This window comes from Furipterus horrens, unplaced genomic scaffold, assembly GCF_987537825.1.
Source record: "Furipterus horrens unplaced genomic scaffold, mFurHor1.1.pri manual_scaffold_3, whole genome shotgun sequence".
Classification (NCBI taxonomy): domain Eukaryota; kingdom Metazoa; phylum Chordata; class Mammalia; order Chiroptera; family Furipteridae; genus Furipterus; species Furipterus horrens.
Genome location: NW_028327173.1, coordinates 68,311,001 through 68,455,179, shown reverse-complemented (window position 1 = coordinate 68,455,179; position 144,179 = coordinate 68,311,001). Strand labels below are relative to the sequence as shown.

At 39.6% G+C, this 144,179-nt stretch overlaps 1 protein-coding gene across 2 annotated transcripts; it reads right to left on the bottom strand.

Moving 5' to 3' along the window:
* Positions 1-35,809: 35,809 nt before the first annotated feature.
* On the bottom strand, positions 35,810-127,550 carry LRRC8D (leucine rich repeat containing 8 VRAC subunit D). 2 transcript variants are annotated; one of them, XM_090269712.1, is made up of 2 exons: positions 127,432-127,550; positions 35,810-38,748 (listed from the first exon to the last, which is right to left on the bottom strand). In XM_090269712.1, exon 2 carries the CDS (start codon positions 38,744-38,746, stop codon positions 36,170-36,172), a length of 2,577 nt encoding a protein of 858 aa, XP_090125838.1. In that variant the 5' UTR covers positions 38,747-38,748; positions 127,432-127,550; the 3' UTR covers positions 35,810-36,169. The 2 variants fall into 2 exon arrangements, with proteins under 2 accessions (XP_090125838.1, XP_090125837.1); XM_090269711.1 differs by lacking the exon at positions 127,432-127,550 and adding an exon at positions 118,139-118,211.
* Positions 127,551-144,179: the final 16,629 nt, after the last annotated feature.

Genomic DNA, 144,179 nt, shown 5'->3' with positions numbered 1-144,179 from the left:
CCTTTTCAAAAAATGTCAAACTGTTTTTGCAAAGTGACTACACCACTTTCCTACCAGCAGAGTGTAAGGGTTTCAGTTTCTCCACGTCCTCTCCAACATGGTTATTTGTCATTTTCATTACAGCTATGTTAATGTGTATGATGTGGTATCTCACTGTAGTTTTGATTTGCATTTCCCTGATTGCTAAAGATGTTGAGCATCTTTTCATATGTTTACTGGTTATTGAATATGTCTTCTTTGGAGAAATATCTGTTTAGATCCTTTGCCCATTTTTAAAATTAGGTTATGTGGGTTTTTTTAAATTAAATTATAAAGGTTCTTTATGTATTTTAGATATGTTTCTTATTAGGTATATAGTTTGCAAAATTTTTAACCCATTCAGTGGGCTGTCTTTTCACTTTCTTGATGGTGTCTTTTGAAGCAGAAAGTTGTAATTTTTATGATGTTCAATTTATCTATTTTTTCTTTCATTAGATATGCTTTTGGGAATATATTCTAGTGCTTTTCTTAAAATCCTCACTTGAGGATATGTTCACTGCTGAGAGAGAGAGAGAGAGAGAGAGAAACATTGATGTGAGAGAGAAACATCAGTTGACTATTTCCCATACACACCCTGACCGGGGATTGAACCCACAACTGAGGTATGTGCCCTCACCGAGAATCAAACCCATAACCTTTTGGTGTGTAGGATGATGCTCCAACTGAGTCACCCAGCTAGGGCTCTAGTGCTATTTTAAGTTATTTTTTTGTAGTTTCCTGTGCAGGTTCAGAAATATAATTCTGATTTCCATTTCTGCCCCAAATTACTTGGAATAGCAAATGCTAATATTTGCTAAACACTATGTGTCATCTTGCTAAGCACTGAGACAGCTAGGGTAACCAGCCCAGGTCCTCAGGGTTAGTAGGGATCAATCCAGCCAATTGGACTCAGGAGCCCATATTCTCAACCACTTCACTGTCCTGCTGAACACATTTTCTTCATCTTGACATTTGTTTCATTTTTGTAAGAGGAAAATGGTGTATCTGCTGTTGGTTTTGGACACGTTACTCTGCCTGTATTCTTGGTTCCTCCCCTTCCCTGAGGTGAGTCCTTTGCCCCACCCTTTCTAGGACTGCCAGAATCTCCAGAGTGTCCAAAACACACACAGACTCATCCAAAAAGGCAAAACAACACCCTCATTCATGACATGGAATACTTATGGCCCCGACGCTACAACTGCACTCACTCCCTGACCCTTGCCCCACCCTAGCTATGAAGTTTTTTCTTTACTTGTTTTAGTCTAGGGTCTGACGTTAAGGAGCAGCGTTGACACTCCCTGGAGGTGAAGTCCACTCCATCTTGCCTTGGAACCCACATGAAAAGCCCCCAGGTTTAAAAGAGTTCAACTGTCACTTTAGTCAAGTATAATCACATGGAGTGGTAGATGACAAAAGCAAGGCAGAGAAGCTTCTCAGTGTCCTTTCACTTTGACAACACTGATGTTTGAACTTCACCTTTATTTCTGTTAAATAAGTGAGCTTCCCCCCTTCTCCACGTTCTGCCTACTTTCCCACTGTACCCGATTGCCTATCAGATCTGTTGGACACTACTTCAGAAATGTCTCTCAGACTCACCTCCCTCTCTTACCATCTCTTAGGTGAACTAACTGGACTTATTCATTTCACAGTCTATTCTTCAATAGAATTGAAGTGTCTTACCCAGTAGATTAGGAGATTCTTAAGATCAGAGACCAAAAAAATTAATTTCCCCAGAAGTTAACATAGAATATTCCATCTAAAGGTATTTAAATAACATTTGTGGAAGTAACAGAGTGCCATAATGTGCCCAGCACCTACAAATCTTTTAAAAAAGGCTTTGTGATAATATTAAATGCCACATGACCCAGGTGTTTCAGCAACCCCTTCCTGTCCTGCTGTGTGCATGAACTTTTGCTAGCACTTAAGGGGGATCAGGGCAAAATCCGCATCTTGTTTCTCATGATTATGGAGTCATTCGCTGGTCTGTACACTTCTCTTTATCTTAGTTATGCGGTAAAGTCTGGCCTGTGTTCCTCTCAGACCCATCTCCACCAGGGCCTCCCAATTGATCAAGAAATTTGTTGTCTTTCTCAAACATACCCACACCCACCTCGTTGAGTCCCAAATCCCCCTGAACACTGATGGAGTAACCAAAAAAGTTAGGTAAGTATTGCAAAATCATTCCTAGTAGGAGGACCAGTTGTTATAATCCTATCTTAGTAACGGGCTCCCCAAGACCGCAGGGGGAAAGCTGGAGGGAAGCAGACAGGACAAAGACTCACGGTTCAGGTCTTCGGAAGCCATCACAAATGGGCGCTATCTTGCTCTCTAACTCTCTCTCCCCAGGCCTCTGCTGTCCACTTCTTATAATCTCCCCCTACTCTCCAGGTAATGTCCTCATCACTTTGCCACAGAAAACTGTCCTATTTTGCCCCATTCCCCACAAGAGGAAGTTGTCCCAAGTTGTTGCTCTCTTCTTGTTAAGTGCAAAAAAGATCTGTGGTTGCCAGGGGGGATTGGGGGAAGGGAGGGAAGGGTGAACAGGTAGAACATATTTTTAGGGCAGTGAAACTATTTTGTGTGATACTGTAATGATGGCTACAAATCATTACACACATGTCAAAACGTTTGTTAACTATAGACTTCACGTGATAATGTGTCATTGTAGGTTCATCGATTGTAACAAATAAAGCACTGAGATGTGGGATGTCCCTAGTGGGCAAAACTGTGCATCTGTGGAGATAGAGGGTATATGGGGACTCTCTGCACTGTTCACTCAACTAAATGAATCTAAAATGTAAACAAAAGGAAATGAGTTATCAAGCCATGAAAAGACATGGAGAAACCTTAAATTCATACTAAGTGGTTGCCAGAGGTTTAGCGGGAGAGATGGAAGGGTAAATAGTTGCAGTGCAGCTCTGCCTGGTGTGGCTCAGTGGATTGAGTGCCGGCCTGCAAACCAAAGGGTCGCCAGTTCGATTCCCAGTCAGGGCACATGCCTGGTTTGCAGGCCAGGTCCCCAGTTGGGGGCATGTGAGAGGTAACCACACATTGATGTTTCTTTCCCTCCCTTCCCCTCTCTCTAAAAATCAATAAATGAAAAAAAAAATTTTTTTAAGTTGCAGTACAAGGGATTTCATAGCAGTGCAACAATTCCATATGATACTGTAATAGTGGATATATCATTGTACATTTTCAAAACCCATAGAAATATGCAACACAAGAGTGAATCCTAATGTAAACTATGGAGTTCTGTTCATAATAATGTATCAGTATTGGCTCATCAGTTGTAACAAATGTACCATGCTAATGAAGATGTTAATAACAAGGGAAACTGAAGGGTGTGGGGGCAAAAATGAGGGGACATCTGGGAACTCTTTTCACTCAATTTTTCTGTAAAACTAAAACATTTTTCTGTAAAAAGTCTATTAGAAAAAAACAAAAAGAGAAACATTTAAAACACATTAGCTATTACTATTAGTACAATTACTACTTTTCAAACTGTTACCCAGTTTCCCCCATACAAATTTCACACACTGTATCTCCAAAAATTCCTCTATGCCACTTCATATACCAGAAGGACCTTTGAAGTATGGTAGCTTTATACTCCCACGCTTCTTAAAGTTAACTATATAATTTGTGAAATGTAAGATTTCCAGATATGATTTTAAAAGCCATTCTGCAATTGCCTTGGACCACATATGTTGAAATGAAAGCACATCAGTTTGGGTCCCCAAGTGACTATGAAGTGCATAGTTGTTCTGCCAGCCTGTATTGACATGTTACTTGCATGAGAAATTAATTGGTGTGAATTCACTAAAAATCTGGGATTTTTTTTTGTGTGTGTGTTGCATAATCTAGCCTATCCTGATTTACATTCCTATCAAGTTCTACCTAGTTTTCATAGTTCCATTCAAATGACATGTTCTGCAAAATCTTTTTTGGGGGTGGGGGGTTCTTGGAGCTGAAAGCAATCTTCCTAGTTTCTTCCTACTTTCTCAATTCCAACAGTAGCTTATCTGTACCTTCTAATGGCATTCAGCACTTTAAATGTTATAGTAACTCTTTTAATCTTGTAGTATATAATAATTGCATGCATACATGTCTTATGTGTCCTCCTAGAACATAAGTTTTTTAAGGTCCATATCCTGTCTGATTATCTTAGTATATCACAAGCACTGAGTAGAGTATGTGGCATACAATTTTAATATTATACAGATTTTTATTTAATAAAATGAGGTTCTTATTGTAGACACAGGAACCTCAAGACAGGTTCAACACGAGAAAGAAAATGTCTGTATAAATAAAAGAGTTACTATTCTCAGACTTTATGTACAAAAAAAGTACAAAATAGACATTTTTCTTCAGATTAGTTTTACACTCTTAAACAACCCTAATGTTCTGTAAAAGGCAGTTTATTTTTATTTTAAAACTATATCTCTATTCCAAAAATAAATATAATTAACATAGAAATATTGAGTGAACTAGACAAGAACAAAAACTATTGTAAGAAAAGATATTATTTTAATTTTTATTTATTAATTTCAAAGAGAGTCATCAACTTATTGTTCCACTTATTTATGCATTCATTGTTTGATTCTTGTATGTGTCCTGAGCCGGGATCAAACCCACAACTTTGACATACCGAGACAATACCCTGTCAATTGAGCTACTTGACTGGGGTGGAAAAGATATTATTTTAAAGTTATTGAATAAATATTTTCTTGTCTTTTACTCTTGGTCTTTTCTGCATAGTTTGATCATGGTTGGCAAAAAAATATTTTTCAGATATTGTTTGTTGTTTACACAAATAGCCTTAAACATCTAAAGCAAAACTAGAACTTGCATCATGTACATTGCCATTCAGCAAAATAAAACTTTTAAAAATTATGTAATAACAACTAACAGGATACAGACTAGCAGCGAAGAACTACCAGGAGCAATTTAAAATTTATCTTGGAAAAAATGTGTAACTTTCAGATTCCTTGTCTTTAAGGAATATGAGAGAAATATTCTCTGCCATAAGAGTTTGAAATCCAGCTGGTGAAAAGAACCTAAACATAAAAAGATGAATAAAAATACAAAGAAAACTACTGCCAAATGAACAGTCTAGCAAATAAATGCAAAAAATTTTTTTTAATCTAGTTCTAAGGATTATGGAGAAGACTAGGATTTAAGATGTACATTTAATTAAAAAACAATAACAGTTGGGGGCATGTGAGAGGCAACCAGTTGATGTATCTCTCACACATTGATGTTTCTCTCCCTCTCTTCCTCCCTTCCTCTCTCCCTAAAAATAAATAAATAAATAAATAAAGTGTCATCATGAGGAAGAAAATCAATAACAATATCAAAAAAACACCCTCATGATATTTGTAAAACAGAGAGGGAAGGAGGGAGGGAGGGAGGGAGAGAAGGTAAAGAGAGGGAGAGAGAGATAGCACCACCTAGAATATCAGTATGGGGTCAGATGATAGATGGCCTTGAAGTTAGGGATGAACCCTGACATCTGTCCTATAGTTTGGACAATGGAGAGCTCCTTCCTTGACTTTTCTAACCTGAAAGGACATGTGAAAAGTCATCTTTCAAAAAGACTGATTTGGAAAACCTTGTAGGATGGCTTAAGGATAATGGAAACTTAGATTCTGGAGAGAGAGCAGTTTTTTTGGAATAAAGAACAAAAGTGATATTTTGGTTTTTCTTCTGAGAGAAATAAAAGACTGAGGTGAGAAAGTAACCAAGGTTGAAGTAGAAACATAACAAAGATGATTTCTAAGGTTGAAAAGAGATAAAATGAGAATATGGCCCCCCTTCCTCAGTGAAGTAAGAGACACAGTCAGTCTTTAAAAATGAGGGTGCTGGAAATAAAACTGAGACTTGAGATATATAGCAAAGATCTGAAACTGCTATAAGAAATCTGATAAGGGACTTACAAACTACAGCAATGAGACCTGGTTTAACTTAGGAGGGATGAATTTGTAGTGGCCCAAGTCCAGAAATTCCTCCAACTTTTTCTGAACAGAAAAATAACAGTTGAGATGAACCAATGCAGTGGATCAAAGAAATTGGGGAATTACAGTAGAAGGCTCTACTGTTTAGCAAAAGTATGTGTTAAAATGCTAAGTTAGAGTTTTAAAAAGGGTGTGTGTGATAAAATCAGAAGGGGGTTGATGGCCTGGAGGAACTGGTAGAAAGTACTTGAAGAAGTAGAAAAATAAGAAAAAAGATTATGATGTGAATCACAGTAATAGAGTATTTGGCATACATTAAAGGACTCATGGGGTAGGTGAATATCTTTCAATATCTCATAAATGGTCTAAAATGTCATGTTTTAAACATATGCACTAATAAAATACTTCAGAAAATATTTTTTTCAAAGTGTCCTGCATACAAATCTCGGTCTGGTAACTCACTAAGGAATAACTCTTAAGAATGAGGAAAGGTGAAACTGGAGAGTATTTCTCTAGAAGAAGTACATTAAAGGAAGACCCTATATGAGAAATATTTTCTGAAAAGTATTCAGAGACTTTTCCCTTAGAAATTTGATGGACACAAATGGAAAAAAAGCAAATGAAAGGTTGCTTAACACCATATGTCGAATTAAAACAAAACAAAATGAGATACCACTACCTATCTATTAGAATGGCTAAAATTCAAAACACTAACACTAAATGCTGACAAAGAAGTGGAGCAAGAACTCTCATTCATTGCCATTGAGAACGCAAAAATGGTACAGTCTTTGGAAGACAAAACTAAACATACTCTTACCATATGATCCAATAATCATGCTCCTTGGTTTATTCCAAATGTGATAAAAGCTCATTTATGTCCACAAAAACCTGTATATTAATGTTTATAGCAGCTTTATCATAAATGCCCAAACTTGGAAACAATAAAGATTGTTGTACACATATTCTTTCTCTCTCACCTTCAGTAGGTGATTAGATAATCAGCTGTGGTACATTCGTACATACTGTATGATTCCAATTATATGACATTCCGTAAGAGGCAAAACTATGAAAACAGTACAAACGAATGCCTTGAGCTTCAGCTGTGATATTAATGGAAGATTTCTTCTGCCCGGCTTGTCACCAGTTCAAAGTCTACGGGCTCTATGCATCAAAAGGCCAAAACTCAAAACATCAGAATTTGGAGTAAGGAAAGTTTCATTGATCTGGAAGGGGCCAACAGAGGAGATGAGAGCCCTAGTGGCACCTCAAATTCATTTTTAAAAAGTACTGAGTTCAGGCTTCTTTTATGCCTTCTTTTATGGGAGATGCTGTCTTGTAAAACTCACACCGCAAGAATTCCTCTAATGATTAGCATGTTTATATGCAAGACAAAGCAGGAGCTGTTAGTCTGAGGCCATGGGGACCACACAGTCCTAAACAAGATGGAGTCAGAGAAACTGAGCATTTCTCTGTTACAAGCCAGCAGCTGGCTCTGAAGTGAGATTGTCAGTTGGTCCTGTAGTGAAGCACATCATGTACCTTAAGTTATTTCACTCTCAGAAAGTGAAGGCTGTTCCTTTGACTCTAATGTATAAAGTAAGTTGCATAACTGCCATTCTCTGGAGCATTCTCAATTAATTCACTGAGATTGTGCTTATCAGCAATTGTCATCAGTTTGGCTCAAGTAAACTCATAAAAATGCTCTATAGGTTTGGATGTTTCTTATTTTATTTTTAATTTTGTATGTTTTATTGATTATGCTGTTACAGTTGTCCCAATTTCTTTTCCCTTTGCTTCCCTCCACCCAGCTCTCCTCCTCTCTCCATCAGTCCCACCCCCCTTAGTTCATGTCCATGGTTTATGCATATAAGTTCCTTGACTTTACCCTTTCTTGTATTATTCTGAACATCACCATCTATTCTCCACCCTCCTACTATGCTTCTTAATTCCTGCACCTTTTCCCTTCTTCTCCCTCCTGCCCTCTCCCAGCTGACACCCCTCCACCTGCTCCACATACCTATGATTGTTTCCACTCTGATTGTCTTCTTAGTTTGTTTTTGCTTTTATTTTTTTAGATTCTGTTGTTGATAGTTGCGATTTCATTGTTAATAGTTCTTATCTTCTTTTTCTTAAGTAAGTCCCTTTAATATTTCATATAATAATGGTTTGGTGATGAGGTACTCCTTTATTTAGCTTTACCTTGTCTGGGAAGCACTTTATCTGCCCTTCCATTCTAAATGATAGCTTTGCTGGATAGTGTAATCCTGGTTGTAGATCCTTGCTCTTCATCACTTTGAATGTTTCTTGCCAGTCCTTTCTTGCCTGCAAAATTTCTTTTAAGAAATCAGCTGATAGTCTAATAGGTACCCCTTTTTAGGTAACTTTCTTTTCTCTTACTACTTTTGAGATTCTCTCTTTATCCTTAATCTTTGGCATTTTAATTATGTTGTGTCTTGGTGTGGTCTTCCCTGGGTCTAGTTTGGGACTCTCTGTGCTTCCTGAACCTTTATGTCTATTTCCTTCCCCAAATTAGGGAAGATTTCTTTCATTATTTTTTCACATAATTTTTCAATTTCTTGCTCTTCCTCTCCTTCTGACACCCCTATGATTCGGATTGGCATGTTTAAAGTTATTCCAGAGGTTCCTAAGCCTCTCCTCATTTTTTTTTCAATTCTCTTTTCCTCCTTCTGTACTGGTTGATTGTTTATCTCTTCCTTATGTTCCAATTTGTTTATTTGAACCCCGGTTTCCTTTCCTTCACCACTAGTTTCGTGTGGATTTTCTTTCATTTCACTTAGTATAGCCTTCATTTCTTCCAGGTCCTGCTTAATTTTTTCTGTCAAATCCATGAGCTTCTTTATCACCAGTGCGTTAACCTGTGCATCTGTTAGGTTCGCTATTTCCTTATCACTTAGTTCTCCCACTGGAACCTTGATCTGCCCCCTCTTTTGGGCCATACTTCTCTGTCTCCTCATCTTATCATTCTGTGTTTGCTTCTGTGATTTAGGTAGAGCTGTTGCACCTATAATAAGGGGACTCATTAATGTGGGCGACCTGTTTCACCATGCCGTGGTGCTGTATGTGGGGGAGGGGTCTGAGAGGGAGCAGTGCCAGTTGCTGCTGCTTTTCCAGGCATTTCTCCCCCTTTGGGTACTTAAGCCAGCTGCCTCTTTTGAGAGACTGGCAGTTTCTTCCTCTGCCCCAACACCCCCTCTTCTTTCACAGTCAGAAGCAATGTGGCTTTGTTTTCCCTGGCGCTGGAACCGTGTGCCGCATGGTCTGGTTTGGGCCTGGGGTCGGTATGGTCTGGGAATGGAATTGCTTCCCAGGTTTAAAATGTATGACTTTACTTTTGGCCACAGCTATCGTCCCTGTGCTGCTGCCACTGCCGCTGCTGCTGTCCCCAGCCCCGCTGCTGCCGCCAAGCTCCGCCCCCACAGCCCTGCAGCCCCACACCTCCCTCTCTCCGTCACAGCTCTGCCCGTCCTATCTTTCTGGCTGAATATTTCTTCTTTATTTTTTTGTTGAACTTTTCTGTAGTTTGATTTTCTGGATCTTCTGGGGTTTTTCAGTTTTGAAGTCGTTGTAAATTCCTTCTTAGTTGTGAGGGAGACACAGCATGTCTGCTTATGCCTCCATCTTGGCTGGACATTTCTTATGTTGACAGTCAGCATTCTTTTCCTAAAGACAATGCAGGCCAGTAACATAGGAACAAGTAATTTTCAGCCTATTAACATGTTCTTCCCCTGACCCTATTATTAAAACTCTGGCATTATTGAGGTAAAGTCATTTTTGTTTTTTATCCTGAATCTATTTTACTGCAAAGGTCCCTGCTTAGTTGAGCATATTTGTTACTTCCTATGATATAATTTGTTGATCACCAAATTTCCCTCCCAGTGAAGTGAGGGTTGGGAGGAACTCTGCTTATCCTGCCACAGCAGTAAATAGAAACTTTAGAACTTCTCATGTAGAATTAGCAAGATAATTGCAAGGGGAATGTTTATGGATTTGGGGCTTTGATCTGAAAGTGTTCTTGAGAAACAGATGTCTTCAATTTCAAAGGAGATAGTGAGATTGCTAATCATGTGTCTTTTTGCCTAGAAGTTAGACTCCTCCCCCCTACTTCCAGCTCAGTATCAGCAAGATGAAAGCAAGCAATCTAAGATTTGTAGAAGATTCTTGGAATTCAGTATAATTCAATTGTCTACTGAGTATCTGTTACGTGCAGTATTGGATGGTAAAATGCAGTTTTGTACCATTCCAGGAGAAGTTCCCATGGTTTCTTCTACAACCTCACTTCATGAAATCATGCTAGAACAAAGGTTGACACAAAGAATATTATTTCTTTTGCCATGTCAACCTAATAGCAAAGGAAGAAAACATTTCCCTAAATGACTTATTCTAAGATCCCTGAGCCCCACCAGGGATTCTCATGGGATAGGTCATTGGGGTTCAGAGTTTATGAAGAGGCTGTCCAAATTTCTTCTAGTCATGCCTTCTGTAGTGACTTCACTTAAACTTGACAGTGACAAAGTTACTTCTTTAAGAAAAATACTTCAAAAGGAAAAAAAGGATTGAATAATAATTCAACCTTAACCATTCTTTCAACTGGAAATATAAGCATATTAATGCTACCAGAAAAATGTATGAGGGGATCAATTGGATTTTTAAAAATATAACTTTTTCTTAAACTCTTTCAAATGACAGAAATCATTCATGGTGCCCTGGCTGGTGTGACTCAGTGGATTGAGTGCTGGCCTGTGAACCAAAGAGTTGCCAGTTTGATTCCCAGTTAGGGCACATGTCTGTGTTGCAGGCCAGGTCTGTCCCCAGCTGGGGTATGGGAGAGGCAACCACACATTGATGTTTCTCTCCCTCTCTTTCTTCCTCCCTTCCCCTCTCTCTACAAATAAGTAAATAAAATCTTAAAAAAAAAAAAAAGAAATCATTAATAGAAATACAAAAGTGAGCAATTTTGAGAGAAAAACACTACTATTTTACTAATGGGTGCTCAAAAATACCCTAACTTTCCATCCATCCTTGTTTTAAGAAGTCATCTACTGCCATTGGAAATTCCAGGTTAAGGAAAAAGAAAAGTTTATTTAACTTGCATTATAATGCAAAATATCTTTTGCCAGAGAAATTCCATTACTTATAAGGATAGCTTTTTAAAAAAAATGAGGCATTACCAAGTGATTCTAATTTCTCAGATGCATTTACCCTTCTGCCTTCATTCTAATATCTGATTCTAAACAAAACTTACATCATCACACATACCAACAGACGCTTTAAAAGTAAGGCATTCTTGATGACTTTCCCTTTTCCACTTACCAAAAATACAAGGTTTGTTTGTTTGTTTTTTTACATCTTATGGATCAAAACATAAATCCAGTTAACAACCTTGATTTCTCTTTCCTGCCTTCCCTATATCCAATCTATCCACTTGACCCATTGGCTCTGCCACTAAATCATAATCCAAGCCTTCTGTTCCTCTCTCTCTCTCTCCATTGTTGCTGTCTTGGTCTGATCCATCCACATCTCACACAAGGAGTAGTACCCTGGTCTTCCACAGTCTCTTCTCCTCCCACTCTTGCTTCCCTAAAATTCATTCTTCACATAGTTGCCAGGTTGATATTCAAGAGTTTAAATTTGATTGTTACTCTTCTCCCCCTTGAAATCTCCCAATGTTTTCCATCACACTGAAATAAATGAAAGCAAGCCTATAAGCCCACAAAATTTGGCCTACTTCTTTGACCTTATTACATACCTCACCCACTGGCCCTGTTATAGAAACAGGAGAGTCCAAAAATCCCCAGAGTTTGTGGCTGGGGGATGGGGAGAAGGAAGCAGCTTTCAGAATGCCTCCGCATGCCTGAGGCTGATGGCCGGTGTCTTTCATTATGTAAATTGCTTTAGTGCATCCAAAGCCTCAGGTGGATGGGAGGAGTCTTGAACCAGGTGATGGTATGGAAAGCACACAGAGCCTACGTGGGGTTCTGTGAATGGTCAGAACTATTGGCAACACCCACTGCGTCAGAGGATGCAGTCAGGGATATATAGGCAGCTGCAAACACTTTAGGGGGGGGCAAGCTCTGGGGCTGTCTCCCTCTCTGGTGAGTGTTCGTAGAGGTGCTCTGGAGAAGGAGAGGAGATCCACGCAGTTTACAGAAAGAAGACAGTTCGCAAGAAGGCTGAGAATCCAGGTGGTCCTGCATTGAGAGCTGGAGGGCACCACAGCACAGAAAGAACTTCCCCAATCAGAACTAAGTGATTGGCAGCTGCTGGTAAAGCTTAACTGTGCCTAGGAAGTGGGGAAATGGTGTTTCTGACCTCCTTAAAACTGGTTAGGTTTGGTAGAGGGGAGGCAAAGGTATGTGTAACTGTTAAATAAACTATTTTTCTTTTCACTCAAATATAATATTCAGAGTTGTAATTCTGGCGGTGGGTAATCGGACCCCTAACTAAAGAGCCTGTGGGTTTGTTTTCAATTGGAGCAGCCCAGGGGTTCTGTAACACCCCTAGACATTAAACGTTTCTCTAATCCAAATATTAAACTTATTATCTCAGCACCTATGCAATGGCTGCTTCCTCTTCCTGGAACTCTCTTCTCTAGACTCTTTTCATTATCCTTTCTTTCCAAAAAGTGCTCTCTGGCCTACCAGTATTAAGTGTCACTTGGCACCTTACAAAATATGCAGATGTCAGGCACAACTCCTCATCTACTAAATCATAATCTGCATTTCAGCAGATGCCCTGGTGGTTCAGAAAGGCTTTCTGATGCTCAGTCTAAACTAGCTTCCCAAATCATTCCCTGTAACACTATGTATTTGTTCTTTCTCATGGCAATTAAATTTAGGTGAAAATACCTTAATTATTTACTAGTCTTTATTGTTTCTTTTTCCCCACTACAGTGTCAGATCTATGAAAGCATGGGCCATATTTATGTTGTCTGCTCCTATTTTAGTGTCTAGCATACCTCACCAATAGATCTTTAATAGATGAATGAACATTCAAATACATTTTTATCTTAATCATCAAAGAGATGGCAGAATATAACAAGTTTTTGATTTGTGTTTTTCTGGCTTTTTCTGACTTAATTACCAGCCAGAAAAAGTATGAGTCAGATAAGTTTTGGCACAAATCACTTGCAGTATCTTAATCAAATTGAAGAGAAGGAGGAAAGAAGGAAGGAAGGAAGGAAGGAAGGAAGGAAAGAAGGAAGGGAGGAAAGAAGGAAAGCAGGCCTTGGAAGATGAGATGGTAATGAATGAAATTGCATTGCAAAGAACTGCATAGGGTAGGACAACGGAGGCAAGTAAAAGATCACATCAGGCTCCCCAATATGGTGTGAATTATGCTAAATTTCTCACTTTCTAGAGCTTTTAAATACTGAAAATTGAAGTGTCATATTTCCTATCCTGCTACCTAGAATACATCACCAAATAGTAGCCACTGAGAAGGAAAAAGTATACTAAAATCTGTGTAATGAAAAAGCTCAATCCCGTGTTTCTCTTTTATTTATTCACACACTACTGCTACACTCAGAATACTCGTTTATTTCAAAGTACATTTTATTGATTATGTTGTTACAGTACTCCCAATTTTTTTCCTCTTTGCTCTCCTCTGCCCAGTATGTCCCTTCCCCCAGCAATCCCATCCCCCTTAGTTCATGTCCATGGGTCATGCATATAAGTTCTTTGGCTTCACCCTTTCCTGTATTATTCTTAACTTCACTCTATTTTGTACCAGCCTATTATTCTTCTTAATCCCTGCACCATTTCCCCATTTCTCTCCCTTCCCCTCCCAGCTGATAACCCTCCAAATCATCCCTATACCTATGATTTTGTTCCTATTTTGGTTTCCTTAGTTGAATTTTGTTTTTATGTTTTAGATTCAGTTGTTGATAGTTGTGAGTTTATTGTCATTTTAGTGTTCATAATTTTGATCTTCTTTTTCTTAAGTAAGTCCCATTAACATTTCATATAATAATGGCTTGGTGATAATGAACTCCTTTAGCTTTACCTTGTCTGGGAAGCACTTCATCTGCCCTTCCATTCTAAATAATAGCTTTACTGGATAGAGTAATCCTGGTTGTAGGTACTTGCTTTTCATCACTTTGAATACTTCTTGCCAGTTCCTTCTTGCCTGCAAAGTTTCTTTTGAGAAATCAGCTGACAGTCTTATAGACACCCCTTTGTAGGTAACTGTTCTTTTCTCTTGCTGCTTTTAAGATTCTCTCTTTATCTTGAATCTTTGGCAATTTAATTATGTGTCTTGGTGTGTCCTTCTTTGGGTCTAGCTTGTTTGGGACTCTCTGTGCTTCCTGGACTTGTATGTCTAGTTCCTTCACCAAATTTGGCAAGTTTTCCTTCATTACTTTTTCACATAAGCTTTCAATTTCTTCCTCTTCCTCTTTTCCTTCTGGCACCCCTATGATTTGCATGTTGGCACATTTGAAGTTTCCCAGAGGTTCCTAAGCCTCTCCTCATTTTTTCAATTCTTGTTTCCTCATTCTGTACTTGTTGACTGTTTTTTTCTTCCTTAAGTTCCAAATCATTTATTTGAACCCTGGTTTCCTTCCCTTCACAATTGGTTTTGTGTGGATTTTCCTTGGGTTTCATTTAGCATAGCCTTCACTTCTTCCCTTATGTATTTTCCATACTCAAACATATTTGTCAAACCTGTAAGCATCTTTACTGTTTTTTTTTTTTACATCAACCCTCTGTTTTATTTATTTTTTTAATGTGTTTTATTGATTACAGTGTTACATTTGTTCCAATTTCCCTTCCCTCTGCTCCCCTCTACCCGGTGGCCCCCCTCCCTCCCCTTGTCCACCCCTTTTAGTCCATGTCCATTGGTTGTGCATATAGTTCTTCTCAACCTCTCTGTCTATTCCATTCCCTCCTACGATGTTTCTTAATTCCTATACCATCTCCCTCCCTCTCCCCCTTCCCCCTCCCTGCTGACCTCCCCCCCAGTATGCTCCCCATATCTATAGTTCTTTTACCACTCTCGTTGCCTATTTAGTTTGCCTTTGCTTCAATTCCCTAGCTTCTGTTGTTGTTTCTTGTGATGCAGTTTTCATTTTAGTGTTCATAGTTTTGATCCTCCTTTTTCTAAACCAGTCCTTTTAACATCTCATATAACAGTAGTTTGGATCTGAGGAACTCTTTCAGTTTTATTTTGTCCTGGAAACACTTTCTCTGTCCTTCTATTCTGAATGACAGCTTCGCTGGATAAAGTATTCGTGGTTGTAGGTTTTGGATTTTCATTGCTTTGAATATTTCTTGCCAGTCCCTTCTTGCCTGCAGGGTCTCCCTTGAGAAGTCAGCTGATAGTCTAATTGGGACCCCTTTGTACATGATTATCTTCTTCTCTCTTGCTGCTTTTAAGATTCTCTCTTTATCTTTAACTTTTGACATTTTGATTATAATTTGTCTTGGAGTGGGTCCAGTTTTTTTGGAACTCTCTGTGCTTCCTGGACCTGTAAGTCTATTTCCTTCCCCAAGTTTGGCAAGTTCTGCTTTATTATATTTTCACTTAATTTTTCAATTTCTAGTTCTTCTTTGCCCTCTGGCAATCCTATGATCCGTATATTCGATCTCTTATAGCTGTCCCAGAGGTTTCTGATCCTCTCATCCTTGCTTCCCGTTTCCTCTCTCTGCACTGGTTGACTGTTTTTACCTTCTCTATGTTCTGGTTTGTTGATTTGAACTCTGGATTTTATTTCCTCACCATCTGTTTCATATGAGGTTTTGTTCCTTTCAGTATGAGTGTTTTTCAATTCTTTCTCATCTTTTTCCAGATCTTTTGTTAATTCTGTAAGCCACCTGATAACAATGGCCCTGAACTGAGCCTCTGACAGGTTTCTTATTTGTTCATCTGTCAGGTTCTTCATCTGTTGCCTGGTGAGCTGCGCCACCGGGATTTCTATAGTTGTCTGCCTCATTTTGACCGATGCGTTTTGTTTTCTTGGGCCGGCTATAGGGGGCAGTGCCTGTGTACTGGTCACAACCCAGCGACTGGCGGCGACCTGCAACCTTTCTCGCCGCACTGTGGCACTTTGTCATCACTGCCCAGCAACCCGTGGCTACCCGCAACCTATTTCACAGCGCTGTGGCGCTTTGTGTGGGGGCGGGGGTCCAAGATGGGTTCCCGCAATTATTCTGCTAGGAGACTGGGATCCGTCCTCCCGCCCCCTGAGCCTCACTGTTCAGGGCGATGTGGTGGTTGCTTTTCCGAGCGTTGGGGTCGCAAGCTGCTGGGGTTAGACTGCAGCTGAGACTGCTCTCCCTGCCGTTGTCCCTGGTGCTACCGCAAACAGCTCCGCCCCCTTTCGCTCTTCTTACCTGCCCAAAGGACGCTGCTGGTTTATAACTTTGTACGTTGGGCTTCCGTGTAGTTTTATTTTCTGGAATTTCTGGTTATCTTTTGTTTTGAAGTAGTTGTATTCCTCTCTAGTTGTAGAGGGAGACCAAGCGTGTCCGTCTAAGCCTCCATCTTGGCCGGAAGTCCCATCTTTACTGTTTTGAATTCTGCATCTGTTAGGTTGGCTATCTCATCTGTTAAGTTAGCTATCTCCTCATTGCTTAGTTCTCCCACTGGAACCTTGATCTGTTCCCCTTTTTGGGCCATACTTCTCTGTCTCATCTTGACAGGCTCTTGTGTTTGTTTGCCTCTGTCTTAGGTAGAGCTTTCACTCCTGTTATGTTGTAAGGGGCGGAGCCTTAGGTATTCGTCAGTACAGGGCGACCACTTCACCACATTGTGGCACTGTATGTGGGGGAGGGGTCAGAGAGAGAACAATGCTGCTTGCTCAGCATTTGCCCCTTTTCCAGGCACTTCTCCCACTTTCATATAGGACTGGTGCCTCTCTAGCTGTTGCCCTGGCCACTGTTCCCAGAGTGGGTGGGTCTGTGGACATTCTAGGACCATGAGGGCCCTTTAAACAAATGGACTCTGCTGAGATACCAGCAGTTTCCTCCTCTGCCCCAAATCCCATTGGTTTGTTTGCACTGTCAGAAGCAATGAGGCTTGATTTTCCCTGGCACTGGGACCATGAGCTGTGCAGTCTGGTCAGGATGTGGGGATGCTCCCCAGGTGTCCCTCCCCACTTTTTAAAATGTGTGGCTGCACTTTCTGCCAGCTGCTGCCACTGTCGCCACTGCCGCCATCACACCGCATCCTTTCTGCCCCTGCTCTGCCCCTCCTGCCTGTCTGGATGAGTATTTCTTCTTTATATCTTTGTTTGCTGGACTTTCATGCAGCTTGATTTTCTGGAACTTCTGGTTGTCTCTAGTTTTGAGGTACTTGTATCCCTTCTTAGTTGTGGAGGGAGACGCAGCATGTATGTCTACACCTTCATCTAGGCCAGAAGTCCCACTCAGAACACTCTTGATGCCACCAGATGCATGGTTTTTCTCCTACACCAAGCAATTTTCTGTGACACCAGTTGGGTCCTACAATTTAAATCAATTCCAACACTCCCTACCTGGAGATAACCTCAGATCCCACAGGTTAAGGGCTCAATCAATCCGAAGAGAGTGCCCCCACTCCACTTCAGATGCCAGTAACAGTAGTAGGGCCCTGTGTTACCTCCAACTTTTGTCTGTCTGAGGTTCGCATGACCCCCTCCTCCTTGGAGTCAATTATTTGCTAGAATGTGTGTCTTTTTCCTTCAACAGGTTAGGGATGTTTTCAGTCAGCATTTCTTCAAATAGGTTCTTAATCTCTTTCTCTCTCTCTTCTTCTGGTACCTCTATGATGCAAATATTATTATGCTTTACATTGTCCCAGTAGTCCCTTAATTCATTTTTTTTTTCGTTTTGCTGCTCTGATTGAATATTTTCTGCTATCTTTTCTTCCAAATCACTGATTTGATCCTCTGCTTCATCTAACCTGATATTGATTCCTTCTAGTGTATTCTTCATTTCATGTATTGTATTCTTTATTCTGACTGGTTCTTTTTTATAGTTTCTATGTTTCTTTTTTAACCCTACTGTTTTTATTTATTTATTTATTTATTTTATTACAGTTCCACTTTTTCCCCCCTTGCTCCCCCCTACCCTTTCTGCCACAGTCAATCCCCACCCCATTGTCAATGTCCATGGGTCATTTATACTAGTTCCTCTATGTCTTTTTTTTTTTTATGTTTACTGTTTTTTTGTTTAAGTTCTCTCACTGAGATCATTCATTCTTCCCCTAAGTTCCTTGAGCATCCTTATAACCACTGTTTTAAACTCTGTATCTGGTAGATTGCTTACCTCCATTTCATTTAGTTGTCTCCCCCACTGCCCCACCCCACCACATGCCAGGGATTTCTCCTGTTCTTTTATTTAGGACATGTTTCTTTATCTCTCCATTTTGGCTGCCACTCTGTATTTCTTTCTGTGTATGCTTCTCAGTCTTGGTAGGGTGGCCTTATATAGTAGGTGTTCTGTGGAGCTCAATGGCACAGACTCCCTGATCAGCTAAGTTAGGTGCTCTTGGAATGTCCCTTGTGTGCATTGTGAGTCCTCCTGTTATAGTTGAGTCTTGATGGTGTAGTCGGAGTTGATCTTCAGGCTAGCCAACTATGAGAACTGATGATAGTGTACAAGCTGCAATGCAGGGATTGACCCTACAAAGTGGAATTCACCCCAGCAGGGTCTGGTGCCTGCCAAGCTCTCCCTTTGGATGTGCCACTTGTAAAGGTAATTTATTTGTGCTCTGATGTGGTCTGAAGCCTGCCACTGAGTGTATTGGTTCTGGGGCTTCTTGGGAAGGAATGTGGTGTAGATCAATGTCAGATGCTGCCTGTGACCAGCCCTAGGCTACCTATTAGAAACTACAAAGTGATCTGCACTTTGTGGCTGCCCCTGCTGGTGAGAGGCCAAGCTGCATACTAATGTTAGCTTCCACCAGCACTGAGCCTGAAGTTGGGTCAGCAAAAGGTCCAAGGCACCCCAAAACCCACCCATGCTTGCCAGCCGTGTGATAAGCTCAGTCACTGAAAGCTTCTGGCAGTATGTGAGTTACAAGAGGTAGGTTCTCAGTGAGTCACCAGGAGGAGCACATGGTGTTGATAGAGATCTGATCTCAGTGCCAGTGCTGGGTCTGATGCCGGCAAAAGCCTCAGGGTACACCAAGGCCAGCCACCACCTGCCTGGGCCTGTAGACCTTTGTGTTGGGGCGGGGTCTCAGGGAGTCATCAGGCTGAGGCCAATAGAGTTTATCAGAGACTAAAACAGATTAAGATTTGGCTGTATGGAGGAAGGTCTCTGCATAAGAATGGTGGTACTGGTAGGAGCATACGGGGGGAAAATCAACCTCCTTGAGAATCTTTCGAGAAAATCTGTGCCTCAGGCCCAGGCTGGCTGCAGCCAGCATTCTTCCGCAGGGTGCAAGTTTGGCTTGCAGGGTCACAGGGAATTGGGTGGGTGGGGCTAGTGCATCTTCCTCAGGCTGATACCACATGGATAGGAGTGCTCAATTCAGGGAAAATGGCATCTGTTTGTGGTGTGGGAGTGACTCAGCACAGGGACAACAGCACCTGCCCTTATAGCCCTACCCTCAAAGGCACACAACTGAATCTCTTCATGACTCCAGTTTGATCTGAGCCACAGTCCCTCAGTGGAAGCCCAGGGCGAGTGCCCATGAACCAGATTTTGCATTCTGGCCCTTGAGAAGATACCTAGGTTTCTAGCAGACTTCTGTCTCTCCCTGGTGGATAGACTCTCTGCTTATTTTCACAGCAAGATATAATGAGGGCTCCTTCCTGGCTCTAGTGCTCTGGGCTGGGGAGCCCAGCATGGAGTTGAGACTCCACACTCCCCAGGAGGGACATTTGCAGCTGAACTATCCCTCCTAATTCTCAATCACAGCACATGTGTGTGTGCCTGGCCCTTTTTGTATCTCTATCCACCCTTCCTACCAGTTTTGACATGGCTTCTTCTGTAAATCCTTGGTTATAAGACTTCTGTTCAGCTATTCTTCAGTTGCTTATGCAGGTTGTTTGTACTATAATTTAGTTGTAATTCTGATTTGGTCCTGGGAAGAGGTGAGTGTAACTTCCACCTACTCCTTCACCATCTTGAATCTCCACAAAGGTCCATTTTGCAAGAGTTTTAGGAGAGCCATGTGAGGGGCGGGGAACAGAGACCAATATATATGTTTTTTATTTTCTCACAATATCCAATTAAGAAAATTAATCACATGACAACTTAATGCAAGTTGTGATCCTTGATTGAATTCTGAGTCAGAAAAGTAAAAAAAGTATTTTTGAGACTTTTGGGAAAGTTTGAATATGAATTGTGTATTAATTATTTTTGTAGAACAGATCATTGTAAAACATAGTGGCTAATAAGTACAATGCTCATTTAATTTCTCATAATTTCTTTGGTCAGGAATTTCAGAGTAGCTAGGTTGGGCAGTTCTGACTCAAGGTCTTCTATGAAGTTCTACCAAGATGTTGGCTGGGGCTGCAGCCATCTAAGAGTTAACATGGGCTGCAGGATTCACTTCCAAGGGGACTCAGTCAAATGGCTTTAAGTTGGAACTGGCAAGTCAGCTACTTCCATGTGGCTGCTTGGGTATCCTCACTACATGGCAGGGGTCTTCCCCTAGAATGAGCAATCCCAGTGACCAAGATGGAAATTACAATGCCCTTTATGACATAGTCTTAGAAACCACAAACCACCTCCTCCATCCTACTGTATGGTATTCATTACACAAGCCAGCTCTGATTCAAAGTGGGAGGGACCAGCATAAGGGTGTGAATACCTTGATGTGAGTATTGGGTACCAGCTTTGAGGCTGGCTGGTACAGATTTTATATTAGATAGCATATATATTAATTTAAATTCCTTGAATGTGATCACTGTAATGTCCTTGTTATATAAAAAAGTGTACTAAGGTATTTAGGGTGAAACATCACAAGATCCACAATTTACTCTCAAATGGTTGAGCAAAAGTAATCATAGACAAAACCAAATAAACTGAACACCATATATACATTTTATGTTGTTATACATGCATATTAATTTTATATACAGGGTTGGGAAAAAGTAGGTTTAGAGTTGCTTGTATGAAAAATAATACAATAACAAATAATAACATAAGAATAAACTCTGTTTCATGTACTCAAAACTCTAAACTTACTTGTACCCACCCTGTGTATGTTGTGCATGTGTATATATACATTGTATATGTGTATATGTATACAAAAAAAATTAATATATAAAGGTAGTTAATCAGAAAGAAATATTACTGAAATATGACAACTGTTAAGGACAAAAATGTTCATTAAAATTTATTAGTCATACTCAGGCCAAGCTCTACCTGGCATACCTTGGAGGGAGAAAGGATGCATTTAAAGGATATGTATTTGCAAGAAAATTTATATGTTCAGTAACCATACTAGGGGCAGGTTGCTTCTGTTTATGAAATCTGAACCATAAATTCTAAGGTACTATTAAGAGTCAAATTGAATAATGAAACATCAGGAGCTTGTGTTTGTCACACAGTAGGCAATCCAAATCTATGTATTGAATGAATTAAGAACAGAATAATTCCCTTTCCTGATCTCTTTCAGGATAGGCAGCTCCATAAACAAACATTAACACTGTCTTGGCCCAAGATGGAGACTGTGGTGCGGACAAGAGAGCAGACATGGAAGGGTATGTGTCACGGCTCCTAAAGTAAACTGTCCTTCCCCGTGGCACACAGAGTAGCAAGGTCTGCTTTAGGAACAAGAGACCTGCATAATCACAGTGCACTAGTTTAATGTTCTGCGGTCACCATCCTGAGAGTTTTAATAATTTTATCTTTGCACTTGCATTTCACAGCTCATGCTGATGCATCAGGAGCACATATATGTGAGTGGAGGAGATGAGTGTCCATTTTTTCTTGATGTTCCATTTGCATAAAGAATCCTTGATGTCTCATGAGCACCAAATTCCCATGGAGTCGTGATGATGCCTGGGAGTTCAGTAAGACCTAAGACAAGTACAAGGTAAGTGAGTTCCATCTATAACAAAGGAAGAAGAGGAGAGAGGTTACTCATAGCCCTGAGAAACCGTGCTTTCTGTTTAAACCAGAACTTGCTTTAAATGCACACTGTAATGGCACTCTAAATGTGAATGTTAGCTATTTAACGAATGAACCAAGAAGTCTATCATATCCCTCCTTCCTTCATGTTACTTCCCTGCATTAGCCAACCACTTAGGCTAAAAATGATGACATAGAAAGAAAGGGAAAAATGGCAACCCAAAGTTCATTCTCCTTTTGAGTATTTACTGATGAGTAAGGTGGAGTATTGGTAGAATGTGTGTGCATCAACACGTGAAATAAAAACAATTGGGTTAGTTTTGTGCAGCGTTTTCACTATTCTGGTAAGAACAAAATTAAATGCATGTTTGAGCTATAAAATACAAATGGCCTAATTTCACTAATTCTGAATATGAATTTAATGCTCATATTTTCATATAAAACAGACATTGCATAATAAAAGGAATGGTAAAATGTATGCTAATAATCTAAAATTTTAATTTTCCTTTACTTAGAATGACATTAAGTAGCAAATTGAAAACCCCATGACAAGTCAAGAGAAGGAATGAGGCAGAAAGGACAAAACTTCCTGTTTTAAAAAGTGACTTCTTCAGGCTGTCTCTCAAGAAGCTGTTCTTGCCCTGGCTGGTGTTGCTCAGTGGACTAAGCAAAGGCCTGAGAACTAAAAGGTTGCCAGGTTCGATTCCCAGTCAGAGCACATGTCTGGGTTGCAGGGCAGGTCCCCAGTTGGGGCATGCAAGAAGCAACGTATCAATGGTTCTCCCCCTCTTTTTCCTTCCCTTTCCCTCTCTCTGAAAATAAGTAAATAAAATCTTTTTTAAAATAAGAGAAAGAGAAGCTTTTCTTAGAAGGGACAAGCCTTCTCATTCACCCCTAAAAGCATCAAAACACATTATATTTCATGGGGGAAAATGAGACAACTGTAATAGAAAAAAAATAAAATAAAAAAAGAAACTATTGTAACAATATAATCAATAAAATACATTAAAAATAATAAAAAATAAAAAAAGAAAGAAAAAAACACATTTCAATGTACAGAGTTGAGTACTTTCTCCATCTGGTATCATTTCCCTTTGATACTAAGATTTGCTCCTTACCAAAAACCTCTGTGTGGAACAGCAGCTCAAATCTTGAGAGGAGTTTGTTTTCTGCTCCCTACAGGCTCAAACCAAGGCTTATCCAGACCAGGACATACTGGTAAACACTGGTTAAATTCAAGGCTTTAAAGTTCAACTATACACAAACAGTTCAGTGCAGTACAGTGCAGTTGAGGACAAGGTCCATAAAGATAGATCCCAACGATCTTACCTTTTAGTGTCTTGATAGCTCTGAATCATGGAGACCTTTAGGTTTTGACCTCCATGGGGAGATTTCAGAGAGATAATGTTTCTCCTCTTGGCCACATGGCCTGTTGTCAGTTGTATAACCAAACTATTTCCTCTACAGAGCTTCCCAAGCACAAAGCCCTTTGGAGGGACATATAAAAGGCAGAAGAGAGTGCCTTTCACCTGAAAGATTGCATGGTGGCTGACAGAAAGCCTTGGGCATGAAATCAATCTCTTCTTATCAGTTGTGTCACCTTGGGCAAGTCACTCTCCCTGTCTAGGCCTCAGTTTCCTCATCTATAGATTGATAGCAATGATACATATCTTGGCTGCCTCCTGAGGTTGTTGTGAAAAGTAAAATGAGATAGTTTTATTGGAAAGTGCTTTTTGACAGTAAAAGCATGCCCAAAATAATATAATTATTAAAGAGGAAGGGCTCTGGAAAACACTTTCAAAGTAATGTTTTCAGTTGCTTAAATGTTCATTAAGCACCTACCATAGGCCAGGCTCTGTACATCAGTGAACAGAAACTAATTCTTTTGCAGAATTAGTAGTGAATTTGCAGTTTTAATTGGTGTGGCAGATTGTGACACTTGTGCCCCTGAGAAACCATACTGTCCTGGTCTATGCCCCTTGAAAAGGCCTCAGCTGTTCCTGACCAGCCATTTAGGAGCCTAGGCCCTGAGAGGCCTTGAAGCTGCCATCTCACCCTTTTGAAGAGTCAATGCTGTTGTGTGAAGAGGCCCAGACTAGACCGTACAAGAATGAGATACCCCAGGAAGAGAGAGGCCCTGCCATGGGGGTGAGGCAATCTTACACCCTCTGCTCCCATTTGAGCTGCCTGATGACTGCTGCTCATGGGTAACTCCAGTGAACCCAACTGGCCCACAGAATTATAAGAAATAATAAATCAGTGTTTCAAAAGGAGGCCTGAGAAAGCCTCTCTGCGAAGGTGATATATATCAACAAGAATAGAAGAAGGAAGTTGCTTTAGACCGAATGCTTGTGTCTTCCCCATATTCCTGTATTGAAGCCCTAACCCCAGCGTGGTTGTATTTCAAGATGGGGCCTCTAAGGAAGTAGTTGAGGTTAAATGAGGTCATGAGGTTGCACCGAGAAAAGGCCATGTGAAGACATGACAAGAAGGTGGTTGTATACAAGCCTGGAAGAGAGTTCTCACCAGAAACCACATCGGCTAGGACATTGATCTTGCTTGCACTTCTGTCCCCCAGAATTGTGAAAGAATACGTACATGTCTACCAGACTGTGGTATTTTGTTATGGCAGCCCAAGGTAAGACAGAAGCCGTGTAAATATCTGAGGGAGAGCATTCCAGCAGAAGGAACAGCTGTGCAAAGACCCTGAAGTGCAGGCAAGCTGGGATGTGTGATGCTGGACCCCAGGAAGTGAGGACAGAAGTGGGGACATGAGGTTAGAGAAGTAAGAGGTGAGCTGATTAGTAGGCCCTTTAAGGACTTTGCTCTTTACTCTAAATCAAGAGCAAAAGTAGGGTTTTGAAAAGTGGGGTGACATGTTTTCAAAGGACACACATTTCTGTAATACATGCTTTTTATGTAATGATGAACATGTGTTACTTCTGCAATCAGAAAAAACAACATCAGAACACTTAGAAGACTATATAAGAATAAGCAAACACAGACCCACTGTGTCCTTTAAGGCCAACGTGTGGGCACAGAGGAAAGAGAGGAGGGGAAGAGAAGACTGAAAGGGTAGGGGGCAGATAACAGAGCTGATTTGAATGGCAGGTCTCAACATGCCATTGCCCTTGGATTCTTTGAGATTTTGTCCTGCTCTCTGCCTGTTCTTCTACTGGTAATTGCACCTCTATGGAATCATGTCTGGACAGATGAGGGCAGGAAGCAGAGGGTGCAGCAAGAACAGAAAACAAAGCATGGATGGATTCTTTCTTGACAGGATTCAAGTACATATGATTTACCCCAGTACTTAGGACATTGCCCAGTTTCTATAAAGTGGGAGCAGGATTACTTCTTAAAGAAATGAATGAACTGACCTGAGGGATTTCCCTGTTTTTCTGCACTGAAATCTTCCCATTATCATTCCCCCTTCTTTGTTGGTCAGCTGAATTCTAAATGGAATGGGTATAGTGGATGGTAGATCTTTGAAGTAACAAAACAGTAAGAGTTTGCTGTCTTTAAGCCCTGCATATCTCATGGTCTGTTTCTAGTGTTAAAAATTTAATAAATTGAGCTGAGCTTTCTTTCCTTTTTTAAAAAAAGATTTTATTTATTTATTTTTAGAGAGAAGGGAAGGGAGGGAGCAAGAGAGGGAGAGAAACATCAATGTGTGGTTGCCTCTCACATGCCCCCAATTGGGGACCTGGCCTGCAACCCAGGCACGTGCCTGACTGGGAATTGAACTGGCGACCCTTTGGTTCACAGGCCGGCACTCAATCCACTGAGCCACACCAGCCAGGGCTTGAGCTGAACTTTCAAGTCAAGTGGAGTGCAGATCTCACAAATGCTCAGATAACAATGTCCATCTCATTGTTGTTTATAGCTAGGTGTGGGCTGGGACTGGCAGAGTTAAAAGTGAGTTGTGTTATTGAAACTGGAAAAGTCTGCATTCAAGCTGCCTGTCACCACCAGAACCAATAAGCAGAGACAGGGATTGAATCTTTATGGGTGCTTTATTCAGAGGGCTAGTGATCTGAGAGAAGACAGCGTGTTATGTACCCTAGAAGACTGTCTTACATTCCATCTCAAGCCAGCTTTTTTTATAAGGAGGAAAAAAGTGTAGGTAAGGGATTTGGAACTCAGGAAAGAGGTTAATCAGATAAAAACTGCAGTCCAACAATTTCCCTAGCATCCTCTCAAGAGATTCTTTATCTGTGTCATGGGTGACAGGATGTCTCTCCCTGGGGGCCAACGACTCAGACACCACTCGATTGCTTGCAGTCCCCTCTGCAGCACAAAGGTCGAATTGCCTGTGGTCTCCTGGAATCAGGGTGGGCCTGGGCCGTACCTTCAGTTCCTGAGACAATAGCTTTTTACATGCATTAACTACTAAGCTTATTAACTATTACACAAAACTAAAATTTTCCAACTCTGGAGTTCCCCCATTATTATCTTGTAAAAGTTCTATTCACTTTTATTTCTTTTTCAGTTGGCAAAGGGGTAGATTAGTAAAACAAGTGCTCAATGCAAGCCTAGATGGAAGGTACTTTTTAAATAAGCATTCTTTTTAAGGTGCAAGTGTGCTTTGCTATGACCAACAGATACATTTCCTAAGCATTGGATATATCCACCTTTTTTTCTGAGCCTAAGAGCTAACTGATCCTGATGAACAGAAGGAAAGGTGCTTTTTGTTTTGCAAATGATCATCCCCTTAGTCATGAATTTGGCATTTTTGAATCAGGTATTTTAAAAATAGGGTACAGACACAAATATATATTCATATTTGAAATGAATCCTTTAAAGGAAGCAATGACCAATTTTATGATCATAAAGATTTTTCATCTTGAATAGATTAGAAGAGGTTGAATACTTTCAGCTCCAATGACCAATCTTAGTAGAAGTTTCAAATTAACCAAACAGCAATACAAGTACTGATCAGCCCAGTGAAGGGTAGCAGAATATGTCATCCCCAAATGACACTTCAGTGTTAAGAATTATCTTGAGCTGAAGGGAATTGAGAAAACACAAGATACAGAAAAGCTCTTTGCCTGCCTCTATCTGCCCAACAGCAGGATGTAAATCTGCAAAGGTATCCTGCCTCCCTTCTCTAACAAAAATGACAGAAGTTAATCACTGTAGACAGCTCTACGCCCTTATCAACTCAGAGATAGTACCAGATGAATCTACAAAACTACCCTTTATCTACAGTAGTTTTCCCCATATATTTACCTTCCCATAATTTGCCACCTCAGAAAACCTTGGAAGTTCTTTTGCTTTATCTTGTCATTTAGCTAAAAAACAACAAATCTTTTTTTGTTAAAATTGTTTTTTGAATTACTCATCTCTGAGTGCTTCCATGTGTATGCACAACACACTTGTTAATAAACTTCTGTTTTCCCCTTGTTGATGTCTTTTGTCAGTCTAATTTATAGGGCTTGGTCAATGAACCTAATATGGGTAAAGGAAAAATAATTTTTTCCCTCCCCTATACCAGCAATCAATTCCTAGTCCATGTACAACTAGAACAGTCAACATTTTTAATGAGGACCTAATAATTTGGCACAATACAGAGTTCCTTGCAGCTGTTCTTTGGAAATCTGTCTTCAGGCCTTTGGCCAGACGGTCATTGGGTCTGATCCAAGTTTAAAGAACTACTTAGAAACCTTCATAACCAACCAAAGAGGGTTCTTAATAATACAAAGTCTGATTACTTTGATTTACTAAGCAAAATAAACAAAGTAATGAATGTATAAAATGCTGCTTGTGAGACACTAAGTCCCCAATGACTTGGCTTAGCTGGTGTTTGAGAGGAGAGGAAGGCACACTTAAGTTTCTGCTTGGGCAGTGCTCATCATTTCTTTAGCTCTAGCATAGTATTACATTTAGACAGTTTTATTTTCTAATTTTATTTTATTTTTTGCTATAGACACATCTCCCAAATACTTTAGAAACATTAATGAAAACAATTGAAATGTATTAAACACTCAACATGGTAGGCATCGTCCTAAGTGTTTCATACGTGTTAACTCACTGAATCCAGACAACTGCAATGAGGTATACACTATGTGACTGAAACAGAACCCATACGCTGTTCAGTTATCAGGGGCTTGATTGCCCGTTGCCACAAAGTATAACTCCCAATACCAGAGTCTGGGGAAAAGGAAAGGGATTGTTTATTTAAAGGTTATACAGATTTAGATTAATGGCGTGTTTCTGCTGTTAAGTACCACTCCTTTTAAAACACCCACAAGCATATCGTCCTGCCTCCCTCTGCCAAACCAGGCCAGTTTCAGAACAGAAAAGTCAGAAGTACCATCTTTCAGAAAAGCAGAAGGTCACAGCTCAGCTTTTCCAGCAGCTACCATTCATCCGTGCCTGACTGGGGAGGTTCTGCCCACGTCGCAGTGTTTTCCAGCTCTTAATTCAGAACCGCATGTCACCTCCTTACACACCCGACCTCATGGCTGGCTGGTAGGGTGCTTCTGCATCTTTCAAACCACGTGGCTCTACCTCCTTTCAAACCTTGTGGCTCCCTCTTGCTTAATGGCTGCCACCTTATTTTTAAATCCCTGACCTTGGCCTGTGATGCAGTCAGTGTGTTGACTTGTCCTGGCTACTCACAGAATCTTGTGCAGGCCCCATAAGCTTTTCCATCACCATTCTATGGTCAAAGCCCTTCCCATCTCTTTGGTGTATGGAGTCGCCATAGCTATTTACATACCAAGAAATTAGGCATCTTTCAGGAAAATGGCTTTGCTCCACTGAGTCCTTTCCCCCAAATCCTGGAGCTTCTGGGTGTTCTCTTACACTATGAGGTATATACTGTCATTTAACCCCACCCATGTCAAGTAACTTTGCAGTTAGGCAGTTCCAGCAGCTTGAACCTTAGCCACCACACTCCGCAGTTTCTCAGTTCTGGTGACAAAAAGAGCAGGTGGTTGGAAGGTTGGCAGGAGTCTCTGTTTATACATGGGGAATTAAGTCCAAGGCCAAGAATATCAATTTAATTTCATACAATTAGGGAAATTTTAGCAACTAGAAGTCAGTATGAGTAGTTAACTTACTGCACCTTATAAGGTCCACCAGAGCAACAGCCTCACGGCCTGATTCATTGCAGTTGAGCATTTACCATGTCTTCGGCTCTGGCTGGTGGAAGATTTGAGGCCATACTTAGAATGTGTCATTGGGCTAATTGTATTCTATAAATAATAGAATAACTGTTTACATCTTAAAACATTGCTGCCTTTTGCCAGGCCTCCTCTGAGCTTCTTATTGCTCCATCTGCAGACTTTCTTGGTCACTACTGACCCTAATTTTAGTCCTAGTAAATGAGAAGATTCTTCTGTTGACATCGACTGTATGTGTTGGGTTATCTTGTAAACAACTTTTACAAGAGGTAGAAGATATAGAACAATAAACATAAATGTTTTTCAAATGATGATTTATGTTTCAGTTAAAATTTACTCCACCAAATTGAGCTTACTTTAGGTAAAGTATTAGAACAAATCACAATGAGAGAGGAAGGCCAAAAAAAAAATCAAACGTTCTGGAGTTTTTGAAATGCAAATAGAGGTGAGGGGAGTGCAGTGTTACCAGCAGGGGGTGGGAATGCTAGTTTACTCAACTTTCTTCATTGTTTTCTTCTCATCAGTTTTTTCCATGTAAAACTTTTTTTTTTTTTCCCCTCCCAACGGACGACAAATATCTGATTCTTGTCCCAGTTCAGATGGTGGAGTCAGTGACGGTCAACAGAAGAAAGAGATCCAGTAAAAATAAAGGTCAGGATGATGCAGGCCCTGGTGCCTCCTGGGTTGGTAACAGCTTGAGAATCTGTCAGAAATGCCGTGCTGGAAGGAAAAGTCACATCTGCCTGGAGGGCGCAGCAAATGTTACGGCGTTTTCCACCTTTCTGGACCTGTTGAATGTCACTCTCCACCGTATATACTCTGCATCAAATAGCTGAGACAGACCTTTCTCACATTTAGTGAAGGAAAGTAATTACATTACCTTGGGTGGAGTGTCAGACAGCCTAACAGAGGAAACAAGTCTTAACGCTAAGGACAGATGCTGAGACACATCAAAAATTTCTAATACTAAAGAATGAAGGAAAATCCTAGCTTGGGGCAGACTTATGTAACTGGATATCAACACAGATTTCAAAACCTCTTTCTGAATTGCTGACAGAACACCAGTCCTCCGTCCTGTAGTCTGGTGGAAGAGCATAGTTTTGGTTGTAGGCACCTCTGAGTTTGAGATTTTATCTGCTACCTACAATGCAGAACCAGAGACAAGTTATCCTGAGTCACAGTTTACCTATTATATGGGTCTAATACCTTTCTCTTAGTGGTCTTGTGAGGATGAGATTAAATATGCACTGATTTAGCAGTGCCCCCATTTCCTGCTGCCTGGGTGACCTTGGGCAGATTGCCTAAACTGTTTCTTCATCTGTGATATGGGGATAATTCACACCTCCCAGGTCTGCAGTGATAAGTAACTCAGTTAAGTGCCTATCTAGCATAGTCTGAGCTATTATATCATGGAACAGAGTAACCTAAAAAATATCAGTTACTTACAACTAATAAGTGGAAGGTGTAGCCCTGAATATGCATCAGCTACGTCTCAGGCAGAGATGAAAACAGTATTGAACTGAATTTCCTGCCTACTGTGATGACAAATTAATAGCAAGTGTATGTAGGCACTGTTTATCTCCAGGGTACCCAAAGCACCATGCTGACATAACCTCACAACATCCCTGGGAACAGAAGGTTTTGAGTGATTTAATCACCACCTTCAAAAAGATGAAGGGTTAGGATCTGGATGGTGACCAGCTGTTTCTACCACAACCAAAGCCAGATAAAGAGCCAGTGGGCCTATGTTGCAGGAAAGATCTGAGCTAAACCCTTAGAGATACATCTTGAAAAGGTTTCCATCTGGGTAGTACTTCATTTTAAAGTACTGAATTATGTACTATTTACTTTTCCATTGGTATACTGAAAGAAATATATTTCTTTGCAGTATCTGCACAGTTTGGCCTAACACCTGAGTGATTCCTTTGGGCAGTCTTCCTCAGAAACCACTCCAGTCAACTACATTGTGCAAGGCTGTTTGGCAGTTTCCCAGGGACATTCTGAAAAGGCTCGAAATGAGCAGGTTATCCCATGGTTGAGTGAACTTGAAGCAGCTCGCTCAGACCCAACCTGAAGGTTAAACAACGAAATGGGGTTGTTTAGTTACCCAGGCTTGTGAAGGGCGTCTGCGGGTTGAGCAGGAGTGCACGTTAGTAGGACAGTTACAGGGCCTTTGAAACCTCAGGTTCCCGGGAGAATGATACATATAATAAATATATATATGACTACACCTTCTTCGAGCAGTGGACAATGGCAGTTTGACTATCACCCCTCCTTCCTGTGGTTGCTATGCTGATAGTATGGTTGCCAGCAGGAACAAGCAGGGATAGAGGGACATGGATATTGGTAGAAGCCACAAGAACCAGCAAAACCCCAATTTTTCCCCAACTGGTGCCCTGCAAGAGGCTGATAGGTCAAAAAACTGGCCACCAGCACCATGCTCTTCCCAGCTCCTGGTGATGACCATCTGACTTGTTGACAGGTGTGTTATATAGGACAATGCTTCTCAAATTTTAACTTGCCTGTAAATTGCCTGGATATCATCTTGCTAAAATGTAGATTTTGACTCAACAGGTCTGGAGAGGGATGTGAGATTCTGCATGTCTAAGAAGCTCCCAGGCAATGTCCCTGCAGGACAGTTTGGAAAGCAAGACCTTTAGCACTTGCTGCATGATCAGAGCCCCCTCAAGAGGCTTAGATAAGAATAAATTTAGATAAGTTTATTCCTTTTATGTAACCTTGCTCCTTTAGGTTGTCGGGAGCTGGGGTTGTTCTATTCTGCTGGTAGGCCATACCTGGCCTGAACGGTCTACACTGGATTCATTTCTTATCTGCAGTTTAATCAGCAGGAATGGGGCAGGGGATGGCACACCCTTACCTTTAAGGCCCTGACCCAGAAATTACATATTCTACTTCTATTTCCACTCTTTTGGCTAGAATGTAGTTACACGACCACATCTAGTCCCAAGTAATGTTTTACGCTATACACATTTTATTCCATGTTCCCAAGTGTCCACTGAAAATTCCAGGACCAAGGAAGGAGAGAATGCATATCAGGCGAGGCTACTAGTCTCTGTCCCAGTCAAGGGTAAAAAAATTAATGGAATGTTATTACTATCTGCTGGGCGTAGCACCTTAAATAAATCACCTCATTCAACCTTCCCGAAACACGCTATTGGTAGACACTAATATTGTTCCCACTTACAGATGCCAACTGAGGCTTAGAGAAGTAGCTTGTTTTGGTCATACAGGTGAGGCAGAAGCAGGATTCAAATCCCGGCATTCTTGCTCCAGAGCCGGGACTCTTAGGGGTAAAGGAGATACAGAAACAGCAGGTAGTTTGTACCATCTGGGCCCCACAGCAGGAGGGAGGGTAGTGGATCCTGAGTCTATGAGACAAAGCCTGCAGAACTGACTAAGCGAAAAATCCTGTGCATTTCAAGACGATGCCTTATCTGTGACAATTTATACGCTGTATTTTCAGAGGCAGAAGAATGAAGACAGGAAAGCTACTCTTCTTCCGTTTTAAGACTTGTGAGCTAAGGGGCTTATTCCTCGTGCTGACAGCATGACCGTCAGCCCAGGCTAGGCCAGACTTGAGGCAACAGTTGGTGGCCTGTTCTTCTGTCCCCGTCCCTGTAGCAAACACCACTCTGAACACCTGGTGCACTTGTCCTAAGAGAGCCATAGCTGGCCAGGACCAGCCCGGGCCACTTCTTTGTGTAGCAGTTACAAGTTAGAGGACATTTGAAAACTGTCTTCCAGGGTTTCTTTTTTTACCCACTTCTCTTCATGAAAGGGGCTTTTTGTTAGTGCAGCCTGTTTGGGGATTCTGTTGATAAAGGGGCCATTTTATTGGAATGAATTACTGATGCAAGTGCTGCCAGAAATCTCTGAGAAGTCAGCACTCTGGCTTTCCTTCAGCCAGGTGAATGCAAACAGCCATCGGGCATAGGTCTCAAGGGCACTTTGGAGCCTGCTGCCACCAGCAACCTGGGATTCAGTTGCTGGTTGAAATGGAGTCCAGGGGAGGTAGTCAAAGAAAGTACTGGCAATATTAATAAAACGTAAGGCTTTTTCCTTTATTTATGAAAAATCAAGTGGTCAAGACTTACAGGTCAGGATTTACATAGAACGAGCTCTTTCTACCTATTATTAAATTGCCGCTATTGAGAATGGGGTCCTGGTAATCATTCCAGCCCCTCTTTCTAAATCCCTGGAAAATCCTCTCTGTTGAGCTAACTATGCACTGGTGAAAAAAAAAAACAACACTAAACAGGAAAAGTAAATCAGATTCTTTCAGACTTTGTGGGACTCACACACATAGCACATTTAAAGATACTTTAAAATATTTTAATTTTCTTCAGATGGTAGTCAAGTGACTTTGAAAAAAAAAAAAAAAAGAGATAAAATTACTAGTAAGCCAAAACTTGTACATTCTAACTTGTGTTCCCATGTCTGGTGTATGCAGGGCCAACATCAATTTGTGAAAATACATGGGCTGATAGAATATTTGGGACTATAATCTAATCTGTGTTTTGTTGAGACTCCAGGACCCAGCACACTTAAAAGTCTGTTAGATGAATCAGCATTTCTTAGGAAACTGCTTTTAAAATATTGCTACTTGCAAACAGTGGCAAGGAATGCAGCAGCATTTAAATCAATTGACCATGAACTCTTCAGAGTTCAAGGAAATCATTAGGGGCTGATAAGGTCAATAGAAGTCTGGGCAAGAGAAAAGGTACCCCTTGATATTGTTTGAAGGCATGTAACACCAATCAGTTCTAAGTGACTGAACCCTAAGTACTGGCATGAAAACAGGTGCCTACAGGTAGCTGGCAGTGGTCAAGCTTTGGGAGTGTCACAGACTCCAGCTCCTACAGTTTTCCCCTCTGAAAAGCAAGGTAAACAAGCAGTGGATAGCCTGCCACTTGTACCCTTCAAGAAACAACATGCATTTGTTTTAAGAAAGGAAGACGTCTCCTGTTCTGTAAAGCAAAGATCATTAAGATCTGGTCTCTTTATCTCACAAGACGACGTGGCATCCTTCTAAAAATGCTGTACCAATTTCCGGTGGTAGCATTACTAAGCAGGGTGAACTGTGCCCCACGCAGCTGGTGGGAGGGCAATGTCCAGGAGTGTTTACAGGCAGAGTTCATAAGTGTAAAAGTTCCCTGGAGGTCCTCTTTAAGTCTGACCCCATCCCAGCCATTATTCATTCACACAGATTCTGTATTACAGTTGTAATCAATCGTTTTTCTTATTTATATCCCCCAGTTTGCTATAAAGCACCATGCAGCCAAGGGCTGTGGCCTACTCCAACACTGAATCCCCAGTTCCTCGAACTGGCTAGGCACAAAGCAAGTGCACAATCGATAGTAGTGATTATATTAATGAATGCTGATAGAAATGGAAGATATATACATGGGAATTTGCTTAGCGCTCAAATTTGCCATTGTCTTCTGTCTGATTTTCTAAACTTGGGCTTTTCTAATCTTTACCTCAAGCCTTTTAGGAGGAGACGGTGCTGGAGTTGGGGTCAGTTCCTAACTGAGCCACTGTGGCCACAGGCGTTTCGACTGGAGATAATCCTCTGAGTATTTACACGCTGTACAGCAGGCAAAGGTTCACCACTGCTGCCAACAGGCCAGTACCCCCAGAGTTCAGTTCGTGGAAAGAAAAGGAAGGATGTGAGTTCATCTTTTCGTATTCTCTGCAAAATCTTTTGTGCCATAATAAGGTGTGGCCAAGAGAATGTCCAGTGTTTCATTAAGTGAATCGAGTCTTATATAGAGAGAAGACTAACAATAGTATCCTCTGTTGTCCAGTTTGCCAAACTCTTCTTTTCTCTTGGAAAAACACTCCCATAGAAAGGCTTATGAAATACTTGCCAACCAATATCTAAACAGGTGGCAGGAAATTTTTTGATTTTCTGAGATACATGTAGACACTATGTAAGTTAGATAAAGAAGAAAAACTATCATCTAAAATGGACATTCTGCCAGCATTTCCCTGGACATGACCCCTCCTAGCTGCAGACAAACAGAGGAAATACAGCCTGTGACTAAAATGAATAGGGAAAGTTAGGAGTTTTCCAATGAACTATAAGTCCTTCCCATCTCCTCCCCAACAGTGAAAACAGGGCAAGAAATTAAATATTACTTGCTCTGATTTTGTGTTATTTTCCCAAAGGTGATAGTGGAAGGTTGTTAATCATTAAGCCATTAAAAATTTTATGTTGGTTGTAATCAGATGCATTTATTTTTAAAAAACATTTTCTATTTATTGGTAACCCTATATTATTAGTAGAAAAATGCACCATATAATCATAACTCCAGACTATGGAAAAACAGCTATTATTAAAAGGAATGCTATTTTCTTTTATTTTTGTCATTATTTATTCTTTAAAAAGGAACAAACAAAAACCCAACAAGCTACACACCTTTACTGCATTCCAGACTTTTAAGAGTGTAAAATCTATAAACTGGGATTTTCAGAAGCAGTAGTACCAGTCAAATTTATAAGAAGTGCTTATTTGAGGTGCTTTAAGTTAAAACAGAAAAGAAATCCATATTTCAGCAAATCTAAATTTACAGGTTTAGACCTGATGATGTGTCTTTAGTGGTCTGAGTTAAAGCGATTTTGCACCAATTAAGCAAAATAAATCAAGACACCTCAAAAAAGGTGATATAGTAAGAAAATGTCAATTTAATCATTTACTTTAGCAGGCAGGCAATTTGTAAACATTCATTAGCGGCAGCATCCAAGTTACGAACAATTTAAAAAGAAACCAAGATTAGTGATTATAATTTTTGCTTCCCTTTCCCCCAAAAGAAAAAAAGAAAAGATCTGGAAATGAATGACTTAAAACACTACAAACATTGAACATTCAGTTATGTCTTCTATCAGCCTTCTATGCATCCTCTCTGTGTTTTATTTTTAAAGATGTGTCTACTCCTAAAACGCATTATTTTGCAATAACTTGTACGTGAGCATTTGCAATCTAGGAAGTTGTTCCTGCACACGGATGTGCACATATTATCTCAGTTTAAATCCCATTTGCAAAGGGAACATTTATGTCTTGATTCAATGCTTCTTTGACTTCGAGTGGCAGGGTGTCAAAAAGGTGATCTTCCACAACAAGCCCGCTTTTCTTGAGCAGGCGACACTGGCCCAGCTGGGCTGGCAGGCGGTCCAAGCAGTTGCCCTTCAGCTCCAGCTGGGTAAGCTGGGAGAGCTGACCAATTTTGTCTGGGAGGGAGGAGATGCAGTTTTGTCCCAGATTCAAAGTCCTCAACTTAACGCATTTAAACAATTGTTTTGGCAGGATGTCTACTTTGTTCCCAGTGATATGCAAATGTTGCAGGTTCTGAAGCAATCCTATTTCTAATGGAATCATCGAAATGTTGTTGTAGCTTACGTCTAAGCATCTGAGTTTCTGTAAACTAAACACTGCCACTGGTAAGGATTCGAGCTTGTTGTTGGAGAAATAAAGTGACTCCAAGTTTTTGACATGGGTAATGGAGGGAGGAATGGTAACAATTTTATTATGCCATAATTTTAAACAAGTGAGTCGTTTCAAATGCTGGAAACTAATGATTTCTTCAATTGTGCGTATGTTGTTTGATTTTAAATCCAGTTCCTGTAAGTTAGAGAGGCTGAAAATTGCATGTGGAATTCTCTCTAGCTCACAGTTCTGGAGTTCGAGCTCGGCGACATTCATCATTTTCTTAAGGCTGTTCAGTACCAAGAGTTTAGTGCCGTCATTATGAATGACTAACTTTGTAAGATGTGGAGCCACATCTGTAATGTTGGAGGGAACTTTGGTCAAATTGCTCTTCACATGGAGAATCTTAAGGTGCCGCAACTCTCGGAGAGATTCAAGTCCTATCATCTTATTGTTTTCAGAGTTCAAATTGCCTATCAAGTACAACTCGCGAAGGTTTTTGAGCAAATAGACCCAGGCAGGAATTTCAGCCACATCGGTGAACTTCACGTGAAGGCATCTCAAGTGATCTCGGAGAAAGCTAAAAGCAGTCTGTTCAACTTTTGCAGGGCAGTGGCAGAGGTGAAGCTCTTGGAGATTAGTCATCTGAGAAATCTTAGCAGGAATTTTAGCTTCTGGAATCAGTTCAAGTTTTAGCACATCCAGGTCCGTGAGGTCAAAGACAGCATCGGGCACACCCGACAGCATAAACAGATGTAGTTCCTGCTTGTCCTGGGCGTTGCGTGACACATGCTGCCTAAGTTTTTCAAATGTCCACTCATGGTTCAAACTAATTTCCCTAAGTTTATTTTCACTGACTTCTGACAAAAACACACCAAAACGCTTGGAATATAGCTGGTCATACTGGTCTACCATGTGTAGAAGGAACGCAAAATCGTTTTTGACATCTGGAATGTCGCTGAAACTGCTCTCTTCTCTGACTTTTTCAAAAGAATATTCCTTCAAAGGTATCCTGAATAACCAGAAGAGAGTGTAGAGGCAGATAAAACCATAAACACAAATAATGGATATGTAACTGATGAGAAGCTTTTTCAGCATATAAGCCATGTTGTGGGTGCACTCAAATACCTCATAACCGGTCAGGTGCTCAACTTTCGGTTCGCAGACATGTTCAAAGCTGATTGCATTGACGAAGTTTGCAGTATAGCAGAGAATAAAAATGAACTTGGCAGTTTTGACAACTGTTTGGACCACATAGAGTTTGTAGATTAAGTCACTGTCTTCCACATGGGCACGGAACTTCCTCACTTTCTCAAACAGGGCTTTGGCCTGTTCTCCGTCCTTTTTATCCAGGATGGTCATGCTGGGGACTTCGACCACAGGCTTCTCAGCTGAAAATTTGAAGCCAGTTTTGTTGATCATTGGGGTACTGGCGCTGGGGCTCCCTTCATCACTGCTGGTAGACACATGCTTTGGTAGAGTCTGGGCACCTGTTATTCTCTGCTTGTTTTCCTCCGAGTCTTCACACGCTGTCTCAGACAACGCTTTCGTAGTCCAAGGAGATTCAAAGCACTTTCCTAATATTGAAACAAAATGTTCTACTTTTGAACATGTTTTGGGATATTTGAACCAAAAGTTGCTACTGACCATAAGAATAATAGTATGTATAAGAGCAAGGTATGGAAAGTACTTAGAATACCACGGAAGGGCCAGATGGTAACACATCTGATTAATAAATACATATTGCTGAAAATCCAAGTTTGTTTTTCGACCTGTTGGATCTTTCTTCTCTTTCTTTGCCTCCTGATTTGGAACTGTGGAATCTGGGTGAGGATATGTGGCTCTGAGAGGTATGTCAGGTGTCACAGCAGATGTGTCAAAGGAAATGTCATTTGTCGTTCGTCCACGCTGGTCTTGGTCAGTGGCTGCTTCCATCTTCGGGATATTGGTGGTAACGTCGGCATTTCCTGGTGGTGTGTGTGCCTTTGAATTTACAGGAGGTGGCAATACTGGCAAGCAGACCACCTGATCTTTGGTAAGTTGCATGGTTCCTGCAAAGATGGCTACCATCAACATAACGACAGCCAGGTAATCCATAAACACGTCCCACCATGGTTTCAGGATTCGGTAAGTTGGCTGAATGTCATTAAGTGAAGCAACTTCCGCAAGGGTAAACATTCCTAGAAAACAAGCAAAGAAAAGACATGATTACAGAGATCTAAGGGAAAGCATTAAATGAGAAAAACCATTTACTTGCTCTAAACAGTTTTCTCATCCTTCTTTCCAAGATAGATATGGTAGAAAATACACTAAAAGGAGCATCACTGAGAAAAATGATGGTTTGCTGTAGTAGCTCTTTTCTCCTAGCCAAAGAGAAGGGGAAAAAATGGGTGGGACACTGACTACCTTCTAGGTAAGAAATAATGATAGTTTTCACAAAGTCTATGGTGGTTAGAGTAGAAAGCAGGGAGTAGAGACTTGAGAGCTTTTTTTTAGGAGATGGAATTGGAAGACCTGTAACTTACTGGACCTTGAAGAAGGATATGAGAACAGGATGGTATCTGTTGTGGTCTGGACTGATTGAAGGTTGAGACTGAAATTTTGAGGTAGAGGAGTGGGATGACTTCTATTTTGTACAAGCCAAAATTGAAGAGTCGTTCATACCATTAAACTCCGCATAGCCTGTGTCCCAGCCCCAAATGGTGTGATTCTCCAAGCCTGATATTTTTCATCGGTAGCAAGGGCATGATAACTTTTAAGAGTTGTTGGAAAGCTTAATTTAAGATATGATTGTAAAGCTCTTAGCACAATGTCTGGCCACAAGTATTTGTTAGTTCTTTATGTTAGCTCTTACCACCCTGGTGGAAATGTCCCACAGATGGTTCAAATTAAGGCTCTAGAGTTTAAGAGGAGTCTTAGTCTACATACTTGGGATTTACCAATACATGTAGCTGAAACTCTGGCCCTTGACGTAGCACCAATGGAAAACACAGAATGAGAAGAGGGCCGAAGACATAGGTGGGCATGGAATGATCAGTGATGGCACTAAGTTAGAACTAATGAGACCTTTGATCCCTGCCACAGTTGATGGCTCCAGCAGCAATGAAGACAGTCCCAGTGCCAGGACACTAAAAACTGTGGGCACCATTCACCAACAGCTGGCAGCTTTACTGAAACTAGTTATACAAATAACACAGCACAAGGACAGTCATTCTGAAAGTAACCAAAGAAACACAATGCCTATAGTGGCAAGAAAAGGGAATGACTTCATGTAATCATTGATGGGAAACACATTTTATCTTCCTGAACTTGGAAATTTCAACTTCTTGAAAAGCAACAGTACCTCATTCTGCTTTCTCAGAAAGTTCTCAGGTGCCAATAGCCATAGAGAAAATGATTTATAAAACTAGTGAAAGTGAAAAGATAAAAAGCAAGGAGCATACTTAAGGTTCTGGGAATGCATTTATTTTAAAAATAAAGGACGGAAGATAGATTTTTATCTCTGTATGCACATGTTCCCTGAGTGCCATGATGAAAAAGATTTGGGGACGGGCTCTGGCTTCAGTGGCAAGTAGTGCTATGACTGATTACTGGTTCCCTCCTGGAACGACAAAATGGAGAGTGGTGGCTTGAATACTATTATTCTGCTTGTCCTCTCGGTTTTAGATTAAGTCTCTAAAAGCAGGGACCACGTCCTATTTTATCAGAAACTTCCCCATACAACTAATACTCTACAGAATAGGTGCACAGTATTTCTTAATAAAAGATAACAAATATCTATTTCATTATAAGAACAATTCTCATAGGACAGTTTTTTTTTAAGTAAAATATGTTTTAAGTAACCAGGTAAACACAAGCCCAAGAACGCCAAACACATCTAAACTACTGAGTTGTACTTATATTTTGTGAAAATTGCTAAAAATTGCATCTCCAGACTTCAGGGCTTATGTAAGAAATGCCTGGCACCCAGTCTTTGTGAAAAACTACTAAGCGAGTGGGAAAAAGAAAAAGTAGATGGATCAAAAAACTGTGGTACATTTACACAATAGAATACTATGCAGCAGAAAGAAAGAAGAAACTCCTACCACTTGCAACAACATGGATTGAACTAGAGAAAATTATGTCTAGTGAAATAAGCCAGGCAAAGAAAGAAAAATACCACATGATATCACCTAATACAGGAAACTAATGAACAACACAAATGAGCAAAACTAAACCAGAGGCATGTAAACAAGGAGCAGACTAACAGTGACAAGAGGGGAGGGGGGGAGGGAGAGAAGAGGGGTAAGTAGGGGAAGGGTCTAGTTAAGGAACTAGTATAAATGACTCATGGACATGGGCAACAGGGTGGGGCCTGACTGTGGGAGAAGAGGTGGGTGGGGCAGGGTGGGAGCAAGGGGGAAAAAGTGTGACAACTGTAATAGAAAAGCAATTTAAAAAAAAGGAGAGGAAAAAAAGAAAAAGTAGACAACATGCCCACAGGAGTCTTGTTTGTGTGTGGCTTGGGAATTCAAGCAGGAAGTAAGGCTATTGAAATGCACAAGTTAAATGAGAAACTGTACCGCCACGGGCCATGTGAGTCCTGTAGTCCCCATCTAGAAGCACAAAGCACAGCACCAGGCCAGAGGTTACAGAGTGGCTCTTGCTTCATGTACAGAAACTGAACACACCTCACACAGGCCTATTTCTGGCAAAAAAAAAAATTTGTATGGTCACCAGGGACCACAATTTTAAAGGTCCATCAATATGGATGATAGAAAAACAAGATTTTTTTTTTTTGCACATAACATTTCTAATAGGATTTTTCTTCACTCTTCAAATAGCTGTATTGGGCTCTAAAGAGTGCAAGATGTTTGGCTTGGAGGACTGAGGGAGCAAGGAATTTTGAAAGTCACTGTACTGAGAATGTTGGTTACTCGTCTTTTAAGCCTTGATTATTACAACTGGTTCCTCTGTCTCCAGTCTTTACCTCCTCCAATCCATCTTCCACCCTGCTGCTGGTGCTTTGGTGAAAATCCCTCTCCTCTCCAGACACTCTGTGCTCTAGGTGGGTTATTTCTTCCAGTTTCTCCAACTAGCCATTCTTCCTTGTGTGCAGCTCCTCCTACACAGTTACCTCCACCTGGAATACCCCCCCCCCCCACAAGGCTATGAGGTGTCTGTTGCATTTTCCACGAAGCTCTCCCGACCCCTTGTCTGGGTGAAGTGCTTTCTCTGATGTGCTGTCACAGGACTCTGGACCCCCACCCATGAGAGCCCTTATTATCATGCTGTGGTAGAACCAACCATGTACTCATCTGATTCCTCATTAGATGATAAACTCAATGAGGACAGGGACCATGTCCATCCTCCTTATTGCCATGCAACAATGCCTAACACAATCAGTGAAAGGATGTATGAACTACTGTCAGTCATCTTCAGCAGTACCATCAAGGTTTCTCAAGAACACTTTATTAACTGTCTCCATATAGTATTGGGCAAAAGAGCACTTTCTTAAACTTAATTGCCACTACAAAACAACCTGGGCTAGTGAAAGAATAAAAACTCCAAGCTAGGCCTCAGCATAAAAATAACTAGCTCAAGGACCCCACAGCAAAGAATCTGTGGGATCCTTGTCATCAATGATATTTTGCAGCTGTCAAAGCTTCAATTGTGGTTTTCAAGCACTTCACACTCAGGACATGCTTTGTTTCCATGAGAGAGAGAGAGGAGGTGGCCAACCACTTTCTCAGAGGAGGAAGAAAGAGGTAAAGGGTGGGAGCTGAGAACACAGCATCAAGAGTACTGGAACTTCACAGCAAAGCCCCAACAGCTGCCAGCTCAACCCCCCACATCCTGCAAGGGTGCCAACAGCGAAACAGCAGAGACCAGTTTGTGAAGACTGCAGCCTCACATGGGCTCCCCTCCTCCACAGGCTGCCTACTCGGCCACTCCCCACCAAGGGCTGTGTGCCCCTGCCACTTCCTCCCGCCCAATCCCTTCTTTCTTTTTGTAGAACTCTGACTTATTCTTCAAGTTCCAGCTCAAGCACCACCTTCTTCTCCAAGCTTCTATCATGTTCTCTAATAATAAACTAGTTTCCAATATTGGTCTCTTCAACTTGAGCTACTCCTGGGCAGAGACTATGTCTTATTTGCTTTTGTATACACCATGTCCTACTCTCTCCTGAAAAACAGAGAAGGCATTTAGTGATGGTGATGATGATGTAATAATAATAATAATAATAATAATAATAATAATAATAATAATAGCAGCAACTATCACTTGTCGTCCTCGTTCCATACACCAACCACTGGAAAAGGAGCTTGACATCTGATATAATCCCCTGATTTTGTAGAGCGCATGCCTGAAAAAATGAATGTGTCAAAGTTTAGAGTTTCAGGTTTTAGGGGCTGAGGGAATGGTTCTATTTCCAAAATGCTACTCAATATTATAAAGTCCACCAGAATTCCTAAAACTAAAAGGAAAGATAATACCAAGTGCTAGTAAGGCGGTAGAGCAATCAGAACTTGTAAACACTGCTGGTAGGGAGTGTGAATTGGTGTCACCATATTGGGTAACTTTCAGGTTAATATCCACTAAAACTGAACATATGTATACTCTGTGACCCAGCAATTTCACTGCTAAGTGTAGCTTGAGAAATACATATACTCATCAAAAGACATGTCCAAGAACATTCACAGCAGCACTATTTGCCACAACCCTAAACTGGAAGCTACCTAAATGCCCATTAACAGTAGAATGGAAAAATGAATGAATGATCTGGTTACATGGGTGTGTTCAGTTTATAAAATGTGATCTGTACAGTTAGGATACATGCATTTTTTGGCATGTATGCTTTAACTCCAATAAGACATTTCAAAAAGAAATAGGAAAAGTAGCTGCAGCAGAAACAGCTGTCCTAGGAATGTGCTGTGACACCAGACTGAGGCTTTGCCTCACCCCCACCCCAAGGCACACCCAGGCTTGACCTTCCTCTGGCGGCCTCCACTTGTTGTCTATCTCCTCAGCCTGAGAGAAGAGGCCTGCTGTCCCTGGAGTACAAGGGACTGAATGTGTCACAGAAAATGGGGCACAGAGGTATGCATATACAATGTACAAAAGCTCTGGCTGGTAACAGTTGAATATATTCAGATGAAACACGAAAGGAACACTGCCTGCATTCCATCTAACCTTCACAACATTACTTGAATCTGCCAACGTGTTATTATTTTCCATTGACAGATAAAGAAATAGGCTCACAGGAGTTAAGTTATGGCAGTCAAATAATCAGTGATGGAGTCTGGACTTATAATCTCATCTAAGGCCAAATGACATGTTCTTTCTACCAGATTACATTGCATCTCTTCTATACTTCTCATGTTTGCAGTGCTTTAAGTTTTCAAATTACCTTTCTATAAAACATCTCAACTGATTCTCGTAGTAACTGAGTGATCAGTAATTAGGCATTAGTATTTTCTAATAGTAATATGAGGAAACCTGAAGCACGAACAGCTTAAATGACTTTCCTGAGCTAATTATGAGAGAGCTAACAGAATCTTTCATCTCCAAATCTATCATGCAGTCATGTGATGGCTGTGCTGTTGGCTAAGCATTGAATGTTGAAGGTGGGACCTTCTCACTGTTGTCCTTTACTCTGAGGGTACAAAGGAATAAAGTTATGTAATCACCACATTCCCTAGGGTAACCTTTCATGACATTCACTTAAGAATTCAAGAAAACCATGAGCTGGGTGCCACAGTAGGAATACAGAAATCATGTAACCTAGTCCTCGCCCTTGAGAAGCCCCCAGTCTAATGGGAGATGACAAACAGTCATGGGCGCTATTACAACATGGTAAGAAAGTTGCTCTGACCTGGTTAATACGAAGTATAGGAGAGACACAAGATGGGGCAAACCTACGTCTGCATTTGATAACTGGCAAGGTTTCACAGAGAGATGGTTTTTAAGCTGAGACCAGAAGGAGGGGGATCATCAGTGGGTGGTGGGTAGGGTAAGGAATTTGGGCAGAAAAAAACAGCAGGTGCAAAGGCATAGAGACAAAAAAGAAATTATATGTTATAGAAACCATACACCAATATATTAGTGTAGTAGATCCTCATAAAGTCATCACTTTTTACGGGTACATCAAGAGATGGAAACCAAAGCTTGGGTGACTCATGTGCAGTCTTTTTAATTTTTTAAAGATTTCATTAATTTACTTTCAGAGAGAGAAGAAGGAAGGAAGAAAGAGAGGGAGAGAAACATCAATGTGTGGTTGCCTCTCACACGCCTCCAAATGGGGATCTAGCCTGCAACCCAGGCATGTGCTCTGACTCGGAGTCAAACTGGTGACCTTTTGGTTTACAGGCTAGCACTTAATCCACTGAACCATGCCAGTCAGAGCTCTCTGCAGTCTTAAGAAAGTGCCTAGGTCTTAAGGCAGGAAACCATACTTTTCTGCAATGTCAGCCACTGACAAGCTCTTACCTCAAACATGGGACTTCAATTAATGTATCTCATCCCATCTGACTAATCAAAAATTGGGTAAAAACTTCCATACCTCCCAGGGAGTGTTTACAATCAGCTGAATTAAAGATGCGGCAGCACTTTGAAAATAAAAGCTGCTTTTCTCATTATGTGTGTGTGTGTGTGTGTGTGTACAAAGCATATTAAATATATATCCATATTAGATAGTATATTAAGTACATTATGATTCTTAAGTGACTTTCAAATGTGAAAGTCAAAGAGAAAAGGTCAATATTTAGCTTTCTAAATCCTGTATCTTGAAGTTAAACCTCTTTAGTGAATCAGGACTCAGAATGACTATAAATGGTTATCGGGGTATCTTTTTTACTTCATTTTTTAATCTGAGGAAGGCACATTTAATAAGTACTAGTTGTAGCCATTCTTCGGGTTCTCCTTTATAGCATGTCTGTAACAAAGAACTTAAAGAATTACAAGGAAGTAGAGTTCACATTCCAAGGCTTCTCTGTCTATGGCACATATGAAAACCAGCTTAACATTCCTGTAAGCAAACATTTCTCACTGAAGTCCAGGATGCTTTTTGTAGTAGAATTGAAAGGGAAAAGTTATTGGACTTTGATTGAACAAAGATGAATAAGAATATCAGAGACTGAATCTAAATTTTTATGATATATAATTCTGTTTTCTTATCTAAAATTATCGTCATTAGTAAGGGAATTAACCAATATCCAATAGCCAAGTTCAAAATTATAAGATATGATGGTTGGACAACCCCAAAAATATACTAAAAAAACAATGAACTGTATAGTTTTATGATATATGAGTTATATCTCAATAAAGCTATTAAAATTTAAAAGCTAGACTTCAATCTTTATTTTACTGCTTAAACTGCCTTTTCAACAGAAATAGGATAGTGAAGGTAGATAGGGCTATAGCCTAATTGTAGATATTTTTGCTAGACTATATGCTAAGTTCAAATGTTTTTAATTTATTGCTATGTTGCTATGATTACATTGAACTGGTTCTGGAGAAAAATTATTTGCATTTTACTTATCCTCACTGAGTGCGCATGCCTCATCTATAAAATCTTGACAATAATACCTATCTTACAGTGTCATGTATCAAAAACACCCAGTTTAGGTTCTCACACAAAGTAACCCCTTCAAGATTTTTGCTGAATTCTGATCGCAGGAAAAGAATCTTTGAGGAGAAAGGCAAACCATCTCAATTAAGTCTTTTAACTGATGATGATGATTAGGCCAGTTTCTTGAATTCTGAACTAGCATGTAGCACTATCTTCATAGAAGTAATCCTAAACTAAATGTTTGGCAACAAAACTTTGTGTTCAATTCCATTAATTCTTTTAAAAATATTTCAATTAAAATTACTTTTATTAGGAGGAGGCAAATTATACTAGAAAGAGCAGAACTTTGATGCCAAAGAGAGATGGATTCAAATTTTCTCTTTGTTCACATTTATTAGCAGTGTAAATGTGGGTAACTTAGTGTCCACTGGAAAACATATTAATGAGTTTATTATTAATATACAGCAAAATTCTATCAGCAAAAGAGAAAAATATGATCACCTAATTTAAAATTTTAGGAAGTAAGGTAAGTCCCACCTATACTAGGAGATCATCTTCAATACCCCTATTTAAAAAAGGAACTAAAAAATGGCTTTGAAATGTTATTAAATGAAGAGAATTTACTGTATAAAGCAAATAGCTTGATTAATCATTCTAATACATAAATTTTTCACACAGGTATGAGTTTCCTACTTAATCAAACACCAATTTTTATTTTCTTTCTACTGTGTTCTGTGAAAAATCAATCAGCCTTTTTGCCAAACTGAGAAAATGAGAGGAAGACCCAAAAGAATGGTAAGGATAAAAACTTCAAATCCTTCACTGAATAAATCAAAGGAGAACCAATTCATCAAAAGGCAACACAGTAGTCGCTCGCTATATCGCGGCTCACTCATCGCAGCTTCACTGTATCGCGGGATTTAAAAAAATATTGTTTAATTATTTATCATGGATTTTTCGCTATATTGCGGTGTTTTGCGGTACTGTATACGTAGGTTGTTAAAGTTACGTAGGTTTAAGAGTGTAGAATAAATGTAAGGTTCCTACTTCGCGGTGGGGGGCGGGGGTGGGTCTGGAACATAATACCCGCGATAAGTGAGGTAAACTGTAAACTACACTATCCCTATAAACAACCCTTTCTTAACACTCCATATAGAGGTAAGCATATACATATCATCATACTCAATTCAGATACCAATGATTCATATGGTTAAAAAAATAAATACTTCAGATCCAAAATGAGAAAGAATGATTTCAGCTTTTCCCAAAAGAGCTCTGTGTTACTGTTATGATATAAGTATTAGCAGTTATGGACATTATAATTATGCTAGGTACTCTATAGCTGATATCATTCTATATACAAATAAAACAAATCACTAGTGTTACTCCCTGATAAAAGGAAATTATACTTTAAAAATAGTTTTCTTCTTATATTACTTTGGTTTAGATACCACAAAAATAACTGAAAAAAAAGTGTTTAGTAAAAAACACCCCAGATTTTACAAATACTTCTTTTATAAAATCTATCAAAATCATTTCTTGCATTGGGCAAAATGCACCCATTCTGCTAATCTTAAAAAGCTTTTTATAAACCCATTCAACACCTGAAAATAAAGGACTCTAGAAAATTCAGACCTTATAAAATATAAAAACAGCTTTATACCAGTATATTTTAGTACTTGTACTTTAGTACCTATTTGGGTTTTCTCCCTAGAGTACTGCTAATCATGGAGAAAATTTACTTCAAGGCTAAGGAATACATTTTAGTATATCTAAGGCAAAAATACACTATTGTGAATTTTCTTGCTTTTTCTTCTCAATTCTAAAAGTGAAAGCCCATATTTCAGAGCTAGAAAATGAGACCTTATTCATGGAACAATATAAAAGAGCCTCTAAGTCATTTGCTTCCACATTTTATTCCACACAACATCCGAGTTTCTTCCACAAGTTATACTTGCATTCCCTTAGCCATGAATGCTGGCCAAAAAAATTTCGCAAATGCTTCAGTACCTACACACCTCATTTAGTGTATCCTCTATTAGAAACTTCACTTAACAAATATTTACTGAGCATCCTCTATCTGCTAGATACAGGTTCTAAGGACAAAAAGGGATGAATAATTTAAAAAGTGTCGCCCTCCTCACGGAGAAAGCGGCCTAGAGGGAACACTCAGAGGGAGATAATGGCAGTTGTCCGATTAGCCCGCCGCAGCTAAGGGACCTTAATCAAGGCTCAGAGAAAGTCGTCCCAAGCTCAACAGTGAGGCACTTGGTCAGCCCTTTATAATCCTAACTTCACCCAGTTTTTGAGGCAGGCAGTGTGATTTCTAAGAGGAACTTTGCATTTCTAAATTCCTGCATCTCTCCGTCTGTAAGAGAAACATCTTAGACCAAAACTGACAATTTTCCTTTTAAGTTTACTTACTTTTAATACTGTTTCTCTAGAGTATGACTGGCATGTGTCTGAAACTGCGCTAAGGAAATGGAACCAAGATGGAGTCCCCTAACACACTGAGCAACTCTCCATGGTCCCGGGAAGTTTGCCACCCTCTCTTCCAAATGTCTTTGAAACAGAAACCCATGGATCTCTGCTCTGCATATGGACCATTGAGAGCCTCCCAGTCCTTATTTCTGGGTTGTAAAGATTGCTAGAAAGCACCTGAGTACCTTGCCCTGGTGATCATCCTACTAACCTTCAAAAAATTTCTCAAAGTTAGTAAAAGATACTCAGATATGGATACAATACACCTTGGATAGGTAGCATATTTAGTTAAAAGTCTAGTTGGTAGTTTACTAGGAGCTCTTAGCCATAGGACTAAAAATGAATGCAGAGTTGGACAATGGTTGCTCCTGACCCTTGCTGAACTGAACTTCACCTATCTGTCTCCCTTTCTCCCTCCACCTGGGTCTAAATTCCTAGCCTAAAGAGAAAAGAGTTTCTTTTATCTGCATGTCCCAGGGCCTGGCATAGGACAAGCACTTAATAAAGGTCTGTAACAGAATAAATCATGCAGACCCATAACAGCATTCTAGAAGAGGGCTTGCAAGACACTTAACTTGTGAGCCAAATACTGTCACTAGCAATTACAGTGGCATATAAGGTCATTATTAATTATGCCAAAGTTAAAATGATCAGATCTGACAGGCATGCTTCAATGTCCAGACGGACAATTCTATACAACTCTTTGTAATAGGTTACTCTGAAGATAACTCATTCTGATAGACCATCTGCATGCAGTTTGGCTCATAAGCATTCTACCAAAAAACAAAAAGACAAAGGTAAGCTTAGACACACCATCACCAGAAGGTAAGACCAAGATTTGACCAGCATCATTTTAGCATGCAGCCAGGTGATGTAAAAGGCCAGGGAGGAAGGAGCTCCAAAGAGGCAGACTCCCTGAGACATGAAGCTACCAGAGCCCCAGGCTTTCCTTTTCTTGGTCATGGTGGAGTTTCCTGCCCTTTTGCACAGGCAATGGATGTAGAAGTTCTGGAGTTGATAAACACTCAAATCAGAATACCGTATCAAATGCTGAGCAAGTGTCCAGAACCTCCTAAGTGCTCAATAAAAGTTAGCTGTTGTTATCCATTGTGTTGAGTAAGCTGTTTTATACATAAGAACCCGATAAAAACTCTTGTCAACCACCCAGTACTAAGAGAAATCTGTCTTTCATGATGCACTGCTATAAAGAGCCATGGGATTCAGATGTTCTACATTTACTCTTGGCTTCCAAGAAACTCAGCTAAATATTTTAAAGACATTATAAATATTGACCCTTAACCTGAATTTTCATTTAATTATTCACTTACCCTCTCCATCCATAAAATATATACTGTATACTCAGTGTTAACACAATGTAAATTCCTGGAGAAAACCTGATGAGCAAATTGAGACACAGTTCCTTTCTCACAGAGTGTACAGTGTAGGAGAGAGAAATATTCATTTATTGAATATGTAAAGTGGTCACCTGAGAAGCGCTACCAAGGAAGAAGATTCAGCTTCAGGACCCATCCCTTTCAAAGGCTTCTCTCGAGGCCCTGCACCTACTTTCTATCTCTAACTTTGTGTCTTTTCTGAAAGAGCTTTCCAAGTCAGACTCCAGAAAACCCAGCCCTTCCCCTGCCTGCATGGTATTTTAAAGACACATAATAAGAATTTTCTTTCAGTCGGCTAGATCAGGGAGAAAGCCATGACCTGACTTAAATGAGGGGAGAAGAATGCAAGGGTAGGCAGGACCAGAATGTTCAAAGGCTCTGGGGTAAGGGGAGAGAAAGAAATAGAGAGCGGGAGGGAGAGAGAGTGCATGCGTGCCAAGTGAGTTTTTGGCGTCTTCAAACTAAGGGCAGTGGGAAGCCACTGATGTATTTTTAGCTGAGATGGGAGGTGGCTGAAAATCAGATTTGTGTCTCTTAAAAAATCACTGTGGGCCCAGTGCAAGGTTAGTGAGGGAAGATGTGAGATGAGATTAGGAAAATAGCTATTGCATTACTCTGGCCAAAGGATGGAGGTAAAGATAAGGCTGTGAGTGGTGAAGAAGGGAGTGAGTAAAATGGATGTATCTATGAGCTAATAGGCCACAGAAGTAACAGCAGGACTTAATGCACTGTCTGGGGAGAGTGAAGGAGAGAAGATGTCAAGGAACACGCTCAGATCTCTTAATTCTCACTTCATCGTTTCATACCCTTGCGCTTTTACATCCATTTACATGATTTTACTGAAACTAAACCTTTTTTTCATAAGGCCTCCATATACCTTTTTTCTCACACATCTTCCTGAATCACTTCTTTTTTTAAAACCCCCTTTAAAAGTAGGCAAATTGGATCTGTAAGCCCTCATTTCATATGCTTGGGTAGCAAATCTATAAGATTAGATAGTCTGAAAAATATTACTTAGTGATATCAACAGACAGGTGATCAATAACTATCTTTTTAGAATACTTCTGGGGTGAAGCACACTTTTGAAACCAAAAATAGTTCTGTCTTCATCTATGGTTCCAGAGCACATATATACATATAATGTATTGCACTGTACAGTAGTATTTACAATGTAATTAAAAGGAAGCCAGGATATAACATCATAAAAATTCTATAGAGTCCATGATACTCATGCTAATAAAATCTGGTTTCTAGAATAAACTAAAATATAGACTAGTAGAACAACAAAAACAAAACCCTTCATTGTACCTTTTATAGGAGAAAGGGAAACACAGCATAGTTTCCTTCTTTTCTCTGTTTTCTTTAGGTCAATATTAAAATGAACTACATCTTCTAAGTAAGTAATAGCCAAGCAATGGGGTAGCAAAGATATAAGGGGTAATGATATGAGAACAAAACCAAATATTTTAAACCTGTACAAAGATAATCAAGAAATGGCATAATTTATGCATAAATAACCTAAAGTCACTTTTAACTGAGTTAATCATCTAAAATAGAATTTTAATTCTCAACAAGTCGGTAATGTAATGGATAAGAACATGAGTTAAGGAGTTAGTCTGTGTGTGTTTTCATTCCTTCTCCACCTCTTACCAATTTATCTGTAAAACAGGAATACAAAAAATGTCTCACATCACTATGGCAACTTGGGCATTCATTTTCCTTATCAAAAAATGGGGACAAATAAAACACTATTGTCACAAGATGCACACTTCACCCAGAATACTGTTGAGCACACAGTAGACATGCTCACTTAATGTCCCCACCCCAACTGCTCCCCCAAATTGAGGACAACCCATGATTTGAGATATGGCAGCCACAGAAATTAAAAAGGACCATGAAGGTTTTGAGGGGAAACTAAAATTAATGAAGAAAAAAAAAGAAGAAAAAAGAAAATCTAGAAAACCAACATAAGAGGGGATTTGAAGAGAATAAAGGTATATATCAGTCAATTATGGCAGAGATTAAGGACAATCAATACTCTTAAAAATAATTAATGACCTTTGACAATATAATCTCTATTTGACCTTTGACAATATAATCTCTATTACAGTGGAATTCATTATGGGCACTGGAAACCGCCTTATAGTTGAACTAAAAATCCCCTTAAAGGGTTAGTCTTTTAAAGTAATACAAACAAAGCCTTGTTTTAGAATTATTGATAAATTGGTAAACTTTGCTGAATATCACTTTTGTCCTTTTTCAAAGCATTTGATAAAACAAAGAAATGTTTTATTCACGTTCAATTTAATTTATCTTGTTTCTAAGGACTCAGCATCTATTTGTGTAGCTCCTGTGAAAATTACAAATGACCTTTAGAAAAGCAGGTCTGATAGGACATTTAACTGAAAAGTCCTTCACTAGCTAAAGTATGTACGGAATTAATGGTCTTTTCCCTTTCTCCAAATTTTGGTGAGCTAGTAAGGTTTTCATTGACAGCCCCGGTTATGTTACAATTTATAACATTTCCCTCAGTCATTAAGCATTAGTGGAGTTGTAATAATGAATCACAACTGAACAACCTAGAGTTTGTAAAATGCCTAAACCTTTTTATACTGGGAAGGTACAACATACAAATAAGCATAATTTCTAATTCAGTATGCTGTTACTTATTTTAGATGCACCTACACAGATTACATGATGATCTTTGACTCTGGAAAATTTTGGATATTTGTTTTCTGAAAGTCATGATTTTTAAAATTCTGAAAAAAAATGGCCCAATATAACATGTTTAAAAAAAATGTGTTACGTACTCGAGTGCCAATGGTGCCAATGTATTTATTAACTGTAGGGATCATTAACAGTGCTTCCCATGTCATGGCCCACAACATTTATATAGGCTTCTGAGTAAACTGAAGAGAGTAAACACAATCAGGCCCATGGCTTTAGGCTCTACCCATTGCAAACTCCAGACTAAAGTATCAAGTATTGAATATAAATTAAGGTCTAAGTAATTGAATTTATCCATCTGAGGTATGATCATTTTTAGAGTGATTAAATGTTGTCTTCCTTTCTTCCCCAAGAAAGCCAAAAACAGTAAAAACAGGATTATAACCAAGACAAAATTTGCTCATTTGTGTGAATTTACATACAACATGCCAGAACTATAATTAAAATAATGCCTACTTTTCTTGATGAACCAAAATCATTAGGTAGAAGCTGCTAATGCTAAGAAATATTTAAGAATGAAGTTGGCTGTTTATTCATTGATTTGTTCTCAAATGCCATACACTGTGTTAGTTATTGGGGACTTGTAATTAAAGATAATTCACCTTGCAAATCACAGTTTTCATCAAATCTTTGCTGACATGATGCCATCAAGCTCATGCCATTTATATTTTCAACAAATATTTGGCTTAGGTAATGTGATAAGTGCTGAAAATATAGACATAGTAGAGCAAGACAGATACAGCCCTTACTTTCCCAGAACTTAGCAATTTTCTCCTGCTTACCTTAAGTATTCTGGAAAGGATGGAGCATGAACCACTAGTCTACCCAGAATTATTTAGGGTAAACTGTCCTAATACATCCTAATCTACAATGACAGCAAAGTAAGTGTGTGAATGCCAAGAGCACCATGATAGCTGAGATGAACAATATGCAATAAACGTAAACATATAATTCAGCTGTTGAACTGGAAGACTTTTAAGAGTGGCAAAATACAGCGAACAATTAAAGAGATGAATTTATTCAGGCTGTTACAATAGCAAGAACAATCATTAATGACGGCTGTCTCAAAGACAAGGAAGAAGGAAGGGGCCTGAGTTTGAGAGGGGCAGATAAACAAGGAAGTCATCTGAGAGAGTTTTAGGGGAGTCAGGAAGGATGGAGATGGGTCTTGTCTCAGAATATTCGAGATCAAGGTATAGTTTCTGGTTTCCTAGAACACGAAAGGGGGTAGAACACTTCCCAGCTGTAGGGCTCAGGAAAAGTGCAACATTATCAGATACAGATAAGAAAAGCGGCAATAAGGAACCCTGAATGGTTTGAACAAGGCAATGAGTTCAGTGTTCCAATTTAGAAAGAATTCTATCCAGAATGTGGAAGAGGGACTGGCGAGAGGAAAGAAAATGAATGAGAAAGTCACATTAATCAAGATGACTTCCAGGTAAATTCAACTTTCAGCTTGAATGGCTAGAATTTTAGGAAAGATGTCTAGCAGTCAGTTGAATCTCAACAGAGAGGGTCTAGGTTGGAATGACACATTTATGATTCGTCAGGATATGGAAGATGAGATTACCCGAGGACAGACTTACAGAGAAAAGGGTCAAAGGATCCCAGGGAATCTCTGACACTCAGGAACAGGAAGAAGGAAAGGATTTCGCAGAGGAAAGGGAGAAAAAAGGGTCAGAAGAGGAACAAAGAGAACTCTGTCCTGGAAACTGAAGGAGACAAACAAACAGAGTGGTAATATCACAGGCTAGTCAAGGAAGTTGAGGAGCAGAGTAGCTGCGGCTGAGTCACTGAGACTTCAGCTCAAACACCGAGCGAAGAAGTGGGGCTCACTGTGGGCAAATTAAGTGGCAAAAGGAACGTTCACTTCTTGAAACTTGGCTGGGGAGAAAAACAAAGCGACGGAAAGGAGAGGCAGGTCTGATGGTAGGGTGTATTTTTTCAGATGGGAGAGGGGCAGGGAGGTAGAAGTTGAAAATAGAAGGGTGAGAAAGCAGATGTTTTTCATATGGCTGTTTCTTATTTTGAGCATCAAGTTAACTCATATACATCAAACACATTTCTACTAGGAGCTCTAACTCAAGTAAGTGGCATGCTGTTATAACTAAATAAAGGTACCAAGATTAAAGAATTTATAATTCTACGGTAATTCTTAAACAGAGGTTGGATATATATTGTTTGCTTTTCCCTTCAGTAAGCTGGTAAATATTAACCTTGCTAACCATGGTAGTACTTATCCAGTCATAAAACTTTAAAGGGTCCTTTTGGCGAAAGTCTAAATTAAAAAAAAAAAAAAAGAAAAAAAAAAGGTGCCTTGCAAAAATAACTCCACAACCCATATAACTTTGAAAAGAAAACAGCACATGGACATAGGAGCAAGCAGCTCCAGTGCATGTTCAAGTAATCCAAACAGTGTCAGGCTTTCTCACCCACGGGAACTCCCTTGAAGGTCAAGCATTAAAAGAGTTCAAGTTAGAATACACTGAGAGGAAGAAGGTGAAAGAAGAAATATTTATTATTCCTAAGGAGAGTGTTAGTGATCTAAAGCAGCTTAATGTACTTCTCATTTCCCTGGCGTAGAGAGGAGGGGACAAGATGAGGTAGGGAGGAGAGGTGGCATGTGTTGTTGGTGTCTTTAAGTGGGAACCTCAGGGTGTATCTCATCATTCAACACGGAGACTATTGCAAATATACAGGAGGAGACAGGAAACAAACTATCTCTTATTGAGTAACTAAGCACGCACATACTTGAGCTCATTAAACTGCCACATCCTCCTTGAGCAGTGGCGTTACTGTTCTCGTTTTATCCTGAGCAGTGGCATTACTGTTCTCATTTTATCAAGAGAACAGAAGTTTAGAAAGTATGAGTTTGACCCAGATCATGCAATTAAAATGTGGTAGATCAGGATTCAAACCCAGATCCGACTAACCTACCAAGCCGACCCCTGCCTTCTTCAGCTTGTATTAAAAGATTAGCTGAAATTAAACCAAGTCACCCCCCACCCCTCAATTTTACAAAATATTAGAAGGAACCCTTAGGTGAAGGAGACAAAACCTTGGTGGTGTTCAAAGGCTAACTCAGGACACAAGGAGCAAAGTCTAAAAGGCGAAATCACGATTTACAACCTGACTGTCAATTTAATGACAGTATTACCTAACGCTTTTATCATCATCTCAGTTTTTAAAAGCACTTGCACAGATTCCAACTAACGTGATCCTTACAAACTGCTGAGGCAAAAAAAAAAAAAAAAAAAAAAAAATTAACTTCGTTTTCTTTTTCAGCCAAGAAACTGTAGCAAGAACACGGAAATGGCCTAGCTGTGATGAGAACTGGATACTTCTCTACCACCAAGTGTGCTAGCACAGGCCCCCATGTAGAGTCTCACAATTTAAATCACCTTCATAAGTTGTTCATCAAGTCAGGCCAAATATTCAGTATAAGCTCTTCTTTAAATTTAAGTTATGAAGATTTCTTTTTTATTCTGAATTTAATTATTATAAACTGTAACTGTGATTCTTAGAGTAAATACATTGGGCCATCCCATTCGTAAATGCACAGCATGTACTGATCACCCACTGTGCACAGGGCACGGCCATCGCTATGATTTTAGGAGTATTAAAGGAGGGGCTGAGGGACTTAAATCAGAGCTAGGATTCTTGCTTAGTGAGGGGATGGGCTATATTTACTATACCCTCACAATTCTACTTAGCCAAATAAATTCCCTTCAGTGACTCTGAAAAGCACCACTGGCACTCCCATACACATTCTCTGTCTCTTAAATTAGCAATGAAAGTAATTGGCATTAGAGAAAATATTTCTATCATTTAAAATTATGGAGCCATTGGTCACACAATCAAACCCCTCAAGTTGCATCCCAGTAATCTACACCTCATGACTACCTTCCATAAGCTGTTATGGCATGTGAGAAGATAGTGTGTTGCTTACACGGTTTAGGATTTTTTCACTAATAACAATTATGAGCAGAAGGAAAACCAGACCCGAACTGCACAAGAGGAATAACTGAAATAGTTATTCCACTGACATTTACAGGCCTCCTCTCAATCAGAGACAGTCATCAATCTCATTTAGAGCTTCTTGCCCAGTAAAATCTGCTTTAATTGGTTTTTGTTGTTGTTGAAAAACACAGTGAGCTAGCCCAGGCAGCATCATGGGAATTTCACAAACACACACACACACTCTCTCTCTCTCTCTCTCTCTCTCTCTCTCTCTCTCTCAAAGACTAAGTGAGTACATCTAGTTTTTAAGGAAATACTAACAAGGATCAGGTTGAGGGTATTTTCCACTAGTTTAAAAATACAGCATTCTCCTCCTTTAAAAAAAAAACAAAACTCTGAATTACAGAAACAGGAAGCAGCAGCTGGATTTATCATCTTTCATTTCCTCTGAGACTAGCAGTAAGGAACTCCCCATTGAGACGAAAGCAATGGAGGGGTTAGCCTCCTCTTGCCTGGACCCACATGACCCATGTGACCCACATGCCATTGCCGACTGTTACAATGTTGGTTGGCCACTTCAAATGAAATTGCTCCCTTTCACAGGGGTGTAAATAATGTGAAAATACTTTGTAAATCACACATCAATAATAACAGACTAGAGTAACAGCTATGAATGTCCTTGTGGAAGGGGTTTCACCAGTTCCAAACCTTTCACAAATATTATCATTTTGTTTGATCCTCATACTGATGAAGTAGGATAGGTGGTGATGGTGGCACCATCTTCATCATCAACACAACTATTAGTAGCATTTTTATAAATAAGTGAGTTTAGAGGAACATAATATGAAAATGGTGTCCTAAGTCCTTAGCAAGATTCCAAATAATTTGGAGACATCTCTGGCAGCACACAAGTGGTAAGTACCAGACTGAGGGTTGGAAAAGCTGTTCCCATTTCAGGTCTGCTAATCTGGGCAAGTCCCTTAACCTCTCCAGGCAATATGATTCATCCATTTGTCACCAGGCTGGTGGAAGACCAAAATAAAATAGACCTGGTTCCAGTTCTAAGAGCTCACTTGGAGGCCAGGGTGGGGGATGGAAAGAGTGACATGTAAACAGATTAATTACAAAAAAGTATTTGCTTAAAATATAGAGGATGAATCAAGTGCCGTGGGATCACAGAGCAGGAAATGACTAACTTCTCATTTGTAAACTGGGGAAAAATAAGGAAATCAGAATACATATTTACCAACATTCTTTTAGCGGCTAAAACACAAGAGGAAACTAGGTTTAGAGAGTCAGCAAGATCACTACGTAGCACAACTCCTTCCACACATCTGCTCTTAGCCAGTACATCATTTAAAATAATTTAGATATCTTAAGTGCTAGAAAATGGTATTTTAAAACTGAAAACTCAGAGATTTTTCAGATTATTCAAATTCAAATCATATGCGTTAAGTCTATGGACGTTTCTGGAAACTGGGTCTATAGTTAGTCCTATGTGTAGAAATTACGAGAGCAGATCCTAGAGCCACTGTCTGGATTCAACTCTTGACGCAACCAGTTACTAGCTGTGTTACTACATAAGCTTCTTGATCTCTCTATGAAATGGTGGTGGTGATGGTAGTAGCAGCAGTAACAGTTGCAGTAGTAATGTCAATAACAATGCCACTACCTACGTCAGAGGGCTTGTGTGAACATTAAATGATACAAGCACTTAGAACAGTTCTTAACACAAAATAAAGGCTGATTTTGTGATTTGTGAAAGCTTAAATAATTGAAATGTTTGGGTTGCATTTATTTTTATTTATTCTTAGTATTTAAAAAACATATTTTATTGTGCTATCACAGTTGTCCCAATTTTTCCCCCTTTGCCCACCTCTGCCCAGTACCCCTCTTCCCTCCAGCAATCCCCTCCCCTCTTAGTTCATGTCCATGGGTAGTGCATATAAATTTTTTGGCTTCCTCATTGCCTTTACAATTCTTAAGACCTCCCTGTCTATTTCGTACCTACAATTATGCTTCTTAATCCCTGTGCCTTTTCCCCTATTCCCCCCCTTCCTCTGCCCCCCATGATAACCCTCCAAATGATCTCCATACCTACGATTCTGTTCCTGCTCTGGTTGTTTGCTTAGTTTTTTGTTTGTTTGTTTTGTTTTGTTTTTTAGATTCAGCTGTTGATAGTTGTGAATTTGTTGCCTTTATAATGTTCATAATTTTGATCTTCTTTTTCCTAAGTAAGTCCCTTTGACATTTCATATAATAACGGCTTGGTGATGATGAACTCCTTTAGCTTTAACTTGTCTGGGAAGCTCTTTATCTGCCCTTTCATTCTAAATGATACTTTCGCTGGATAGAGTAATCTAGGTTGTAGGTCTTTGCTTTTCATCACTTTGAATACTTCTTCCCAGTCCCCTTTGAGCCTGCAAAGTTTCTTTTGAGAAATCAGCTGAGAGTCTTACGGGTACTCCTTTGTAGATAACTTTCTTCTCTTGTTGCTTTTAAGACTCCTCTTTATCTTTAACCTTTGGCATTTTAATTAAGATGTTGTCCTGGTGTGATCCTCTTTGAGTCCAACTTATTTGGGATTCTCTGTGCTTCCTCGACTTGTATGTCTATTTCATTTGCCAGATTAGGGAAGTTTTCTTTCATTATTTTTTCAAACACATTTTCAATTTCTTGCTCTTTCTCTTCTCCTTCTGGCATCCCTATGATTGGGCTGTTGGCATGTTTGGAGATGTCCCAGAGTTGGTTTATACTATCCTTGGTTTTTTTGTTTTTTGTTTTGCATTTTTATTTCTTCTTTGTGGTCTAGTTGAATGTTTATTTCTTCCTTATGTTCCAAGTCATTGATTTGAATCCCAGCTTCCTTCCCTTCACTGTTGGTTCCCTGTAGATTTTTCTTTATTTCACTTAGTGTAACCTTCATTGCTTCCTTTATGTTGTTGCCGTACTAAATGAGTCTTCTGAGCAGCCTGATCACCAGTGTTTTGATCTCTGAGTCTGATAGGTTGGTTATCTCCATTTAGTTTTGTTCTTTTTCTGAGGTTTTGTTCTGTTCTTTCATTTCGGCCATATTTCTTTGTCTCATCAATCTGGCAGCCTCCCTGTGTTTGTTTCTGTGTATTCGGTAGAGCTGCTTTGACTCCCTGTAAAGGCACCTGTAAACTGTGTGGGGTGAAGCCTAGGTAATCACTGGGGCAGGGCAAACTGTTTCACCAGTTTGTGGCTCTGTGTGTGGGGAGGGTTCAGAGAGGGGAAAATGCCACTGCCCAGCTTCTGGAGGTTTGCCTGGCACACGCCCTGTTTCTAGTCACTTCACCCACTCCCTATATGTGATTGGCACCCTTCTAACTGTTGCCCTGGCATTGAATCCCAGAGTGGGTGGGTTGTGTATGTTTTAAGACTGTGCAGGCCCTTTAAGCTGAGTTTCCTGAAAATCCAGCAGTTTCTTCTGTCGCCTCAGCGCTGACTGGTCTTTATAGCCATAAGTTATGGGGATTTATCTTCTTGGTGCTAGAATCCTGGGCTGTGTGGTCTGGCCTGGGGCTGGGACTGCTCGCTCCCAAGGTCCTTCCCAATTTGTATCCACCGTATGTGAATGTGGGACTGCCTGTGCCCATTCCACTGCCGCCTCTCTGCACCACAGAGTGTTTCCTCACCTCTCTGCCCCTCCTACCCATCTGGATGAATCTGGCTTCTTTAAATCCTTGGATGTCAGACTTACACTGAGTTTGATTTTCTGACAATTCTGGGTATTGTTCTGATATTTAGCTGTAATTCTTTTTGTGGTTGTGCAAGGAGGTGAAGCATGTCTACCTACACCTCCATCTTGACCAGAAATCCTGAGCTGCTTTCTAAAAATATTTTCTTAAGTCTGAAAGTTTCTGATTTGGTCTCATTCCACAATTTACACTTTTTGGATATGTACGGAAAGTGATGAAATGTAGGTTGTCTGCTTCAGAAATACACTTCAGCAAAATTCTGAAAAATGTAATACAGTATGTATGATTTTAGAAAAGATATTTCCAGTGGCAGAACTGGAAACTAACACAAGCAATATAGGTTTAAGGCAATAGAGTAAAAAATGTTTATATTTTAGAAAATTGTAGGCCTTTAAACTGAGAGTTTTGAATAGTATTTTAGAAATTACAGAAAAGCAGAGAAATGAAGAGGTAGAGATGCCAATATTCCCACAAAATTTCTATTGTTTTAGTTTTATATTTAAAACATAATTTATAGTACTTTAAAATTATAAACACTCAAGGTAATTTATCCAATCAGCAGAAAATATAAGCATTTAAATAGCAAAACTAATTTTTATTTTTCTCTTTGAATTCACACAGAATTTTAGCGAATTATTTGGATGATTACCAGTATTTTATCATTATTATATAGTAACTGTCAGGTGAAATAGAATATATCCATATAAAACCGAACTTCTGAAAAAATCAAACTGGATGTTTTAATTGGCAGTGTTAGCAACACTCACCAAACCAAAAGATTCTGCATTTAATATTTAATATGTTAAACATCATTCATCCACTGGCTCTTGACCAACATCAATACTTACTCTTGGGGCCTGTGGTTTTTATCTTAGTCAATAATGCTTAGATTTAGGCCTCAAAATTAATCATTAAAACCTGCTGCTGTGAAAAGTCTTCAACAGAACCCAAAAAGAATAAAGGAAGAGGCAGGACATTTATCATATTCTTATTATGTTCTGGAAAGAATGGGGTACTTTTTTCTCAATAATAAACAGGCTTTCTTTGTGACTATTCTTAATGCTTTATAACATATCCACAGGAAATACAGCAAAATAATTCAAGATGTAATTTACTGTGATTCAGGTATGTGCCAGGCACATTGGGAGAGAGTTTTTACAAGGACTATTTCATTTACTTGGTACAAATCCTTGAGGCAAGTTATTTCCCTAAATTTACAGGTGACAAAAATCAATATCAGAAATGTTAGGTAACAACCTCATAAAGTCAAAGAACTAAAATATGATATACCAGAAAGCAAAACTAAATACACACACATAGACACACACACAGTTTTACAGGGTGTCCAGGTAATCATTTGAGAGAACTATGAGGAAGGAAGGCATTCAAATGTTTCTTGATCAGCATTATATTAGTCTATGTAATTTTACTAATCAAGAATTACAAATGATATTATAAAATAAACTTGTAAGTGCTTTGTGGACATAGTAAAAAATTTAGGAATAAGTTTTATAGGATAAGAAATTTTAGGTACCCTGTAAAGTCAAAAGACAACTCTCTCACCTACCCAATCCTTATAATCTAAATCAATTAAAAAACAGAAAGTATAGAAGTTCATTAGTACTTTTATTAAAAAGGTTTATTTAAAGTAGTGCTTAACATTCAAATAATCCAGTGCCATTTAAGTTCTATTATGTACTAGGAGTCATGCTCAGAAAATAGATGAAGAATTTTCTTTTATCTGTCTAATTATATTGTGTGACCTTCTGGTATATTTGGTGTAATGATTTTTATGTCCTAGATTACTTGGGAGCCACAAACTATTCCAATTAGCAAGTTTCCAGACTGCCCCACCTTTTACTGTTTTGGTAATAAAATATCAAAATGACATAGTTAGTCCATGTACTAGAGGAGCTGGTACTTTAGGCTCATACAAAAGAGAATTTAACAGTTAATCCTTCTAAGACAGCTTTATAATAAACATGGCTCTAAACACATCACATTGTTCCAGTAGAAACTATATTCAGAGTCAATCCCAAAACAATCACAATATTTCTTTGGGTACCCAAAGTTTTATTTCTAGAAGAAATAGTAAAGTTCTACTAAAACTCTAGTTCTGACACTGACTAGTTATTAGATCCTAGCAATGGCAATTAAAATCTCTAGGTCTCAGGTTCTTTATGTGTAAAAAGAGAAGTCTGTATTAGATTGTGTCTTCCTTCCTGAAATAAAATTCTAAGAGTCAGCTCACACTTAAAATCTAAACTAAAATACAAGGTGGGGCAATGATAGGTTTACAGTTGTGAGTACAAGAAATGGAGTTTGTTATTATATATTAATTATTGTACTATTTTCCAAACAAACAACTGTGAACCTACTTTTGTCCCACTCTTTATATCCTTCAGAGAAAGCCATTTGCCTCCTGTCCCCAATCCAAGACAGCGTTAGCTACTCCAGAGTACCCGAGTCCCCATACTATTTTTTCACAGTTCATTAGGGTGATCATTAGAGTATAATTATTTGTTTACCCAACGGATAGTGAGCTATTCCAGAGAAGAGATTGTGCCTTATTGATCTCTCCATATTGGATTCTAATAGCCTGGTATACAAAAAATATGCAACAAATGTTTATAGAATCAATTCTTCAAACCACCTTATCAAATATTCATTTGGTACCCCTTTTGTCTGGGCCCCTAAGACCATATTCTGGAGTTACACCAAGTTTCCTCCCATAAAGTATTTGAAATTCAGAAAAAGAGCAATCATGTATGATGATAATTAATAATACAAGTTTAGTATACTTTGAGTCATAAGTTTAAGTGAGTTCTAGTCTATAAGAAAACAAATGCTTTTGGAGTTGAAGACCTCCAAGATCCTTTGATGCTTTAACATTCCGTGACCTTCCTTACAGAGCCTTGTCATTTTCCCTCCTCCAGTCCCCTTCCCTATTATGGTCATGAATCTGTGTCACGCTTATTTTTAATAATTCAACTGTTTGGGAGAAAAAGTGACCTCAAAAGAGCAGAGAATGATTCAGAGCTGGAAAAGACCAAAACACTTGAATATAAGCAAAAGAAAGAAAGTCAGGAAAGGCTAACAAAAATTTTAAATGTGCGGTGTAAGTTAAGAGTGAGGTTACATAAGGCCAGGGCAAGGAAAAGATATGTTTTTTGGCCTGAAAGTGTTTAGCTTTCATGTTCCAAAACAAAATTTCATGTAGAACTTGCCTGATCCTTGATATTTATTTTTCTTGTTCATGCACATCCCTGACAGTTAGGAACAAAAGGGAGTAAAGGCTGTTGGCCCTTGTGCATAAAGACACAGGAGAAGACAGGAAGCCTGGCACCTGAAGGACGGCCAAGAAGCCCTTTGGGACTCTTTTCTGTTCTTAATGTGACAGATCATAATAGCCTCTCTGCATGAATAAATGTTGACAGGTTTGTATGGAGGAGCTTGAGTTACCCACTCTTTTGTGTTTCTTCTAAAGTAACACCTTAATCAAGATGAGCTGGAGTACACATTACAGATTCAGATTCCTGATCTCCACCCAAACTTACCCTTTTCTACATGAGCCCACACAGATCTGCAAAAGAGCCTCTGATAGGCTGGAATGCCATGAGCAGCAAAGCAAACGAAATGATGCAGCGAGGCTGAGCTGAGATGACTCAGCAGGTTAGAACTGTGTCCCTTTACTTCTGGAGTCATTATTCCAGTTCTTATCCAGTGGCTACTACAAACGCACATGTATGGATTGGTCTTACTCCAGAGCCTATGTGGAAACAACACGGAGTGACAGGTTTTTCTGAAGAAAGCTGGCCCCAAGTTCTGGTCGACAACCAGGCTCCCCAAAATCTGGCTGAGAACACCAACAAAAAGGTCTACCTTAAATTCTGTAAAATTCTTTTTTAGAAAAGACACAGAAGTTGGAGGAAACAGAAGAAAGAAGATGGCTGGAAGGTGGACTTGTGGGATTCTGTCAATTAAGGACTACAATTCAATTTCCAAAGCTATGAGATTAATCATCACCATAATAATAAATTCCCATCAGTGATGACAGTGACTTTACTATTTTCTATTCTTTAGCAGCTGCAATGAGTTTGCTTCTGTTTGAGCTGAGTGTTGCCATGCAATATGTTCTGTATCCTGCTTCAATTCAGGGTAAAAATCACCTCTGGGCTAAGTTAAATACACCACCAAATATTTGGAAGGCAGTACTGTTTGGCAGTTTTCTATGAAGAGGAATTGTTCCTTTCAGCCTTTTTTTTTTTTTTTTAAAGCAAATAAGGAATAATTTTTTTAAGCTTAAAAGTGGTGCTTGAAAGAAGCTCCATATGTAGGAAGGAGCCAGAAAGGATGGCAACCAGTTAAAACACCAGGGAAAAATGAGGCAGTCACATAGAACATGCTCCACATTTAAAGTTTTAGCTAAGGTCATGAAGAAGGGCAAAGAAGGGCATTCATACTGCACAGATGCCTTATCTCCCTTCCTCATTGAATATCCCTGGTGAGCAGGGCCAGGTCTGATCCACTTTTGAGACTCCAGAGCAGGTTTGGCAAGAGGACCTTTATTTATTCACTCTCCTCATATTATGACCTGAAGAGAATTCCCCACAGTAATGGCCTGGCCTCTCTGTTCACCTCTCCTTCCTCTTTTTCCTCTCTGGGGCCTGCCCAGCCTGTAGAATTCCAGAGACCAGAATTCTGTACTCCTCTCCTGCTGGGTGGTGGTAGGAGGCTTTCCCTGCTAGTTGCCAGCTTCCGCTGTCCTGCTATGCCAGGGGAAGAGTGATTAAGACTATCTGATTCACGGGTGAAATTTCAGAATGCCCGTTTGGCGACAGACCCAAAACCACATTCTCCAAAAAAGCATTTTCAGTAATACAGATGATATACTGTGGTCCATCAACCCGACTCCTTTATCTCTCTTAACTGTTTTTTAACATGGGCATGGAGGAAGGGTTTATGGACCCCCTCAAACCTCTAGAGAGTGGGTAAGTCTCCTTGCCTTGTACATCTTTTAGTTTTTAGGGACTGTTTACTGAAGATAGGTATGCAAATATTTGGTGAGAGGGAAACTAAAATAATCTGGTCTTACTTGTTCATGGGTGGGTATGTGACCACATCCCCTCCCACCAAATTCTTGGGAAGGAAGTCTAAAACATGGTACCTAATTTCTGTGTGAATTCTTAGAGGGCAACAATTCATCTAAAATATATTCCAAAGAGAAACAGCCTTATCAAAAATATTATTGGTAGCTTAGCACATGGAAGTAAGTTTTTGACCTATGAGGCTCATTAACCACCTGGAAAAATTTCTTGCAAATATTTTATAAGCCAAATGACACAGGTGAAAACTTAACCCTTAGGATGATTTCTTTGTGTGTGCTAAAATAAACATGAAGGGCACTGAGAAATTTCTTCACAAGTTCTCCATTTTTACAGCCAAATATATTACATTATCAATCCTTTGCTTTTTAAATTCTTACCTGAGAATATGTTTATTGATTTTTAAAGAGAGAGGAAAGAAGAGAGAGCATGTGAAGGAGAAACATCAGTTGGTTGCCTCCTGTATGTGCCCCAACTGGGGATTAAACCTGCAGACCTAGATATGTGTGCCCTGACCAGGAATCAAACCAACAACATTTGGTGTATGGACGACACTTCAACCAACTGAGCAACCTGGCAGGGCTCCATTTTCAATCCCTTATAAAAGGGTTATTAAAAACCTTCATGATACAGCTGGTATGGTACAATTATTTGGTGCATCATCCCGTAAAACAAAAGGTCACAGTCCGATTCTTGTCAGGGCACATGTCTAGGTTGTGGGTTCGGTCCCCAGTTGAGGTGTGTACAAGTGGCAATCAATCGATGTTTCTCTCTCACATCAATGTTTCTCTCCCTCCCTTCCCCTCTCTTTAAAATCAATGAACATGTACTAGGTTGGGGACGAAAGGAAAAAAAAAAAAAAAAACCTTGAAAGTAAAGGGTTTCCATGTAAAAATTCAGATAGCTATACATTTGCCACAACTGAACAAATGTGTTATAGGTAGAACCGTAACAGCAAGGATATCGGATACTAACTGAGTGACTTATATGTGTCATTATTTTCATTCATCCTCACAACTACACCCTGTGAGGTAAGTGTTCACATCACCCTAAAGCCAGGAGAGAAAGCTGTGTTCAAGCGTTTCACCTTCTGCCCCAAGATGACTGGGCTAATCAGTAGTGATGGCACTGGGACTGAAACCCAGGGCTTCTGACAATCAAACGGAAGTGCTTTACAGGAAGTCATGATTGTGCAACTGGGAAGCGAAGGTATCCACATCTTTCCCTGAAGCTTTACCAAGACCTGGGACCTTAAGGGTGGTAAACAGAACCCCAGGGTAGAACAAGCTAGCTCACTGAGTTCACATGCCTCGGACCCCTGTTTGTATTCCTGCAGAGTCCTTTTAAGGAAGAAAAGTGAGTGAGCTCATTTCATTTTATTTCCTTCCTTCCTTCCTTTGCCTGGCCTGACCCACAAAGATGGCCCAGGAACCAGACCAGTGGGCAGCTGATTTCTCTAAAAACAGTCTCACATCTGTTAACCTATAGGATGCTCCATTAAGTCCAAAGAGAACCTGAAGATCCAACTTCCTTGAATCCTCCGGTGCTCACATAGTCGTTTACAGCTACATGGGAACTGCAGCTGAGCCCGGGGACCAGTGAAAACCAAACTAAGGGTAAAACGCCTCTGCTGTGACAGAAGTATGGGGGGAGGGGGAGGGAGATCCTTCCAGAGTGCTCTCAGAAAGGTATCTCTACTGTCAAGTTTTCATCCTGCCTCTCACTTTAATTTTTTCTTCTCTGGTGTGTCCTTGGAGTAACAGCAACAGGCTTGAAGCCTGAATAGGGGAAAGCTGGGTGGTCTCAGGCTAAACTGGGAATTCTATGACGATAATTATTCTTATAGGCAAAAACAATGAGTAATCAGAGCCTCCCAAGGCACTAGAAAATCATTAAATAAAATGACAAGTGGATGTTAGATACTCGAATTATTACGAGAATCTTAAAAGTATACTTATGTTTTGGAAGAAATGAATTCAGAGCTAACTGTAAAATTTCGGGGTGCAACTCAAGGCATCAAATTAGTCTTAAGAACTGCAACCAAGGGAAGTAGAAGATCGAAATGTTCACAAAATAAGACTCCTTTTTATGAATCATGGTTAGCAACACAATTATGAACAGCAGCAAACGCCCCCAAACAGCACCCCTATAAAAGCAACGGAGGTAATAAAGTTAAACTTTCATAAGGGAACCCTCCTTCTTAAAATCAACCAACCCATGACACTGAAAAGACACATTTCAATGCATGCAACTGTGCTTGCTTATAGAGTGAGAGGAGATAAGATACCTAATGCCATCCTTTCTGGCTAATCCTGCCACTCTGTCAGTGCTGAGAACAGTGCCACCTGAGTGGAAATTACACCTGGCAACGTGACACTTTGTAAGTCACTGAAAAGGCACCTACATCAGGTCCCTTTTACTCTGATCAGATACAGGGTGTCAAGAATGGTGAGGAGAATCAGAAAGGCGGCCTTACAGAGAAATATGTTTAAGAGAAAGCACTTCCTGGGATTTCTTTTTGTGAACAATTCCAACAATTCTCTTTTGGATGGAAAGCAGCTCAGAATTAGACCTTCCTCTCCCCGAACACAAAGTGATTACTGCCCTCCCTACACTGTCCCCAGCACACCATGCCACCCGGCTCCTCTTCCTCAGAACACAGAGTAGACTGCAGATTAAGAGCAGGGCTCAGAAATCACGTCAGTAGAGTAAAAGTTCTGGCTCTGCCATATATTAGCTGGATATCCTTCAGGTGGGTTACTTAACATCTCTGTCTCTCCCTTTCCTTCTCAGTAAGATGGAAAAAATAGCATTCATCTCAGAGGCTGTGGTGAGGATTTAATAAATCCACACATGTACTGCCTGTGGCACAGTGCCTATCACATAATAAGCACTCAATAATTTAAATTTGATGATGACGATGACGGTGATGACATGGGCTTAATTAGACTGGAGAAGATAACGAACTGGGGACTACTCGGGGACCGTGCAAAAGCTGTATGTTCTCCATGGCAAACACACAGATGAAGTCCACTTGAAAAATGCCCCTTTTTCTGTGGGCCCAGGGGTCTCAACTTGTTTTTTCTTTTCGGTGGCTGCAGCAGCTTATCAGAAGGGACAGGCTCCAAGGATCAAAAGCAGAGCAGGAGAGATATGGATGAAAAGAGACAGAGTGCCCGAGTCCAGGAGAAATTAGTTTGGGGCAGCTCTGAGAATGGGTAGCAGCCAACAGTCCACAATCACAGGATTTAGAACTCAGAAATAAAGTAGCAGGCTATTCAGATATGCACATTTTGTTAATATGGTAAAACTCCCACCACTTTTCTGTTAAGGTCCCTTTAGCAGGGAGGACCTTCCAGAAACTTCTCTTCCTCTAAATTCCTATAGCACTCCTTCAAATATTTATGGCTGCTTTGGCATTTAATTGGTCTGGAGAAGGACTATGTCTCTATTTTCCTCTAAATTCTGAAGAGGGGGTGAGTGCGCCTCTCTTCCTGACCTACCTGTGCCCGAGGGCCTAACCCCACCGTAGAAATGTTTACCTGGAAAGCACATGATAAAATGGAAGGCTTTCAGGGAGCCAGTGCTCTAGAGATACATGTTACTATCCTAAAATAAGCACACACACGGCTAGTACAGAGAACAGGGCATGGAGCAAGGTAGCATGCTTGTCTCTACCTTTTGGGGGCTTTGGTGAAAAGGCTGAGTCTGGGAAGTTTAGAGGTAGAAGATTAAGCCTCCAGTTGTGTTAAGTACTGAAAAGATGATGGTGTTCTCCCCAAATAGAAATTCAATGAAAAAAGAACCCATAAAATAAGAATAAAGAAGTCCAGCAAAAGTCTGCTTCCCCCTCCCCCCCGATGATGGCACCAATTTTTTAAAGCAGTGAATGGCAAGTTATTTTCAAAACATTTTTCTAGTGGTGCCTTTGCTTTGCAAGTAGGTGCCCATAACACGTGTTTAGTCTGCCTATCTGGTAATCTAGCTCTCCTTGGGCACCGAAGGGTTTCCTCATGATACAGAAAGGCAGCATTGAAAGAATGAACTCAGGCAAGGGCAGGAAGGTAGAAAGGGAAGAATGAAGGCGACAGTGGGAACCAAAGGGGAGGGCAGAGATGAGCAGAGTCAGAGATCAGGCAATGACGCAGTTCGAGTCCTGCCAGCTTAAATCTGGAGAACCTCAGAGACGATCTAAACCCCACCTTCTCCTTTTACAGGAGAGAAATTATAACCCACTGGTGATGACCTATTCCAGGCCAAAGCTGCTGGTTTGAGGCAGGGCTGGAACTGAAATCAGGTCTCTCCTGGATGTCTTCTTACTGCTTTCCACTCAGCACGTCTCTTTTTGACACTTCCAGCGCAGGGGATGAAGGTGCAGACAAACAGCTCGGGACTCAAGCAGCCATGAAAAGCCCTGCAGTCTCCCCTGCCTCAGTGCCACACGTTGACACAATCAACAGGAGAGGCAAGGGGGATGAGGTCCCTGGCTGTCACACTGATTTTGATGAAGCTATCCAGTAATTTCTCCATTACTGTAAGTGTGTATCTGTGAAGAATACAGGGTGAGGGTAAGACAAATCAACTCAGGCAGCTGCTTTAAGAACAGCCTTGAAGGGTTGCTGCTGGCTGCTGGTTTTGCTGGCTGTAAAATCACGATGGACATGCCCCTGCTCAGAGCTCTGCATCGTTCATGAACCATCTCTTGGTTTAATTACAACTCAGGCCTTCTGAGCTAAAAAGGCTTAAAAAAAAAAAAATTAAAATCAGCCTCTTTTCTCTGACACTTTCTGTAAGTACCACAATGCTTCAAGTATTAAACACAAGGCACCTGACTTTGACAAAGCATGCTTATTAATTATGGGTTTTTAAAAAAAGATTTTATTTATTTATTTTTAGAGAGAGGCAAAGGCAGGAAGAAAGAGAGGGACAGAAACATTAATGTGCAAGAGAAACATCGGATTGATTGCCTCTCACCTGCCCCCAACCAGGGACCCGGCCTGCAACCCAGGCATCTGCCCTGACTGGGAATTGAACTGGTGACCTTTTGGTTTGCAGAACAACTCCCAATCCACTGAGCCATACCAGTCAGGGCTCTTTTTAATCATGGGGTTTTGATAATGTACATAAATCACTCAACCTCACTCCTGTTCCATATCCCAAACACCTACACAAAGTCAGACAAATGAAGAGGAAAGTGATGATGAGTCTTAACCTGTATCTCTTACCGTTTCTCCTCCTCTGAATCTCCTTCAATGCATCCTACTCAATAAAGTCATTTCTCCCCAGGGAAAGCAAATGGAAATTGAGTAAAACACCTATTAGCATCACAACATCACTCCTTCCAGGTTTTCACCCACACGTCTTTGTCCATTCTGTTCCTTCTGCCTGGAATACCCTGCTTGCTCTGATTCACCTGGTTAGTTTCCCCATCATCAGCTCCTGCAGGAAACTTTCCCTCAAACCTCTAGGCCAATAAGCCAGTCCTTAATGCTCCCCGAGTAGCCTGTGCATTTCTGCCCCTCCACGCTTTTACAAAGACCTGGTTTTGAGTCACGCGCCTTTATTAAGCTGTAAGATTCTTCAGGGTAGGAATCATAACTTATTCATGCTTGTTTCCCCAGGGAAACTAATACAGCACCTGACAGAGAGAGGGGTACAACAATCTACAGTTGTAAAGCATTATCACACACATTTTTAGCTGGATTCTTAAAGTGACATGTAGGCAAGAAAATGAGGTGCAGAGAAGGTTTATAGGCTCCCCAAGGCCACCAACTCTGGCACTTCCTGGCTCCCAGGCTAGATTTTCACTGCAACACATTATAATCAGTTAATGGTACAAGTTCCAGATAGAAGATAAAAGAGAAGGCAGTGATCCTCTGATGTAGGCATATACATAGTGACCTGTACAACCAAAGAAAAGACAAAACTTTCAAATACAGGCAAAACCATTGTTCTGAAAGCAGGAACACTGATCAGATATGGAGATAATTTACACGAATTCTTTTCTCAAGAACCTTTCCATCCTAAAGCTCTGCAGACATGTCTAGTGAACATGAATTAGGTACAAACAAAAGTTCACTGGGTTAAACGGGTCATAAAACTATCTACACAGTTAAACTGCCAACACTGCCTCAGACATCAGAGCTGAACACTGGACAGGTGCCGTGGCTGCCAAGCCAGAAGTAACTCGGAAGTGGCAGGTTCATCTCTGGGCTGAGAGAAGCAATAGCAGCAAGAACTGGGGCAGCTGGCAGGGTGGGGCTGATTTGGGTCTTTGACCCTCCATAACCCTCTTAGAACCCAGAGCCTCTCCTTGGCTGAGGAAAGGAGTTTCCCTAGAATAACATGGGGGCAGCCTCTAAAAGGCATCCGATGCTGGGTGCTGACTTAGATGCTCCAGGGTGGCCCTCATTTCTGTATATGAAGTGTTTAAAAGCTCCTCTGCAATTCTAGTGTGCCTTTCGGCCTTTCCATTCTGGAATAGCTGCTTAGCACTCTGGGGGTGTTAAAACTGCTTTTGAGTTACTTAATATCAACTCTTCTAGATATGGAAGCACAGCGTTCTTCTACTACATATATCCTCGACTGAGAGATTTTCCAGCCTCTTCTACTCAAACATTTCCAGTGACAGGAAACTTGCTACTTGAATAAGGCACTTTAAAATGATATGCTTAGAAGAGGTGAATGCTATAGTCTATAAATTATATCTCAGTGAAGCTGTTTTGTATATGTTTTTTAAAAGGCACTTTATTTCATTTTGGAAACAGCCCTTATTACAAGAGAATACTTCTGATTAACCTGTGAAATTAACCTCACTATACATTATACCTACTGGTTCCAGCTTTGCTACCAGGCACTCAGATTTAAGTCTAATTCCTCTTCCACTTGACTTTGCATTAAGGCATACCCAGGTTTGAATCCATTTACTAGCCTAAGTGACTCACAGAAAATGATCTCTCTCTAAGCTTCAATTTTCTGATCCTAGGAAGTGAGGTTATTTCCTTTGTAGGATTTCTAAAGATTAGAAAGCACCTAATATCTCGGACACTATATGATGCTCAATGAATAACGTTTTCTTTTCCTTCCCCATGAAAAGGGAGTATAAACCTTCCTCAAAAGCTATCCTTTTTCAGGTTAAACATCGAAGATTTTAGCAATCCACAGATATTTAATGATTCCTCAACAGGTTGTGTTTTTTTCCTTCTTCACTGTCCCAGTTCACATCCTCTGAACTTTTTAGATTTGGCAAATGTTTGTGGTGGCCTCACTTCTATAGCATCAATGGATTCTGGAACAATAAATGTGGTATACCAACAACTGCTTACTGGCTCATAGTAAATGGTTTTACAGGTTTTAGGAGCCCAAGATTTTCTCTCCCAATATCAGTTGCCTGTGGGCACTAAACCACATACAGAGATCTAGTCACATTGCAGAGAGGATGACTGAGTCATCTTTATTCAGCTACTCAGAAACAAGCACGAAAATGAGGTGATAATTCCTTCTGTTATCTGCTGTGCCAAGAGAGGTGGCCTCCAATTTGCGACACCATGGCAATGCTGTTCCTCCATACCTGTAAGCCACCAGGGCCAGGCACACACCGTGCTGCCCTTTACACCATCTCTGATCTCTGTCCCGTTTGCTCAGTCTTCTTGATCTGTGATTCTGGCTTGACATATAAAACTGCAGAAATACAACGGACTTGGCTAAGGCAGGCAGGTTCAAAAATGAAGTAATAGGAGAGAAGGGGGATAAGTAAGGGAAGGGTTTAATTAAAGAGCCTGTATAAAAGACTCATGGACATGGGACAACGGGGAGGGATATGATTGCGGGAGAGGGGGTGGGTTGGGTGGGGGAGAGAAATTAGGGGAAAAGGGGACAACTGTAATTGAAAAACCAAAAGAAAAAAAAAATGAAGTAATAGGTACAATGAAATGCACAGTTCAATACCTAGTACAAAAACAATACCCCAAAAGTAGGAGAGTAATTACTATCACCACCACTATGGTATGGCAATTTCCTATTCTCAGATTGGACTCTGTCTTGAATGCTAATCTATTTGGCTAGGGTCCTGAATTCTCTGCTTTGTTCTTGCCATCTCTCACCGCTGGGGGAGGTAAAACCTGATCCTCATACAGGAGCTTCCCCTACTCCTGCTCTTACAGCCCCCCTCTCTAGGCCCTAGGGTGTGACTTCTCAGCTCCTATCAGTACCTGCCTGTATAGTGAGCTGGGAGTCAGGAGACCTGCAGTCCCTGTCCTGCTTGGCCAGGAGCTGTTTCCCCGGTTAGATGATGGCCCTAGACAACATGATCTCTAACCCAAAGAATTATGCCCCCCAAATCCGCACACCTCCTGGCCTCTTCCTAGCTATCCTTTACCACTCTCAATGCAGTCCTCTGCCTTTCCACTCACCGAGTGGGAGTCCTCAAGTACTGACCCTTCTCCACAGTCTGACTTCTGCCCAAGCCCAGTAAACATACTACCTAGTGGCCAAGTATTTATAAGAAGCCACTTATGACATAAATTTTTGGAGGTCAGTTTGGAAACCTAAAATTCATGTATATTCTATTAGAGAATATATTTGTAAACTATATTGAGATTATATTAAAACTATAGTGCCTACTAGTGATTCCAACGATTATCTGTTAGGAGAAAATGCAATATATACACTATATGAAATGGTTAACCCTTTAAGTGCCAATGTCGCTGTATGCGATGCTGACAAATTTTCCCAAAAGTGCCAGCGTCGCTCCCAGCGACTCTTTTTTGATGGCTATAAATGTAAATAACAATGGAATAATTCATATTTTATGTTTTGTTCTCTTTTTTTGTACCTCAGGTTAGATATTGATGTAATTTTTTCTCATGTTGATCCAAATTTTGAATTACGCATGGCACTCAAAGGGTTAATAAACATTGTCTGGCAGTTTTCTTCTAGGGTTTTGCATGGAAATGCTCTGCCATAGAGCTGGAGATGATGCTGGGGGGTGTCGGACTCAAGGACACTCTCCTGGGTCTTACACATTCTACACAGATGTGAAGTAAACAAGATAAAGAGATCACTGAACTAAAAAAACATTAGAGTGATTACTTTTTTGAAGAGCTCTTTTAGGACATCTAAAAATAATTTAGCTTATAAAAGTTCAAGGTCTCAACTTTTTAGAAGCTGAATTGCTGTGTAAAATGAAATATATCACATATGAAGAGAAATCTGTAGAAATGAAGGTATTTTTAATACCCTTAAAAATCACACGAGGACCCTGCAGGCCCCCGCACTCGCAGATGCCGCTCAGCGCTCCTTACGCGTCTCCCCTGCCCCGGTGCAGAGTTGCCCCTTGTGTGCCAGGAAGGTTCTCCAGGGGACTTCTGACCAAGATGGAGGCTTAGGTAGATACGCTGGGTCTCCATCCACAACTAAGAAGGGATATAACTACCTCAAAACTAGAGACAACTAGAGGTTCCAGAAAATCGAGCTGCATGGAAGTTCAACAAAGACACAAAGAAAAAATACTCATCCAGACAGGAAAGAAGGGACTGGCAAGAAGTATTCAATGTGATGAAAAACAAGGAGCTACAACCAAGATTACTCTACCTAGGACTTCCGGCCAAGATGGAGGCCTAGACTGACACGCTAAGTCTCCCTCCACAACTAAGAAGGAATACAACTACCGCAAAACCAGAAATAACCAGAAGTTCCAGAAAATAAAGTTACATGGAAGTGCAACGTATGAAGTTATAAACAAGTGGTGCTTGTCTGGGCGGGTAGGAGGGGTGAAGCCGGGGCAGAGAGGTCGAGCTGTGCTGGCGGCAGCAGTTGTAGCAAAACAAGCGGTAGGACGGTGGTAAGCATAGACACCCGTATTTAAGGGGAGGCGAGAAGCACCTGGGGAGCACCCCCGGCTGCAGTCCAGAACCGTCAGTCCGCGATTCCAACGCCAGGAAGGCAGACCCCCATTGCCTCAGAGTGTGAGGGCTGGAGGGGGTGGGGACAGAGGAGGAGGCTCCCAGTCTTTCAGTGGAGAGAGAACTGCAGGAATTGGACCCACACCCCCAACACAAAGCACCCACAGTGTGGTGAGAAGGGTCACCTGGTAGTGACGAGTGCATGGGGTTCCGCCCCCTATAGCGTGGGAGGTGTGACAGCCCCGCCCAGGAAGGAAAGGTAAACAAACCTTTCAGGATGGCAGGGATAAAGATAGAGATACCAATCATGCAGCTGTCCAGAAAGCAAATGCACGAATTAACGGACAGATAGATAATCTTTCTGAGGCTCAGTTCAGAGTTATAGTTATAAGACAGCTTACGGAAATAACAGCGGGACTTAATCAAGACAGGGAAGGAATGAAGACTAGTCCTGCTGAAATAAACGAAAACATACACGAAACAAGTGGAACATAGGGAAGGAACAAGCAGTCAACCAGTGCAGAAAGTGGAAACAAAAAGTGAGGAAAATGAGAAGCTCAGAAACCCCTGGGACAACTATAAGAGAGCGAACATATGAATTATAGGGTTGCCAGAAGGTAAAGAAGAAGAACTAGAAATTGAAAAATTATGTGAAAAAATAATGAAGCAGAACTTCCCTCACTTGGGGAAGGAAATAGACTTACAAGTCCAGGAAGCACAGAGAGTTCCAAATAAACTGAACCCAGGGAGAACCACACCAAGACACATTATAATCAAAATGTCAAAAATTAAGGATAAAGAGAGAATCTCAAAAGCAGCAAGAGAGAAGAAGAGAATTACATACAAAGGGGTCCCAATAAGACTATCAGCTGATTTCTCAAAGGAGACTTTGCAGGCAAGAAGGGACTGGCAAGAAATATTCAAAGGAATGAAAAGCAAAAACCTACAGCCACGATTACTCTATCCAGCGAAGCTGTCATTCAGAATAGAAGGTCAGAGAAAGTGCTTCCAGGACAAAGTAAAACTGAAGGAGTTCATTAGATCCAAACCACTGTTATATGAGATGTTAAAGGGACTTGTTTAGAATAAGGAGGATCAAAACTATGAACATTAAAATGAAAACTATCACAACAACCAACAACAGAAGCTAGGGAATCAAAACAAAGGCAAACTAAGTAGGCAACGAGAATGGGAAAAGAATTATAGGTATGGGGAACATATTGGGGGGAAGTCAGTGGGGAGGAGGAACGGGAAAAAAGGAGGGAGATGGTACAGGAATTAAGAAGCATAGTAGGAGGGAGTGGAGTAGATAAGATGTTGAAAAGAACTATATGCACAACCAATGGGCATGGACTAAGGTGGGGGGAACAACTGGAGGAAGGGGGGTCACTGGGTGGAGGGGAGAAGGGGGGAAAGAAATTGGGACAAGTGTAACAGCATAATCAATAAAACATATTTTTAAAAAAATTACACAAGTAAACCAGTTCATATAGAAAAATCAAAAGCTAAAGATAAGCCAAAAAGTAAACAAAAACATCTTTATCAAATCAACATATATACTACTTAGAAGCTATACTAATAAAAAAAATTAATTCTATACATATTCATATATAGTTTAATGAGCTTGCTCAGGGCTAACTAAAGTTGCCTTTAAAATTTAAGTAGCTTTTTGAGGTAAAATTACCTAGCTGCCAATTTTTCTAAGCTGTTCACTTGTTTATAACAATAGCTTCAAGAAAACACACCAAGTCTGTCAAGTTTGTAAATACATAGAGATTTAAAACTCATCAACTTGAAAAAACAAACAAGTTTAAACGCCACCTAAGAGACTTCATCATATATTCTATTAATATTAGTAGCTTTTTTGGGGGGGGGTAAGTAAGTAATATAAAAGTTCCATATATGCTCTTAGTATATTCAGTTATAATTGTAGAAATACTCAATAATTTTGTTTTTTCAAAAATTTTCACTATATTATCATACATGTTATTAATTATCCAGCAGCCCTATGTGTCCTTACACAAGCAGTACATTGGTCAGTTAACACTGTTCTCTGTAGCCAATGAAAGCCCAGCCTGTTTGCTCACTGAGTGTTGGGAGGGTGGGGTAGAGGCACATTTAGGCCCTGCAGCAGACAATGAAAGAATACGAACACATTGCAGAAAATACATCTTCTCCCTTTTTCAATTGCATGTTCTTTCTGAATGTGACAGAACTTTCTATGACATAAAAGCCAAGAGTTTCCTCGCCTATGTATGGAACAGCTTGTATCCTGACAACTATTTAAGTGGATACTCATACCTTTTAGGAAAACACACTTTTATGCCACTCACATCCAAATAATAAGTATAACTTATTTTTCTATAATTCAGCTCACTTAATATTGTGCTAATAGTGTACACAAACTTTATTTTCTTGGCTAACTCTGTTCTCATTTCACTTTCAGCCAATTTATGTCACCAGACTTGATTATACTATCTCCTTCTAAACCTAAAAGAATATGAGTTAGTCTGATTTACTAATAGAATTTAACTTAACCTCTTTGTAAATTTCTATCTAAAATAATGTTGCAGGGACCATCTGATTTTCCTGTTTTGAAATTTAACAGAGATAAACAAGAATCAGATACTTCTACTGGACATTCCAGTCATCTTCTAAGCATTTCCTTTCAACTCTTGTGCTATTGATGCCAAGAATGCTATCCACTTGGCTGACTCTTGAGACAAAGGGTAAAAAAGTGAGAGATGACATGGAGATATAGAGCCTTCTGCTTTCAGCATGTACTGCTCTGATGAGAGTTATGAGGGAAGGATTTAGCACATTTTAATCTTTAGTCCATTTGGAAAGGACCAGTCAAAAACTCAAAAAGCCCAATTGTTTGCAAATACCAGAACACAACAATCTAAATTAATAATTAAATTATTACTCCAGATATTGCTGTAATAAAGCTCCTATTGTCTTCTATGCTTTATTGAAAAGACTAAGGAAACAACTTGTATCATCTGATTTATACCAAGTCTGCAGTCACCAAAAGGGCTTCAGTCTTTTAAAAACTAAGCACACATTTCAAGGTAGTATTCTAAACTAAGACATTAATGTAGCCAAAACAATAACCCATTACAGTACAAATGTGTTTTCCATTTAGGAAGTATCACTGTAGCTACTTTAGGGAAAAAGGTCTACTTGGAAAGACAGGAGCATTCTTACCAACCCTGAAGCCTACAAAATTTCCAGTATTTTGTTTGGTTCTGAGACTACTTTGTTCTTGGGGCAAGGTGCTAAATTTCTCCTTGCAATTCCATTCTACTTTTTTTTTTAAAGCTATCTGAGCAATCAAGGCCAAATTTTAAGCATAAAATTAGATGCTTTCTAGGAAAAGAAAGTAATAAGTATACCTGTCAGGTAACTGGAAGTTATAGCCATGTTCTAGCTCTATGACTACCCTTCTGTTCTTTGAGTATGCCAACCTCACACATGCCTCAGGACCTTTGCACCTGTTCTTTCCTCAGATCTCATGGCTCCTTTCTTCTTAGCATTCAGGTTCTAGCTCAATTATCACCTCTTCATGGAGGTCTTTCCTATTAGTCCCCATTCTACTGTCTTCATAGCTTTTATAACTATCTGAAATGTTCATGTTTTTGTTTGCTTGTTCATCCATAAACGAGAACCTTGTCTATTTTGTTCACACACTGTATATATAGTTTTACACCTAGAACAGGGTCTGTCATATAGTAGGTGTTCAATAATTACATGTTTAATGAATAAATGGGTGAAATAAAATATTAACCAGATGGCAATGAAAGGTCATAAAGAACATATTATTTCAAATGAACTGTCTCATTGAGTCTTACCTTTCTGTGGTGTAATAAAGAATATAAGAAACAGTCTATCTTGATTTCAGAACAAAGATGAATACAATAACTGAAATTGATAGTAATATCAATCCAGTGGAAGTTATGCAGATTCTTACAGGTGAATCACTGCATCTGAGGAAAGCTAAAGAATGCCAGGACGGTTTCTTTGTGTACTTGGCCCTGTCCTATCCTACACTGTTATCAATGGTTTGGAAGGGGAAAGATGTTTAGATTGCACACAACTGAAAAGAGAGCAAATGGGTTGAAGAACAGGATTAGGTATCAGAAATATCTCCATTGGTTGAAGGAATGGAATAAAACAAACAAGATGGTATTTAATAGGGATCAGTCTAAAGCCTAAAACACTTATAGTAGTGAAAATTATTCCTGTTTTATAAATAACAATATCCACAAAAAAAAGTTCAAGAGGAGAGAGAATTCAGGACACGTGGCATAACAGCAGCAGCACCTGTGAAAAAGGTTCAGTTTTTATCATTGACCATGAGCTTCATCTGGGGCAAAAACATAGCTTGCCTACCAAAGAGCCAGTATAAGACTGTGAAATAAGAAAATGTAGCATGATCAGGGAGGACAAACCAGGGTTATAAAGCCCATAGTAACAAATTATTTCATTCAACTTTCTGAGCACTTATGATGTGATAGGCATTACACACAGAGCTGGAGATGCAGGGATAAGACTACCAGTCTAGTGTGAGAGAGAGAAAATCCAGAATTACAACCGATGATAGGATGGATAATGGCAGAAGGGCAAACTGTCAGTTACAGAAACAAAGCTTTGCACAGTGCCAGACACAAAGCAAGCCATAACAGCAATGCTGGGTACTACTATTATTATAAGAATCCATTTTACTACTGCTTTATGGTTATTTTTAAAAATGAATCCACCTTGACAGCTCTTCCTTAGAGCAGAATTCCAATTAAGAGATGTAGAAAGAATGATGGAAACACAAAAATCACCATAAGGCAAATGCTATATAATAAACATTACAGCCAAGAGTCACGGATAGATGCTAAAATTAGTAGGCAAAAGTATGATGAGAAACAGGATATTCGCATAGTATCAAAATTACTCTCCACAAGATGCTTATTACAAAGCAAAAACCAGTAATTTTACAGTGGAGAAACCTGGCACACACAACCCTGACCAAGAGATCAAAATTAACATCACCAGTGATGATAAGACTTTTCAACACCATGCACTCTTGATAAAATGGAATGGGGAGAGCATGTCACTTCTTTGCTATCCTTGCCAAAAACATACAACTCCAATCTAATCATGAGAAAATAGCAGAGAACCCAACTGAAAGACAGTATACAAAATAACTAGCTAATTTGAAAATGTCAAGGTCATCAAAGACAAAAATTGAGGAACTACCACAGAATGGAGGAGATGAAGTGCCATGTATGATCCGGGATTGGCTTCTGAACCAGAAAAAGAACATTAGCAAACAAAACAAAAAAACCTAGCAGAATTCAAATAAGGTCTGCAGATTAGTTAATTGTATTGTATCAATGTTAATTGCCTGGTTTCTATAACTGTTCTAAGTTATGTAAGATAGTAACATTAAGAGAAGCTCGGTGAAGTGTATTTGAGAAACTATTATTTTTGTGACTTTTCCTTAAGTCTAAAAATATTTCAAAACAAACTGTTAAAAAAGTATATGTACCTGAGCCAGGAGTCTTAGATTCTGCCAGGAGATAAAAAGAATGAGGAGAGGCTGCCTCATACGTGGATTTTGGATAACTGAGACTCTTAGGCCAAACTGTATCAAAAAGACTGAATGGGAGACAGAGTGTGTACAGAGCCTGTGGCCAGAAATACCAGAAGCTGGTTATGACCAGGAAAACGCAGTAAGAACTACTCTGAGCTGAAGTGCATGTGGAGAATGGCTGAACCTGTTCTTGATGACTCAGCTCTAACATCAAGAGCACCAATGAAAACACACTGTTTTGTACCGTGGAGACCCCCAGGCTCCTAGGATGTGTGGTGTGCAGGGACTCTTTCTCCCAATGCTCCTGGAGTCCTGGTGCCTTTTATATATATATCTCAAATAAATTTTTATTTTTTATAGTTTTAGATATACAGAAAAGTTGTGAAGCTACTGCCAAGAGTTATACTATATCTCACCCTCCCTATCATTGACATCTTACATTAGTATTAGATTTGTCACAATTAATAAAACAACATTAATATATTATTATTCATTAAAGTCTATGCTTTATGCAGATTTCCTGATTTTGCCTAGTGGGTTTTGTTTTGGTTTTTCGTTCTGTGCTGTGATACCAAATTACATTTAGTCTCCTGTCTGGAATTATGGATTTTAGGAAGGAAGACCCCAGAGGTAAAGTGCCATTTTCATCATGTCACGTGAAGGAGAAAAACCACCAGGACTTACCACCATTAAGCTTGATTACCTGGACGAGGCAGTATTCATCAGGTTTCTCCCTTTCCATACCATCCTCTCTGGAAAGAAGTCACCATGAGAAACCCACACTGGCTGAGAGGCAAGCTATGATCCATCTTATTGAGGATGGAATAGCTACCTAAATCATTTGCAACCTTTTCGCAGATTTCTTTGTTCTCCCTCAGTGATTTATTTATATCAGCATAGATACACAAGTATTTATTGTATAATTTGGGTTACAGTTCATTACTATTTTATTTTGTTGCTCAAACTGTTTCAGCTTTGGCTATAGGGAGCTACTTCAGTTAGCTCCTGTGCACCTTTGCTAGACTTCCATCACTGTGGACTTCTGCAAGCACTTCCTCACTTCCCAGCACTACAAGATGCTTTATCTTTTATATCCCTGCCCCAGTTCTTGAATTAGCCATCCTGCAAGGAGTCCTGGTTCCTTTTATTAGAGAAAGGTATTTATTGGAAACCAAGATCTGGGTGCTAGGTATGCTTGTTGCTTCTGGGCTGCTGTTGCTTCCATGCCCTCAGTTGACAAAACAAAAAATTTATGTGTGTAGCTCTGGCCAGGTGGTTCACTTGGTTGAAGCATCGTCCCACATACCGTAAGGCTGTGGGTTTGATCCCTGGTCAAGTTATGTACAGAAGGCAACCACCTGATGTTTCTCTCTCACATTGATGTTCTCTCTCTCTCTCTCAAGTCAATGAACATACCCTTGGGTGAGAATTTAAAAAATGATAAAATTAAAATTAAAAAATTAAAAAATGTGTGTATACTAACCTATGTATGCATACATACCTATAAATATTTCTATGTGTGTCCATATGTATCTATTATTAAGCTAAACATGACTTAATACCGATATATACAACCAACTGTAATCCATTACCACACGGATAATTCCTTCTCTTACTGATTTGTAGCCTCCCATTCCACAATGAGAAACTCGGCTCCCAACCTCCACTATCTATTTACTTAATTACTTGACATAGTATATATACATACAGTGGTTTCAGAATCATTAACCTGTACCCTCACCCTTATGGGAAATAACTTTTTCAACTAGAACTGATAAAGTGCTTATGCGTAGTTTCTTTGTCTTTAGTCGTCCAGTCTTCACTCATTTCCAGTTACTTTGGTGGGTAGCCTTTCATCCACTCCCTTCAGTGGGTGTGTTTCATACATTTGTAAAACAGATTTCTTTTGTCATGGTTTGAGTTCCACCCTGGGAATCCTCCAACCCCCTAAATGTCATGTATCCCCTGGGTCATCTTTTACATCTTTTGTCTCCTTCCAGCGTATCAGACCATCATCTCAGGCTATAGTTAGTCCAACCATCTCTAAGAATTCTCTCCTCTTCAACTTGTGGCTCCTCATCTGTCATTAGCCAAAAAACTAATTAGATGAGCTTTGTTAGCATTATAAATAAAATAAGAATAAGCAGATCACGAATGAAGCTCTGAGTGTTTATGTCACCTATGGGAAAGCTTTAAATGCGACTGCACAGGGCTGTCTGCTGTTCCACATTTTAAATCAGTGTTACAAAGACAGTTTTGATTTTACAAAGCTTAACAGCACAGAAAAGGGGATAGAAGGAGAACGAGCAATAAACAGCTTGATGGGATGAACGATGGACCAAAACACAGTAGATTAGATTTAGCATGGGTCAAGTTAAACAACTTAATTATTAAAAAAATCATAAGCACAGAGCAGGGTAGAACTGGCTTAACGAATACTGCAAGTATGAGAAAGACTTATGTTTTCACAGATCAGGACCATAACATGAGGCAGAGGTGAGACTTGGCCACCAAACAAACATTAGCAGGACAATGACCAGGATAGGGAAGGAGATGGTCCACTCATCTTTGCTCTTATCAGATCATGTCTGTTATTCTGCCTTCAGTGTAGCTCTGGCCATCCAAGTCCAAGTGTGACATAATTACTAGGAGAGCAGGGTTGTGACAGGTCTAGAAAAATTAACTCAACAAGCATTTAGTGAGTATTAGGATTTGGATGAGGAATTATAACATGCAGCAAGTATCCAGAGGTGATAATGATGAAAATAATAATAAAAATAATCACCTTATCACATCCCAAGCATTGTTCAAAGCACTTTTTATAATTTAATTAATTTAACCCAATAATTTAACTTTGCCTCTTGGTTATTGGTTGGGATAAGTGAGGTTTCTAGTATTCTGTCCAGATAAACACTCATTATATTCAACAGGTCATAATCACTTATTCTCCCACATTTTATACCATATGTTTTCTCTCATTTTGCTTTTCTTTCAAAACTAAAATTTTGCCCTGGCTTGTGTGACTCAGTGGGTTGAGCACCGGCCTGCAAACCAAAGGGTCGCCAGTTCAATTTCGAGTCAGGGTACATCCCTGGGTTGCAGGCCAAGCCCCTATTTGGAGGCGTGCAAGAGGAAACCACACATTGATGTTTCTCTCCCTCTTTCTCCCTCTCTTCCCTTCTCTCAAAATAAATAAATAAATAAATAAATAAAATCTTTTAAAAAATTTTAAATGAACACCAAATTGGTACACACTCATCATTATTTGGCATAACTTTTTTAAAAAGTGACTGTTTAAAGTGGCTTTTTAAAAAATTGTTCTTGTATTATGATTGTCCCATTCCCCACCCCCACCCCATTGCTCTCTAAAGTGACTTTAAAAAAAAAAAAGATTTAGAGGCGGGGGAAGGGAGGGAAAAAAGAGAGAGAGCAACATCAATGTGTGGTTGCCTCTCCTGTACTCCCAACTGAGGACCGGGGCCTGCAACCCAGGCATGTATGGGCCCTGACTGGGAATCGAACTGGTGACCCTTTGGTTCACAGGCCAGCACTCAATCCACTGAGCCATACCAGCTGGGGCCTAAAGTGACTTTTTGATTATAAAATTAATAACAGTCAACAAAGAAAAACCTAAGGATGTAGACACAGAGAGAAAAGAAGAAAAACAAATCAGATACTTTGTTAACATCTGTGGAGGTCCCTGCCACTTTTTGTTACAGATAAATTTGTGGTTTTTATTTCACACTGAAGTTATCATATTGCATATGTACTATCTGAATTTGACCTGGTTAATCTGATAAGCATTTCTCCATTTATTAAATTGGTTGTGTTTCTGTGAATTCATGGACTGTGACTATACCATATGTTTTAAGATACGAAACAAGAAAAATGTTTCCTCCTCTGGCCCATTTGAAATCACTTAAAGTGCTTTCCAGCTTCTAGAGATGTGCTTGTCGGTGCAAATGAATGCTAATAGAAAGGGAGAAGCAGCCTCTTAATTGCTACAATGATTTAAGGAGCACTTATCTGATTGGATAAGGAGAACTTTTACTGAGTGCCCTAGATTACAAGAGCTATCAGATCCTTCTTCCACTACTTAAAACCTTTAAAAAGAAACAAGGACACAAAAGAAAATCCTACACGTGACTGCCATCTCACAGGCATCTATTATACACATACTGCCCTGTCTGGACCTCTTGAGAAGAGACTCCCTGTCTAAGGTAGTCTCTTCCACTCTTCAGAGACTAAATGATTTGGCAAAAAGAGAAATCACAGGATATTTAAGATGCTACCACCTGCCACAGATGAGGCACTAGCCTCTGGAAAATGGAAGAGAGAATTTCAAAGATCAATGAAATTCATCAGGGATGAGGTATGCCATGGAACAGATTCATTGATATCTCTCTCAACTTCTCCTTACTGAGATAAAGACATAGAGGGAAAAATGCAAGTCAGTGCGTTCAAGTATCTCAACAAACTAGGACAGTTTTAAATTGTGAAGACCAAGCAAAACAGCATTTGTCTATATGGCCAAGAAACAGCAGGTTATGCTTAAAGAATGCTGATGGAAAGGAAGCTGAGGAATGAACTGAAATGCCCTTTTTGCCTGATCTGCCTCCACAGCCTGCAGGTTGAAGCTATGGAGTGAGATGTTGAGGGTCCTGGCAGACACAGATAGCAGGCCTCCACTCACGAGGCCTCCACTAATTCCATCTATGTAAAGGGCTGAGGAGATACAGTGAAAACCAGCAATGGCAAAGCAAGGATTTTCTGAGGCCAGGGGCGGGGAGGAGGTTTAGAAAAATGTCTCTTAGTGTGCATATACATGAATCACTGCTTTCTGGCCCTTCCAAATCCCCTAACTCAAAACCATCTTCCTCCACACTGTTTAATATTCTGGTACTATCATTACTAGGATGTAGTGATGCCATTAGGACAATGACGTATTCCCAAAGTCAGAAAATCAATTATTAAGACAAAAATTAAATGGAAAGCAGATGAATATATGTGTCAAGATAGAAAGCTCTTCATAATTTTTTTAGAAGGAAGCTGTGTTTCTGGGCCCTGATGTTTCTTTCATGACTAATGATTCATATACAGAAGTCCCTCTCTATATCCGGGTTCACTTGTTGCAGCTTCGCTGTATCACGGGATTTTTAAAAATATTATATTTAATTATTTATCGCGGATTTTTCACTATACTGTGGGATTTTGCAGTACTGTATACGTATGCTGTTAAAGTTACATAGGTTTAAGGTTCCTACTTCGCGGGGGGGGGTCTAGAATGTAATACCCATGATACTTGAGGGAATACTGTATACATCATGTGGAGGAAGAACAGGAGCAAAGGCACAGAGACAGACTGAGTGCACTGTATGTCTAAGGTTAAGATGTTGGCTGTGACTGTGGCAAAGAATTTGTACTAAGCTGTCATATACAATAAAGTCGAAAGTAAATTTCAGCGAAGAGTTTGGTTTTCTTTAGCAGGCAACAGAGAGACAGTGAAAATTCACAATCACATGAAACAAAGCTTTAGAAAGCATAGTCATATCATGATACATGAGATATATGGTGGGGGGAAAAGGGCTGGGATATGGGACAATGAGAGACACTTGAGAATGGTTGGGAGGTAGTTGCCATCATTTAGCTGGAGATGAGGTCAAGCATGGTATCAACGGGACTGTGGCAGAAAGAGCAAATGCAGTGTTTCAGAAGGAGAAACATAGGTGGGAACTGGGATCATCTGGATATGGGAGACAAAGGTGAGGAAAGCTCACGGATGCCAAAATCTGACAGTACACAAGCTAAGTGACCCTGTTATTACCTACCCATTTCTCTGGTTCAGGCCATGCTGTGATGTTTTGCAAACCTAATTTCTGTCTATTGTCACACAAACTGTGAGAGGAATTATCATTCTAGTTTACAGTGAGGAAGCAGGGACTTAGTCACATTAAGTAGCTTGCTGAAGGCCACGCAGTTGAAAAAACTGAGGCTTGAACCCACATTTGTCTGACTCCACGGCTCTTATCCACAAGATTCCTTCCCCAGTGTCAAGGCTTGAAGAAATTGAAGCAGCCTGCTCTTCCCCACAAATCCTTACCTAAATTAACACAGTGCCCTTGACACCTGATACTGAGCCTTACTTCCTTCAGTTCACAGTATAAAATCACATATATGATTTCTGATGTTTGGATGCAACTATATATGAGACTTGGGGGCTCTAAAGTGCTGAACAGATGTTAGGTATTATTTTTATTATTATGTGGGCGTTTTCCTTCAGCGACTAATGCCAGAAAATAGAAACTCTCCATTACACAGTTTACCTTGTCTATGGCCCATTCTAAAGATGAACTTATTAAGGCTTGCTGTGAGATCATTTTCCTTTACACCAAGATATGCAGAACAAATGAAAAAATGTGTGTTCATGCATTTGGGACTGGTACAGAAAGGCCCGTCTGCAATTTTAGGTTCAGGCTGTAGCACGACAGATGCTGTTCCAGCAACGTGCCCTACTTTCTTCAGCAATGACAAAGGAAAGAAAGGTTAACAGGAACCACACTCTAAATTAGCTTGGTTTGTTTTCCTATAAAAGTTACCTTCAAAGTATTAGTAATAATGAGTAAGCAAGAAATGGATCAAAGCAGCCACACTGCCAGGCTGGGATGCCCTCCCAGAGATGGAGGCGGGAGGGGTGCCTGGCTGGGCTTTCAGACAGCAAGCAGCTTTTCTCAAGCCCCCTCATGTCTCTGCCAACAGACTCACAGACGACTGCCGCTGACCAGGATCTGAAGGGTTATTTGACAAAGGAGGTAATTAAGGCACTAAGAGATGAACGTTCAGCGTTCTGCATTTTCTGCCCAATCATCAATATTCCAACTCCACCACTGCTACAGGATAGATGCTGTGAAGCATATGACGGGTGCAGCATTAGGCTCTTCTGGTTTTCCTTTCTTGTCCCCTTGCCCAGCTGAAACCCTACAGTTAGACATTTTCCCAGTGGCCTCCAAAAGCCCAGAATCCCAGGCTAGGCCAACGGCCTCCAGGAACAACTCCAGCGAAGGCTCTGCTGAGTGTGTCCCGCCCCGGTGCCGACTAGGTTTTAACCCCCTTCCCAAAGGCATGCTCTTCATCTCACTCTCCTACCATCTCAGCATGACCCTGTAACCTCAGAAATACCCACCTTCTCCCACTGGTCCCTTCCCCTTAGCCCTCACTCATGTTTGGGTCTCCCCCCAGGCTAAAAAATAAAACTCTCTCTCAGTAAAAGCGAAAAATAAACAATGATCCTGCAACCTCTTCAATCTACCCATCACAATGCCATCAAAGGCAATTTCTGATAGTACCTGCAAAAAAACCTTTAAAAACTCCACTGCCCACTAAGCAAAGCCAACAGTCACCTCCATTATCTGCCTCCATCCTTTCTCATCTCTCCACATCGCCTCATCTGCCATAAGTGTGTCACCCAACAGAAGCCCATGTTGTTTCCTGGGCCTAATGCGGGGCTCTTGCCATCTGGTGTTTAGAATACCTTAAGCCTCTCCTCTCTGCTCATGTGGAACTGTCACCTATTTTCCCAGGCCTGGCTCAAATGTCAAGTCTTTCTAAAAGAACGGCTATTACAGCAACACATTAATTTTTGTATTGCAACACACACGTAGTTGTCTATGAATTCAGCCAATATTTATTAAACCCTTGGGCACCAGGTACTCTGCTGGAAATACAAAGACACTGTGGTATGAAATACAAAGGACGAAACAGTGATAGCTGTAAATGGCGGTATGTGCTTTTGGAGGTGCTGTGCTGGTTCTCCTCCTGAGAGGACTGCACACTCTCTGAGGACAAGAAAGGAGCCCTTTTCTTCAGGATCTTCCTCAGCACTTAGTACATCTGTGGGCTCACAGAACTCTCAAGCAACTTCGAGGACAGAATAAACATTAATGAACTGTCACTTATCTACTTATCTTTGAGAAGACTGACAATTTTTTTGTTTGTTACATTCCCAACAACCCAGTCCAGAGCATGGCATATAGTCGTCACTCAGGAAATCTGAGGAATGAATGAATGGCAGAAAGTAAGAAAGAAGCAAACCACCGTGACAGCAGGGATATCTGCCTCCTTACCCTTGTGTCCCTCAGGCTCAGTACAAGGTTTGGCACAGAATGGGAATATAACAAATATTTAGCAAGTAACCACAACCACTGTCCCTGAAGAATCTGTCTCTCAACCGTTAGGTTTCTAGTCTTGTCTCCCAGCCCACGGCCAAAGGAAGCTCTGTGGGCACGATTATAACAAGAAACGGAAGTCCTGGTTCCTACTCTGATGGAAACAAGACCTTAGCTTCACTCCACTCCTCCTTGCAGCTGCCCTGATGGGCAGAGCCTTAGCTCCTGAAACCCCCAAGACGTGACTCCATCACCTGGGCAGGGCTGTGGACAAACTGCTTCCAGGCTGAGGCTAGTAAACAGCTCATGAAAAGGCTTCAAGTTACCAGGGCCAACTTCATCTCTTAGTTTGTGACCAGGGGTACTCTCGGAACTGTCTTGCTGCTCTGAGCCAAGGCTCTTTGGGCCAATGACAACTTCACTCAGTTATCAGTTTGGAAGTGAAAAGCAGAAGCTAAAAATAAAGTTCAGTGAAACTGTTCAAGGTTAATGGGGTGGAAACCACAAAGAATTCATGCCTGAGAGCAAGGCCCCTGGTTCTGAGAGATAGCATACAATCAGCACTGCACTGGTCAGCACTCTGCAGCCTCCCACTGTGCCCCTTCTCAGAACTGGACTGTGGCTGTGTACTGGAGGACACCACTCAGCACTTCAGAGGCCTCAGCCTCATGTGGCTTCAAATTCTTTCTTGAATAAGGTGAGTTACAGATGCAGTTTCATGTATATGTCTTATTTCCCAGAGAGAAAGCAATGTTCTCAAGAGAAAAGTGACGGTCTGGGTCTAAATACAACTTGCCACTGTGTTGAGTTTTTTAAAAAAAAAGGAGTCAGCATTTACAAATTGGGAGATTTCCCATTAAAATATCCTGTCTTTGTACTTCTCTGAACTGGGACCTACGTACCCAATGGTAATAACAGTTATAGCTGTGCTGCCCCCTTGCAGGACCACGTACCTGCCAGGCCACCAGTTGCCACCCATGCCCAATTTTCTGATACTCTCACTTGCCTGGCCGTAGAGCTTGGTAACCATATTCGTGTAGTCAACCCGAATGAAAGCCTGAGCATCATCCCTGACTTCACTCTTTCCCCCACATCTGATCAATAGAAAGTGTTACTTGTCTCTTAAACCTTTCTGAAACTCTTATTCTTCCAAATTACTCCCTAGAGTATTCACTCTACTACCTTGTTAATCCTACTAAGACAAAATTCCACTGATTCCACACTTTTCATTGTTGCTCACGCCCTCTGTTTCCACATGCCCACTATTACAAACACTTCCTTTCTTACTTTCACCTCAGCACACCTTGCCTCTTTCTTCATCCTACTCATCTGGCAAATCATAAGTCTTGTTGAAAATGTAAATCTCTGCCTACTCTACACCCGTACCTGGGTTGCTGAATGTGGCTGCAAACAAACAAATCTGTTGACAAACAAATTCCATTTAAATTCATGACCACGGATCTCAGGTGGGTCTTAGGTTAGCTTGGCAACCCCACTAGATTTCTATCACTCTTCCCTATTCCTAGATCACTATTTCATACATTCTCTTCTGTTTAGAAGTCTCTTCATCTGCAGCTGAAAACTTTTGCTTTATATTTAGCTGGGTAAACAGAACCAATCAAGGGAGAATTTCCACACATTTGCACATCCACTTTTACCAGCCTTCCTGCATTGATACCCACACTGTCTTCCCTTCTGCTTCTGTGAATGAACTATCCGCCCTGTCTAAAGCAACTCCTGCATGTATGGACTAGACCCCAACTTGTCTAACATGTGCACTGTCATTCCTCCAACAACTGTCTCTTTCCCTCCTACGTACCATCTTCCCCTCACTGCTGGGTTTTACCTGTCAGCAAACTGCATGCTATATAATTTTCCCCATCTTTAAAATAAAACTCTCCTTAAACCCCACATCTTCCTCCAGGTTCTATTTTACTTTTCTGGTCCCTTTTACAGGAAAATATTTCAAAAGAGATGTCTGCACTCATTCCCATTCTCTTTAAAACCCAATTAATCAGGCCCTCACTCCCTTCGCTCCACAAGAATACTCCACTCCAGCTACCTAGGCCTCCGCACTGATCCTCAAACACATCACACATACTTCTGTCTCAGGGCCTTTGCCTAGGCTGTTCTTCTGCTCAGCACACTCTGCCCTGAAACATATCCACGTGGCTCCTCCATCACTTCCACCAGGCTTCTCTGACAACCCTCCTCTCGCACGCACGTCTGGACACAGCTTAGTCCCCTTCCTGTGCTTTATTTTCCTCTGTAGCACTTATTACATTACATACTCTAAATTTGGTTATCCATCCCTTCCTGCTCCTCTCACTGGCTTTCTCATTATTAAGTTTTAAATATGATCATGTGTGTTGACTTTTATTCTCTCTGACCTGTGAATATTGTAAGATCACAGAATACTCCCTGGATTATCTGGAGGCTAATTATTCAAAATACATCATTTGCACTTTTTAGAAGTCTCCTTTCTTTTGGAAACATGTCTGCAGCTCTCAAACAGGTGGCTGGGAAGACTAGTAGGAAGCACGTTAGCTACATTTCAACACAGCAAACTCAATACAGGTCTTCAGACATCTGATGTGACAGATTACACATACATAAACCTGCCACTTACTAGCACATCAAAGTAGGTGCTGAGCACAGAACTCTATTCAATCAGGTGCTTGTTAACAATGTTTATAAGATCATTTTGTAATCATTCAGATGCTAAAGTCACTTGTGGACAGAGGTGTATTATTTCTTTTCTCTAAATCACTCAAAGCTGTGGTCAGTGTAATATATTCAAACTACCATTTCAGTTAAAATGATGCCATCATTTCTTCATCAATTGTCCAGGGAGGGAATAAGTAAAACAAATTCTGTATTTTGATAAAAACTATTCTACCAAATGGTCCTGCTGTTGTTATTGTTGTGTGTGCTGTTTTTGAACACTAGAAAGAAAAGAACTACATTTTGGAAATCTTATCTAAGGAAATATGACAAAACCTAGCAAAAAACAGAGGCACATGAAAATCAGCATTACAGGTGATAGCCTGCATCACAGCAAAGCACTGTAACCAACGTGATTTTGCAACCACAAAAGAACAATGGTGTACCCATTAAATGGAATGTTATAGTGATAGTTATATATTGGTCGGCAGCCGTCCGTCTCGAGAGACGATGGTGTAGCTTCTCAAGAGTCTATCTGCACCGCCGAGAATGGCTGCGCAGTCCGACTCGGGAGTGACATGGTATCTGTCTCCTCCCGTGTTGAATCGACATCTTGTGATGACGCTGAAGCTACAGAGCCTGGGCAGGGTAATATGGAGGGTCTGCTGTTGCCCATGCAGCAGACCCCCCCTCTCTTCGCAGCTGAAGGGTCCAAGGGAAAGACGAAGTCGATACAGCTTGGCTTCAGGTGCGCCGCAGGAGTTGCCGGTGTTGACTACAACGTCAAACCGCCTTAGGGACTCCGGCTCCGGATTTTCTGTCGGGGTTTACTCCCTTAGCCTTTCCCCTGAAGAGGTATGCCGCAAGGCAGCGGAGGTTTTTTGGAGTCAGAGTTTTCCTTCTCTGATGTACCCTGACTGGAAGATCGAACCAGCGACACTTGGCTCGCAGGCCGACGCTCAATCCACTGAGCTAAACCAGCCAGGGCTAGATAGTTATATATTAAAATATGAAAAAAATGCAGCATCTCAAATGGTCTGTACACCAAAACTTTGCATGTTAGGAAACACAAAGAAATCAAGATGTTAATAGTGATTGTTACTTTCTTTTCTCTATTTTCCCAAAATTTATCATATTGCTTTTATAATTTAAATATATAACTAAATTTAAAAATTAAGAAAATATAGCCCTGGCTGGTGTGGCTTAGTCGGTTGAGCACTGGCCTATGAACTGAAAGGTCACTGGTTTGATTCCCAGTCAGGGCACATGCCTGGGTTGCGGCCCAGGTTCCCAGTTCGGGGTGTACGAGAGGCAACCAATCGATGTTTCTCTCAAACACTGATGTTTCTCTCTCTCTTCTTCCCACCCTTTCCTTCTCCCTAAAAATAAATTAAAATAAAATCTTTAAAATTAAGAAAATATAGACAATTTTGACACACACATATATTAACACAAAAAGGCTCAACTCCATCCACATGCTATTTTGTGAACTACTAGGTCTTGAGATTTGAATCACCATTCTGTTCCAAGTCTCCAGTCATTCCTAACTTCTGTTTAGTTTCAGGCAATCTTCTCTGCTTGATCATTCTATTTTCTTTGCCAAGTAGTTTAGAGATCTCCAATTAACAACTTAAAAACATACACAGAAGGTAACAAACACCTTAAAATGTTACCTTCTTTTAACAGGCTAAATTTTATACAAATACATATCAATGTCACTTTTTTAAATGAGGAGTCCAAAGAATATGTATTTACTGCGCAACACATTTTTAATTATCAAGAAATGATATACTCATTTTACAAATGCAAAGACTGAGAAACTAAGTAAGTGGTTATTGTCTCCCCCAAAATTTTATAGTACATCTAGAATTTTATATAAAAAGTTAAAACAATTTGTTAAACTAACAAATTCAATGACTTATTCAAAAAATCTTTATATGTCACTAATGTAAGGCATCTAGAGCTACAAAGAAAACATTTAAAGTCAGAGTTCTCAGGGAGCGTATGGTCTAGCAGTAGTGATAAGATGTGTGTATCTGTAAATGTCACTAGCTGAGTCAACTGGGGACGTGACTCAGCTTATTGACTTGTGTGCTCTCATCACCTGGCAGTGTGTGGCACACACAAAGCTGCTCAATCAATATTGGCTGAACAATGTCACAAGAGATATAAAGAGCAATAAAGAAGGAGAAATCCATTTGGACTCGGAAGATTTGAGAGAAACAGAGCTAGAAATGAGAAGAGGCCTGAAAACGGCAGGTGAGGAGAGAGTCGTATTGGACCAGCTGGAGCCAGCATGTAGGAACCCACTTTTCCTTCTGTGGGAGATGCAGTGCCATTGAAGATCTTTAAACAGGATCTTGATATGTGTTCTTCTTGAGAAAAATTAGTCAGACAGTCTACATTTAGAAGAGCAAGTGTGGAAAGCAATTCAGAAACTACTTCCATAGTCTACCGAAGAGGAAATAGAGGGTGAAGGGGAATAGAAGGGAAACATATTTAGGATACCTGGTTGGCTGGGCAAGAGCTGCTATTGTAAATTCTATTTTCTGGTTTAGATTCAACGGATATTTATAACATTTTATATACATGGCATCAAGCCGGAATTGTCATATACTCATGGGGCAGTATTACTGCCCCTCGTGTTGTGGAGGAAGAGACTAAGTCTATGCACGACACTCAACAAATTGTAGTGGAAAAAAAAAAATCAAACCCAGGTCTCTAAACTATAGTTAAGTATACTAGTCTGGTATACTTCCTCTTTTACGACAAATGTTCAACAGTCTAGAACTGGAGTCAAAATCTCATCACTCCAATGCCAGTAATAATTTGTGTGAAACACTTTGCTTCTGATGGTCTTGGAAGTAACTCTAGACAATCAACTTTTTCATTTAGATTAGATACTTTGACTCCAATATATCATTCCTATCTCTTATCCAGTTCCCTGTTCCCACAAACCCATACACTGACTACTCAACATTCCATCCCTCACATATCCCGAACAAAATCTCTCCCTATGCCTAATCAATTTCCTCAACTGCAGAATGAGGATTAACAGTACCAAGCCTCAGAGAGACAAGCAAAACACATAAAAAAATGTCTTATACACAGCAGATACCAAATAAATATTATTATACCTGCCTCTTCCAATCTTGTCTTTTAAAGTACAGTCCACATCAAGTCCCTGGATTGCTACAGAAAAAAATTACATAGCTCCCTCTTAACATTTTTTTGTAATTTGATTTTGTTATTTTTCATAGCTTCGTGTATGCCCTGACTGAAGTATGCATCTATTCCTCCAATTAGAATGCAAAGGAAGTATTATATTTTCATCCTCCATGAAGCTAGTATGGTGTGATGGGTATAAGTGGATTCCAATAAATAACTACTAAATTCACTCATGTATACTCTAATTAGTAAATCACTATTTTAAAACAAATTTGCTGGGAAGATGATTATGACACATCACTAGGGTAAATGTTATGCATTACAGTACATAAGTCTCATTCACCTGTGATTTTGAAAAAAAGGAAATAATTCCTTGTACACAACACAATACATAAGGTAAAATCACAGGTTTAAAAAAAAAACATGTATTTTTGTTGTACTATATGGGAGGTATGCAATACCACCTCGTCCAGCTTAACCATTTCTACATCCCTAGCAGAATCATCTGATTGAGCACGTCCAGGGTCTGCTAAGGCTGCCCGCCAGCTCTAGTGCTTAACAAATGTTTCCTTGAGCTAAAGTCAATCTTCCTATAACTTCTACTCATTAATTCTCGCTCTGTAATTTATATTAATCAAGTTTCTAACCCCCAAAAATTTATAATTGAAATCACAGTCTTCTAAATTGCAAGCTGCATCCTTGACAGTTAAAACAAAACGTGAGGAATTTACAGCAGGAGAAAAGGTTTTATTGCCTACCTTCTTTCAGCTGAAGTGATGCAAATAGATGTCAATGGGCTGTAGATAAGCCTGCTAAAAGAGCAGTAAAGTCTAGGGGGCAAATGCAGTAGGCAGATGTGGAGCAGGGAGGCACACAGAAGTGTATATAAAAACAGCCTGCAGTCAGACAGGTGTGCTTTATTGGACAACCTAACCCCTCACTGCCACATCACATCAAAGACTTCGATACTTCCATATCCTCTCTCCCTATGATGACCAGTTTCAGGTTGTACATGGTTTTAAGATAGAGGATATTAATAGATGACCATTTTACCATTCTCTCTGCTCTATGTAAAATGAGCCAATGAAAACTCTAAGCAGATTCAATGCATCTCAAGATAGATTCAAATACAATCTAGAATTTAAAAACAGAAAACAGAACACTGTGACCTACAGAATGGGATCACTATTTGCATAGTAAAGCAGCGCCTACCATCTGGGCAAGGCTTTCTTCTTATATTATTTGCTTAACAAGGAGTGTTGCAACACAGTCTTACAGATCAAAAAGGCAGCCTTGGAGAGTAACTGTTCAGCCCATATCTGTTGAACACTCTTTTTACAGCCTTGGAGAACAGATCTAAGGATTCAAAAGCATAATTATATCATTACTGTCTCAGAAAACCTAAAAGGATATTTTCAAGAGACTACATTCATTAATTTCTTTAAAAGTGATAATTGGTTAGCCACAGTAAGTATATAGCACTGGATTATTAGTAATAATACCCATAATGATATCATTCTAAATTTTTTTTCACTTTTGGACTTCTATTCCTGTTATCATTTACACAATTGATTGCAACTCCCACCTCCCAGTATGTTCTTGCTAGCCCTGCTCACATTTCTAGAGGACATCAAGCTTACTCATGTTAAGAGATTCAGATAGGTCAAGATAAAATAGAAACATACATCCTTTCAAATATTATCAGGATTTCTTCAGGTTAGGAACAAGCACTACGAAATGTTCTGTTTCTAATTAAATATACCTAGGTTATTTGTTAAGAATTTCTGCAAAATAATTTAGCCATCTATCAATGTTTATAGCGACCGTCAGTAAGACCACACGATACCATGCTGCATATGTCACATGCTGGACCCAAATGGGTTAATTGAAATAAACCTACATGGAAAGATATGAACCATAGCTGGTGTTCAAATGAGGAACAGACTATATTAGCCAGATTAATGTACAAATTATCCTGGAATTTAGAATTCACTTTCCTTAAAATTTTTTTTTTTTTCCTTAAAGGAGAGGGGTAAATAAGAGTTGCTTTCCTACACTAGGCCACACAAAAAAAAGTATGAAGCAATGATAATAAGAGCAGCAAACACTTCTAAAGTTTTTACTATGTGCAAGGCACTATTTAGGTAGTTAAACTTCATAACAATCGTATAAGGTAGGTACTATTACTACCACTGTTTTACAAATGAGGAAATTGAGGCAGAAAGAAGCTAAGTAACTTGACCAAGGTCAAAAAGCTAATTAAGTGACAGAGCTGGATCCTAACATGGGTATAACTCTTTTAAAAATCACAAAAAAATTCTTCTAAAAAGCATTCATTACAGAAGTTCATTTTCCTAGTTGCCCTCTTTGCAGGGGGTCTGAAGCAAACCCTTGCCAGTATTTAATTGACACCCCACAGCCAACCTGAATCTGAAAACTGTTCTTGTCCAGTACGATCTGATACAGTACAAACTCGCCAAATGTGCCTATTTAAACTTATATTGATCTTTAAATTAAATTAACTAAAACTAGATGAAATGAAAATTTCATGTTACTTGGTCACATCACCCACTCATAAGTGCTCAATACCCAAACTTCAAGTGTCAATGGCTAGCATATTGGAGAGCGGACTGAAATATTTCCATCTTTACAGAAAGTAAAGCTATCTAATAGTAGATAGCTAAGTTGTCTAACTTTTCTTGAAACAGGCCAAACAGTAAATATTTTAGGCTTTGCAGGCTGTACCAAGTCTTCGCAGCAATTACTCAACAGTACCACTGTAGTGCAAAGCAGCCACAGACGACACACAAACAAATGAATCTGGCTATGTTCCCCAAAATGGGCAGCTGTCCCGCAGGCCATAGTTTACTATAACCCTTATTCTAGACGACACTGGAGTTTTCATTCAGAGTTCCCCTTAATTTCTTTAAAAAATTTTTTTTTAATTTACTTTTTAGAGAGAGGAGAAGGGAAGAAGAAAGAAAGAGAAAGACAAACATCAATGTGTGAGAGAAACATGTGGCTGCCTCTCGCACGCCCTCAGTGCGGACCTGGCCCAAAACCCAGGAATGTGCCCTGACTGGGAATAGAACCAGTGACCTTTTGGTTCACAGGCCTGCGCTCAATCCACTGAGCCACACCAGCCAGGGCTTGCCTTAATTTCTGATCTCCCACTATCCTCTAATTTATCTTTCTTAACCAGCAGAGAAAAGAACTGTATGGTAGGATTATACAATCTCCCTGTAAAGAGAAACTCCTGTCATGAAACTCTTTTCTATTTCATCTCTCTCCCCTAAACTGCACAGTGGTTTTAATCCTGGTGGAAGAAGGGATGGGCAGTTAGGTAGCAAATTTCTCTCTAGAAACTGTAATCCCCAAACCATAGAAACAAGCTATCACTTAACCACAGCAGCCCCAGGAAATTCTAAGTGTCTACTGAAATGAGAGTTCTCAAATGGGTCTGGCAGGAAAGGAGCATTGGATATTAAAAAACAAAACAAAAACAAAAACAAACAAACAAACAAAGAAACAAAACCCAGGGGCTTAAAAGAAATTCTTTTAAGGAAATTGTTTGGTTTTCATCTGACAAATTATTTTGCTTCTGTGGGTTTCACAATGACTCTTTTAATAATGACTTTCACAGTGGATTTATATTGTTGTGTGTTTTGTGTTGTGTGGTAGTACCTTTCTAGCATGAGAATTTGTCATCTTATTGAGAAAGAAAAATTTTACCACTATTCTAAAAAAAATGAACAAACAGCAACAACCTAAATGGACAGTGTGTTCTGTGATCCAAAAGACCCTCAGCGAGCTGCCTGCCACCTCCCTGCTTCCTCCTCTGGTCTTCCCTGGTCTGCCCCCATTGCTCACTCCGCAATGCCAGGGTGTCCTTCCTCAGCCACGGAACTGACATAAGGCATTTGCACTTAAGTTTTCTCTGCCCAGAATATTTTTTCTCCTGATATTTCATCTGGCTTGTACCTACACTTCCTTCAGGACTCCGCTCAAGTGTCACCTAAAGAGAAAGGCCTCCCCTGACCACTAAAACCTCCTTCTGTTGCTCTGTCTACTTATCCTGCACACTTATTACAGGATAGCTAGTAGAATGTATGCCTATCAGCCCATCCACTATATGGTCTCCTTGAGGATAAGGACTTTGTTAGGTTCACTATGTATCTCTAACTCCTGAAACAGTGCCTGGCATATAGTAAATGATCAAAAAACTACTTATGACATGAACTAACATTTAACAAAAACCTATTATATTGTGGTATTTTGTAAAGGCCAGGTAGTCAATTATTTTGGAGCTTTACACTTTTAATTACATGGATATTTTAAAACTTGTAATCTAGTAAAAGCCCCTGTTAAAAAAGAAATCAAACATCGATATCTATCAAAAGGACATTTTTATTTTCATTCAAGTCCAAAGACTCTACTTGGCTACTTAATATGTAAAATAATATTATTTCTAGTTTTATTTAGGTGTCCTATTTAGCCTTATACTGTTCTTGAAGGGTAAGAAGGGTACAGAAACTTCCCTCACTTGATAATGAGAAAGCAGTCAAGAGAAGCTGCCTTGTTCGTACACACCCCGATCAGCAACAAAGCTGAAAATACATGCATCTTCCCCTCTCACTAGTTCTGCTGAATCATTATGCCCTAATGATTCAAATTCCACTTATGAGATATTCCTGTTATAGAAACTACTGAAATGGCAGTCGTGACAAAGTCTTAGTAGAACTAAAAATTAAATGGATATATGAATAAATAAGTCTCATGAACCAATTCAATAAGCCTCCTCCTCTTCCAACCTCTTAACATCTTCTGAATACTGCTTAAGGCAGTGATTTTCAAGCTTTTTCATCTCATGGCACACATAAATTAATCACTGAAATTTTGTGGCACACTCAAAAATTTATATTTTGCTGACATGACCAAAAAAATGTATTATTTTGATTCATTCACATTGGGTGATTATTGTTGTGTTAGCTGTTGACATTTTTCTATTTGACAGTCTAATAGAGGTGCCCCTGACCAAACAAGTCAGGTATTGCATGTTTTAACAGTCCTTGCAGCACAACAGAGTGCTGTGGCATACTGGCTGAAAATCGTCTGGCTTAAGGCCTTATCCTAACTTTTACCTAGGAACAATAGTGACGCTCTTTAAATGCCAACTTTTGGCTACAAGTCAAATTAAACACCTACAAGTCATATTATTGCACACTTAATCACTCCTAGATGATATTTGCATCCTATGTCAATACATTCTGAGTGGGGAGGAATATAAACAAATGGCAGGCAACACGTGGCCCCAATCCTTACTGGGCACAGATTATGTTTTTAGGTGACAGTCATTGCAGTAGAATAATCCTCATTGCTCTTAATGAGACTCAATAAGTATAACACCTCTCTCAATAAACAAAAAAGTTTCATACTTCCCAGCACTGAAGAAAACATACATAATCCTATTTGCATTTTATTGTAGATGAGAAAATTGATACCCGAAGAAATTAAAAGGTTTTTCCAAAGCCGCCGCTACTATTTGGAAGAACAAGAACACCCTAGTCTCCTGTCTCCCGTCTCCTAGTTCTATATTTACAAGCTTGATAATCCATGTAAAATGGGACCTTTTGCTCCTACTATTTTTTCCTTTTAATGATCTTTTTGGTTTTGTGTAGAGGAAAATTAGTCATTAAACAAAGTACCCACAGACCTTTTTATTATCAAGTGCCCCATAAATATTTGAGCGAACTGAACCAAATCTGGATATGACTTATCCTCATGAGAAGCACATGCTTAATACTTAAAGACTAACTCATTTGTGAATTTTGGTCTCCATAGTGATAAATAACATTTACTGGTACATGTGGTCTGGCTAACATCTATGAACAAGCATTTCCTGATGAATGGCAACTCCCACAAGATATAATTTCCCAAATATTTTAGACAGCTGATGAGGAAAAAGCATTCCCCATAGAAAAGATTAAAGATGGATTAGGTCATTCCGCACTGAAAGGCATTCTCAGTTTGCTATAATATAGATGATAGTCTGAGCTCATAAATTTGTTTTAGGAATATAAGGGTAAACATTTGGGCTTTATTAACAAACTTGACAGTACTATAACATTTAGGACTGTAAGAACCATGCCATAAATTTGATTCAAAAGTTTAAATCAAGATAGTTTTCAACCCTACATAATGTCAAAGATATTACTTCACATTTTATTTCTTCAACAGTTAGTTTCAACTTTATAGAAGGCTGCTATTTTATAAGATAGTGACACCCCTCTCCTACCATACCCAGCATATTTGGAACATTAGAATTCTGTCAGTCCACTTTGAATATAAACATGGAACAAGCATGGAAAGGAGACAGAAACTTCAATAGTCACCTAGTCTTACTCTGCTTCCAGCTGCCTTTTGTGTGGAGTAATTTAGTAGAACTAAACTTTTCAAAAATGTTCAAGGTATTAGGTCTTTAAAAATATACGAGAAACATAAGAAGGGTATATATGCAATTATACATTTAGAAATATTTCTTTTTCTCCTAACATCTTCTTCCCAGAGGGTTGTTAACAGAGAAATCGTTTTGATCTCTTTCCTATTTTGCAACTTGATGTTGACAGCTTTGAGGGATTGTTGAGTTAGAGGGAAGGGGTCAAATATTTTTTAAAAAGAACAGGTTGAATTAGTATCTGAATGTTCCCTGGATCTCTATGATCTCTTCCCTGTACAATTACAGAATCCCGTCCACACTGTTTCTAAGAACATTGAACAAAATTGCCTTTGATGAGAATAAGACAATTGTTCAGTCTGGGCAGAATAAATAAATCTAGAAGCCTGATTGTAATATGGCTTTAAAAAATCAATTTTTATTCATCTTAAGTCACAAACTATTTCCCAAAATTCTATCCCAATTTCAACTCTACACTCATCATTCCCAAACGTGTGGAAAGCAAAATATTGTTAATTCATAGTTAAGCCTCTTAAAAAATAGTCATTCATGCAAGCTTTGAACAAACATCGTAAGCACTTAATATATATGTGGCAGAGTGCAGGCCGTAGAGGGGTATGTGGCCTTTGGTCATGTATATTCATCTAAGAGGGGAGGGGTAAAGTTGGGAAAGATGACAAACACAGACCAGCATTCATTTCAGGGACATGCAGTTGCGTTAAGTAAGCAGACAGATCCCAGAGGATCATTAAAGAGCTGAATACAAATACTATTTGGTTTCTCCAAAAGAACAACACAGAGACAGCCCTTCAATATAACTGGGTATATTTCTCATAATACGGCTATCATTATGAAAATTTTCTCAGAGATGTGAAAGGAAGAAACCAAACCTGGGGGAGAAAGAACAGATTGCTAATGTGTCTGGTACCAAGTATGACTGGGTTGGCTCCTGTCTGCCTCCTCTCTACCAAACAACAGAATAAAGTCCCGGTCACTACAGTAGAAGGACCCCCATAAAGAGTAAAGAAAGCATCAATAGCTAATTAATTGGTTCTACCCCCGAGGCCGCTAGGCAATTTCAGACCTCATGTCTTGGCAAGGAGTAGTTTGGTCTAGAAGGGATAGGCAGCATCTCTGAAACAATCTAGCAGAGCACTCTCTGTGTTCCATTTCCAGATAATAAGGCTGTCCATCATGCACCCAGGACAAAATTCAGTGAGCACTTAGTACAAAAGCACCATGTAGTTTAGCAGCATGCTAGTTACTGTCAGTAGATAGTTTACATTGAAACCATAATGCTTGTCCCCAAAGAACTTGCTAATAAGTTGGAGACCTACTATATTCTCAGAAAAGTGATTATGTATAGACCTAAGCCATATTCCAATGTATAAAATATAAACTTGTTAATTCTCCAAGAGATAGTCAGATACTGAGGAAGAGATCATTCAAGGAACTGAGCTATATACTAAGTCAACAGAACTATAATGGCCCTAACGCCAAATGAAGGTAAAAGCCATAGGTGCCCGAAAGGAAAACTGGAGAAATATGAGATAGCACTTGAAAGCAAACAAGCAAATATAAAGATGGCAAAACAAAAATACAAACACCTCATTATATTTTCAGTGGAATTTTACTACAGAAGAGACACTGAAGGTATTAATATAAATCTATCCACCCTCTGTACCAGGTATTATGAGTTGCCAATATTTTCAAACTGCAAATCTTCAGGAAGTTTTATAATAGTTGACTGACAAAAATCATAACTCTAAAGATGATAGGTAAGGTATCTTGTTAGTATTCATGTAACAGAAAAAAAATACTGTTAATTAAATAAAATGAAACTGTTGTTCTCAGAAACCTAAGAGTAATTATACCCTATGTAAATTAATGTAAATACAAACAGTCTAAGCTTTGAATTCTGTTCAAGTATATTTTAAGTCTAAGAGTAAATATATTTTTTAGGAGTGGTAAGAGATATTGTTATCTCTTGAATATTTGAAACCCAAAGACTGTTAGGTACAGGCACTTTGAAGAAAAGTATTTCTGTGTTTCTAATTAATCATTAATGAGGCTCCAAATACCAATTCAACCTCAGGTAATCGTCCACTCACTTTCTTTAACAAAGTGTTGTACAAAAAAGAAACTTTGTTACATTATATTACCTAGGAGACTGTGACACTTAATCCTGGATATACACAAGATAATCTGACTGTAAACATAAAACAACTGCAGGAAAAGACCAGATTCTTCATACTAAATGCTTGGGGTCTGTAGGTACTAACAGTGGCAAATGAACGTTTCTTCACTAACCTTTTATCTGTAAACAACTTACATAACCTAAAAGAAAATTTTGCAAAAACATAGGAAAACTTTAGTAAAAATACTAAAGTTTAACTAAACACTTCTTTTTTTTTAACCTTACACAACTACCTGAGTCCAAGAGAAACTTTAGTGTTCATCAATTTTCTAGGAAAACTACAGGGCAGGCAACCACAATTCTATCTTCTAATTTCATTGACTAAAGCATCCAAGATGAAGAGAACCACAAAAGTTCTCAGACCATCAGAGCAGGGCTTTGAACCTAAGTCTACTACTGGCTTCTGACTTCTGTCTTCCTCACCCCATCTCTCTCCAATACCACAAGTGTGCATCAATATGGAATTTTCATGTCTCCCATACTAGAATTTTTAAAGCCATCTTCAAGTTCTCCATCTCTCAACTCTCACATCCTACTGGCTTCACACCCAAATCTTTTACATTGGTCCTCTCCTCTCCACTGCCTACATTTAAGCTTTAACCCAAACTGAGCTCCCTACCACCCATTCTGCCTACTAGATCTATCCTCCACAATGCTACCAGTTACATTTCTTCAGAAATAGAAAATCTGATCATGACTCTCCTCAAGTTAAAATCCTCTGCTGGTTCTAGGTCAAGTCCAACCTTCCCAAGTGTGCATAAGGCTACAACGACCACTTCAGGTGCAGCCATAGCCACACACCCCATGAGGTCCCTGCCACACTTAACTGCATGTGCAGTGAGCAGGCCAAGGGAGCAATGACAATACCGCTATCAAAGTAATACTGAATCAACATGTATACATTTCCCAATTCCTGCTGCAAAGACTCAGAGGGGTAAGAAGTGCTTTTTAGATAAGAGTACAGTGGTTCAGAGCATTGCCTAGAAGCCTGGAATCCCCCTGGCCTGCCTCTGAAAAGGTGGTGTGATACTAGACAAGTTACCTAAATGCTGAACCTAAATTTTCTTTTCCATAACATGGGAAATAAGAGTAAGATATCTCACTGAAATGCTCTGCTAATTAAGGACACAATATATACTGCTTAGCATAGTTCCTAGCATAAAGTTAGAGCTCAACAATTAGCTCTTTATTACTCTAAGAGCTAATTTGCCTTATTTGGGGTGGGGGGTAATTTAGGTCAGGTTATTTGTCTAAATGAACCTCACTGGCACTATGGCATAATACCCTTCATGTGTGTATGGTGGTAGTTACTTGAGAGATTAGGCAGCTATTTTAAAAGACATCTGCACAACCTGAGGAGGACTGGTAGCTTTTAAAATCTTAATTTAGGGATGCTTTATTTTGCAACCCCTTTTTAAAATAATGTAAAATATAGGGATAATTAGTTCCTAATTCTTAAACTTGATGATTCTAAACTCTTGGTTTATCTACTGTACTCGAGTTTACATTTTCTCCAAAACTAATAATGAACACTTTGTGCCAGACACCAAAGGCCATTCTTTGGCTTGATTGTTGATTGTGCTGGTAACTCAGCACCTTGAAATCTCTTATATTTGGGCTCATCTTCCCCTTTCTCTTCCTTCCTTTGCTTTTCATAGACAAGGACTCCATTTAGTAAGTTCCTGAAAATCAGAGATTGTTCAACTGCTTCTACTTAAATTCTGACCTGCCAATATCAGTCCTTACAATGAGGGCAGCTGTATTTTCTACCTTTCAATCTTTGAAATATTAGCAATTTAAGTCACAGTCTGTATCTTTCAAGATTCCCAAAGGATGTATTTCCTTCTTAAATTGTAACCCTGAGAGTCTAATAAAACTTCACTTTTTAGGAAAGAAAGATATTTAATTGAAAATCTTCACATGAAAAGATGTTCTACATCATTAGTCATTAGAGAAATATAAACCAAATATCATAATGAGATAATACAACACACCTACTAAGATGGCTATAATCAAAAAGATAAATAATAGTAGGTGTTGGCCAGAATTAGAGAAACTGAAACTTTCAAACAGTGCTGAATAAAGTGCAAAACAATGCAGCCACTTTGGAAGAGTTTGTCAGTTCCTTAAAATGTTAACCATATGACCTATCAATTCCACTCATAGGCATATACCAAGAAAAATAAAAACATATGCCCATGCAAAAACTTGTACACAAATGTTCAGGGCAACATTACACACAACTGCCAAAAAGTGGAAAAGAACCCAAATGTCCATCAACCAATGAGAACAGATAAATAAATTTTGGTATATCTTGTTCCAGTTTTGCAAAACAAAAATGTTCTGAAGCTGTTTCACAATAATGTGAATATAACACTACTGAACAGTACACTGAAAATTTTTTGGCATATCTATACAGTGGAATATTATTTGGCAGTAATATTAATGAAATACTGACACATGCTTCAATATGATTGACCTTGAAAACACTATGCTCAGGGAAAGAAGCCAGTCACAAAGGACTACATATTGCATGATGCTATTCACATTAAATGTCAAGAATAAGCAAATCTACAGTAACAGAGAGATTAGTGGTTGCCAGGGGCTAGAAAGATTAGGAAGAACATGGGATAGAGTTTCTTTTTGGGTGATAAAATATTCTAAAATTGGTTGTGGTGATGGTTGCACAACTCTGTGTGTGTACTAAACACCACTGAATCCTACACTTTAAAAGATTAAATTGTATACGATATGAATTATAGCTCAATAAAGCTATTAAAATTATATATTCAAAAAATTTAAATGACTTGCTATGTCCTTAGGTTAAAACCATGATGTTATGTTTGACTTAACAAAATGCCCTCTACATTGGGCTCTAACTCAGTAAGATTTGTACAAATTTTTCCTTTAAATTAAGTATAAGGATCTGATATATTTAAAATCCTCACTGCCTCCCCTAGCCACTCTTGCTATGCTCTTACCATACTCCCTCAACAGGTTTTCATGCTCTAGAGTTACAGGGCTGCAGGGGAACCCAGGTAACCACAACAGCCACACACTCCTAACAGAGTCTGTTAAGGCCTCATGAGACCAGAAGACAAGGCTGTCCCATCCCTCTCACTAAGAAGGGGCTTTGAAAGGTGAGGGTTGGTTAGGAGGCTAGAGACCCAGAACACCACCAGAAACACAATGATCTCGCTATATGTTTGTGCACGGTCTGTGAGCACTATAAACAAATGTTTTCAAAGGGGAAGGGAAGCAGTGGCGGGAGTGGGGGAGGTGTCCTAAGGATCCCTAGAGGCCACAGATACATTCAAGGGTCTGTGACTTCCAATTGTGTTTTCGTTTCAGTGTTAATCTGAAAGAAAGTGACATAAATACACACAGGGCTGTTTGAATGACCCCTTACCATTACAGTACTGAGAGCTGCATTTATGACTGCAGGGGCACCAAGCAGTTCTCATCAGCAACGCCACTTATGATGTGCTGGCAAGCAAACATTCATCAAGTAAGACTTTGATTTCATGACACCATGAAATGACAGGCAGTAGAGTACTGTACTATATTAATTGCTACAGGCTAATAAGGAAAGGACAGAGGCAAGCTTGATACGTAATCAATATAGTCACACCAAACAAAGGTCAAATGACAGTAAGGTATTCATAATAGTATCTTCATAATGGCATGAAGGTATTACAGAAAGGTTTTATTTTGGTGGCTCAAAAATTACAAAGAGGGGCAATGATAAAAAGTTATGTTCAAGTTGTTTTCAAAATGTGAATGAGTCATTTCTATTACCTATTGACTTTCTTCAGCAGTCTGACACTTAGCTGCACGCTAAAACTTTGAAAATTTTACACATCTGTAAGGAGGAAAATTAACAAACATTATATTCCTATTTCTGATTATAGCAGTAGTTGAATTAGATTATGTTTGATGTTGATTTCAGTCACTCTAAAATTCCAACCTTATCTTTGAATGTACAGGAAAGATATTTACAACATTAGCAAGAAAATTAGAAACCATTAAAAGTGTAATTCAGTGACTGGTAGAATTGTGGTCTGATGGTCCTGAAACAGCAAGCAAGGTCTTCAAGTCCATAACGTGCTTCTCAGTAACATGTGTACTGCAAACAAGTATTCTCTGCATTACTATTACCAAAATCAAGATGCATATGCATTAAGTACATATTACGACTTGAGGCAACAACTTTATATATTTTAAAAAATCAACATAGGTGATTTAGTTTGAGCAAAAGAGCATTCATTCATCATAGTAATATTTTAAATTTCAATTTAATGGTTTTAAAATAGTTTGCATTTTTCGAATGTTTTAATAGTTGCAGAAGAGCAATATGCATAAGGAATATACACCTTATGTTATATTTGTACATATTTAGTATAATTAGGCAAAGCTAATTTATGCCAACAAAGGGAATTTGCTGAAAACTTTTAAAGGAAAGAGATGCTTGTGTGGCTGTTGGATAAGCATTACTATACATAAATAAGAATGTGAAAGTGATTTGGAAGATATTCATTCATTCAAAAAACATCTGAGATACAACTGTGTGCTAGATGATAGGATAGAGTGGGGACCAAGGCAGATATATCTGTGACCTCATGGGGCTTGGAGTTTATTAGAAAAGACAAGTAAATGTAATAAGTATGGGGGAGGTACAAGGAAACAAACAGAAACAGCAGGGGGACTTACAGGTTAAAGAGGGCTTCTTGAAGGATATAACACTTAAGACAAAAAGAAGACACAGTACTTAGCCAGACAAAAGTGAAGCAACAAAGGGGGAAAGAGTGTTATTAGGCATCAGTCACACCCTCAAGTCTTGCTGTCATGAAAACAGCAGGTTAGAGCAACAGAAAGTTGTTCTGTGAGGCTGTAAATAAAGTGTGTGTCTAGAGTACAGTGTGCAGCGAGTTTGGGCACTGGGTGTAGACTGCAGATGGAGGTAGGGACTTCTTGCAAGGTCTTGGAAGTCTTAAGGAGTCTGGCTTTTAACTGCTTATGAAGGAATTCCAAGGGCAATGAAAACTTACTAGAGCGCTTTTGTAGGTCCTGACCCACTGAGTTTTTTTCTGTAAAAACCCCCTAGGCTTCCATGAGTAGAGAGCTCTGGGGGCAGAGGCAGGAACGCAGCTGGAGGCAGCCTCAGCAGTCAGGGCAAGACAGGACGGTGGCCACAGTGGAGCTAGGTACTGGAGCACCATATAGGGGTTTCAAGAGAGATCAGATAAAATTTAAGAATTTAAATATAAGACAGAATTGGAACAACTTGGCAACTCACTGTGATGGAGAATCCCTAAAGTTGGAAAATTTTAGTTTTAGGTGATAGTTAATAAGCTTTGTGGGTGGGTTGGGTGGGGGAGAGAAATTAGGGGAAAAGGGGACAACTGTAATTGAAAAACCAAAATAAAAAAAAATAATAATAAAAAAAATAAGCTTTGTAATGATGCATGTAAAAAGCTATAGTTTCAGGAACTGAACATATGACTACAGGAGACTACAAGCAATTTGACCTCTGTGCCTTATGGGGGGACTGAAAGCCATTGAGATGGTATCTGAGCCATGGTGCTCCAGGGAGAGACATCATACTGCCCATACAGGGACACAGGGCACAAATAAACAACTGCCCAGGACACAGATTCCCAGGACAAAGATAAAAGAATCACAGGGTCAACGGATGAAAGGATGCTAGGGAAATTGCTGGACTACAGCTTTAATCTGATTAACCCTTGTCCTGAATTCCAAATCCCTCACTTATATTTTTTCCCTTAATTCCAAGGCCCTTACCTACACTTTTTCCTCCTTATTAAAAAAACGCTCCTTGAAATGAAATTTAAGATGGTCTTTTAGGGTTCATAACCCACTGTCTTCTCTCAGATCGCCAGCCATCTGAATAAAGCACCAATAAAGATTTGATCCCTGTCTACTTACTGGTTCTGGTGGACAGGCAGCATGAACTCCAAATTTTCCAGTTCCAGTTGTGGGAGTTAAATGAGAAGGATATATTATGGAAAATGTTTAAGTGGTAACTGGTGGATGGTCTTTCACAAGATGAAGAATTACAGATCTTGTAAGTTGAGGACCAGCTGCATTCGAAGACTGCTTTGTACAGATGTTTGAAAAAGCACTTTTGTTTCTCTTGCTATTTCATACCCTCCATCTATTATGAATATTTTTAAAAATTACTGACTTGCATAATCACTCACACTCAAAGGCAGCAGTATTCAAAATAAGTCTGTTTTCTTTTTGGAAAGTCTTGGTTCAAAGACAAAAATCAGATAACAAATTTTTTCTTCTGCTGCTTCTTTTTTTTGTCAGGATCCCAGAGTGACTGCCTCCTGGCTCCCCAGACAAATCTTTTGATCCTTACTATTGACAAGGTGCTTTAATTTAAACCCAAGAACTACAATACTTAAGACCTTTCTTTGACGGGACAATGGGTAACTGGCTCCAGAGGCACTCAGGTTTAAGACGCTGCAGCTCTACATGTTATGTCTCAGAAACAAGTATTTAAATATCAAAAGAAATGGGAACTCAAGTTCAAGTGACCAATGCACCTGGCAGAATTTAACCCCGCATTAAACCTCTCCAGGCACATTTACAATATTCTAAGAACAAACAACTCTGGGAAAATGTTCCCACAACCCACCCCCTCATGAATATTTTTAATATTTCAAAAATGCTTAAAAACCGGAACAAAGCAACTTAAAAATCTCACAGGGTCAGAGCAACTGGAATTAGTTTAAGAATGTATTTTACATGAAAGACACCAAAGCTTTCCACACAGGGCACCCTCTTCACACCAAAGCATAAAAAAAAACAAAGAACTAAACTAATGCAGACCACACACACACAAAAAAAACCATCACGTGAAATTCATGTGTGGCCTAGCCTACAACAGAAAGACCTCAAATAAACAGGCTTGCTTTCTGTGGGCTCCCTCAAAGCAAGAAGTAGAAAAAGGAGAATCACAATCACTTTAAATATCTTCAAAGTGAGACAGTAGAACTTATAAATATTCCAGGTTATTGACATTACTTTGGAGCCAAATGGAAGCAGAGGGCCTCGGGGGGCCCCCCCTCACATTTCCACACAACCCAGCCCATTACCCATTCAGGGAACTGCATGATCTTCACTCTGGGTCTGCCTCTACCTCTTCTCCAGGGGCCAGAGACAGTAAGACTATTTACATGGGTGAGCCTTTATTTTGTTTAACCAACATTTGTGTTATGTGCTAGACATTGTCCCTAATGCTTCACAAGTAAGAACCGCTTAATCCTCATAACAACTGTATGAAGCAGCCACTGTGATTATTGTTTTACATACAAAGGCTCTAGAATCTGCCAGTCAAAACCCAGTAAGTGATATAGCAAAGATTTGAACCCACTCAATCATCTGGCTATGGTACTATAAATATAAAGGTTATTTTAATTTTCTCCTTTTTTCTCTATATTTTATATTTTCTTTAAATGTGATTTATTACTTTCATAATAGCAAAAATCTAAAAGATCATTTTCACTTTGAAATAGAAAACAAACAAAATAAATAAATAAAAAGAAGGCCTTAAATACCTACTGTATGAAATTATAGGAATAAACACCTCATTTGCAGGAAGTCAAGGGGCTAGGCCAGATGATCTTTGAATTATCAGCCATAAGACCTATAATTCTATGCCCTGCTCTCCATTACATAGGCAGTAAGGGGAGCACAAAATGTAGACAAGGGGAGCAATTATGAACATGTGGTCTGGAAAACTAGGATTTACTTCTAGCTTATAAACTATATAAACAGGAACGAGTTGCTTAAGCCCTGTAAGCCTCAGTTTTCTGACCTAACAAATGGGTGTAATTATATCTATCTCCTAGAGTTAACTCACATAAACTCCTTAAAAACATAAAAGTGCCTTGCACAGATAAAGAGGTAAAAAAACTGTTATACATAGTAGAGCTAACTTGCCCAAATATTTGCATATTTACATCATTCCTGGGCCAGAGTAATCAAATAAAGCAAAGATTTCATAAAACCATTGAACATGGACAAAGGAAAGAATCTGAGTAGGAACACAAAGTTTTTCATCAATGCCTTAGTAAGCAAACAGGGTAAAGACCATCTTTGAGCCACAAGAAATGCCTCCCAAGTCCAGAGGCTGGAGTCATGGTGCTGTGTTGGAATGTTAAGAAAACTGCCATAATGTCTCCCGGATTTGCCTTTTTTTAAATACAAAGAGTTATGTTTCAAGAGTAAGTTTCAAGGAGCAAGTTACTTCACCTCTCTGATCCTTCATTTCAATATATAAAAGAAAATCACTGAATTGAGTGGCCCCAAAGGTTTCTTCTAGCTCCAAAAATCTGGATTTCTTTAATGGTATACCAGATCTCTTTAAGTAATGAAGTATGTGCAAATGAGATTCCCTCACATTTTTAAGTGACATCACTCTGTCAAGCAAGTGGGTCTTCAAATAGAATGTAATGAAGAAATTATTTATGTTGTCCCTTTAGCACCCACAACAACTCCCCAAAGTTGTTAAACATGCCTGTTAAAAAGAATGCTTCTGTCCCATCGATAGTGTTCCTCTCTCAAATACAACATTCGCAATTAAGAGCCTGGTTCCAAAACAGAAACTTAAATAGAGGGAAAATTAAACGTTACCAACAGATTTCTACATCCATAACCATTTGTATACTAAGCCTTTTCTCATATCCAACTCCCAGTTAGTGTTTTCATGACCATCAACCACGAAGCAGAAAGTACTACAGTAAAAGCTCATAGGAAAGATAAAGTAGCATTATCATGGTGTTCAGGGCATCCCTTGTGTCAAATCCAAGGGACACAGAGGACCAACAGCTACTTACTGGCTTGCCCAGGTATCACACATTGATGATAATGCTACCTGAGGAGCTCAGGGGAACCCCAGGCACCACTGGAAGGACCAAAGGCACAGGTAAGGAAGACAGCAAGAAAAGGAGAGAAAATAAAGTCTCTAAAGGAATGAAATGGAGAGCAAAATAAAGAAGGGTCATGGAGTGAAAAGCTACAGAAGCAGTGAGTTGTACAAAATAACTACACCGAATGTTTTACATACATTAAATTCACAAGATAAGCCTCACATCATTTTATCCTCATTTTAAAGATAAACAAACTGAGGTTTAGAGAATTTAGATTACTTTCCTAGGATCACGCAACTAGTACTCGGTAGAGTTGTTAGATCTAACACAAAGCTTGTGACTGACTGGTATATATACACATACTTTGTGACCTCAGAGTGCATCTCTGGCCCACCCTCCCATGGGAGATTTCTAGTCTCTCTAAATCCTTGGCCAAGGATGAACAGCCTCTCCAAGATGCCTTTAGTGCTGGGCCCTAGGCAGTGTAGGCATTTCAGTCCAGTCTGGATGGCTTTAAAGATTTCTCATTTTAAGCCAAAGGCTGTCTCCCTGCAATTTCCACCTGCCCTTATCCCAGATCATCACATCTGCAGCACATGGCGTTTCCTGCCAGAGTCCCTATCAATAACTAAAAGGAGGGACGGAAAATGTTACAGAAATCCCAAGGAAGCCCTGACTGGTGTGGCTCGGTTGGGCTGGGTGTTGTCCTGAAGAGCAAAAAGTCTCTTGTTCAATTCCCGGTCAGGGCACATGCCTGGGTTGTGGGTTCAGTTCCCATTTGGGGGCACATGTGAGAGGCAGCCAATTGATGTTTTTCTCGCACACTGATGTTTCTCTCGCTCTCTTTTTCCCTCCATTTTTCTCTCCCTCTATTTTTCTCTCTAAAAATAAATAAAAGCTTAAAAAAAACACTTCCAAGGAAAATCTCAAAAAAATAAAATAAAATAAAAAATCTTGCATATTTTTCAAAACAGGACTTATAAAGAACCTTGGAATTAGTCAACTGACTACAAAGACAATTGAAGGTGGGCCTGTCTTTGGTTAGTTATTTCATAAAGAATGACGTATATCTATTTCTATTAATAAAGAAATCAGAGTTGCTTTAAGTTTTAGTATAAAAGATACAGTTTAAAATATTACTGATTTGAGAGACATTAGAGAGTGCAGAGATTTTTACTTCTTTCAGAAAAGCGTAAATTATACATTTTCTTTACCTTGAAATGGTTCAGATAAAAGCCTGTGTTAAGTAGATTTGTTAGCTTTCTTTCCCAGCTCTGATGAAAGCTTACTTAGGAATGAAAAGCTCATCTAATGTGTGACCTTCGACTTGAATGACTTCACTTTTGGATTGCATCCATAAAGTAGGATTACTACCTGATAAATCGTATTATAAGACTAATATGCTGCTTTTTGGCCTTACTATTACTGCCCGCTAACATATGATTTACTACTTTAGAATTAAACACTAAAAGGAGGGAAAATTTACTCTAGCAAGTACATAAAATATTTCATATATATTATACATATTTATAAAATGTACATTAGTTTGGCAATTTAGAAAAATTATTTTAATGCTCAGTATTTTTACAGGGTACTGCCAAAATCATTTTTGCAATTTTTAAATTTTCACTTCACTGTTTACAAGCAACCTCCTAAAAGCACAAAATGGGACTTCGCCTCTTTGTTAGTGCACTGCTCTAATTTCTAGCTCTCATACTGGCCTGATCACAAGCTCATTACTTCTTTCAAAGAGTAAATGATTCCAGAAACACACAGAGGAACCATCACGAAATAAATAGGCAAAAAGGCAGATCAAAATTAGTAGCTAATGACCCTTTCCTAAGAGTAGTTATTAAAGCATTCTGGTTTATATTTATATAAACCAAGACAACCTATTATACTAGCTTTTCTTTTGGGGTAAAATCTCAGGGTTACAGATAATCCTCTTTCTCTGTATTGAAAATAATGAGAGGATTATTTCTTTCCTCCATTTACAGTTCTTAACTCCAAAACATTTCTCACTTAAGTAATTTTGACAGTTGTGCTTGAGAAGCACAAAGGCAGGCAGAACGCTATAATGTAGGGGACCGATGGCAGAAAGTCAAAGGCAGCAAGGACAACACACACAGGTCATGCTTAGATAAATGGGCTAACATACACTAACAACCCTCCAGAATTTCCATTGTTGTTTCTTTATTGTTTTCATGCATTAAGTCTCTCATTCAAAAATTAGTATTTAAAAAAAGTCAAGTTACTTACCCTTACCCCCCACACCCTCTAAACAGTCTTATAATTTATACTGCAAATACAAACATTCTTTAATATTTTAAACTTGTCTTAGCTACTCCGGAAACTTGATTTCTGATCTCCCAACTTCGTGTAAAGTATATAACAAAATATTATTAAAAAAATCGATTAAGTTTTATTCCTAATCCCTTAAACAGCAATTGTTTATATTTTTGCATTCCTCTCAAATTTGTATATACTATAAAACAGTTGCAATAATCAATGTATTATGAATGAATTTTTTACACTTCATATTTTTGCTAATTGTTTTTTATATCTAAATGTTTAATTCTATTAGCTTCTAACTGAATGATTACTACCTCATTTTTTATATTTAATAATATTTCCTGGATTTAATAATAGGATATATTAAAATGAAGCCTACAATTTTTCAAATGTAAAGAGAAAAAAATAGTTTGCTTTTTTAGACTCTTTACTTTCAAAGACTCAGAAAGCTTTGCTTGTCTTTTGTTAACTTGAATGAAGCAGATAAGCAGCACTAGAGAAATTTCCCAATGTTACAGGCTAACAAACTGTGGTATTTATAAAATTTATGACTTTCTTTAAAAATACATGACAGATTAACCATTTTTAAAAATCCACATTTCATGTTTACACTGAGCAATGAATTCAGAAGATATAATCAACATCAGTAAAAAAGAACAGTAATGTTAATTTTCTCTAAACTTTCACAAGGGGAACAGAGTTTCCTGAAAATCAGACAGACCGACAGCCTCAACTTAGTTACAATCTCTTCACTTATTACCACAGCCAGTATCCGCAATACGCGCCCAAAAAGAGCAGACTTCATACCAGGAAGCCAAAGAATTATTTTAAATTTTGTGTGAAAAGCTATAGTTTAGTTTTCAAGTGTTCTTAGTCTACTCATTGTTTCCTGAAAAACATTAAAAGGCATAAGGACATTCTATACAGAAAAGAACTTAATTATGCAGAAACAGAGGAGTTTGATTAACTCTGTATTAAATGGAAATATTCTGAGGGTTCCTTCTCATTGCGCAGGCAGAGAAGGCCCAGGACAGGAATCGACAGCCTTCCCAGTGCAAGGTGAGGAGCAGCAAACCTGCCAGTGGAGTGAGGTGGTTGTGGGACAATGTGCTTATCTCAAGCTGGGAACAAAGAGAGGGTATAAATTGTAGAAGCATGGGAGATTCTCGGTTTGTCTGACTTCTTCTTTTCTCTTCCAAATGAAGAGTCTTCTTGTTTCTGATTATAAGAGAAATACCTGCTCGCTACTAAAAAATACAAAAGCTATAAAAAATACAGTTAAAGTCTTGTATAATCCTACTACCCAAAGGTAATTACAGTTACTACCTTGCTATATATCATTCCAATTTTTTTTCTATGTGTATACAAACAAATATGTTTTAGTTTTAGTTTTAGAAAGTGAGATCAATTGTAAACTCTAGGGTAACCACTAAAAATTTTGTAAGGGAAGTATAACTTGATAGGCTAAAGGAGGAGATAAAATGCAATCATATAAAATGTTCACCTAAACCCATAGAAGGCAGAAATATCTAAAAAGGGAAAAAAGAAAGAGCAAGTGCAATACATAGAAAACAGTTACAAACATTGTAGATATCGGCCCAACCATATCAATAATCATTTTAAAGGTGAATCATCTAAATACACCAATCCAAGACACAGATTGTCAGGCAATATTAAAAACAAATACCAAAATATATATTTTCTGTAAGAGACCCACTGTAAATATTAAGTGATATGTTAAAAATAAAGGAAGAAATGGAGAAAATAAGGTGTAAACTGCTCTGAGATCTGTTTTTCTACCTTTTCTTGAAAGACAAGTGCAGTAAGACTAGTCTATTGAGATAGTCTATAAATTTCTCAATGTATATATACTTTTCCCAATATATATACTGTCCAATATTTCAAAATGCTAACCTATTTTATACTACTTGAGGAACATAGAATTGTGCATTATTTGAGCCCACAAATTAATAGATGAATACTTAATTTCAATATTTCTCCCTGATCTTGCTTGTTTCTCACAAACAAATCTGCCAGCCATAACACGACAGATTACCCTTCTTTAAAAAGGGCTCTCACTCCTTGTTTCTGGAAGCACAGAATTATTAACAAATTTCCTCATTCCTACCTGAGAGTGTATGTGTATGTACATATATGTATATATTTAAATAAAATTACTGTAGTAGATTTCTCCTTCAATGTGTGTAGCTCAACATTCAACATGAGCTGCTAAACTTTTCTTACTAACAAAGCTATGAAAAAATTTACTGATCCAGCAAGTTCATGTTTAGGTACAATATGGTTTTCTTCTTCCTAAATTTAATGCCAGGAAGGACATGTTCCATTGCTGCATGTCTAGCATACCCCTCTAATCAAACACATCTTAGAAATGGCCTCTCTTAGACATCATGAAACAGTCAACATTTAGGCTCAGACAATTTCACATATCCTAAAGGTATGTTTCTGAAATGTACATACATATCCTGGTTCCTCGTGTGTTGCTTTCTTATTTGTTTGTTTTTAAATAGTATTACATTTGATTTTCTGAGCTTAGAAAAGAAATGCCTGAGAATTTCCCATTGTGAGATGATGCAGGAATCTTTGATCTCCACTACTGAGTTCAGTCAGGCTACTTAGTTTATTTTGAGAAAGCAAATCCTTCCTGTTGTTTCTCAGGAAATGAAAGAACACATTTTTAGACTATGTTTTAATTTCACAGTTTACATGGCTTTAACTTTTTAACTATATCTCACTTTGAAGAATATTTAATTATGTGAATAAATTAAGACTTTCAGAAAGACACTACAGCAGGGAGGTGGAGAGAGAATAGTATTCTCAGACTTCAGCTAAAAGGTAAATTAAAAAATATTTTTATTTATTTATTTACTTTTAGAGAAACGGTAAGGGAGGGGAAGAAACATCAATGTGTGAGAGAGATATTGATCGGTTGCCTCTCTCACACCCCCAACTAGGGACCTGGCCCACAACCCAGGCATGTGCCCTGACCGGGACTGAAACCGGCAACCTTTCAGTTTGCAGGCCGGTGCTCAATCCACCAAGCCACACCAACCAGGGCAAGGTAAAAAAAAAATTTTTTTTTAATGCCTCACATAAACTGTTACACCCTGTTTCTTCCTGGGAAGAATTTTCTAAGCATAAAGTTGCATAATATAGCTTAATGAAGAAAAAAAAATTCTTTCAAATATGTAACAGCAGAGAGAAAGATTAGAAGCTTAATTTTTAAAAGTGTCCTGTCACCTGTTTGGGCTTGTTAAATTATTACAATAATGTCTGGAGCCACTCACCTGATCTGGATTCACCTTCTAATTTAGCCACACCTCTAGGGCTTTAAGATGTCATTTCTGTTCTTCTTAATAGGAGGCAGAGACAGTTAAATGGCTTTGAAGAGTAAACCTTCCAGGGTAAGCACACACCCAACTGAGAAGACTGATGAAATGCTTCAAAGTGTTTCTGATTTCTACAGGCAAAGAAAATCAAGGTGTAGTGAAGGAGATAGGAAGGAGAAAAAACTTAAGATGCTGTCAATATGCTTAGCCTTCTTCAAATGTTGAATTCTACACTACCACACGTCTAACCAAGAGGGAGAAATAAACCCAGTGAAAATAAAACTCAATCATACAGGGAAAGAAACAACACAGATGATGAAGGCAAAGACCACCACCACCACCACCTTTATGAAATGGCCTGCTGATGTCTCAGGGGCCCATGGCACTCAGCTCCCATCGCAGCCCATGCTCCTGGTCCCTCTGCCCGGGCGTGCCTCCTCTCTTCCAATGCCAGGAGCAGCCTAGTAGCAAGCACTTGGGCACGGTCAACTGACAGCTGTCCTGGTCTCATGTTTCACATTGTCAACTCTCCAAAGGCACTGGTGTTACAGTTGCTCTCAGAAAACTCATGAATGATAAATGACAGGAATCTAACCACTCTTATTTTTCTGTGTACTCATATTTGTCTAATGATGTAAAAGTCTCACAGAAATTCTGAGAATTACAAGAGACTTCAGAAGACATTAAGTGTAACTTCCCCCGCTAAAAGATGAGGAAAATGAGGCTCAGTGACATTAGTTGACTTCCCTAAAGCCATACCCTGTTAATGGAAGAACTAAGACTAGACTCAAGTTCCCTAATACTCAATCTATTTCTCCTTTTGTCTTATTTTCCCTCCCTTCCCCTGACACCATCTTCACATTTCAGGCAAGGCCCGTGTATTTTATTTCAAAAGGTCATTTATAATATTCATCTTACTCTATCAACCAGAAAACAAAACAAAACACAACACAAAAAACCTACCATCAGCACCTAATCCACTGACAAAATCCCAACTAGGCCCTCAATGACTTATTACTATTACTCATCCTTTTAAATCAGTGAGCTCCTTTTTCCAAGTTAATTGTTACAAACTTTGAAATGTCTTCCCCAGGCCTCCTCAATCTCAGCAGATTTCATCTGCTCCTACTTTACTGAGAAAACACAAGTCATCAGGAATGACCTTTCTCAACTTCTTTCCCCTCTACTTGCACACTAATCTACCATCATACATATCTTTATCTGGTCCTCGCCTGTCCCAAAGTAATGAACGTCCCTATTCTCTGCCAAAACAAGTCCCTATTCTGAGCATGCTTACACTCTGGTCCTTGGCCACCCTGTCTTTTTTGGAACCATACTCCATTAGTTATTCTCTCTTCTACCTTTGGTTACTCCAGTATTCTCAACCACAATATAAGGAAACAAAAGAATATATGGAAACAAAGAAAAATACCAATATTACTACCATTTTGATTCTCTATTCCTTGCTTCTCCTTTTGTCTGCTCAGAATTTGGTCCCCTGGCCATCCCTGGTGGATCTCAACTACATTCACAGACAAAACCATCACTTTAGTCACTTCCTAATACATGTCTCCAGCCCTGACTTCTCTCCTGGGGCCTAGGCCTCCAAAGATCAGCTGAATACTACACAGGCACCCCAACTTGACTTCAAACTAAACTCACTATTCTCTCTCCAAACTTGCTCCTCTTATGTTTTCCACCCTAATGATACCTCAGACAATTAATCTTCCCAACCAGAGACATCGAGAGTCATCATTTTTTTTCCTCCCTCCCACTTGTCATCAAATCCGTAATTCTCCTAAATAATTCTCAAATCCATCCTCTCCTCTCCTTTCCCACCATCACCTTAGTTCCAGTCTTCATTACTTCCACCTGGATTATTTTAATAGCACTGAACTTCTCCTTGCTTCCTTTTCACATTATCTTAAAACAGTAATTTGAACATTTATCCCACCAAGGATGTTTCCACAATTCCCTCAGGAAAAAGTCTGCACTGCCAGAAGGAGCACATAAGGCCCAACACAAGGCTGGACCAAGAATCAGCACCAAGAGGCACCTCCAGCCTCTTCACCCCACCACACCGCGATCTCTCTGCTCCACTAACTCATATGGTGTTTCTCACACAATGAGCAAATTCCGGGCTCTGAACCTGGGCTGTTTCTTCTGTCCCCTCACCCCTCCTATTCAGCCTGGTAAATAGTTTTATCTTATCCCTTCAATATTCAGCACCAAAATCCCCTTCTTTATTAATTATTCCCTTACTAATGAGAAAACAAATCACTCTCTCCTTTGTACCCCACTCTCCATTACTACTTATCATATTGTATTGCTGTAAAGTGCCTCACATTGTAAGATCCAGTTAATGATTTATATATCTATCTTCTGAGGTCAAGCACTTTGTCATATACACAATGTATCTTCAGAATATCTTCAGAACTTAGCACCACTGGAACACAGCAGGTAAGAGGAAGAGAGATAAAAAAACTAGGATTTAAGTTTAGAGCTCAGCAAATGTCTGCTGAATGGATGAAGAAGCTTGGCTGTCAATGATATCAGAATAACTGAGTGAGAAGGATGGTTAAGACAGGTGGATCTGACCTCTGTGAGGTGGACAGAGGAAACGGAATAAGAAATGCAAAAAGTCCACCTTGATGAAGTCCTGTCCTGGGTATGTACGTTCAGTCAGGTCAGTAGCTGGGGCTATTCTACTCAAACTCTGGTGAATACCTAATAAATCCTGTTTAATGCACAAGAGGAGAACAATTCCAACAGCCCAAGGACATTACTATTATCTGTTTAAACAAGTTTTGGACTCTAGAACATTCTAAATTATAATTCTATTGGACTTTGTGTGAACGTAGTAAATTTTAGTAGACTGCAACCCTCCCTTATATCCATAAAGCACCTTAAGAACTGCAAACAAAAGAAAAGTAAAATACAGCTTATTACCAATATAATTCTGGAACTGGTAGCTAAGGGTAACATCTTTGACTTTAGATGAACCATGTCATGCAATATGTATTTGAGTCCACAATCCCCCCCCCAAATTTCACATTCACATATAACAATAAACCATGTTTTGTACAACATGGTTTCATCACATTTCATAAACCAAGGGAAAAGTGTACTGTATTCTGTATACAGATGTAAACGTCCACTTACCAAATAAAGTGACCTAGCACTCAGTGTGACGTAAATTGGAGACTTAAAGAGAATGAGACACAGTGAACTGAGTACAGAGTGGAGGAAAATAAACTTGGAGAATCCAGCTGAAACTGGCAATGTTTTCCCATTAATAAAGAGACATCTATAATTAACAGGCTTTCAAGAGTGTTCAGCCGTGTATTATGGCATCACACCTCATAAAACATTTATTCAAGAGCCATACCAGGAAGGCACATCTCAGCTTGATAAGCACATGCAGAGAACTAAGAAGAGAAGCCCTTGATGTGAGACACCCACTGTCCTAATAGATGACCAAGCGTGAAAGGCAGCCATAATTGTTAAAAAGAAAAATAAAACTGAGAAGAAAATGCAATGTCAACAGTGTTAAAATTATGTTACTAAATTAATTAGAGAATGTTCCCAGAGAAGTAAACACATTTCTAGAAAATATATTTGCAGAGGTAAAGAGTTAATACAGATGCAAACAAGAGCAAGAAACCTACCTAAAATAATCTAAAATAGTTTTGAACTTTTAAATTTATAATAATTATGCTACTAAAAGCAAGTAATATAAATGTAAATGTAACAAGCTAAGACATATTTCAAAACCACAGTAACTTAAAAAGTATATCCAAGATCCAGAAGTACACAAATATCCCACATGAACAAACCAGAGAGCTCAGAAAAAGATATGTTTAAATGTATGTTTATATGCTAAAAGTAGCACCAAAAATCTGTGAAGAATTGATTATCTGGAAAATAGTGATGGGAAACTGGCTCACAATATGACCTTTTTTTTTTTTAAATAAAAATGGATTTATTCCTTATATCTCCAATTGCAAAGAATTTTAAAAACCCAAATAAGAGTAAATTTATAAAACTAATGAAGTATGAAGAGACTATATTGTCAGCCTAGAATAGAAAAAGACTTCTTAAATAACTCAAAATGTATAGAATGGAATATTAAAAATTGGTGGGTTCAACTACATTAAAATTAAAGATTTGTTTTGTTGTTGTTAGTTAATGAAATGTACCATATGCAAAGTTATCAGGTAAGTCACATACTAGGAGAAAATACCCACAGTATCTACAGGTAACAAGAGATTACTTTCTAGAATATACAAGGAACTCTACAAGAATTCTTTTAAGGAACCTCTTACAAGAAAAAGGAAGGGGACCCAATTCACAGAAAAGGAATTAAATTAGATAAAGAGATGCTCAACCTTACCTGAAAAAAAAAAAAGGCAAAATTAAAATATGAGTTACAATTAACATCTATCAAATTGGTTAAAATCAGAAAATTTATTAATAAAAAAGGAATCATCATGTAGTATTCACATGGAGACATAAACCTGACAACAATATGCACAGTTCCTAGTCAAATTAGTATGCTTATTTTCTAAGATTCAGCAATGTTGTTTTTGACAATACAGCCTCAAGAAACTCTCACCAATAGATTTATTATACCTAAGCTTCTTCAGAACAGAGCAAATTCATACTGCATAAAAGCCAAAAATGTTTATATAAAGGTTGACTCTATGTGTCTTTATTCCTAAAGTCTGCATATTCTCTATGGTTTTAACAGAACCTTTGCTGAAAGGTAGGTAAGACTAAACAAAACATTAACATTTTTCTTTATAGTTGAACTTAAGGACAGAGAAAGAAGTAGATGTAAGGAGGGGAATGTTTTCATGTGAGACTGAGAAACATGGACCGAAGTCCATGTGACTTGGATAAGTTGCAATGTCCTTCTTGGGATGATCACGTTTTAAGTCATATAAATGTCTACTCACTATAGTGTACACCAGAAACTAATAACATATTGTATGTAATTTAAAATTTAAAAATTTTAAAATGTTTTTAAAAAGAAGACATCCATAAAATAAAGTTATAATCTATTCCTGCCTTAGTTTCATCATCTATAAAATGGGAATATTACTTACCCTGCACAGTACTAGAAGAATCAGAGATAATTTACGTAAGTTGTCTAGCACATACAAGGTGTTCAATAAGTAAGAAGTGATTTTTAACCAGAAAAAAGAATATCCTCCACTAACCCTAATAGGTTTTGGTGCCCTGCCCACCCCATCTTAAACAGAATAACCAAGCCACAGCAACAGGCACGGAAACCAGAGACTGATTCAATATGAACCTACGTGTCAGTTTTTCCCACTAAGAACAGAAATAAATAACCTCTCTCCTTCCATATATTTATTGAAAATTGAAAAGAGTATGGTTGGGAAGCCTCTTTTAGCTTCTAGGAAATGAATAAGGCTGCTGGTGGCAGCAATTGTCACAGTGATGATTCTGCAAATGGTGTCAGAGTCCGAACTCTACAAACACGAGGAAGGGCTGTTCTAAAAGTTCTGCAGGGAGCATGCTCTTAGAAGAAATGCAGTTACCTATGACCGAGTAACTGCAAGACCACCAAGCTAACCATGAAAAACAATTAACCCAGAAACCAGAGAAGATCTAAAGTCAGGTCTTTACACATCATGCATTTTACGTACAACGAACAGGAGAATTTCCACCTGGGAATCTTTATAACCTGATGGATAACACATGCACCTTTTACATGACCACTTCAGTATTTTTAGCCTGGAGCAGTTAGTTGTTTTACTTTGGTCCTGACTTCTGGCCTGGGGACTTCAGAGTCCTGGCAGATGTCTGTAGACCAAATTCGTCTCACACGTATATGTACTACTATTTAACAAATCCAGGAAGATGCTGTGATCATTATTTATAACATATATTCAGCTGAGTGATATTAAAGTCACTTTGTCATTAAATATTAGCAATCATCAGAAATAATTAGTAAAACTCTTAAGTCAAAATCTTTGATATTAAATAAAAGCTTCCTGACTTTTGTAATGGTTGAAAACCATTGCTTTAAAGTTTACAATTTCCAACTGAAGATAATTTCTATTTTTTAACAGAAATGAAGAAAAAAGAGAGGGATTTGAAAAAAATAAAAATTCTAACACACATTTATCTCCACTCCGAGTCCTCTCTTGGCCATAAACTTTTCCTTGGCATTTAACATCAAAGCTAGTAGTTACCCTTTCATTCTTAATTCACAAGCTATTGCAACCGTCCAAAACAGACAGAAATGGCAGTGCATTCATTGTCTATTAAGAAAATATACTATCATCTCATCCCTCACTTATAAAAGAAAGATCACTCAGCCTATCTCCTTCTTCCTCCCTACTTTCTCCTCTTTCTCCTGATACTTTATAACACAATTTTATAGAGGTGAAATTACAGATTGCTACAGATACACAATTGTTGGAGGAAAAAAATTCATCCAGCACTTTCTAATTCAGTGAAAATGTACTCCAAGTTTTAATTTATATTCCTTTCAATACAACATAAACCCCTAGGTAAAGAGAGCCTCAACTTTAAGCACTGTAAAGATAAGAAAAAATAAACTTTTCATCTGAGGAATATTACAAAAATATTTAATATATTTCTAAGTGTAGATAGGTTTACTTGTCTTTCCATAATGCTGGCTTTTCAGTGGGTTAACATGAACTAGGATGGAGGAGTTGGGAAGCTATGTATAATGGTGGAATAGTATATATGTATGGTAAGCAGATGTAGGGAGCATCATATACATCATTTATTAATTTATTATCTCTTTTCTGTGATGTACACTGTCCTACAGATAAACCAGAAGTGTTGTTGTTTCTTATTATAAAAAGTTAAAATATGCTAATCTGACCCTTCCAAAAGCTACTGTTCACTAAGGCTTGAATAAGATATCTGTAAGTTAAAACATGCCATTAGAATTGTGGTAGCAAAAAAAATTTTTTAATTAAAAAATTAAAAGAGAGAAAGAAAATCAGACTTGTTCAAGTCCTAGCATCTCCATTTACTAATATGACCATGAACAAGTCACATTTTCTCAAACTCAGTTTTCTCTCTCCATAAAATGAAGTAAATAAATCCTATTTCACCACACTGTTACAAAGAGTAGTGACACATCATAAATGCGCTCTAGAAAATGTGTTCTATAAACACAAAATGGTAATCTAAAGACTAGTTATTATTATTCCTATTATTTATTATTAAATTCTGCTAGAGTAGGCATAAATCCTGTTCCTAAATAGAGAACAGATTTGGGGGGTCATGAAGTCTGTTCTACTTTATCTTGAAGCAGGGTGACAGATGCTGAAGAAAGTCCTCAAATAAATTAATGAACCAGAGGACCAGGTGTATACCTGGGTATAAAACAGAAGCGAAATACTATGGTTGTACAGGTCTTTCAAGTGTCTCTCTTAATGACTTGTTTTCACTTTTATCTCATGATGTATTTGGTAAAAGAAGAGACTTAAACACAATTTACAATTAAATTCAAATTTCAGAAGCTCACATCTATGTATCAAGAAAGAGATGAAATTAATTCCTCAGTTCTCATAGTGTATCTTGGCTACTTACTGCTAACACAATTATGCCAATTATCGATATTATCACAAATGCTCAAAGCAGCTGCATTTTAAAAGAGATTAAAGTTCTGAAGGACTATTAGAATAATGGGATCTTATCATTCAAATTACCGCCATACTGCTTACAAAAAAAAGACAAGGAAGGGAGGAAGCAGTACAAATTTACCAGGTTACCTGCCTACAAAAGATTTATCTTTCAAAGCAAAAATTAATTATGTAGTAACATATTTTATTATAAAATTTTCAAGTTAGAATGGTAGTCAAGCATTCCACATCATCATGAATTTAATTACAGCTAACCCTGCTTCCTGAAGAAGCTTGGAGGCCCAATAATCTGAAGGCGCTAAATGCATGTAATACTGTCATTATGCACTTCCTTCCTTGCTACAGTGAGAGACCCTTCTTTGCAGAATCTCACTTTCCTTCCAACTAGTCATTTGTTCACATCCCTTCCACCAAAATAGAGTAAAAAGGTGCTACTTGCTTCAATCTTGTTCAAACATTTAATTTGAAGCCAATCTTCTCATCAAACTGATACTTCTCAGCCACCCCCACCTTCCCTAGTGTTTCTCCTGTTTTAACAGGTAGATAAAAATATGGGTGGAGAAACAAGCTGGGCTTTCATTGGGGGAGAAGTCAGCCTGACGTAGTCTGTACAGATAGGACCTGCCAGGGAAATGAAGAAGCAAAAAGTCGGTGCATAAAACCAACCTTTTCCTCGAGTGTTCTGTTTTCCACCTATGAACCTCTGAGATGAAGATATGAAAGTGAAATTATAAGTCACCTAGTGTATTTTTTTAAAAACAATTCTCAATTTTAGTCTGATGGAAAATGGAATGTATTGAATAAAGATGCCTGGCTCTTACCTTTAAAAGTACCCTATCTCAGCAAGGGAGCCTGGCTAAGAAACCACAACTGGAGTTAACAAGCCAGACACCAGACTAAACAGCTCAGCACTAGTTGTCCTTCATTCCTGGTCACTACCTTTCCATGTATGTCTGCATCACTAACTCCCTCAGTTCCCAATGTCCTGGCTCCCCCAAAATAGAAAGCAAAGAGCAGGACTCCTCTGTTTCATCGCCTCAAGAGGTGGAATTTCTGAGACCGGACACGAAGACTCCCTGATCTCCCTTCCACCTTACACTTGACCTAAGCTCATCCTCTTCCCCTGCCTAGGACCCCACCTCTCACAATCGCACGCACCACTCTTAACACCCAAGCCTCCCAGAACATTTATGCAGATAAGCCCAGGCCAGCGAGTGAAGAACAAAGAGCCACTGCTTCAGGCAGCAGCGGCGGTAGCGGTAGCGGTAGCAGCGGTGGTAGCAGCAGCAGCAGCAGCAGGAGAGGAGCAGAGGACGGCTGGGGACTCCTGGACCCAGGCAGCCCAGTCTGGAAAGCTCCTGCCTAGTAAGCTCGGGAGATCCCACCCGAGGTTCAGCACCCCAGCCGCGCTGCGACAGAGTTTGGCAGAGACCCTTGAGGGAGAAAGCAGTACGTGGGGCGCAACCAAGAAAATGCACACAAGTCAGGCTGCAGCGCAGAACCGGAGATCCGGCTCAGCGGCACTTGGGCGGGCGGGCGGTGGCCAGTGACAGTTCCGCGCCCTGCCCCGTGGGCTCCCGACCCGGCCCCACGCACCTGGACCAGGCGGCCACCCCGCTCCCTCAGGGCGCTCTCCGGGGACTCGGCTTCCGGTGGGCTCCGCAGGCTGGAACCCGCCGCAACGCGGAGACTTCACTCCTCCATCCTGGGACCCGGCAGCACGTTACAGACAGACGTGCACTTCCTGTTTGAAAACACAGGGGAGAGAAAGAGCGAGTGTTGGCAGAGTGGAGGGAGGGGCGCGGGCCGGCGTGGAGGGAGGCCAAGGGGGCTGCGGCTTGCGTAACCGCAGCCCGCCCAGCCATGGTGGGCACCAGGCGTCTGGACCTGCCGCGCCAGCGCCCCGCCAGCTGGCTCCCCAGGGCCCGGGCCTCCCCCTGCCGGCGACCGCCCTGCGCCGCGTGCAGCCCTTCCGTTTCCAGCCGGGCCGCGGTCTCCCCTCCCCACAAGTACCTAGTCTAATCCACTCCACGCTTCCTCCCGGTGCTCTGAGCGCAGTCTGCCTGAGTTTTCCGCCTTTCCTCTCCTCTCCTCCCCCGCCCCGAAAAAATCGCCTTGAGGAAGGTGAAAGGACAGGGCTGAGTCTTTGCAGGGGAGTGGAGGCTGGATTTATGCAAAATTTTAGGTTAACGGCCACATCCCAGCGTATCCCCTCCAGCCCCTTAGCCTTAAGAGCTTCAGGATGGGAAACTGCTTGTCTTGCGCCTGGATGACTCAAAAGAGTGTGTGCACACAGCTGCCAGGAACTGGAAGAAGCGGGGGAGTATTCCGGGGCCCTAAGAGCTCTGTACTGGGACCCTCAATCTCACAGTCGTCTAACATGTACATATACCAATTTCACACACAAGACAATAATGTAGTGCATTCGTCTAGAAAACAAGTATTTCTCTGTGCATGAATTACCAAGCAGTTCCAAAATTCTGGGTTTATGTTCATTTTGTTAACCTCTGACTTAGGCGAACTTAAGGGTAGTATTTAAAAAATAGCAAACAGATGGTTTACGAATCTGCCATATGCAGAGTGTGCCAGCTCTAGGAGTTTGTATTACGTGTTCAGTGCCCAGGTTCTAGGCTTCCAGGTGGGGAGGGCTTCATCTGTATCCTGCTTACCCTTGCACACAAATCTATCAGGTTACAAGGTACTTACAGGACCGTCTCTAACAAACAGCTCCTTTTATCAAGCTGTTGGCTTAAATAAAAGTAATGTCTCAAAACTCAATATGGAAAACAGTATATAAAAAATTATTCTACATTTTTAAAAAAGCTAAATCGTGACTGAAGTAGAAACTAATGGATACAAAGCTCCTACTCAGTGCTAGATGACATCTCATTTTACACTCCCTCCAAACAGATCTGCAAAAGTCCTGTTCTGTAACTGTTCCACTACAAGGTGGTCAAATGCCAAGTTGAATACCAGGTCTTTTCTAAGTCTAAAATTCGGGCCATATCCTCTACACTGTGCTAATTCTCAAAACAACAGTGAATTCTGGGATCTGGGATCCACTCCATCTTCGAATGATCCTGCAATTTACATGCTCTCCTCCTCTAAGAGCTAGGTTCCTTTCCCACCTGAATGAATAATATGAACCTTGATTACTTGAGCAGAGGACACTGTGCTCTTTCTCATTATCTACTCACTGGCTCTGTCAGCCTTTTCAGACTTACTCCGTGGCAAAAGTTCAAAAGGTTCTAGGATAGCTACTCATATGCCAAGGTACAAAGTCTGTCCAATTTAGAACCTAATCAGCTGACTAATAATTGTTTCTTGAATTCTTTTTATCTATCTGAGCCTTTTAAAGAAGGCAAAAAAGAAAAAAGAAGAAAAAAGACATGCATGGCCTCAACTTTTACTAAAACTGTTGAAATGTATCTCATTTTCCATTTCCTTGTGCTTTAGCACTTAGTTTACATTTACCTGTCAGTAGCATGCTGCTATTATCCTCCTGACAAGCCATGAAACAGAGCACATATTAAAAGGTGATTAAGAATCTTGGCAATGGTGAGACCTCAGACACTTGCAGAGAGTGAGGGAGAAAGTGAGTGCTTTCGTCTTGTCTCCAGGTAAGCTGCGTTTCAGGTGCCCTTCCCCATCACCTCACTAAGCAGCACAGGCTCTGGAGCTGTAGTGCATCCAGGTGAAAGGCAAGGGCAGTTCCTGTGTGAAGGCTGTGCCCTCCTGATGGCAGGGGCCGGGTGGGGCAGAGATGCATTGCCTTCCTTCAGGTCCACACAGGGTCTAATGAGGGCTTATTACTAAAAGCTTCCTAAGGGTTCTTAGCATCCTTTTAGGGTTCAGCTCTGACTTTGCTGCCACCTTTATCCCTCTCACACTCCCTTGCTTACCCTGTACCTTTCAACTCTTCATCTCTTTTTCAAACACTTAATGTTTCTTCCCAAAGCACTGCCATTTCTTTCCCACAAGAATGAAGGCATTTAGTTCAAAACTTGTCATTTAATAAATGCTGTCAATTTTTAAAATGCAACTCTATTTTAAAATACCTTTTGGTATCTGTGTCTTTATTTCTGTTACTCATTATAACTCCAAGAGCCAAGTAGAAAAACCTCGGAAGACAAAAGAGATTCTTCAAGAAAAAGCAGAAGAACCATAACCATACTTAAATTAACCTGTGTGAATTCCAAAGTTCATAGTTAGGATAATACATCACTCCTAAGACTGCATCAGTTCCTGACATGTTTCCTCACAACCACTGAGCCCAAGCACCATACTGCACCTTCCTATGGTTTATCTGTTCTCCTGCCCCTCAGTACATGGGGAAATGTTTCTTCCTTAGCACCACTGAGTAGAAAAATAGAAAATATTAAACTCACAACCTCGTAAGAAGAGAAAAAAATGTGCTTCCAGGTAAGCACAAATGATACCACAAAAGATAAAATTGATTTTGGAAAACTATTGGAGGTTCATTTTGAAAGTCTTCATTCCATAAATACCACAGTCCACGGATGATCACAGCAACATTGTGAAACCAATTTTAGAGGCTCCAAATTACGTGACAAGAGGTAGTTTTCCTGAGGACTAACGGGTGTGGAAGAAGAGATGTTAAACTCATATCTGAAATGCTGCTGCTTATCTTCCTTCATCTTAGACCTTCCTTTACTGGTTAAAAATGTTTGCTACAAGATTTCTCTGTGGGAGGCTTCTTGATCATTATTATAGCGGGATTTTACAAACAAAAATGAAAAACAACAAGCTGCCTGGTGACCTAAGAGATTGCCTCTCTGTACTAGCAGGGTTCACATCAGTGTCCCCTGTCTGTTTTCATTTGCAGGGTAGCTCATGCATCAGCTCTTCTGTGAAGGAGGTCTCTGGCACTCACATTCACCTCCTGACCTCTACAAAACCTGGAAGATGTCCCCAGAGCCAACTGGCTGGCCGGACTGGCATTTGCCCACAGAGGGTTATTAACCATCTTTACAGAGCCAGTGTCATTTCCCATGGGAAAAATGTAGCAAAGGGTGCAAACCATCTTATAAAAATCTGCCTAAAAGATAGTTTCAGCTCCTTCCTGTGAACAATTTCTTGGTTTTGAGCAAGCTGAGATGCAAAGCACTACTTAAGAGCAGAGTAGGACTTGGAAGACTCAGCTACAAGGTAAAAACACAGGGCCAGGGTGGCTCCAGACCTGAACTTGTACGTTCCTCAGCTCAGTGCCTCAATTTCCTCAACTTCCAAACATGCACACTAAACTCACCCACGCTGCACAGAATCAGTAACATTATATAAATATTACTATGTAAGCACCCTCACGTGCCCTGCCTCACTTAATTCTCAGCACTGCCTTTGCAGGGAGAAGAGCTGTTATCTCTCTTGGAAGGAGCCGCAGAGCTCACAAATACTGTTTTTTTCAAAGCAGTAGGTACATAATGGAGCTAAAACTCACCCTGGGTCTGTCTGTTCTTCTTCCTTTTTTAAAAAAAGATTTTATTTATTTTTAGAGAGAGAGGAAGGGAGGGAGAAAGAGGGATAGAAATATCAATGTGTGGTTGCCTCTCGTACGTCCCCAACTAGTAACCTGGCCCACAGCCCAGGCATGTGCTCTGACTGGGAATCAAACCAGCGACCTTTTGGTTCGAAGGCCAGCGCTCAATCCACTGAACCACACCAGCCAGGGCTGTTCGTCTTCCTTCTAATTGAAAACAGTGGGTGCATTTTGGCTGTGGATGTATTATTCTGCACTGCACATCTTCTACTCAGAAGAATCTCACTTTTAATAGACAATTTGTAATGTTCTCTTTAAATTGCATCACATTACTTCATCACCTTGCCAAATTTTTGTAAAGTATAAACTATAAACATGTATTTTACAACAGGCAAATTAATTTTAAGGTCTAGCAATATAAGTTGATATAAATTAGGTTAAATATGCTCTTGGGCTGCCACTGAATATTATTTTATAAAATAAGTAAGACATCCACTGGTCAATCAAACTGTGAAGGACAAAATCTTACTTAATATGTTTTTCAAGTGTCCCCTCTCATTCTTTAGTTAGTATGCAATATACATGTAAAGTGGGCCACACTGACAGACTGTGATTTAATGAGCATTAATATGACAGAATAGCAAGAAACCACAAGTTTGACTAAATGCAAATACCTGTACCCAAGTTAAGAGTATTCCAAATGTTCTTGGCATAGACTGCTAGCAAGAACAGTCTTGGGCTATTTACTGGCAGCTGATCATAATGTGTGTTGTGTAGAATAAACACTGTCCTGTAACACATTTTTCTTTGGAAGGCATGTTTTGTCTATTCATCTTCTGTAGTGGATATTTCTGCTCCATTATTAAAATCAAAATTTTTAAATTCTCTGTAGGCATTAATTTAAAAATAATATATTAAAAATCCAACAAATTAAAAGAATTGGTCCTAACAAGTCAAATACTGTTCATTACTAAAAAATTCATGTTCTTAAAGAGGATTTAAAAATATACAAACATCTGTACATATACATCTGCAGGTAGCAAAATATGAGTTGACAGGAAGTAAGTCACACACATGACTGTCAACTGAATATATCAATTCTCAATTATCTATTATAATGGAATCTTAATGAAGAAAGCAATTTATATATAATTTAAGGTAGCAAAAATTGGATAATGTGATTTTTCATTTGCCTGCAATACTAAGGTAAATAGCATGAAAGAGAAACAGTGTCTGGAAAATTCAGAAACATTATTATAAACTTTTGAAAGAATATTCATCAACTTTATTTTTTTTAATTTATAGATTTGAGAAAAACGGAAAGAGAAATATTGATTTGTCTTACAATTTATGCATTCATTGGTTGATTTTTATACATGCCCTGTCTGAGGATTGAACAGGTAACCTTGGCATATTAGGATGCATCTAACCAACTGAGCTACTCAGCCAAGGCAATTTTTTATTTTCAAAATTTATTTTTTAAGTAGAGTTGGTTATATTAGTTTCAGGTATACAATCTATAGTGATTTGACATTTTTATACTTTACAATGTGATCACCCCACAAATTCTAGTACACAATCACATTCATCAATTTTTAAACTAAACCTAGTGAAAATAACTCCAACCACTTTACGTGTATTGACACAATTATGTCTGATGACAACCCCAAAGGTAGAAATTACCATTTCTCATATTACAGATCAGGAAGAAAACACAAAGATATGAAGTCATTTGCCCAAAGTTACACTTTTAGAAAAATATCTGACTTTGGGCAGCCTGGCTGGCTGTAGAGTGTACTTTTAACCAACCTATTTTACTACTATGATGGCACAATTGGACTGGACTTCTCTCCAGTATAAAAGTTCCCGGGGAATAGGCCCATGGATATGGCAGAAGGAGCAGAGTCACTCAGAGGCTTTTCTTTTTGCAGCAAAAATGTAACTACTTGGTTGTAGGGAGTCAGAGACACAGAGTCTGCTACATGTTGCTTAATAAATGAATATTGAAAAGAAAGGAAAACATACGTGCAGACTAGAAAAGCCAAGACAAAAGGGCTGCTTCCTCCCCTTGACCAGAATCCTGGTCTGCAAGGTTCCAGGACTGTTGGGTTACAACACAACTTAACTAGCAAGGAAAGAGAATGCGATGAACCCCCATGTACTTTGAGTTTGAAGCATTTGATAGTTTCCCATGAAATCAGGATTGTTCAATCAACTGAAACTTTTGTGGCTAAAAGAACCACACAGGAGTTAGTAGGCTCAAAAGGAAAATACTGGACATATCTACCAGTATGTGAACAAAAGAACCACGAGGAATATTTAGTCTGTATTAAAAAGTAATGTAGAAATTATTCACTGTTATAATCGAATTTGCAGAAAACACTAATTCGGAAGGTGTGAAAAGGGCAAATGAGGGAGAGCCAACTGACTTACCTCAATTAACAGAGGTGAGGAAAAACAAGAAATTCAGTTTCATTTTTGTGTTCCCTTTAATTTTCAAGGGGGGACTAGACGCCCAATGGGTAGTAACCACTTCTAGACCTGAAATGTCAAGGCTAAAACAAGTAAAGGAAGCAACAGCACAATGGATATGTTTAAAACTTTAGGACCTTAGGTCTGAACTTCAAAAAGTATGATCCTATATTATTCCACATACCATCAATAAAGTTCCATGGGAAATAATATTTATTCCAACAAGACTTTGTTAGCAAAGCTCAGAGAAATGAAGGGGCTCAGGCTGAATTTAGAGGTCAGATGAAAAAGTCAATGGTGTGTGTATAATCTGGCCCCACTACAAATATGCCACACAGGCAGAAGGTCATGAGAATGGTTTGCAAACACACGGCAAGATAAAGAACAGTGGAGAAGGAAGAGAGGAGAAAGCTAAAACTTGGACTGTTATTTTTTTTAAGCATAAATTATAATTTCTAAGTTCTTTAACATTGAGAAATCACTTCTCCCTTGGTAGAACTGTTTGCCTTCCCAGAAAAAAAAAAATTATGTCAGTAGTTGATTTAGAACTCAAGAAATGGCCTAAACTCTGGCTGGGTCCCAGGAAATGTACAAGTGAGCGTCATTTCATGCAACTCCTAAGAGACTGCAGAACTGAACTGTTCCACCTTGTAGATACCATGCCCCAGGCAGTGGGCTCCAGAGCTCAGGCTCTATGACACTGTCCGTGAAGTCACCAAGGGAATCCTACATATTCCATTTCCTTCTAAATAAAAAAAAAAAAAAAAAAAAAAAAAAAAGGGAAGTTTAACACAAAGGCATAAAAATGAGAGGCATACCACATTCTAGATTAATGAATGGGAAAATTTATGTGAAAATGACAATGCTCTGAGATTATTATTAACATTTATAAAAAGCAAATCAAAATATATCTTCCCCAAGGTTTGATTACTGGCCTCCTCCCATGGTTTAAAAAAATCATCCAACATAATGACAAACCCAAATTAGCCTCAGCCCAGGCCCTTTGCCCCAAGGTCCTAAAGCTTATGCTCTCATCTGCCTGTGCTCAGAATTACCTGCAGGACCTTTTAAACACAAGTTCTCAGACCCCACCGGAGATCTACAGCATTGAAACCACCAGGGGATGGGGGGAGTGTTTCTAGAATCTGTACGTTTAAGAAACCCCAGGCAACCCTGAAGTGCAGCTCGACTGAGGGATCTCCACTACAGACATTCTACTCCTTTCTTGACCGCCACCATAGTTACTCAAGGCAGAGACTAGAGCAAACGATTTCCCTTCCCAAGACCCTTTAATGGGATAACCTTCAAAAGCAATGAAAAGAAGTCCAAATTCCTTATCAGGGCACTCTGGGCTCTCTGTAATCTGTCCCAAACCACTTTTCTGTACCCATTCCCTCCACATCCCTCAGTAACAGCACAGTTCCCCAAACACATTACATACGTCTTTTAGGTCTCCATACCTTCCTGCCCCAACGTTCCCTCACCTCTCACCTTCTCCTACCAGCCACCATCTTTCTCATCCTTCAAGGCCTTGCTCAGGTTTTCTTAGTAAAACCTCTCTGATCTTTCCAGTCAAAATCAAGCTTTCCATCCTTTGAAAAACTCTCCAAAAAAATTTGCCCGTGCTGGAATTACAACATACACTGCATGCTGCTCTGAATTATGCTAAGCTGTTTACATGCTATTCTGCCCCAGAAAACAGGGGTGTATTTTATTCATCTTGCACACCGTGGATGAGAGACAGAGCTAGGTTCAAAGTTGACTTCTTCCAGTTACTAGCACTGTAACCCTTGGGAGGTCATTTGAATATATTGACCCTCGGTTTTTTAATCTTTGAAATGGGACCAAAAAAAGATGATACCTACCTTATGACTGATATGAGGACACAACACAGTGCAGACCACCTAACATGCACCAAATGACAGCTGTTACTATTTATCATTAACGTTTGTTTCCTATGCTACTGGAATGCATTGCAGACATAGTAAGTGCTCAAAAATCATTTGCTGTCACTAAAAGAGAAGCATTTGCTTTCAAAGTAATAAGCAGTGATTTCTTAAAGCCTTCTCTTTCTCTCTTTACCCAATTTTGTTCTGTTATGAAGGGCCTTTAATAATATTTCTATTGAAAAGTCATCTCTTACTTGTCCCTTTCTTTCCTTCGAAAATCAATGCACAAAATTCTAAGGAACAGGCTGGGTCAGTGCCCCTCCTACTCCAGCTTGGCTTTTTGCTTTGAACTACAGTAACTGCCTGTAGCCACAGTGTCGCTGCCAGAGCTGCGGGAGAATCGCCTGCTTCACCCTTACAACAAACAGCACTTTGTAGGCAAACTGGAGGCGAGCCCAAAGTAGGAGGGGGAAAAAAACCAAGGAAAAGGAGTGTGGGCCAGAAACTGAGTCAACACCCACACTATCATCCACACTATAATACAGGTAACGAGAGAACAGGAAAGGAAAGAAGTTCAGATGAATGCAAACGTTCCCCAACTCCTCCCAAGAACCCACCTCACCACTCACCCCAGAAAATGACTTCCAAGACTCCCACAGGACATGCTGGTCCACTCACTGCCTAACACACATGGCTACTGTTGTTAATGAAATAGTCCTATAGAGTAGTTTCTTATCCTCATCAAACCAATCATGCTGCCTTTATTATAACCTCCACCATTTCCAGGGGATAAAACCCAAGTCTTGAGAAATCCAAGGTCACAGCAGAAGTTAAGTGCCAGGATGGAGATCAACTCTTCTAAAGCTCCAAATCCTTGGTCCCTTATAGTAATTGTGGAAAGCAATTTTAAAAATATTCTCAGCAGCTCAGCAAAACCACTAGCTATAAAGGTAAAGGTAAAATAATTTCTGTGCTTGGAAAGACAATTCTGGTGCCAAGAGTGAGGGCTGTCACAGCAACAAGACCCAACTGCGCCCCTCGGAATGTTCAGTCCAGCATTTTAGTATGGTGTTCCAGAAAGACGCTTTAGCTTTCTCTTCCTAGTTGGACATATTTTCCCTGACAATTTTATTTATTCATTAGGTTTGGGGAGGAAGTATTAGGAAAGGAGTACAGTTTTCTTTCTTTTTTTTAAAGTCAAACTTTCATCCTGAGTTTAAAGCTGAAGTGATAGGGGAAGCAAAAGAAGTTTCTAAGGCAAATTGTAATCCTTGCTGTGAGACAGTATAAGAGGCAACAAAACAGTCATGAGGAGCCCACATCACGAGGCCATGACTGCTTCGATGCAAATCACAGCTCTGCCACTTTTAGTGCTGTGGCCTGGAGTTCCTTGGCTGCTCATGGAGATGGGGGACAGGAGGGGTGTGCAGCCCGACTGGGAGACTGAGCTCTGGTGTCCTCTGCTACAAAATGGGCTGCTGTGAGGAGTAAATGAGCTAACTTATGGAAAGTGCCCCCAACAGTGCCAGGCACGTGTGAGTACTACATAAGTGTTTCCTATTATTATTTCCAGAACAGATTAGCCTCTACGTGAGCTCTTTTTAAAGTGTTTTATAAGAAGGTTAAAGATGACTTCTTATACTATTTGTTAATCCCCAATGTCCCAAACCAGCAAAGATTATTTACAAGTTTTGCTTCCTGATAGGATCTTCCAGGATTTCCATCTGTGCACTAGTCCCTAGAAGAAAAAACAGTGGAATTTGAGGAATTTTCTTTCTTCCCAGCAACAGTGCAAGCAAATCAGTACCCATTTGCTCAATACCACAAACCAGCATCCGTAATGAGAAAAAACAAAGACCCTTATTGCATTAAACTAAGTAATGCAGGGGGCACATTTTCAAAATGCATTTTTTATTCTGAAAGTAACTGAAGTGTTAAAAATGTAGTTACACCAGCGGAGAAAGACAGGGTTGCGAGCATAGAGATGACAGTCCTAAGGCTTGAATAAAATCTACTGATGAATCAAAAGGTTTCTTTCTCAGAAAATGCTGAAATTCCAGGAACAATGTGTTATATTTGGGATGATGAAGAGAAAAACACTTTTAAAAATCCCCTCTTGGGCTAGGAGGCTAGACTCAACTAGTAATAGAGATCTGCTAAAATCACCTCTCTTCTTTTCCAGAGAGGGTGTCTGTACAACAAATTATACTTAATCGATGGAGGATTTCCCCCAGAAGAGTAGAAAAAATTGAAGACAGGAGCACTGGCAGGGTCACAATACAGGTGTGAGGCTGTGTCCCGCACAGGGCACCCAGCCAGGGAGAGGGGCTAAACCTTAGCCTGCCATGTTCTCCGAGCTGTGTGCCCTGGCAGGACAGATGCAGCTTGCTGCCACTAAGGGCACACAAAGGGACTGTGGGGGCTGCTCCAAGTGGCACTGAGCACACCAGCCCTCCACAAGCTGGTGTCCAGAGCCATCTGAGAGCTGGGGGCTGCCGTGCATACTCTTGCAGACAACGTGGTGGTTGGGGATGGAGGGGAGAGGGCAATGAGTGTTGGCCAATTTCCGACAATGCAAACATTTTCCAGCTTCCTTGGATCACTTTGATATCAGCTGCAGTCCTCTCTTCTTTTCCTTACTCTATATTCTCCTTTCTGACATAAAGGCTTTCCCTTCCTTTTCATTCCAATTCTCCTTCTGCAGAAACCACAACACAAATTAACATGCATACACTAAGAATGGCAAAATAATAGGGCTCTGCCCGCCCACACAGATTCTGCACTATTTTAAATATTTATAGGGTCACAATTTTCCCCATGTAACGAACCTTCTTTGTTCTTCCTCTCTTCCCTATTAATTCCAAATCAACTTTAAGATGTAAATAAATCTTCCTCTTCCCTTATCTTCCAGGGCAAGTGATCTCCTTCATATCCAAGTGGCAATTGCCCTCCATTCTCTACCACTGGGACCACCTGCACCCCCTACACTTGTATCATCTTCTGCTAGATGCTTCACTCCCATATTCTACATAGTTTTCCTGTAATCTATTACACCTCAGGAAGGACAACCCCTTCAATTGCATCCACTCCAGACATAACATACCAAATTTAAAGGGCAGCAATCGTTACCATTACAAGTGTGAGGCTTTTGGTTTGGGCAATGTTTGGGCAGCAGGGTGGGCAGGGCACAAACAGTGATATTAAGTTTTCATTTGTTTCTATTTAAACTGATTTATAAAATTGTATTGTGCTTTTATTCAAATCCTATGCTTCCTTTTAGCTGGCCGCTGAAGAGCTACCTACCCTACCCCTATGGGCTAAAGCTCACACACTGTATCGCCCACAAAAGCTATTCTGTTTGGTCTGCAGGAAGGATTTAAAATGATGACTTAGCCAATCTTTTAAAATCAGGAGATTTTTATGTCATAATCCAGATTCCTGGCTTCCAGTACAAAATCAGAAGATCTGATGAGATTGGCCCACATCCCCATATGGTAATGACTGGTTGCTGAGTAGATCTGCTAAACAGACCCCCTTTTAGATAGGACCTGCACTTTCAAGTTCAGCATAGGTCTACCCTGAGGTTGAGTACCAGCTGCCATAAATGCTCTTACCTGAGACCCACTTCAGGCAGTGTTTGGTATTTGCCTGTGACCGCCGGGGGCCATTAGTTAATATGCAGCTCTAACTTTCTCTGTCTTTGGTTAGTACAGAAATTACAGATGTAATTATAAAGTTTCTGCTGGGTACAGAATTTTCCAGGTACAAATAATTTATAAGAAAAACAACTTAGAACTAAGCAAAAAAAAAAAAAAGTTTCACAACAAAAAGTATTTGAAAAGAACTAAGTTACAAAGAGGAAAGTGTGTCTCTCTTCCCACGTATGTGTAAGGAAAGGGGGTGCATTGGTGCAAGCTACGTAACACTGCAGACCATTTCCCAATTTGTATTTTATTATTGGCTAAATGTTAATATGCAACATAAAACCCTTACAGTAGAAACTATAACAGAATGAATTCACTCCACTGAAATGATTATAGTTGAACATGATACATGTATAAATAAGACTATAAATATAGATATATGGGTATTTATTACTTCATTCTTTACTTAAAAGGTATGGTGTTTTTTTGTTTTTGTTCTGAATGCACATATTTGGCATAGCATTTATTCGGCAAGCATTTGGACAGGACCTCTACCAGAAAGTAGCTCCATATTTATACATTTATGGACAGTAGTTATTGTAGGGTCACAGCTAATTACACGGAGGGTACTTACTACACACTACTGGCATTCTACCACCAGTTGCTGATAAAAAGAGAACAGGGCTAAAGAAAGCACCAAAACAAGTGATTTTAAAATTACCCTCTCAACTCTAGGGTGAACTTCCACTCATGTGGCTTTACCAATGGGCTGATAGATTATAAAACCACTGTGTGCTGACAAGACACAAGCCTGGCGGCCTGTAGACCTGGCAGCACCACCGCTTTCCTCTCCCAACTGTGTTCCCCGTTTCAGATCCAATCCATACACGCGGAGCACCAGCTACACGAGGTGTGAGGCCCCTGTACACCTCAAAATCTGCTTCTCTGCTTTGTTTTCCCAAAAAAATATTAATAGGTATTATAAAACAAATACAAAGAAATCTAAGAGAAATGAGAAGAGTATAGTAGATAAGAGAACAGACTTTGAAATAAACAAAACTAATTTCAAATCCCACCTCCACTACCTCTATGGGATTTTTATTTTTCTATTTTTTTATTTTATTTTATTTTTTGGCAAATCGCATAACCTCTCAAGTCTCAGCAACCTCATCTGTAAAGTGGGAATAAGTCCATCTTCCACTCAGGATTGTACTGAGGATTATGTGAGAATGTATGTAAAGCCTCAGGTTTAGATAATCAGTAAATGCCTGATGGTTTATCACTATTAACTTTGTGTATTCCATAACTGTTCAATTACTTCTTGACCAGTTAAGTTTAAAAAGGAACAAACAAACTAATTTTAGCTGATGACAAACTAATTTTAAAGCTTATTCAGTCAGCTGCCACTGAAAGCCTCAGAGGCCAGTTTCCAAAGAATCTGAATATTCAAACATTTAGAACTGAACTGAGAACAATCGGTGAGAGAATTCTGGCTGAGGGCTTTCATTCACACCCAGGGTGATGGGCAGGAATCTGTCCTGTCTTCCCTGTGAGACCTGGAGAGGCAGCTTTCTGGTGGTCCTTAAGAGAGGAGTGTTGTCCTGCACGTACCTTTGCCCAGTTTTGCAGTATTCATTGCAGTGCTGGCGATCTGTGCACGCTAAGACTTAGCAATGGATTTATGGGTTGCTGAGGAACTGGAGCCTCCTCTGGCAATGTTCCTAACTAGTACCAGCAAGCAGAGGAGGCAAATAACATTTTTAAGAAATGAAATGTTCATAATGGAATCTAACACCGGTATCTGTGAGCCTTCCCCAATAGCAGGTGTCAAGAGGAGGACACAGACATTGTGAAAACCCCAGAGCAGGAGCAGTGCCCAGACTTCTGATTTCGTAGATGAGAAAAACGTCAAAGGAAAACTGTCATAAAATTGCCAGGTTCTAGGTGACTAATGAATGACACCAAAAAGCAAACCATCCCCACAGTTTCTTAAGAGGGACATAAAATATTAACCCCTCAAAGCAGGAAGGACAACCCAAGTTTTGGTTTTTTTAAAAAGACTATTTAAATTGAGTAAACTTAGCACTAAAATTAAGCCTGAAAAGCTTGCTGTATTGTCTGGATTCCTAGTTTTGCATAGTCTGGTGCAGTTGCCATCATGGACCGATTCTGGGAGTGACTTGACTGCTCAAGAATAAACTGTGAGTTGGCCTCATCATGGCATCCGGTCCAGGATGCAGTCTCTCACAGAGGCAGCAAGGGCCACACTGTGGAGCATCTTCTACTTGGTCACCACATCATTAAAGCTCCTTGATTGTCGTAATAACCAACAGTGGGCCTGACAGGCACAAATGTTTCAAAAGCCTTTCTGAAGGTATCTTCAGTCAGTACCCAGCCTTTACATCCAGCTATGTAAGATGCTGGTTCTCAGTTCTGGCTGCACATCACAATCACTTGGGGGCAGAAAGGGCTCTACTCAAACTGAAACTCCACTCCTAGGCATTTTGATTCAATAGGCATGGGGCTGAGCTCAGGTGACTTTAAAATACAGTTAACCCTTGAACACAGAGGGTAGAGGTGTGGGCCATCCCCGCAATCAAAAACCCACCTATAACTTAAATAGGTCTTCCGCTCATGAGGATTTCCAACTTCAGATGAAAACTATGTATTCCCCAGACTGATTCTATGGCCAATCAGGGTTAAGAAAAACTGGTACAATATTTTCTGTCTTCATCCTTAATTTACCTTACAAAGCTTTAGGGTATACCTCTTCATTCCTTCAGGTGACAAATATGAATGGGGGGCCAGCCATATGTGGGGCATTAGGAAATCGGTGGAGAATAACACAGACAGGAAGCAAGCGACTGAAATACCACATTCGGATTTGCTGGGAATAGGTAAATAATCCAGATTTCCTCTGCCACTAACCTAGTGGTCTAATGGGCTTCGATGACATCTCCTCCCAGCTGTCTTCTTTTCAGATGCCAGAAAACCTAATATTTTTTATCAGCAAAGCATATGGGCTAGGCCTTTTTCTCACGGAGCCACTCAGAATGGATTGTAGATACTGTACTACTCTAGCAGCAAACTCTTACTTTCTAGGTGCCATTACATTGGTCATTCCAGCTGCGGTGTCTTTGCTAGAGTCAGGTGCCCATGCTTTGAACAAAGCACCACGGAAACTCAATTAAGATCCTGTTTCCAAACTCTTTTTGATGAAGCTTAGCATTTCCTGTCCTTTGTAATTCCAAGTGGGACAACATTGCTAGAATACTTTTGAAGCCTTTTCCTAGGGTTTCCCACCAAAACACCAGCTTATGACAGTTCCATGATTTCCCTCTTACTACCTGACCTCATTTGCCCACAAAGAAACTCACCTGCAAATCTTCTGATGAAAACATGTCCCAGTACGGTTTCCCTGGAGTTAATTCCCCATTGGTTTGATATTTCATAATTCACAAGAGCTTACTGTCATCTGTACACATAGAAATTCCACTGTGGGATCCTTCTTTTGGAGCAATTATGTAAATAAGACCTGAGAGGCCCCACTGTTTACACACCTCTAAGCAGAAGGGAAATCTTTATTTGTGGTCTTTAAGGCCGATGGAGTCAAACGCTTGCTCTGTCGCTACATGTGTAAGCTGCAGCTAATCACATCACCTCCCTGTGCTTCAGTTTTCTCATCTATAAAATTCAAGTGTTGATCCCTCTCATCTATAAAATTCTATCTTTCTATTCAAAATGAAACACTGTCTCCTTAATCCCAAGGTGACTTCAACTTTGTACAACCTTTGAAAGTATAAAAAAAAACAGATAAAAGTTTTAAAATATTTTATCCCTCAAAAACCTCATATACTCACAAAACATCCCTTCCTCTCAAATTAATATCCCTCTTTGCCAGAAGATACAGACAAGTTTCACATGTGGACCAGCACAGAAGTGAGAGCAGGCAGACCGTACCATCCAGGCACAGACAACAACACACCAGCAAGGGATCAGGACACATTCATAACAAAGAGCTTGTACAGTTGGCTGAGATCTGGAATTTTGTTCTAGCACTCTCAATACTGTTGGACTGCTACCACTTGAACCAACTAGTCTATTTAAATCTAGGACATTTGGAGAACTTGGCACTGAGTCACCTAGGATTTCTGACCTGTCTGCTTCAAGACATATGAGAACGGTAATTTCCTAATGTCTTCTCAATGAAATCTGATAAGTATGAAATTACACCAATGACAAACTAAAGCCTTTTTCTGGGAAAATAACTTGTTTCTAAGCCCCAATCCTATGTCCTTCCCCAAATGTAAAGCTGTCACTAATTACGTATTTTGGGCATACAAAAATGAAAAAAAGAAGAAAAAAAAGCTTAGCCTGAGTGGGAACCAAATTTATATGTGTTTTTTACCAATATCATTTATCCTGTTTACCCCCTCACAAATTTCAAAAGCAACTCTGATCCAGCAAGCTTCAGATTTGCACAGAACGTTAAAAATTCTCTGCTAGATGTCTTAAGAGAATTACAAGACCCCAAAGGATGGAGTACAGATTTCAGAAGCTTGCGACAGACTCAATTTCAAAAGGGCACCTCAGGTGCAAACATTAGCAAGAACTCAATGCAATGTAGCTTGGCCAGGAACACAGATTTCTCAGAAGCCCCTATACTAAGGACTACCCAACCCCTAGAATTCACTTCTATCACTCAGCACCCTAGCTCTCATATAGGACCACCAGTGCCAAACCACTTGGTTTCATGTAGTATTAATATTAGTGACAACAAAGCTTTGGTCAAGGTAATCCTCTGCTCCTCTCTCACATAATTAGAAGACAAGATCAAAATCT

Bases quoted from the DNA above. Each gene is read 5' to 3' on its own strand.
- LRRC8D (XM_090269712.1), bottom strand. From the start codon at position 38,746: ATGTTTACCCTTGCGGAAGTTGCTTCACTTAATGACATTCAGCCAACT.